At 36.3% G+C, this 144,179-nt stretch overlaps 1 protein-coding gene and 1 pseudogene across 1 annotated transcript; one reads left to right on the forward strand and one right to left on the reverse strand.

Annotated features, from left to right (window-relative positions):
* The first annotated feature begins 20,792 nt into the window (after window positions 1–20,792).
* On the forward strand, window positions 20,793–107,913 carry LOC131168131 (probable 3-deoxy-D-manno-octulosonic acid transferase, mitochondrial). The gene is made up of 12 exons (XM_058127365.1): window positions 20,793–21,302; window positions 21,585–21,678; window positions 45,629–45,671; window positions 46,779–46,901; window positions 47,196–47,315; window positions 47,386–47,464; window positions 47,765–47,881; window positions 81,604–81,701; window positions 104,281–104,371; window positions 105,755–105,874; window positions 105,955–106,025; window positions 107,417–107,913. The coding sequence occupies exons 1-12, from the start codon at window positions 21,104–21,106 to the stop codon at window positions 107,597–107,599; spliced, it is 1,338 nt and encodes a 445-aa protein (XP_057983348.1). The 5' UTR covers window positions 20,793–21,103; the 3' UTR covers window positions 107,600–107,913.
* A 27,586-nt stretch (window positions 107,914–135,499) lies between these two features.
* LOC131168420 (pentatricopeptide repeat-containing protein At4g21705, mitochondrial-like) lies at window positions 135,500–136,458 on the reverse strand (annotated as a pseudogene).
* Window positions 136,459–144,179: the final 7,721 nt, after the last annotated feature.

The raw sequence follows: 144,179 nt of genomic DNA on the forward strand, positions 1-144,179 counted from the left end.
AACATATAAGAGGTATTACAAGAATTATGATAAAGAATATTATAAAAAGAAGAAGAAGAAATAGATTGTAATGTCAAACAAGAAATAAAAGAACTAAATTGTGGAGAAGAACTTAAAAAGAAGATGATTTCATTAATCATAAGTAGTTCATCAGAATCTGAATCAGTTGAATCTTCATCTAAGTCAGAAGAAGTTATTCAAAACATTCAAGAAACTTCATTAGATTACTCAAAATCTTCAACAGAAGAAGAAGCATGTAATGAAGAAGTGGGATTTTGTCTTTGTGACAAATGTACAAATAAAATAAATGTCATTACAAAAGAAAGTGAAGATATGCTTGAAATGATTGAATATATTGAAGATCCAAAAATAAGAATCAAATATTTAGCAAAATTAAAGGAAAGATTAACTAAATCAAAAATACCCAAAGTTAAAGAAGGCTACAATCTTGCAAAAATAATCAAAACATGTCGTGAAAAGGAATCAGTAGAAAATAAAAATAACCAACCCACTATACAAGATTTACAGAGAGGCATAAATAATACAAAAGAAGAAATAAATAAAATTCAAATTGAAATGAATAATTTAAGTATGAAAGTCAAAACTTTAGAAAAATGAAAAGCAAAAGTTGAGATAATCAAATCAGAAGATGAAGAAGATATTTATACGAAACCAGATTTAGAAAAGGAAATTTTCCTTGGATATTTGTCAAAAGTCAACATCCATAAATAGTATATAGAAGTTAAAATTGTTATTAACAAGACATTTGTATTACTTGCCGGTGCTCTACAAGACACAGGTGCTGATATGAACTGTGTTCAAGAAGGATTAATACCTACAACCTATTACGAAAAAACAAATACTCAACTTTATGGTGCCAATAATTCAAAATTATGAATAGATTACAAAATCACAAATGTTCATATATGTAATAAAGAAATATGTCTCAAAACAACCTTTATACTTGTCAAAAATATTGAACAAGAAATTATTTTTGGAACACCATTCTTCACATCAATATACCCATTTCAGGTTGATGAAAAGGGTATTCATACAAAAATAAGTGGTCAAGAAGTTACGTTTGAATTCATAGAAAAAATGAAAGAAAAAAGAGGTTAATACTCTAAAGGGTTTGGCAATCAAAAGAATTAATTTGATTAAACAAAAAAGAAAACACATTAAGCAATTATCAAAAGAAATTTATCATAAGAAAATTGAAGAAAGAATTCAAACCCTAGAAGTCAAAAGTAAAATTGATCAATTTAAAGAAAAATTAGAAAAAAGAAGTTTGTTCAAACTTACCAAATGCATTTTGGTTAAGAAAAAAACATATATAAGATTACCATATGTAAAGGATTTTACTAAAGACAAAATACCTACAAAAGCACGACCTATACAAATGAATCATAAGTTACTTGAATACCGTAAAAAGGAGATCAAAGATTTATTAGGCAAAAAATTGATAAGAAAAAGTAAATCTCCTTGGAGTTGTTCAGCTTTCTATGTTCAAAACCAAGCTGAAATAGAAAGAGGAGCCCCTCGTCTTGTCAAAAATTACAAGCCCCTTAATAAAGCTTTACAATGGATTAGGTATCCAATACCTAATAAAAAATATTTATTAAATAGACTTTGTACAGTAGTAATTTACTCAAATTTTGATATGAAAAATGGATTCTGGCAATACAAATAACTGAAGAAGACAAATACAAAACGGCATTTACTGTCCTATTTGGACATTACGAATGGAATGTAATTCCATTTGGATTAAAAAATGCTCCCTTTGAGTTTCAAAAACATTATGAATGAAATTTTCAATCCTTATAAAAAATTCACAATTATATACATCGACGACGTCCTTGTATACTCAGAATCATTAGAACAACATTTTAAGCATTTAAATATTTTCTACGAAGTTATTAAAAGAAATGGTTTGGTTGTCTTACAACCAAAAATTAATTTGTTTCAAACTAACATAAGATTTCTTGGTCATAATATTTATCAAAATACTATTACTCCAATCCAAAGGTCATTAGATTTTGTTAATAAGTTTCCAAATGAAATTAAGGACAAAAATCAACTTCAAAGTTTTTTAGGATACCTTAATTACGTTGCAAATTTTATTCCGAATATTAGAATTTAGTTAAAACCTTTGTTTAAAAGATTAAAGAAGAATCCACCTGCGTGGAGAGAAGAACATACCCAAGTTATTATCAAGGTTAAAATTTTGGTCAAAAGTCTTCTATGTCTTAGCCTACCCAACCCAAAAGCCTTTATGATAGTGGAAATAGATGCCTCTGATGCTAGATTTGGGGGTATTCTCAAAGAAAGAATTGAGTCAAAGGAAACCCTAGTTAGGTTTCACTCAGGTGCCTGGTCAGGTCCTCAAATTAATTATTCAACAGTTAAAAAAGAGATTTTATCAATTGTTTTATGCATTCAGAAGTTTCAAGATGATTTATTTAACAAGGAATTTTTATTAAGAGTTGATTGCAAAAGTGCAAAAGATATTCTTGAAAAAGATGTTAAAAACTTGGTTTCTAAACAGATTTTTGCTCGTTGGCAAGCAATTCTTTTTGTTTTTTATTTCAAAATTGAATTTATTAAAGGCTCTTCAAATTCAATACCAGATTTTTTAACAAGAGATTTTCTTCAGGGTAAATATGGCTAGAAGACAAAAAGCCAATGACTATTACTCAAAAGATGCCACCCCTTCAAAAGCCTCACCTTCAAAGCCCTCGGAAGTTATTCCAGTTTATAACAAATACACGCCCCTTATTAGACCACCTGTTACTCAAGCTGTAGTAACCCAAAAAAAATAAATAAATAAATAAATAAATAATAATTATTAATTAATTAAACATTATTAAGGAAATTAATTAAATTAAGAAATCTGAGGGTTATGTGTATATATATATGCTTAAATACATATAAGGATAAATTATTATTATTATTATTATTATTATTATTATTATTATTATTATTATTATTATTATAAGTATATAATAAAGTATAAAGTAAAGGAAAAGAAAAAAAAAAAAAAAGCTTAGTGTCTAAGCTTCCTAGGACAAAGCAGAAATAGGAAAAGGAAAAAAAAAAAAAAAAGAACCTCTCATGCTACACAGAATAGAAAGGAAGGAAGCGAAAAAAAAAAAACTCTCACACTCTCCACTTCTCTCTCTACGATTTCACGGTGGATTCTCGCCTAATTGAAAATCCGAAAATACCACTAGATTCCATTCTCCGCCACCGACATTTCTACCGAAGTGGATTTGTTATAGGAGCAATGTAGGCATATCTCCTGGGATAAGGCAAATTCTCACTCTTACCTAAATTTTTCTTAAATTTAAAGCCAAATTGACGATTGGACACCACCACAAGAATCTGGGGATGATTCTTTACAAGTCTAGCAGAACAGATTTCTTGTGGGGTCGTTGTAGGCATAGCCCCGAAACTAGGATAAATGGGTTATTTAGAAATTAATTGTTATTTAATTATTATAAATTAGGAAAGGTTAAAATAATATTTTAGGGGGGTGATTTGATTGAATCAGGGTTCAGGTGAACGCCGTGGGTACAATTTTGGGAACCCTGCAGGCGTGGTTCAAAAAATCTGGTAAGGGGGAATAAAATTATATTAGTATTTTATTAAGGTGAACCAATTATTTATGAGCATATTAAATTTATTAATTATCTATATGATTTTTTTCGAACAGTTTGAGTACTAGAAAATGATGATTTTGATTAAAGTTTATATTTTGGATAATTGCATAGGATTCTAAATTCGTGTGACATGGGAACAATTTTTCTGAATAAATTGAATATGAATTACTGTAGTATTTGAATTTGCATGTGGAAATGTATTGATCTATTCGACTACTGTGTGGGAATGTATTGATTTGTTGGGTGTGGCAATGCATTGATGCGTCTATGTGAACTAATTGGTGTGGTTATTCGTATGCATCTCAATATAACATTGGCATGAGGAGGTTGTTATATTGCCTAGATATAAATCATGATATGACGTTGGCAAGTCGAGGAGCTCGTCATATTGTCATTTATATGGGATAGGACAATGGCAAGTCAAGGAGCTTGTTCTACTAATGTACTACAGGTAGGTTATGGCGATTGGATACTGGTGAATAGTGGTGCATGTCTGGGCCACGTGTCCCGAAAGCTAGAGTGGTGCCTGTGTGGGCCACGTTATATCCTGTGTGGATAATGGCGCATGTGTGGACCATGTTATGTATCCTGTGTGGATGGTGGCGCCTGTGTGGGCTATGTTATATACCCTGTGTGGGTAGTGGTGCCTGTGTGGGCCATGTGTAAATAATAAGTGTGTAGGTGCCTGCATGGGCCATGTACTGATATGTACGCATTTGCTCTCTGTGGGACACATACTGAGGACATTGGAAGACGAAGTATAAGTTGCATGATTCCTATGTGGATGTGTTGTGCATGTGAATTTAATTAAAACATAATAATAATGGTATAACATATTGTGAATGCATGTGTATGCCTGCGGCGAGGTAAACATACCGCTGGGGGCTTGCTAAGAAAGGCGGGTGCTTTGCTAGGCAGTTTCTTGCTATCAGTGCAAAGGGATGCTACTTGTATGGACAGGTAGACATCCCGATTCCCAAAAACCTTCGCCTTTAAAATAATAAAGATGTGTATACTAACGGCGAGGTAATTCTCCACCTGAGGGCTTACTGAGTAAGGTGAGTACTATGGTAGGTATCTTTTAAGTACCAAAGCAGAGGGAAGCTACTTGTATGAGCGGGTAATCTTCCCTATCCTCGAGGACTTTCGCCTGCATAAAAATTATGTACTTGTGCATATTAGATCTGTGTATGATATCAGATGTCAATGATGTTGTTAATGATACGTTTTCTCAATTGTCATTGATATTATATGAGAAGCAGTTTATTTGGGAATATAAATATTAAAACTCATTTGTCACACACTGTTATAATTTATTCCACTCTTATTGAGAAGTGTCTCACCATAGTGGATTAACAACTTTTCAAGTTCTTCTGGAGATCAGGCTTGAAGGCCTAGGTTGGGACTATTTTTGGTGGTTTATTTTTGTGGTATTGTGAAATACTGGTATATATACAGATATATTTGTATTGGGTTATGTTTTAAATGTTCGTTATGGATACGGATATCTAGATGTTGTAGTGTTCGTTTTTGGGTTGTTATATAGAACTCCGGTATTTATTTGAGGTTATTTATTTTTATTCCGTTGCGTGCATGATAATTATGGTATCAGATACAGGTGATTGGAACATGTGGCACCCGAGCCCCACTTGGCCAGTTTCGGGGTGTCACATTGTGGTATCAGATCAGTAGGTTATAGGTTCCACAGACTTTAAGATTGATTAACATTAGAGTATAGGTACGAATAAGGATAAGGATAGGAATGGGTAATTAGGATGTTGATAGGAGATTTTGAGTTTTGTTTTGTAACTTAGAGGCAGAAATCCTTGATGGACTTCTGTGAATTTCTGAATTTGGCAAGTTTCAGAAAACCACAGTAAATTCGTTGATGGTAATGTTTTTTAGCAAAGAGACTTGAACTTAGAATTGGAACTTGAGGGTTATGATGATTTGGGGATAAGATGGTTGTTTGATGTTTTAATTGAGGATTTAAATGTTAAACTGATTCGTTGTTCTATAATTGTACCTAATGTGATATTAAAGTTCTAAATTCGCTTCTATCCTATCTACAGGATGGATTCTAGGGGAAAGGATGTTGATGCTGGAGAGGAGAATGATGTAGGAGCTACTAGTGTGGGAGAGATTTGTACCTCCACTCTACTGCGGGGTTTAACTCGGTAGGTTTGTGAGGAAAGTAGGTGAGACTCTAAAGGACAGAGCTGCCCACCTGTGAACCAGGGTTGTTCGATCAACCAATTTAATCACCTAAAATCTTCTGCATTTGCGGGCGGTGTTGACCCACTCATAGTGGAGAGCTGGGTGCAAGAAATGGAGAAAATGTTGACAGTGTTTTCTTGCACTGAGGCATAGAAGGTTCTCTTCACTACCTTTAAGCTAACAGAGGAGGCCAAGTGCTGGTGGCAAGCAGTGAAGCTGCTAAAGGAACAGCGCGCAGTACCCACGGATATGACCTGGAGTCGATTTAAGGAGCTTTTCTATGATCAGTACTTCCCTACCACCACCAGGGCTGTGAAGGCAAAGGAATTCTTCCACATGACTCGAGGGCAACTTACTATGCAGCAGTACATTGCGAAGTTCATGGAACTCTCTCGTTTTGCACCTTTTATGGTTCCAAATGAATTCTTGAAGGCGAGGTGGTTTGAGAGGGGATTGAAACCGAGAATTCATGTGCAAGTGGCAGTCTTGAAGGTACAGAGCTTTTCAGAACAGGTGGATAGAGCCACCATGGCAGAATTGAGTCTACAGAGGAGTGCAAAGATGGCAGAGTAGCGGAAGAGGCCTATGCCTCCCAATTTTTCTGATGATGCCAGAAAGGGCTCATGGAAGAGGGACAGATATGTTGAGGGACATAGATCTGATAGAGGTGATCGAGGACGTCAGAGCGATTCGTCATCTCCCTATTGTGCTCATTGTAAGTTGAGGCATTGGGGAGAATGCCTAGCCAAGAACATTAAGTGCTATCGGTGCGGCAGATATGGCCACATGGCCCAAGATTCTCAGGGACTACCGAACAACGTACCCGCTACTGATCAACATCAGAGGAATGAGCCACTGCCTCATGGTGGTCCAGTGCGTGTGTATACCATGGTTCCGGCTGATAAGGATATTGCTCGTAGTGTAGGAGCAAGTATAATTTTATATTAAAGATTGATTTGATTTTAGACTCATATGCTTACTTAGAATTGTGGAGTATATTGAATTTGTGGTATAATGATGATTAAGTAATTTTAGAGTTTTGTAAAGGATTGATTAGCAAATTTCGAGGACGAAATTCTTTTAAGGAGGGTAGAATGTAGTAACCTAGAAAAATAATAATAAAATAAATAAATAAATAAATTATTATTAATTATTAATTAATTAATTAAACATTATTAAGGAAATTAATTAAATTAAGAAATCTGAGGGTTATGTGTATATATATGCTTAAATACATATAAGGATATTATATATATATATATATATATATATAAGTATATAATAAAGTATAAAGTAAAGGAAAAGAAAAAAAAAAAAAGCTTAGTGTCTAAGCTTCCTAGGACAAAGCAGAAACAGGAAAAGGAAAAAAAAAAAAAAGAACCTCTCACGCTGCACAGAACAGAAAGGAAGGAAGGGAAAAAAAAAAAAACTCTCACGCTCTCCACTTCTCTCTCTACGATTTCATGGCGGATTCTCATCCAATTGAAAATTCAAAAAATACCACTGGACTCCATTCTCCGCTACCGACATTTCTACCGAAGTGGATTTATTGTAAGAGCAACGTAGGCATTCTCTTGGGTTAAGGCAAATTCTCACTCTTACCTTAATTTTTCTTAAATTTTAAGCCAAATTGACGATCAGACACTACCATGAGAATCTAGGAATGATTCTCTACAAGTCTAGCGGAACAGATTTCTCGTAGGGTTGCTGTAGGCATAGCCCCAAAACTATGATAAATGGGTTATTTAGAAGTTAATTGTTATTTAATTATTGTAAATTAGGAAAGGTTAAAATAATATTTTGTTGGGGTTTATTTGATTGAATCAAGGTTCGGGTGAACGCCGCAAGTACAATTTTGGGAACCCTACAGGCGCGGTTCAGGAAATCATGTAAGGGCGAATAAAATTATATCAGTATTTTATTAAGGTAAACCGGTTATTTATGAGCATATGAAATTTGTTATTAATCTATATGATTTTTTTAGAACAGTTTGAGTACTAAAAAGTGAAAATTTTATTTAAAATTTATATTTGGGATAATTGCATATGATACTAAATTCGTGTGACATGGGAACAATTTTTCCTAATAAATTGAATATGAATTACAGTAGTATTTGGATTTGTACGTGGAAATGTATTGATCTGTTCGACTACTGTGTGTGAATGTATTGATCTGTTGGATACCTGTGTGGTAATGCATTAATGCTTCTGTGTGAACTAACTGGTGTGGTTATTCGTATGCATCTCAATATAACGTTGGCATAAGGAGGTTGTTATATTGCTTAGATATAAATCATGATATGACATTGGCAGATTGAGGAGCTCGTCATATTGTCATTTATATGGGATAGGACATTGGCAGGTCGAGGAGCTTATTCTACTGATGTACTATGGGTAGATAATAGGGATTGGATACTGGTGAATAGTGGTGCTTGTCTGGGCCACGTGTCGCAGAAGCTGGAGTGGTGCCTGTGTGGGTCACGTTATATCCTGCGTGGATGATGGTGTCTGTGTGGGTCATGTTATGTACCCTGTGTGGGTAGTGGTGCATGTGTGGGCCACATGTAGATAAGAAGTGCGTAGGTGCCAGTGTGGGCCACGTACTGATATGTACACATTTGCTCTATGTGGGCCACGTAATGAGGACATTGGAAGATGAAGTATAAGTTGCATGATTCCTGTGTGGATGTGCTGTGCATGTGAATTTAATTAAAATATAATAATAATGGTATAGCATATTGTGAATGCATATGTATGCATGCGGCGAGGTAAACATACCGCAGGGGGCTTGCTAAGAAAGGCGAGTGCTTTGTTAGGTAGTTCCTTGGTATTAGTGCAAAGGGATGTTACTTGTATGAGTGGGTAAACATCCCGATTCTAGGAAACCTTTGCCTTTAAAATAATAAAGATGTGTATACTGACGGCAAGATAATTCTCCACCTGAGGGCTTACTGAGTAAGGTGAGTACTCTACTAGGTATCTTTTAAGTACTAGAGCAGAGGGAAGCTACTTGTATGGGCGGGTAATCTTCCCTATCCTCGGGGACTTTCACCTGCATAAAAATTATGTAGTTGTGCATATTGGATGTGTGTATAATATCAGATGTCAGTGATGTTGTTAATGATACGTTTTCTCAATTGTCATTAATATTACATAAGAAGCAGTTTATTTTGATATATAAATGTTAAAACTCATTTGTCACACACTGTTATAATTTATTTCACCATTATTGAGAAGTGTCTCACCATAGTGGACTAACAACTTTTTAAGTTCTTCTAGAGATCGGGTTTGAAGGCTTAAGCTAGGACTATTTTCGGTGGTTTCTTTTTGTGGTATTGTGAGATACTGGCATATATATAAATATATTTGTACTAGGTTATGTTTTAAATGCTGGTTGTGGATACGGATATCTGGATGTTGTAGTGTTCGTTTTTGGGTTGTTATATATAAGTCCGGTATTTATTTGAGGTTATTTACTTTTATTCCACTGCTTGCATGATAATTATGGTATCAGATATAGGTGATTTGGAACACGTGGCACCCAGGCCCCACTTGGCAAGTTTCTGGACGTCACATTGTGGTATCAGAGCAATAGATTATAGGTTCTTTAGACTTTAGGATTGATTAATACCAGAGTATAGGTACGAATAAGGATAAGGATAGAAATGGCCATATTAGGATGTTAATAGGAGATTTTGAGTTTTGTTTTGTAGCTTAGAGGCGAAAATCCCTTGATGGACTTTTGTGAGTTTCTGAATATGGCAAGTTTTAGAAAACCACAATAAATCCATTGACGGTGATGCTTCTGAGCAGAGAGACTAGAACTCAGAATTGGAACTTGAGGGTTAGGTTGATTTTAGGATAAGCTGGTTGTTTGATGTTTTAATTGAGGATTTAAATGTTAAACTGATTCGTTGTTCTATAATTGTACCTAATGTGATATGAAAGTTCTAAATTCGCTTATGTCCTGTCTACAAGATGGTTTCCAGGGAAAAGGACGTTGATGCTGGAGAGGAGAATGATGTTGGAGCTACTAGTGTGGGAGAGATCGATACCTCCACTCTACTATGGGGTTTAGCTCGGTAGGTTCGGGAAGAAATTAGGCGAGACTCTAAAAGACAAAGCTGCCCACCTGTGAACCAGGGTTGTTTGATAGGCCAATTTAATCGCCTAAAACCTTTTGCATCTGCGGGCGGTGTTGACCCACTCGTAGTGGAGAGCTGGGTGCAAGAAATGGAGAAAATGTTGACAGTGTTATCTTGCACTGAGGTAGAGAAGGTTCTCTTCACTACCTTTAAGCTAATAGGGGAGGCCGAGCACTGGTGGCAAGCAGTGAAACTGCTAAAGGAACAGCGGGCAGTACCCACGGATATAACCCGGAGTCGATTTAAGGAGCTTTTCTATGATCGGTACTTCCCTGCCACCACCAGGGCTACGAAGGCAAAGGAATTATTCCACCTGACTCAAGGGCAACTTACTATGTAGCAGTACACTGCGAAGTTCATGGAACTCTCCCGTTTTGCACCTTTTATGGTTCCAGATGAATTCTTGAAGACGAGGTGGTTTGAGAGGGGATTGAAACCGAGAATTCATAAGCAAGTGGTAGTCTTGAAGGTACAGAGCTTTTCATAACTGATGGATAGAGCAACCGTGGCAGAATTGAGTCTACAGAGGAGTGCAGAGATGGCAGAGCAGCAGAAGAGGCCTATGCCTCCCAGTTTTTCTGATGATGCCAGACAGAGCTCATGGAGGAGGGACAGATATGTTGGGGGATAGAGATCTGATAGAGGTGATCAAGGACGTCAGAGTAATTCATCACCTCCCTATTGTGCTCATTGTAAGTTAAGGCATTGGGGAGAATGCCTAGCCAAGAACATTAAGTGCTATCGGTGCGGCAGATACGACCACATTGCCTGAGATTGTCAAGGACTGCTGAACAACGCACCCGCTCTTGATTAGCACCAGAGGAAAGAGCCACTGCCTCGTGGTGGTCCAGCGTGTGTGTATACCATGGTTCCGGCTAATAAGAATATTGCTTGTGGTGCAGGAGCAAGTATGATTTTATATTAAAGATTGATTTGATTTTAGACTCATATGCCTACTTAGAATTGTGGAGTATATTGAATTTGTGGTATAATGATGATTAAGTAATTTTAGAGTTTTGTAAAGGATTGATTAGCGAATTTCGAGGATGAAATTCTTTTAAGGTGGGGAGAATGTAGTAACCCGAAAAAAAAATAATAAAATAAATAAGTAAGTAAATATTAATTATTAATTAATTAATTAAACATTATTAAGGAAATTAATTAAATTAAGAAATTTGAGGGTTATGTGTATATATATATGCTTAAATACACATAAGGATAAATTATTATATATATATATATAAGTATATAATAAAGTATAAAAAAGAAAGAAAGCTTAGTGTCTAAGCTTCCTAGGACAACGCAGAAATAGGAAAAGGAAAAAAAAAAAAAGAACATCTCACGCTGCACAAAACAGAAAGGAATGAAGGGAAAAAAAAAACTCTCACGCTCTCCACTTCTCTCTCTACAATTTTGAGGCGAATTCTCACCTAATTGAAAATCCGAAAACACCACTGAACTCCATTCTCCACCACTGACATTTCTACCACAATGGATTTGTTGTAGGAGCAACGTAGGCATATCTCCTGGGGTAAGGCAAATTCTCACTCTTACCTCAATTTTTCTTAAATTTTGAGTCAAATTGACGATCGGACACCACCATGAGAATCTATGTATGATTCTCTACAAGTCTAGTGGGACAGATTTCTCGTGGGGTCGTTGTAGGCATAGCCCCAAAACTAGGATAAATGAGTTATTTAGAAATTAATTGTTATTTAATTATTGTAAATTAGGAAATGTTAAAATAATATTTTATTGGGGTTGATTTGATTGAATTAGGGTTCGGGTGAACGCCACAGGTACAATTTTGGGAACCATGCAAGCGTGGTTTAGGAAATCAGGTAAGGGGGAATAAAATTATATTAGTATTTTATTAAGGTAAACCGATTATTTACGAGCATATGAAATTTATTATTTATCTATATGATTTTTTTAGAACAATTTGAGTACTGGAAAATGATGATTTTTTTTAAAGTTTATATTTGGGATAATTGCATATGATTCTAAATTTGTGTGACATGAGAACAATTTTTCCTAATAAATTGAATATGAATTACTGTAGTATTTGGATTTGCATGTGGAAATGTATTGATCTGTTTGACTACTGTGTGTGAATGTATTGATCTGTTGGATACCTATGTGGTAATGCATTGATGCGTCTGAGTGAACTAACAGGTGTGGTTATTCGTATGCATCTCAATATAACATTAGCATGAGGAGGTTGTTATATTGCTTAGATATAAATCATGATATGACGTTGGCAGGTTGAGGAGCTCATCATATTATCATTTATATAGGATACATTGGCAGGTCAAGGAACTTGTTCTACTGATATACTACGGGTAGGTTATGGGGATTGGATACTGGTGAATAGTGGTGCTTGTCTGTGCCACGTGTCGCAAAAGCTGGAGTGGTGCCTGTGTGGGCCACGTTATATCCTGTGTGGATAATGGCGCCTGTGTGGGTCATGTTATATATCCTATGTGGATGGTGGCGCCTGTGTAAGCCATGTTATGCACCTTGTGTGGGTAGTGGTGCCTGTGTGGGCTTCATGTAGATAAGAAATGCGTAGGTGCCTATGTGGGCCATGTACTGATATGTACGCATTTACTCTGTGTGGGCCACGTACTAAGGACCTTGGAAGATGAAGTATAAGTTGCATGATTCCTGTGTGGATTTGTTGTGCTTGTGAATTTAATTAAAACATAATAATAATGGTATAGTATATTGTGAATGCATGTGTAAGCCTATGGCGAGGTAAACATACCTCTGGGGGATTACTTAGAAAGGCGAGTGCTTTGCTAGGTAGTTTCTTAGTATCAGTGCAAATGGATGCTAATTGTATGGGCGGGTAGACATCCCGATTCTCGGAAACCTTCGCCCTTAAAATTATAAAGATGTGTATACTGACGGCGAGATAATTCTCCACCTGAGGGCTTACTGAGTAAGGTCAGTACTCTACTAGGTATCTTTTAAGTACTAGAGCAGAGGGAAGCTACTTGTATGGGCGGGTAATCTTCCCTATCCTCAGGGACTTTCACCTGCATAAAAATTATGTACTTGTGCATATTGGATGTGTGTATGATATCAGATTTCAGTGATGTTATTAATGATACGTTTTCTCAATTGTCATTGATATTATATGAGAAGTAGTTTATTTGGATATATAAATATTAAAACTCATTTGTCACACACTATTATAATTTATTCCACCCTTATTGAGAAGTGTCTCACCATAGTGGATTAACAACTTTTCAGGTTCTTTTGGAGATCGGGCTTGAAGGCCTAGGCTCGGACTATTTTTGATAGTTTCTTTTTGGGGTATTGTGAGATACTAGTATATATACAGATATATTTGTGCTGGGTTATGTTTTAAATGTTGGTTGTGGATACGGATATTTGGATGTTGTAGTGTTCGTTTTTGGGTTGTTATATAGAACTCTAGTCTTTATTTGAGGTTATTTATTTTTATTCCGTTGCGTGCATGATAATTATGGTATCAAATACTGGTGATTGGAACACGTGGCACCCGGGGCCCACTTGGCGAGTTTTAGGCCGTCACACAAGCTCCATCATTTAGAGAAATTATGGAAGGACAATTTCCTTCCCCTCAACAGTCATCTTCTTCTCAAAAGTTTTCAAAAGGCTATTTTATCAAAAATTCCTTCAAAGATCTGTTTCCCATTGAACCTGAATGGGATTCTCCTTCCCCCTTCGAAGTTATCAAGAAACGTTTCTTTCGGGGTTGTCATTTTGATACTCCAGACACCCTAAAGAACAAAAGATTTTACAAATTAATTTTAGTTGAAACAAATTCAGTTATTATCGATCATACTTATGATTTACAAGATGCATCAAAAATGAAATTTTCAAAAATCAAAATTTTAAAGATTATTACTCCTTCTGAGTGGGGTCAACACCCACACATTTCCAAGAAGTTCAGGGGAGTCTTCGTTCCTCAGAATTATGATTATCAAGATTATATGAAAGCATGGTTCTATACCATGTATGTTTGAAACTTTACTCATTCTTGGTTCGTCCATTTTGATCAAAAAATTATCAAACATTTTCTTAGATGGTTCCTTACCTGGTTCTGTTTCTTCGGTCCAGATCCAGAAATCTTCCCAAAAGCCATTCAAAATGATTTTGAATTATTTCAAAAGAATTTCAAGTTCCCTCCTAATTATTCAAAAGAATCTTCAAGTCTTTTGTTTTTCTGTTCAATCTTCATGATTACTTGGATTTCATGTTGGGACTATATTATAGTTCCCCCTAAAGATAGTTCATTCCGTTTCTCCAAAACCTTACGAAGAATCTTCAAAGTTCATTGGTGGGACAAGTTCACCATGCCTAAAGGAAAGGTTAGAGCTTGGTTGGCTCAGACTCTTACTCATGAAGTTCCTTACCTTGCATCAAAAGATAAAAAGAAGGTTGTTGAAGAAGATGATACTATGTCTTTAGTATCATCCAGAAAGTCAAAATCTTCTGTAAAAGAAAAGTGACTCAAAATGATCGCACAATCTGAATTCAGCTAAGCAATCATTTTAGCTTTGAGACTTTTGGACTTGGATTTTCTTGAAGAAGATGAAGATAAAACATCATCTTCAAAGACTTTTTCGTGTCTTTAGAACTTGATGGAGGGCCTTCTTTTAAAACGGGCAAACTTTGATTAGAGCTTTGGGCAAGCCAAGCTCGAACTTTGCCTTCTGGAATAGTGAACTTGTCCCACCACGGACTCTGAAAACTCTTTGAATGGTTCTTGAGTAACACAAAGGATTGACTTTAAGAGGAACTATACAATAGTCTCAGCAAAAAATCTAGGTTATCATGAAATGGGAACAAAAAAGTAATAATTTCGAAAATCGATAAAAGAACACTTGAGGAGCATGAAAATTCTTTTGAAGAAACTCAAAATCATCTCGAATGACTTCAAGGAAAATACTTACTTCTAGGCCAAAAAATTGGAACCAAGAAAGAAACCATTTTGGAAAATTCCTTGAAATCTTTTGATCAAAGTGAATAAGCCATGAATGGCTAAAATTTCTTATGAATAAAGTATTTGACCAAGCTTGAATGTAGTCTTTATAATCATAGGTTTAGGGATTAAAAATACCTTGAAATCTTTTTGAATTTCTTGGGTGTTGTCCCTATTCAGAAGGAGTACTAACTTTCAAAATTTTTATATTAGAAAAATTGATTCTTGAGATATCTCTTGAATCATAGTTATGATCAATAAAGACTGAATTAGTTTCAATCAAAATGAGTTCATAAAACTTTTGATTCTTTATAGGATCAGGAGTGTCAAAATGACTTCCTCTAAAGAAATATTTTTGAATAACTTCAAAGGGAGTGGCCAAATCCCACTCTAATTCAATTGCAAATAAATCCTTGAAAATCAGCTTGTCAACATAACTTGACGTTGTCTTCTTTGGAGTGGAAGCTTGTTCTTCAAGGATTTCTTTGAATGATGGCTGAGATGGTGGTAATGAAGGCCTTATAAGTGTTTGAAACCTATTTTGAATAATGATTCCTTCACAAGAACCATCTTTTGAATAACTCTCTTTTGAATAATAATCATTTGCCTTTTGTCGTGGCATTTTTGCCCTAGAGAAAATTTGCAGTAAAAAATTCAGGCAAAGAATTTGAAGGTCCTTTAATAAACTCAATTTAAAAATCAAAAACAAAGAGAAGGGCTTGCCATCTGGTTAAAATTTGTTTGGAAACCAAATTTTTAACATCCTTTTCCAAAACTTCTTTTGCACTTTTGCAATCAAAAGGAAGTAGAAATTCTTTATTAAATAAATCATCTTTAAATTTTTGAATACATAAAACAATCGATAAAATCTCTTTTTTGATGGTGGAATAATTGACTTGAGGACCTAATCAAGCTCCAGAATGAAACCTAACAAGAACTTCTTTTGAGTCTAACTTTTGTTTAAGAATGCCACCAAAACCTAAATTAGAGGCATCTGTTTCAACTATCATGAAGGCTTTTGGATGTGGTATACTTAGACATGGGAGAGTTTTGACAATAGATTTAACTTTTTTAATTACTTGAGTGTGTTTTTCAGACCAAGCGGGTGAATTTTTCTTAAGTCTTCTAAAAAGGGGTTTGAGTAATATTTTTAAATTAGGAATAAAATCCGCAACATAATTAAGACACCCTAAAAATCTTTGTAATTGATTTTTGTCTTTAATTTTATCAGGAAATTTATCTACAAAATCTAAAGCTCTTTGAATGGGAGTTATAGTATTTTTATAGATATTATGACCTAGAAACCTAACATTTGCTTGAAAAAATTTTAATTTTTGGCTGAGAGATAACTAAACCATTTCTTTTGATTACTTTGAAGAATATATTTAAATGTTTGAAGTGTTATTTTATTGATTCTAAGAATACCAAAACATCGTCAATATAAACTATTGTAAATTTTGTACAAGGATTAAATATTTCATTCATCACATTTTGAAATTCCGAAGGAGCATTTTTGAGGCCAAATGGTATTACATTCCATTCATAATGTCTAAATGGTACTGTAAAGGCAATTTTATACCTATCTTCTTCAGCAATTTGTATTTTCCAAAATCCAAATTTCATATCAGATTTTGAAAAAATTGAAGCATTAAAAAGTTTACTTAATAAATCCTTTTTTTTCTGTATAGGATATCTTATCCAAGTGCTTTATTTAATGGTTTGTAATTAATAACAAGTCTAAAATCTTCTCTCTCAATTTCAGCTCGATTCCTAACGTAAAAGGTAGAACAGCTCCATGGAGATTTGCTTTTTCTAATTAATTTTTTATCTAGTAATTATTTAATTTCTTTTTTACAATATTCTAATAATTCTTGATTCATTTGAATAGTCTTGCTTTTGTAGGAATTGTTTCTTCAATAAATTCTTTCGTGTAAGGTAATTTCACTAAATGCTTCTTTCTAGACCAGAATGCATTAGGCAAATTTGAACAAACTTTTTTTTTTTTTTTCTAATTTTTCTTTAAATGGTTCAATTTTTATTTTGATTTCTGAAGATTGTAATCTTTCTTGAATCTTTTTATGATGAATTTCTTTTGATAAATGTTTTATGTGTTTTCTCTTATGTCTTATTAAATTTATTTTTTTTATGGCTAAGTCTTTCAACATATTGACTTCCCTTTCTTTCATTTTACCAATAAATTCAAATAAAATTTCTTGTCCTGTAGTTTGAGTGTGAATTCCGTTTTCATCAACTTGAAAGGGGTATATGAGAGTAAAAAATGGCGTTCCTAAAATAATTTCTTGTTTCATATTTTTGACTAATATAAAGGTAGTTTTAAAACAAATATCTTGATTACAAATATGTACATTAGATATCTTGAATTGTATTTGAAGCTTTGCACTGTTTGCACCATATAATTGTGTGGTTGTTTTTTCATAGTATTGAGTGGGAATTAAACTTTGTTGGACGCAATTCATATCAGTTCATGTGTCCAGAAGGGCACATGTTTCTAGAACAAAATTCTTATTAATTACTAATTTTACATTAGTATACCATTTATGAATATTAACTTTTGATAAGAACCCTAAAAATGCTTCTTTTTCTTCGTCATCTTCTTGGTTTTCTTCATTTTTTTCTTTCTCAATTTCAGAGCGGAATTTCTTCTTTGTCATAAAGTAAATCCACCTTAACTTGCAAGCTATGCGTTTGCCTTTTGATGTCATTTATTTCTTCTTTTGTATTTTTTATTTCATGTTGTACGTCTTGAATTGTGGGTTGATTAAATTGTTTGGATAAAATTTCCTTTCCTTTATATCAATTTATTATTTATCTGATATTATACCCTTCTTTTGAAAATTTAGTTTTTTCTTCTTGAATTAATTGCTCCTTTAATTTTGTCAAGTATTTACTTTTGACTTCTGGTTTTCAACATGTTCTAGCATCTCTAACATAATTTTACTTTCTTTTGAAATGATATTTAAAGATTTTGAACATTTGTCACAAAAACAAAATCTTGCTTCTTCAATACAAGGTTCGTTATTATCTTCTAAGGATTCGGATGAATAATCCAATGAGCTTTCTTGGAGTTCATTAATTATTTCATCGGAATCTAATGATATTTCTTCTCTAGAGTCACTACTAATAATTAAAGAAATAATTTGTTTTTTAAGTTTCTTGCTACAATCTAATTCTTTAATTTCTTCTTTTATTTTGAAGTTTCTATTGTAATGACCTTTTTTACCACATTTGAAATAAGTTACTCATTTTCTGTCTTTGTAATTTGATATTTTAGTTTTCTTTTTATTACTTGAAGGCTTATAGTAGTTTTTATTTTTATTTTTGTAATAGTTATTATCATAATTCTTATAATGTTTCTTTGTTGATTTTTGTTTATAATGTCTTTTAATTTTTCTCGAAGGGGCTTGAATCTTTTCATAACTGTACTGAGTACAGAAATCACCTAATTCTCATTAATTTTTCTTAAATTCACTTCTCATTTGGGATTGAATTTTAAGTTCATTACATAATTTTAGACCCTCATGATTAATTACATTTATTATTTGACCATATGTTATATTTGTATAGTTTGTTCCTAGAGTATCTTTAATTCTTTCACGAACTCTTTGAGCAAATAATTTTGGTAATCCTCCTATAAATTTTTCTTTCCAGAATCCACTTCTTTTGTATGTTCTCCACAAAACTTTTGCAAGTAACACATCTTTATACCATATGAAACTTGATAATTTTGGACAGGTTAAATTTACTAATATTACACTATTTTTTTCTAATGCATTATCAGATTCTCCTATAAAAGCTCTAAGGATAGCCCTAAGAACAAAAGAAACAACATCACTTTCTTGAGTTTATTGACCATCTTCTATCTTAATTTTGACAACAGAAAAAATTTCATCTTTTTGATATTGAGTAAGATAATTATCCCACCAAACTTTGAGGGTTCCATTAAATCCATGTGTAAGGAAATGAGCTACTGCTAATTATGGACTATTCTTTAATTTATAGGCTGTAACAATCATAGCCATTTGTTGGATTAGAGTAACTATTTGATTTTTTGCGAAACCGTCTAAATTCCATTCATAAAGAGCAGTTCCATAAAAAACTCTGCTAGATTTTAATGATTCTTCTTCAAATAATAGAGTTGGAAGACTTGACCTTTTATAATAAGTTTGCTTACTTCTATTTTTCCAAGAATTTTTCAACTTGTTGATTTCCAAGTCACTGTTATTTTGACTATTAAAGTTTTCCTCAAGATTGTAAATGACTTGTTCTTTTGATAAGTTTTTTGCTTTATCTTGATAATCTTTTTAAAGTATTTCTAAGTAACTATTTGATATTCTGCCAATCCGTCTAAATTCCATTCATAAAGAGCAGTTCCATAAAAAACTCTGCTAGATTTTAAAGGTTCTTCTTCAAATAATAGAGTTGGAAGACTTGGCCTTTTATAATAAGTTTGCTTACTTTTAATTTTCTAAGAATTTTTCAACTTGTTGATTTCCAAGTCACTGTTATTTTGACTATTAAAGTTTTTCTCAAGATTGTAAATGACTTCTTCTTTTGATAAGTTTTTCGCTTTATCTTGATAATATTTTTAAAGTATTTCTAAGATTTTTTTTTTTTTCATATCTTGTTCATTTTTGGATTCTAGATTAAATTTAAAATCATCTTTTAACATAAAGACTCATATATAAGTTTTTGTTTCTTTATCTTATAAGATTCTCCTTTTTCAAAGATCTTATTTATTTTAGGATCTAACGTTTTCTCTAAAAGATTTTCAATTCTAGTAGATTGATTTGCCATTGTGTATGGGATACTTCTTGATTTTTATCAGTTAGTTTCCAAATCTTTTTATTATTATGTATAGTACAAACTGTATATCTATCTTTGTAATATTTAAAAAATGGAATATTTTTCTAAATCTTTTTCATTTCTTCTATCCATTCTATTTTGATTTTTTCTCTTTTTTTTCTTTATTATGCTTATTAAAGAATTCATCTCTATTTTTCTTATTAGATTCGTACTTATAGTCTTTTCTTAAGATTTCCATATTAATTTCAAATTCTTTGTTTATGACTAATAAGTTTTTCCTTTGATTTTCGTCTAAAATTTGAGATAAAGTTGGTGAAATTGACCCTTCGGAATCATCTTTATAATAACCATGAGACACTTCAGATTCAAAATTTACTCTTTTGAGCTTGTAATACTCATTTGGTTTGAGATTTACTATCTTTGAGTCAAATATACAAAGTTGTGGCCTGAACAATTTCAAATTTTTTGTTCGCTTCCCAATGTTGGTCTTAGCTTATTCATTTAAATGAGAGATGCATATGTGTATAAATGAGACGACACTATTATTCTTTACTATTTTTCAAAAGACAACTTATCTTGTAATTACGATATTCTTTCACTAAAAGTGGTGATATATTATTAAATAAATGGAGGTATCGCCATCTTTTAGTAAAAAAATAAAAAATAAAAAATAAAAAATCAAAGAATTATCTAAAATTCAATAGAAAATAAACATCGAGTGGGATGTGCTTTAAGCGCTTAACATAAATTACTAATGATAGTGACCCTGATTGGAGATTTTATGGATTAGGTTGAATGGGTAATAATAATTCATTTTCAACTAATAATTTAATATTAATTTTATTAATATTTATTTCTCTTTTTTTAAAATTATTTTTCAATGATTATTGCATGATTCAAATGAAGATAGAATGATTTATTAAAAGAATTAAAAATTATACATCAAAATCGATTTGAAAAATAATTAATTGATTTTTCAATTCAATTGGATTCCATTTTACAATTCATTTCATTTTCCGATTTTTCACGTCACTCCTACCATCCCAATTCTCAAATCCCCGACCCTCTCCCCGAGGCACGAGCATTCAAATCGGTGTTCTGTCAACGGTGACTTCAGTGCTGGATGGATATCGCCCATGGACAACGGAGCTTTTAAGCTCTCTACCCGAAAATTTCTTCTCAGTCCCGGTTTGTCAATAGGCAAATGCCCACTTCCCAAGCACGCTCTGCCCAAGTCGTCGACAGACGCAGGCCGTCGTGAAGTGCAGGAGAGGCGGAGAAGGAATGGTTGCAGAGAAGGGAAAGGTAGTTTATAAGCTGTACAGGGCACTGACCTATGGCCTCACTCCGTTGCTCTACCTTCATCTGCGTTGGCGCAGACTCTGCGGGCGCGAGCACCCCCTTCGGTGGACAGAGCGTCTGGGCCGCCCCTCTCTCTTTCGCCCCCCGGGTCCTCTACTCTGGTTTCACGCCGTCTCTTTAGGTTCCCATTTTTTGCACAGCTCTCTTTCATGTTTCCTTTCTGTTTGTTTTCTGTGAAAGCTCTTGGAAATGAAAATGAAAAGGATAATAATTTTGGAAATGTTTGTCCTATTTTGTGGTTGCTGGTCTCACAGGTGTGAACCTCAGTGCAACTGGGTGCATTTGTTTCAATTATTTTCTATCCCTAGATTTTTATCACCAGCTAATCGGAGCCTTGTTTATTTTTTTAAAAACATTTGTCAGTGATTTGTTTATTTACCAATTGTTTTTGATTGTGGCGCAGGTGAAGGAATGGCTGCAATTCCTATAATCAAACATTCTATTCAACAGAGGCCTGATTTTACCATTTTGATGACGACAACGAGGACTACACCACTGTAAGATTTTACTTATCAGATGTCTATGCGTCTACTGTCTGTGCTGTGGAGCCATTTTATTGCCTCTGATTGAAGGCGAATCCATTCGCCAATGTTTTAACAATAGAAAAAAAAAACATGATCATGCTTGTATGTAGGGAGAAATCGGCAGGAGTTTTTCACCTAAGAAATAGATGGAGTTAAATATGTGATGATGAAAATCATTTCCAAATCAAGCCATTCTTGATGAATTTTCCTGTTTATTTGATATAGAAGTTTAGAGCAACACCAAGGAACTCTGAACTTCATAAGTTTAAAGTTATGTTTGCCAATTTTGAATATCTTTCCTAAATGGATCTTTGATGGACTTAATTCTGCCTAATGGACTATACTACTGATTCTATAATGTCTATATGTGACATAAAAAAGTTATGATTTGTTCATGTTCTACTTTGGTTAGAGGTTTTTGTCTTTAGAAGACTTGAATGAATGCAAATTAACATGGGTTTCGACCTTCAGTCCAATCAAGCCCAAAGAGGTGGTTGAAGCTCTTATGGTCTTTGCATCTACTCTAGGAAGCCCCAAAACTAACATGGATATCGATACAGCATGGTATACATTAATTAATATTAAAAAATATATGTTTAGGCATGTTTCCATTTTAGATGATAAATATTGTAGGAATTCTAATTTAAAATGAAATATAGGCATTGTTCATGCACAATTATCAATTGCGTATTTAACACACTATGATTATATGATGATTAGCTACATTCATAATACAGAATATTGGTCTAGCAACAAAAAATAATAAAAAAAAACACTCAAGGAACATAGAAATAAATGAATTATCATCATTCATCGACATTGAAAAATTATCCAAGAAAAATACAAACTGCACAACCAACAACCACCACAATCTTTGAAAAACACTGCCCAGCTCATCAAAGGAAGGCTTGCAAACTCAACCACTTTGGCCCTTCCAAAGGCTCATCTGAACTATATTCTCCAATGTCCGACATCTTGCTTGGTCCTTCCTTGTTTTCTTGTGTCTTTCGTGATAAACGTCAAATATTAGTATTCACATTTATTTAATCTTCTACATATTTAGCTGCCATCTTGTTTATATTCAATGAGTGGATGAGTGAGTACGTACAATTCCTCTCACAACAAGAAGATAAGAAAGGTTGTCCTAGAAGCTTGAAGGCTCACAATTGAAGCATAGATGCTGGCGAACCATGGACATACCACCCAAATCTTTGGTTCCAAAGTCAAACTATTTCGTGTGGATTCAAGGGCACCAAACGAACATGTATAGAAAATCTGGCTAGTTCCACATTTGCATTCTTCCTATTATTGGGGTTGGGAAAAAAATCTTCACATACATTTATTCCTTTCCTTAGAAATTTCATTATTGGCTTATGGAGCTATGTGTTTTGTAGCCCCATAATCCACTCTTCATTTAAAGTCTAAATAATAACAATTTACATATGCTTATTAGAAAATGGAAAAATACACATAAAATTCAAGGAACTTGAAGGGTCATAAAAAGAATAAAGGAGATCACCTCAACTTCAAAGAGTGAGCCAAGCAATGAAATGGTATACAATTTTTTGTCCGTTGAGCAATTAGTATGTCAACAAATACTAAGCCTCATAAAAGGATGATTGACCCCCTATACAAAGCCTTCATGTTGATATATTCATTGTTACCTTTATGGTCTTGCATGGACTATTTATCTCGCTTTATAGTCAAAATTCCTTTCTCTTGATTCTTTGCTGTCATTATATGAGCCACTCTTCAATTTCTTCGGTGTCTTTCCGAGGTACATCTCATTGGTCTTACTATTCATTTTGAGTGATAGGCGTTTTCTCTTCCTCATTGTGTGATATTTTGAATCCCAATAAGTTATTGTTATATATGGGGTATGCTCTCTCTCTCTCTCTCACACACACACACACACACGCATGCACGCACGGTTTGTTTTTTAGGCAAGAGTGCACCATGGCTACTGTAGAAGAGTAAAGGAGAGACTCGTGTTGTGAACCCTTGACCTTCATGTTGATATATTCATTTTTACCTTTATGGTCTTGCATGGAATATTTATCACACTTTATAGTCAAAATTCCTTTCTCTTGATTCTTTGTTGTCATTATATGAGCCACTCTTCAATTTCTTTGGCATCTTTCCGAGGTACATCTCATTGGTCTTACAATTCATTTTGAGTGATAGGCGTTTTCTCTTCCTCATTGTGTGATATTTTGAATCCCAATAAGTTATCATTATCTATGGGATATGCTCTCTCTCTCTCTTTGTCTCTCTCTCTCTCTCACACACACACACACACACACACACACACACACACACACACGTACGCCCACGCACCCACGCACCCACCCACCCACCCACGCACGCACGCACCGTTTGTTTTTTAGGCAAGGGTGCACCATGGCTACTGTAGAAGAGTAAAGGAGAGACTCGTGTTGTGAACCCTTGACCTTCATGTTGATATATTCATTTTTACCTTTATGGTCTTGCATGGAATATTTATCACACTTTATAGTCAAAATTCCTTTCTCTTGATTCTTTGTTGTCATTATATGAGCCACTCTTCAATTTCTTTGGCATCTTTCCGAGGTACATCTCATTGGTCTTACAATTCATTTTGAGTGATAGGCGTTTTCTCTTCCTCATTGTGTGATATTTTGAATCCCAATAAGTTATCATTATCTATGGGATATGCTCTCTCTCTCTCTCTTTGTCTCTCTCTCTCTCACACACACACACACACACACACACACACACACGTACGCCCACGCACCCACCCACCCACCCACCCACGCACGCACGCACCGTTTGTTTTTTAGGCAAGAGTGCACCATGGCTACTGTAGAAGAGTAAAGGAGAGAGTCGTGTTGTGAACCCTTGATTCATATCCAAGGAGATTGGAAAAGGTGGGGGAGAGTCCACATCTTTTTGTTTTCAAATACACTCAATCTTGTAATAGATGGGTTAGATTTCCTACAGTTGCTGCAAAATGGTTTTTTGCTGGATTGCCGTCGATCTTTAGTTGGTTCGAAAGGGGTTTCCGAAGCATTTTTATGGGTAACATTTTGTATTGGATGGTGATTTATTTAACAAAGGTGAGGAAATTTTTGGATTTAGGGCTGGGTTGGAAAGAAAAGAGATTCTTGGTGTTTGTTCCTTGTGGTTCAAAAGGTGATGGGTGGTGAAGCTTTGTGAGTGAGTTTTGTAAGTTGGCTAGGGATATTTGTTCAATGGCAAAGGTGAATGAAGATAGTGAGTTGGCTGGGGATCTTTGTCCGATGACAAAGGTGAAGGAAGTTAGTGAGTTTATTGATCATGGAGTCATGTAGAAATCATGTTTGTAACTTTGTGCATGTTTTGGTGTTGAGATGCTAATGAAGGAACTCAGGCATTCATTGTCTGAAGTCATGAATCCTTGCATGGAGCTGAGGACTCCGACAAACAAGGTGGCTAGGGTTATGGTAGGGGCTACAGGAATGGAAAAGGGGGCTAAGGTTTCTCTTGGGAGGATTGTAGAATAACAACACCAAGATTTGTTTTGAAGAAACGATTGAAGAGATAACACAAACTTTTATTACAACAATCGGATTACAACAATCTGTCCAACCATGCACTCACTAAATGAGTTTCAATGGCGAAAGGACATCAAATAGAAAAACAAAAGAGGACACAATCTTGTAGTCGAGATGTGTGTAGTGCTACGGTGGGGGGTAATTATTTATAGCCTCTGGTCCATGGAAGAAGCACATGGGTGGCTCACCTACCATGGTAGGTGGTGGTAGCTCACCTACCATGGTTGACTTTGACATTAGTGGCCGATTTTGACATTAGTCGCTATCTTTGACATTAGTGGCCATCTTTGACATACCGTGCCCACCATTCACACTGGATAGGCCGTACTGTCTTGAGGGGCGTTGCCCCCTATACCTCCTACCGGGGGCGCTGCCCTCGAATCCCTATGTCCCGGAGGGGAACGTCTTCTATCTTCGTAGTACCATTGCAGTCTACCGCTTCGACTTCATCTAAACCATACGTTAGGTAAGTGTGCCAAATACTCATGGGAGGCGGGCATTGCACACATATACACCAACACCCCCCCTCAATGTCCACCTACGCTCTGGACCAATACCAAGAGCATCCCGATGCTTTTGAAAGTCGGAACTACCCAATGCTTTGGTGAAGATATTTGCATGATTATCTTCTGTTGGGCAATACTCCATCTCAACAACCTCATCCTCAATGAGTTTTCGTATGTAGTGATACTGAATCTCAATGTGCTTGGTTTTTGCGTAAAACATTGGTTTCTTATTGATAGCTATACAACTTTGATTGTCACAGTAAATTAGAGTTGCGACATTTATCGTTATCCCAATATCAGGAAGAAGTCTTCTTATTCAGACAGCTTCACATGAGGTGAGACAAGCTGACTTGCACTCGGCTTTTGTGGATGATAGCGACACTGTTGGCTGCTTTTTGCTTGTCCACGAGATGATTTTATTCCCAAAGAGAAAACAATATCCAGAAATTGACTTTCTGGAATTAATATCTCCTACCCAATCGGAGTCACAATATCCAATTTGGGAGTTCCCTGATGTATAAGAGATGCCAAAATGAGGAGTCCCTTTTATATACTCGAGGACCCTCATTTCATCCTTCCAGTGAATTTATCGTGACTTATTTGTAAATCTACTTAAAATACCAACTGCAAAACTGATATCGGGCCTTGTGTTGCACAGGTACACCAAACTCTCAATTAGGCTTCTTTACCTTTTAGTATCAACAAGTGGAGAGGGATCTTCAATGGAGAGCTTAATTTTTACTTCCATTGGAGTAACCACTGGAGTGCATTTTGCCATCCCAAATGCCTTCAATAACTCTTAAGCATATCGTTGCTGAGAAATAAAGATTTCTCCTGGATCCTGCCACACTTCAATGCCTAAGAAGAAGTGGAGTAGTCCCAAGTCTGTCATCTCAAATTCTGAGCATAGGCCTTCACAGATGTTGTTGATCTTCTCCTTGTGGTCACCTGTAAGCACAAGATCATCTACATATAGTACAATTATTACATACATCCCGTTCTCCTTTAGTACATATAAATTTGCATTAGAGATACTTATACAAAATCCATAATTGGTAAAAAAGGAATCAATCCTCTGGTACCAAGCTCAACTTGTTTCAACCCATATAAGCCTTTCTTCAACCTGCACACTTTGTTGTCTGAATTTGGCAATTCAAATCCTGGTGGTTGCATCACATAAACCTCCTCTTTAAGATGATCATTAAGGAATGCAGACTTCACGTTCATTTGAAATATCACCCAACTTTTGTGTGCGGTAGTAGTCAAAACCAGACGGATTGTTTCCATGCGGGCTGTTGGTGCAAAGGTTTCGGTAACATCAAAACCTTCCACCTGAGAAAATCCTTATGCTACAAGGTGAGCTTTGTACTTCTCTAAAGTACCATCAGCTTTATATTTTACCTTCCATATCCACTTCGTGCCGATTACCTTCCTATGAGGGGGATGATCTACGATCTCCCAAGTATCATTTTTCATGACACTTTCATATTCAGCTTCCATAGCCGTTCTCCACTTCAGATCAGCCAGCGCTTCATCTAGGCTACTTGGTTCCTTAACTATACTGATTATTGTTGGGCTTTTGTGGAGCCTAGTTGCGTTAAATTTGGATGATGACTCGAATTTTCTTTAATAAGAGATTTCTATCCTTAGGCTTAGTCCATGGAGCGAAGGATTAGGCCATCCTAAGCTGTACTCATGGGGGCGGGAAATTTTTTTGGGCCCATTCCGTTTTGTAGCCCATTCGGAACCCTGTGCGCAGCATATAAAATGATTGTTTTTGGGTGATTAGGGTAAGGGGTCACAGTTCGCGAGAGAGCGAGAGAGAGAGCATTGTACCGCCGCACTCTCTGTATTTTTCTTCCTCATAATAGTGAAATCCCTGCAACTCCGTGGACGTAGGCAAAATTGCCGAACCATGTAAACACTTTCTTGTGTGTGTGATTGATTTTTCCCAACAATTGGTATCAGAGCTTAGGGTTAGGTTTGAGTGGGAGCAATGACAGAGGAAGCAGGAAAGGCGTTTGGAATAGAAAAGTTTGATGGCACAGACTTTGGATTCTGGAGGATGCAGATTGAGGATTATCTCTATGGGAAGAAGTTACATTTGCCGCTTCTAGGAGAAAAACCTGCTACTATGAAGGACGAGGAATCGACTCTCCTTGACAGACAGGTACTGGGAGTTATAAGATTAACTCTGTCTAGGTCTGTTGCACACAACGTTGTGAAGGAGAAGACAACCATTAGCAAATAACAAGGTACATCTGATGAAGAAATTGTTTAATTTGAAGATGACAGAGAATGCATTAGTAGCACAACATCTGAATAAGTTTAATACTATCACAAATCAATTATCGTTTGTAGAAATTGATTTTGGTGATGAGATTCGTGCATTTGATCATTTTGGCTTCGTTGCCAAACAGTTGTGAGGCAATGAGGATGGCAGTAAGCAACTCTACTAGAAAAGAAAAACTGAAGTATAATGATATACGGGATTTAATTCTGGTTGAGGAGATTCACAGCAGAGATGCGGGTGAAACCTCAGGATTTGGTTCTGCCCTAAACCTTGAGACAAGAGGCAGAGGTAATGACCGAAATTCAGATCGGGGTAGATCAAAATCCAGAAACTATAATCGAAATAGAAGTAAATCTAGATTTGGCCAAAAGGGACAATGCTGGAACTACGGGAAAACGGGTCACTTTAGGAGACAATGCAAAAGTCTTAAGAAGAAGAATGAGGATGATTCTGCTAATGCTGTAACAGAAGAGGCACGTGATGCATTACTTCTTGCAGTAGACAGTCCACTTGATGATTGGGTTTTGGACTCAGGAGCTTCGTTTAATACCACTTCACACCATGAAATCATATAGAACTATGTAGCAGGAGATTTTGGTAAGGTGTATTTGGCTGATGGTACAACCTTGGATGTTGTGGGTATGAGAAACATTTGGATGTCGTTGCCTAATGGGCTTGTTTGGTTACTGGAGAAGGTACGACATATTCCTGACCTGAGAAGGAATTTGATTTCTGTCGGACAGCTTGATGATGAAGGGCATGAAATGTTGTTTGCTGGTGGCGCTTGGAAGGTTATAAAGGGAGCCAGAGTATTGGCTCGTGGAAAGAAATCTGGTACTCTATACATGACTTCTAGTCCAAGAGACACAATTGCAGTTGCTGAAGCAAGTACTAATACAAGCTTATGACATTGCAGACTTGGTCACATGAGCGAGAAAGGGATGAAGATGCTGTTGTCAAAAGGGAAACTACCGGAATTGAGGTCCGTTGATTTTGACTTGTGTGAAAGCTGCATATTAGTAAAGTAGAAAAGAGTGAGTTTCTTGAAAAGTGGCAGAACACCAAAGGCTGAAAAATTGGAGTTAGTGCACATAGATTTGTGGGGGCCTTCTCCCGTTGTATCCCTTGGAGGTTCAAGGTACTACGTTACTTTCATTGATGACTCAACTAGAAAGGTATGGATTTATTTTCTGAAAAATAAATATGATGTATTTGAAACTTTTAAGAAGTGGAAAGCTATGGTTGAGACAAAGACAGGTTTGAAAGTAGAGTGTTTGAGGTCGGACAATGGAGGAGAGTAAATAGATAGAGGGTTCAGAGAGTATTGTGCTGCACATGGAATCAGAATGGAAAAGACCATTCCTGGGACACCACAACAGAATGGTGTGGTTGAGCGCATGAATAGATTTCTCAATGAGCGTGCTAGGAGTATGAGGTTGCATGTTGGACTACCAAAAACTTTCTGGGCTGATGCTGTTAGTACTGCAGCTTATCTGATAAACCGAGGACCTTCGGTTCCCATGGAGTTTAGACTTCCTAAAGAGGTTTGGAGCGATAAAGAGATAAAGTTTTCTCACTTAAAAGTTTTTGGTTGTGTTTCTTATGTTCATATTGATTCTGATACTCGTAGTAAACTTGATGCAAAGTTCAAAATATGTTATTTCATTGGCTATGGTGATGAGAAATTTGGCTGTTGGTTTTGGGATGAACAAAACAGGAAAATCATCAGAAGTAGAAATGTGATATTTAATGAACAGGTTATGTATAAGGATAGGTCAACTGTAGTTTCAGATGTCACAGCGATAGATCAGAAGAAATATGAGTTTGTTAACTTAGATGAGTTGACTGAAAGTACTGTCCAGGAAAGGGGTGAAGATGATAAGGAGAATGTAGAATCACAGGCAAATCAGAACATACCTGTAGCTACGGTCTGTAGATCTTCCAGGACCATTAGACCTCCACAGCGTTATTCACCTGCTCTAAATTATCTCCTGCTAATTGATGGTGGTGAGGCAGAGTGTTATGATGAAGCCTTGTAGGATGAAAGTTCAAGCAAGTGGGAGTTAGCCATGAAGGATGAAATGGATTCCTTGTTGGGGAATCAGACATGGGAACTGATTGAATTGCCAGTAGGGAAGAAGGCTTTGCACAACAAGTGGGTATACAGAATAAAGAACGAACGTGATGGTAGCAAGCGCTACAAAGCCATATTAGTTGTCAAAGGTTTCCAGCAAAAGGAGGACATTGACTTCACATAAATATTTTCTCCTATTGTGAAGATGTTGACAATTAGATTGGTACTGGGAATGATGGCTGCAGAAAATCTACATCTTGAGCAGTTAGATGTGAAAACGGCATTCTTTCATGGTGATTTTAGAGGAAGACATCTACATGATTCAGCCAGAAGGGTTCATTGTCCAGGGACAAAAGAATTTAGTCTGCAAACTGAGAAAGAGCTTGTATGGTCTAAAACAAGCTCCAAGACAGTGATATAAGAAATTTGATAGTTTTATGCATAAAATTGGGTTCAAGAGATGTGAAGCTGATCACTGTTCTTATGTTAAGTTCTTTTACAATTCTTACATCATTTTACTGTTATATGTAAATGATATGCTCATTGTAGGGTCTAGCATTGAGGAGATTAATAATCTGAAGAAGCAATTATCAAAACAGTTTGCAATGAAGGATTTGGGAGCTGCAAAGCAAATCCTTGGAATGAGAATCATTAGAGACAAGGCTAATGGTACATTGAAGCTTTCACAGTCAGAGTATGTGAAGAAAATTCTCAACAAGTTCAACATGAATGAAGCTAAACCAGTGAGCACACCCTTGGGTAGTCATTTCAAACTAAGCAAGGAACAGTCACCGAAGACAGAAGAAGAAAGGGACCATATGAGCAAGGTGCCATATGCTTTAGCTATTGGCAGCTTGATGTATGCTATGGTGTGTACAAGGCCAGACATTGCACATGTAGTGAGAGTTGTGAGCAGATTCATAAGTAGGCCAGGAAAGTAGCATTGGGAGGCAGTCAAGTGGATTCTGAGATATCTGAGGGGTTCATCAGATACTTGTCTTTGCTTCACAGGTGCAAGTTTGAAACTGTAGGGTTATGTAGATGTTGATTTTTCTGGTGATAATGATAATAGAAAGAGTACTACTGGGTTTGTATTTACTCTGGGTGGTACAGCTATATCTTAGGCTTCAAATTTGCAAAAGATTGTTAATTTGTCTACTATAGAAGCTGAGTATGTTGCAGCAACTGAAGCTGGAAAGGAGATGATTTGGCTGCATGGTTTCTTAGACGAATTGGGTGAGAAGCAGAAGATGGGCATTCTACACAGTGACGGTCATAGTGCAATTTTTCTTGCCAAAAATTCGGCTTTTCATTCAAAGTCGAAACATATACAGACAAAATACCACTTTATCTGTTACCTTGTTGAAGATAAGCTAATTCAGCTTTGCATTCAAAGTCGAAACATATACAGACAAAATATCACTTTATCCGTTATCTTGTTGAAGATAAGCTGGTAAATACTTGAGAAGATTTTGTGGATCTAAGAACCCGACAAACATGTTGATTAAGGGTGTTACTATTGAGAAGTTGAAGGCAACTTCAGTTGGTCTTCTAGCTTGAGGACAGGAGGATGAGTTGCAAGGATGCGTGATTGTTCATTTGGAGGATTGCAGTCGATATTAGTGATTGAACTAGTCTCCAAGTGGGAGATTTGTTGGGCTTTTGTGGAGCCTAGTTGCGTTAAATTTGGATGATGACCCGACTTTTCTTTAATGAGAGATTTCTATCCTAAGACTTAGCCCATTCGGAACCCTGTGCGTAGCATATAAAATGATTTTGGGTGATTAGGGTAAGAGGTCACACTTCGCGAGAGAGTGAGAGAGAGAGCATTGTACCGTTGCATTCTCTGTATTTTTCTTCCTGATAATAGTGAAATCCCTGCAACTCCGTGGACGTAGGCAAAATTGCCGAACCATGTAAATACTGTCTTGTGTGTGTGATTGATTTTTCTTTGGCGTGTATTCTTTCTCTATTTTGTTTCTCATAGGTTTCGGGAATTTGTTCTTAATTCCCAACAATTATATAAGCCATTAAGGCCATATTTACCAAGTGTTCTGCTGATCGTTGTTATTCCTCTATTCTCTTCGACCTTCGAGGTCCATCAGGTTGTGAGCTTTGATTCACAGGTTGTGGATTGCCTTCGTCAAAGAGCTGTTGTACCCATCTAGGGTGTGGCTTCTAAATAGGTGCTACTAGTACAACAAGCTAGCTTTGAATTTCTTTATCATTCACCTCAATCTGCTGCTCTGAGTGAGGCACATGGTGGGTTACTTTATTGGTTGATGGTAAAGTGGGCCGATCTCTATCTCCCACTGAGTGTGGTCCTTCATTAAATACCACATCTCGGCTTGTGACAATCTTCTTTGCCTCTACATCACACAGACGATATGCCTTCGATTCTGTACTGTATCTCAAGAAGATGCACTTTCGACTCTTGTCATCTAACTTTCTTCGTCTGTCATCTGGAACGTGCACCAAACATCTATAGCCAAATGTTCTAAGATGAGAAACGGAGGGTTTCTTATCTGAGTAAGCCTCATGAGGTGTTTTATTCCCCAAAACTTTAGTGAAGCATCGGTTGAGGATATACACAGTTGTATTAACCGCTTCTGCCCAAAACGATTTTGGAAGGTCTTGTGCCTTCATCATTGCTCTGGCTATCTCCATTACGGTGCGATTTCGCCGTTCCACAACGCCATTCTGGTGTGGAGTTTTTGGTGCCGACAATTGGCGCTTGATGCCAAATGCACTGCAATAATTGTTGAACTCCCCTAATGTGAACTTGCCTCCTCGATCTGTTCGAAGTTTCTTTAACTGCAAACCTGTCTCATTTTCAACAAGTTAATGCCACACTTTAAATTTTACAAAAGTCTCAGCCTTATCACGAAGAAAGTACACCCACATCTTTCTACTATAATCATCGACTAACAGTATAAATTAGAAAGATCCTCCTAGTGCAAGAGTAGCCATTTTACCACATAGATCTGCATGTACCAGCTCTAGAGGAAGCTTTGATTTGTTGTTGCACTCTTGTGGAAATGACATACGATGTTGCTTGCCTAGCATGCAAACTTCACAAGGCTCTATAGTATCAACTACTATAGGCAGATCAACCACCATTTCCTTTCTCTGCATCTCCTTCAAAACTGCATAGGAGACGTATCCAAACCTTTCATGCCAAAGTCTACTTGTTGTATCTCTAGTTGTTGCGGCAAGTGCCACAAACTCATACATGTTATTCTTTCGAATACCTTCGCCCACAATGCTGCCATTGCTATCAATGATCTCAGCTTTTGTTTTCATAAATCGTACTTCATAGTCACGGTCAGTGATAGCAGTTACAGATAAAAGATTCCTCTTAATTGGAGGAACATAAAGGACATATGAAAGAGTTTTACCTTGGCCATTCGTGGTTTTTAAGGAATGGATCCAGTGCCCTCTACTGGACACTTTGCATTATTTCCGACAATCACATTCGTAGGTTCATCTAGAGGCTTAAAGGAACCATACTAGTCCTTTTTGCTGGTCATGTGTCGGGAAGCTCCACTGTCAAGTACGCATGAGCAATCTCCTGGTACTATTTGAGTAGTTGAGCACATTTCTTTTGTAACCATGAAAAGATCTAATTCTGGTTCAGCATAATTTGCTATTTGTCTGACATTCCACATAGGCTTCAACGTGCCGTTCTTTTCATCGTGGATACTTTTTCTGCAATTATTGGCTGCATGCCCCTTTTTGTTGCAGTAGGCACGTACCAGAAAATCTCTTCTTGTTCTTTCCCTTCTTTTTTTCAACATTATTGTCCTTGCCTTTGATCTGCATGGTGAAAGCACTACTGCTTTCATTTTCTCTGGTTTTCAGCCTCATCTTCTCCTCTAGCAGTAAATAACATAATTCCTTAAAGGTTAGTGTAGGAGTTCTAATCTGCATGTTAAGAGCAGTTACTAGACTATCATATTTTGATGGCAGCACTCGAATACATCTTCGAGCTAACTCTTCACTGGTCTTTGCTATGCCCACTACCGCCATCTGATCACACAAATTTTTGATTCTGGTGATATATACTTCTGCCAATTCTCCGTCATGTAGCTTTTTTGCAGCAAGTTGATTCTCTAAGTTCTGAATGCGTGTTTGGTTCCTTGTTTCATTTTGATTCTTCAGACCATTCCAAGCATCTGCAGCCTTGGATGTATGTTGGATCAACGTAAGTACAGAATCAGATACAGTTGTGACAATAGCACAAAGTGCATCTACATTCCGCCTTTTCCATGCTTTGACTTGGGCAGCATCTAGAGGGATGATTACCTTAGGATTGGTGGGATCAGGCGTGCCAATCTAATATGGATCCGTACCTTGAGCTGTATCAAGTATTTCATATGAATCCAGAATAGCACTCATCTTGAACTTCCACAAAGTGTAGTTCGTGCCATCTAGCTTTCCTTCTGTGAATGCTAGTGGACGTATCCGAAGTGCTGGTGGAGATGCAGTAATGGAATATGAAGTTCCTGCCATTGCAACGTCGCAACAATTATAGTTGTTTCTTCTTAGTAGCCTTCAGCTCTGATACCATGTAGAATAACAACACTAAGATCCGTTTTGAAGAAACGATTGAAGAGATAACACAAAGTTTTATTACAACAATTGGATTACAACAATTTGTCCAACCATGCACTCACTAAATGAGTTTCAATGGCGAAAGGACAACAAATAAAAAAACAAAAGATGACACAATTTTGCAGTCGAGATGTGTGTGGTGCTCTGGTGGGGGGGTCTTATTTATAGCCTCTGGTCCGTGGAAGAAGCACATGGGTGGCTCACCTACCATGGTAGGTCGTGGTAGCTCACCTACCAAGGCTAACTTTGACATTAGTGGCCGACTTTGACATTAGTGGTCGACTTTGACATTATTGGCCATCTTTGACATTAGTGGCCGTCTTTGACATTAGTAGCCATTTTGACATACCGTGCCCACCGTTCACACTAGATAGGCCATACCGTCTCGGGGGGTTGGGATGGCAGAATGCACTCCAGTGGTTACTCCAATAGAAGTAAAAATTAAGCTCTCCATTGAAGATCCCTCCCCACTTATTGATACTAAAAGGTACAGAAGCCTAATTGGGAGTTTGGTGTACCTGTGCAACACAAAGCCCGATATCAGTTTTGCAGTTGGTATTCTAAGTAGATTTGCAAATAAGCCACGAGAAATTCACTCGAAGGCTAAAATGAGGGTCCTCAAGTTTATAAAAGGGAATTCTCATTTTGGCATCTCTTATACATCAGGGAATTCCCTAATTAGATATTGTGACTCCGATTGGGCAGGAGATATTGATTCTAGAAAGTCAGTTTCTGGATATTGTTCTCTCTTTGGGAATAGAATTATCTCGTGGACAAGCAAAAAGCAGCCAATAGTGTCGCTATCATCTACAGAAGCCGAGTACAAGTCAGCTTGTCTCACCTCATGTGAAGTTGTCTGGGTAAGAAGACTTCTTATTGATATTGGGATAACGATAAATGCCACAACTCTGATTCACTATGACAATCAAAGTTGCATAGCTATCAGTAAGAACCCGATGTTCCACGCAAGAACCAAGCACATTGAGATTTAGTATCACTACATACGAGAACTCATTGAGGATGAGGTTGTTGAGATGGAGTATTGCCCAACAGAAGATAATCATGCAGATATTTTCACCAAAGCATTGGGTAGTTCCGACTTCCAGAAGCATCGGCATGCTTTTGGTATTGGTCCAAGAGCGTAAGGGGGGGGTTGTTGGTGTATATGTGTGCAATGCCCACCTCCCACGAGTTAATTGGCACACTTACCTGACGTATGGTTCAGATAAGGTCGAAGCGATATACCGCAATGGTACTACGAAGACAAAAGACGTTCCCCTCCGAGACACAGGAGTCCGGGGGTAGTGCCCTCGGTGGGGGGTATAGGGGGGCAACGCCGCCCGAGACGGTATGACCTATCCAGTGTGAACGGTGGGCACGGTATGTCAAAGATGGCCACTAATGTCAGAGACGGCCGCTAATGTCAAAGACGATCACTAATGTCAAAGTTGACCACTAACGTCAAAGACGGCCACTAATGTCAAAGTCAGCCATGGTAGGTGAGCTACCACCACCTACCGTGGTAGGTGAGCCACCCATGTCCTTCTTCCATGGACAAGAGGCTATAAATAAGACCCCACCCATCGAAGCACTACCCACATCTCGACTACAAGATTGTGTCCTCTTTTGTTTTTCTATTTCTTGTGCTTTCCCCATTGATGCTCATTTAGTGAGTGCATGGTTAGACAGATTGTTGTAATCCAATTGTTGTAATAAAACTTTGTGCTATCTCTTCAATCGTTTCTTCAATGTGCCGTTCTTTTCATCGTGGATGCATTTTTTGCAATCCTTGGCTACATGCCTCTTTTTGTTGTAGTAGTAGTACGTACCAGAAAATCTCTTCTTGTTCTTTCCCTTCTTCATTTCAACATTATTGTCCTTGCCTTTGATGTGCACGGTGAAAGCACTATTGCTTTCATTTTCTCTGGTTCTCAGCCTCATCTCCTCCTCTAGCAGTAAAGCACATAATTCCTCAAAGGTTAGTGCGGGAGTTCTAATTTGCGTGTTAAGAGCAGTTACTGGACTGTCTTATTTTGATGGTAGCACTCGAATACACCTTCGAGCTAACTCCTCATTGGTCTTTGCTATGCCCACTGCCGCCATCTGATCACACAGATTTTTGATTCTGGTGATGAATGCTTCTGCCAATTCTCCGTTATGTTGCTTTTCTGCTGCAAGTTGATTCTCCAAGTTCTGAATGCGTGTCTGGTTCCTTGTTTCATATTGATTCTTCAGACCATTCCAAGCATCTGCAGCCTTGGATGTATGCTGGATCAACGTAAGTGCAGAATCGGATACACTTGTGACAATAGCACAAAGTGCATCTGCATTCCGCCTTTTCCATGCTTTGACTCGGGCAGCATCTGGAGGGATGATTATCTTAGGATTGGTGGGATCAGGCGTGCCAATCTAATCTGGATCCGTACCTTGAGCTGTATCAAGTAGTTCATATGAATCCAGAATAGCACTCATCTTGAACTTCCACAAAGTGTAGTTCGTGCTGTCTAGCTTTCCTTCTGTGAATGCTGGTGGATGTATCCGGAGTGCTGGTGGAGATGCAGTAACGGAAGATGAAGTTCCTGCCATTGCAACGTCTCAACAATTATAGTTGTTTCTTCTTAGTAGCCTTCTGCTCTGATACCATTGAGGAATGCAGACTTCACGTCCATTTGAAATAGCACCTAGCTTCTGTGTGCAGTAGTAGCCAAAACCATACGGATTGTTATGGTAGGCGCTGCAAGAATGGAAGAGGGGGCTAAGGTTTCTCTTGGGAGGATAAGTTAATGAAGATTGGGTGGAGTGGGCCTGGTTGCTTGATGGTTGTTTTGACCTGGGCTAGCTACTTGAAAGAAGAGGAGTATCGTTTTTATCCAAGATGGGCCACATGAACATGCCCATATTTTGGCTTATATTGGTTTATACCTGGCTTAACCTTTTGAACAAAAGAGGGATCCATTTCTTCCTAGTTGGGCCATTCAAATGAAGAGGCTTATACTCTAAATATTGCTGATATGGATCAAGAGATAGTTGCTTGTGGATTTGACCAGCATTCTAATAAGGGTCCAGGTGATTCTATTTGTAGAGGTTCAAGTAGCAAAGAGGCCCAAAAGTTTCTTATTGCAATGTCCAAGGCCTAATGGATCAGTGTGAGGAGCGATGCTGCTCTCTTATGTTTCAAAGGGTCTCTTACTGTTTCAAAAGGGTCTCTTACTGTTTCAAATGGTGGGAAGGTGTCTTCCATTGTCAGAGGAGGTATCACTAGCAGATCACCTGGGGTTTATGGATTGACAATAGAGCTCTCCGTTAAAGATGCTTGTGAGGAATGGTGTATTCCTAAGTGGGGGATGAATTGGGTATTTAAAAGATTCCTAGGTCAAGTGTGTCCTATTTTTAGAACCATAACCAGTATTACACAAACTTAGGGTCTTTCTAAGCAATCGCAAATACCACAAATATTTAATCACACAAATATTTAAAGCAAATATTACAATCACAACGAATTAAATATTAACTTGCAAGTGCTGAAAATATATAGAGAAGGGAGAAAGAGTGCATACACAATATTTTACGAGGTTTGGCTGTATCCGCCTATGTCCTCGTCTCAAGCCAATCTGCTTGAGGATTCCACTAACCTACGCTCTTAATCGGGCGGAACAGAAATCCGTTTACAGCTCCTTACAGGGTGGAGTCCCCCTAGCTCCCTTAACATGGCGGAGCTAAACTGTTAACCGCTCCTTACAGGATGGAGCACCTCCTCCTCAAGCGATACCCCATGCCTGGAACACGGTTCACTACCCGAACCACAGAGATACAAATGATATGAAATAAATTTTTCATACAATAAGATGCTTCTCAATATAAGTAGAGATGTTCAAGTCAAAGCACTATATGCACTCTCAAATGATATGATTTAAAGCTCAGTAGAGTATGTGTTTCTCTTTAAAAATAATTTTCCAAATAAAAATGAGAGTGTGGGAATGAGTTACTCAAATAATCTTTGAGGTATGAAATGTGAGAAGCCTCTCAAGCAAGTATATATATAATGAATATATGCTCAAGGCTTTCTTCAATAACCCAAGGATTTTCTCAAAAATGATTTTCAAAAAGAAAATAGGAGAAGCTAGGGTTTTTGCTCAAAGATAATTTCTTGCAAATGAAAAGATGAGCTCTTGAATCTTGTAATGGAATGCTAAAAAATTCACTAGCACTAAATGTTTCTCCAAAAATATATATCAAGAAAATAGTGGGAGAAACTCAAGATCAACTCTCTAAAAAGATTTCTTAAACAAATACAAGTGGGAGAGTAGAAGATCTTACGATGTGAAAAATAAATGCCCCAATATAATGTTTCTTCGACAACCCTCAAAAGCAATAAACTTGCAAATGAAGGGAGTGAAGGAAAATCAAAGCTCTCTTCAAATTTTTTTTCAAATGAATGAGAGTAGAGAGTAAGATGCTTGCTTGTATGTGTAAGGATAAGAGAAATAAAGCACAAAATTTCTGTGAGAATTTTCAAGATAATCAAAAAGTTGTTAAATGAGTTTTGAGTGGGCTATTTATAGCCTCTCTCAAAAAATGACCGTTAAGGGACCTGTTGGGTAATTATTAATTTGTTTAATTCAAAATTAATGATCGTTTTAGACTTAAAACTTGCCCAACCTGAGAGGTCCGATTGACTGGGGACTGCGCCGGTCGGCTGGCTTTAGGCAATTTTCAAATTCTTGAGAGGTCCGGTCGACTGGGGAATGCGCCGTTCGACTGGCCTTGGGCGATTTTCCAAAACCGCGAGAAACGGCATGCCGAGCTTGATGATCCGGTCGGCCATGTTTAAAGGTCAGTCGACTGGGAATTTGCAGTTCATTTAGGGCCGGTCGACTGGGCCTACTCAATACGGGCCAAATGAATGGGCCGGTCGACTGGGGCTTATAAAACATAAATGGGTCAGTTGACTGGGCTTTTGTAAAATGAGGTTTTGGCCGTTTGGGCAAGGTCGGTTGACTGGACCTTATAGAACATGTAAGGGCTGGTCGACTGGGGTTAATAAAAATCTTAAGTTTAGCCTTGTTTTTGACCTAAAAACATTTCAAACCTGTTGTGTATGAGTATGGCATTTTATGAAAAGTTTTTCCAGAAAACTTTTGGTTCCCTAAGGTCTTTCTACGGTCCATTGAGCTTTAGCAATCATATCATGTAGAGCATGCATTTACAATACAAAAACTAAATGCAATTGCAATTGAAATATATATCTTCTCTTCTTTGCTCTTCAATCTTCTATGGAATACGCCGAGTTGAAATGGTTTTTTTAGTCCCTCGTGGCTTCCATTTTCTCTTTCCTTATGTGTGAGCTGAATTATGAACTTGTTCAAGCACTAGGCACACACATGAGATACTTGTGCTTTGTCATTTTCAAAACATGGATTGGACTCAAAAAGTCAACAATGCTAACTAGGGAAAAACTCTGGTGGAGCAAGAGCTGCAACAGTTGAGGTAAGAATGAGGAGAGCTTCGGAAACTGTTCATGCCCTAAGGTGGTGAGTGTTTCTGGGGAAAGCTAGGATGGAAAGGATTGTAATAGGGCTATGGGTATGAAGATGTGTATAAGCGTCAATGAGCAAGAAAGGAGGGGATAGTTAAGAAAAGCGTTCTTATTAATTATTGTATGAACTCAAACATGTAGGTGAGAAAATTTACAAAAGATATGATGCTGGAAATTTTTATGTTGAGGAGTGCTCTAAGTCTGACTTAGAGAAGGATAAAGGAGCAATTCATTTTGAGAAGGAAAAGAAATTGGGTGATATTTTGGAAAAGGACAGGGAGTATGATGATAGTAATTTTGCATGTGATACTGGTCTATTTTGTATGAGATTGCCAACAATTTGAATATGCTTCCAACTCTTTTGATGCACTTGGGGATGTTTCTTATGTGCCTCTTTTGCTTGAAACTTAGGACGGTGTATGTATTTTTAAGGATAGGGGATTGGGTGTAGACTTAGTAGGAAGTAATTAGTGTAGGGATGTGATCTTGTATACCCCTGTGGAGGAGGTTAGTGCCCATGATGTCGATCAATGAAAACTTTTGGATGATGTGGGATTATGGATGGTTGATCCTTGGAGGAAATGAAGTTCACTTGAATAGTGCTAAAAGTAAAGTGAAGAAAGGTCAATATACATTTGCAGGATTACAGAGCTTTGTTTATTATGATGGGAAGGGCCTTTAAAGAGGGGTTTTCTTCAGTAGGGATTGTTAGTTTTGTCTATGCTTTTATTTCCTTTTCTGTTTTTATTTTTCTTCGCTCTGTGGATCTCCTGTCCTCTCCTTGGTTGTAATTCCGTCTCTCTTATTTTTCTTAATTTATTTCTTTTGCAGCAAAAAAAGTTATCATTTACATCCATTTAGACAAGAAGTTATCATTTACATCCATTTTGATAACATCTCATCATACTCTTATCATAATACATTTTCCCCTGTTGTCATAGTTGTAAATACATAAGGCTTTCGGAATCAAAGAAAGTTCCCAATATCATTACAAAATCTTAATGTAATGATGATGAATTATATTTCAATGCTTCATTCTCTTCATTTTTCTCCAAAACAAGGTATCTGTAAATTGCCCAGTAGAGCACTTGAAGTTCACATAAGATTTTTCATTTAGTATCAGAAAGTATAAAGCAATGAAGTGATTCTAAAATTGGAAGCTAATGTGGTGGATACCCATGTTGGCCAACACATTGCTTGGGTTTATTTTCATGTGCTCGGCCCATGAACATTTAAAAGTTGATATTCTCTAAAGTTCACTTTGAATTTGCATGAATGTTTTGAACTACTGGGGGTTTAATTCCTCATTTAGAAACTGGATAAGTAGGCAACTTGGGATTTCAATCAATAGTGCAAACCTTTGACCAAATTATTTTTTTGAGCTTGATTTTAGTGTACTAGTTGCTTTATTTTGATTATCATGCATGTTTCAGCCCCCATGATTCGCTCAACTAACACTTCCATATAGGCTTAGGTGTTGACATTACTATATCAATTGGTGTTTCTCAAGTTCAAGCTTTTATGTTGTTGTTGGTGTTATCACATGCAAGCCACTATTTGTTACTTCCCTATGTAGGTTGAGTATGTGATGTAGTTTATGCCAATGTTTTAAAAGGCGAGGTGTTTTACCCTCTGTGAGGTGAGGTGAGGCGTAAGCCTTAAGGTGTTGAGGCGTAAGCATTTTGGGACTGTATTTTTTAAATAATTAATAAATGAAATCAATTTATGTATAGTAAAAAAATGAGAAAATTTTTAGAATAATGGAGAATAAAATGAAACATAATTTTAAATATCATATAGGCCAATTTTAGCTAACAAACACAGGCAATACATGTTAAAAAATTAGCATGAGCCATAACATTACAAAAAGAAGAGAAAAGACCTCAGATTGAGAAGCGAGAAGAAATCTCAAAGCAGAGAGGTTTTAGGGGGTCACGGAGAGAGATGAGAGGCTATAGAGGGTTGTTGTAGAGAGTCGAGAGGTTCGAATGGGTCGTCGGAGAGAGATGAGACATCGGAAGGGGTCGTCGGAGGTAAATAAGAGGTTGAAAGGGATCATCGACTCACCGGAGAGAGGCAAGAAGTTGGAGGAGTCTTCGAAGCCAGATGCAAGCTTCGAAAGGAATCGTCGAAGAGAGATGATGCGTTGGAGGAGTCGTCAGAGGCAGATCAAAGGTTGGAAGGGATCGTCTACTCATCAGAGAGAGACGAGAAGCTTGGAGGAATTGTTGGAAGCAGTTGTCGAGTCGTCAGAGAGAGAGGAGCTGGAGGAATCGTCAGAAGTAGTCTTTGGAGAAAGAGGAGCTGGAGGAATCGTCGAGAGAGGGGAAGCTTGCAAGAAAGAAGCTTTGTCTCGAGAGAGGGGGGTTTTGAGGAAACAAGCAGTTGCTTGTTTGTTTGATTTTTGTTTTTATATTTTAAATCAGGTGCTCCCAAAAGGCATACATAAAAGGTGTGATTTTTTTCCTGAGGCATAGTCCTTCTCCCCTGAGGCGTACGCATTGGAGGCTTTACGCCTTTCTGGTTGCGCCTTAGGGCGTTTTGAGCACAAAAAGCCTCAAGAGGCGCCCCGTACGAGTGCCTTTTAAAGCATTGGTTCATGCTAATTTTTCATTTTGCTGCTTGGTTGAAATTGTTCTAGATTGAATTATAACTGTTATGCCATTTCAAACTTGACTTAGAGTTTTCTAAGTGGGGGAGTTTGATGGTCTATGGATAATTCTAGCTGATCATATCCTAATCAAACATTTAGAAATTGAAATTTTTCTTTCTTTAGGAAATCTGATTTATTTTTTGGAATTTTAGTTAATGAAGAATTATTTTGGACATGGTGGTTATTTTGGAGTTTATTTTGATATTTAATTATTTTGGTGTTATTTTTGTAATTTTTGATAATTTTATATTTATATCTTCTTAGTTGCCTATAATTATAGGCTGATGATGTGCGGGACTATTGAACTTGGATGATTAGTTGAATTTGCCCTGCCCTTACATTTAACACACTCTCTCAATTTCTTTATGGATCTCTCTTTCTCCCTCTCTGATGGGGATCAGCAGCCCTTGCCTTTGACCTACGCTGATATGGTGACACGTGGACGACCTTCGGATGTCCACATTGTTGGTAATTCTTGCAGGTACACATGGAGTATTTTGAAGATTTTCAGCATGAGAAGACCCGAGTTGTTATGCCGTGACAAGTCTGAGTTCAACACCCATGTGGGCCCCATGTGGTCATGTGGGCCCCACACGGAATTGGGTTTCCCTTTGACTTTTGTTTTTTATTTAATTTGTAATCTTGCAACACAACTTGCTTGCTTGCATGTGCATGTCTTAGTAAGTTGTGTTAGTATTTATTGTGTCTAGTAAGTTGGAGTATCAGTAAGTTGGGTCATTAATGAGTCTTGTAAGTTGTTTTATTTATTTTCTTTGTCTCCCATGCTTGTATGGGAATTCGTAGTTGTTTAATGTCTTTGTCCCCCCCATGCTAGCTAAGCTTATTAATGCTTTGCCCCCCGATGCTAGCTATATATAGTCCTTCATTGTAAGAACAAAAGTTAAGTTTGAATATTGAAATATTGAAAGGAAATTCCTTTGTTGAAGCTTGTTAGTTTTGTTCAATCCTTGTGATTGTGTAGTGTGAGGCTACATCGTTCTTCTCGGAGATTAGGTGGTGAGAGACCACTGACCTATCCAACAACTCCATCTCCATATCCTCCCTCCCCCACTCTCACGGCCACCACCAAAGTTACATCCACACGGCCAACACTTTCATATCACCACACGGCCACCATCAATCCTTTGCATTGCCGCGTTCAATTGGTATCTCACAAGCTTGCACCAAAGACTCCAGGTGTGATCCCATTGCGTGTTGAACAACGTCAATCATCCATAGATTCTCGTGGTAACTTCAGTTTCTGTTTGGAACCTCTGTTATATCTTACAGCCCCGGCTATTACTAGACCTTAGTTTCAAATTCTGCAATTTCATATTTGATAAATCCTTTGCTTGAAATTCTAAAATTCCAAACTTGAATAGCATATCTAAATCCTTAGACTTTCAATGTTACTGCTTGCTAGTCTAAATCAATTCTGCGAATATGATTGTGCTAATATAGAACTACATTCTTGAAATATTGAAATAACATCTTTACTGCAGTTTCAACTTGCTACCTTTGTGAAAGAACCAATTGGGACTTGTTTCAGAACAGCACCATACACCCTTTCAAAATTCCTCAACATGAGAAATGTCCACTGATTTATTGTGTTTATGTTTTAGTTAATTAAATTCTTAATTTAAAGTGTTTCGAATGTATGTGCTTATGAAGGTTGAACCGTAGGACTAGGTCAGCCCCTCCCGTCCTAAATCACTCTCCCTCACATTTGAATCTCTCTCTCACTCTCATGACCTCGTCATTTCTTCCCCTTTTCCTTCTTTCTTCTCGGCATCCTCACTTTGTTTCTTCCCTTATTCCCTATATTCTTTCTTTGTTTTCACCTATTTGTTTTTTCCTACATCAGTTCATTTAATCAGTCATTTTTTTTGGATAGAAAAAGAAGAAATTTTGTTGATAATGGGAGAAAATACAAAAAGGAGCATAAGAAATCTTCCTTGAAAGAGTTGTAAGCCAAAAAAAGAAAAAAGAAAAAATAAGAAAATATTAAAACATTATTGCCAGTTGCCACTCGATCACGCTGAAGGTTAGAAAAGGACAACCCTTTTAAACAACCAGCTGCGAAAGTCCACAACAATGCCAAATACCAAATCCTATTCCAAAGCATAGAGCAAGATATCTTCCTTGTGAACAACGAGCTTTCCTCTTCAACCAAATACCCCACAAGACAGCAGAAAAAGCCTGCACCTCCACAAACCGAGCCATCTATACACCTTCCAAATCCTTTATAAGAGAGAGATAACCAATCCTCCATTGACTCCTGATGAACTCAAACTTTTCCAAATACTCCAAATAATTTGGTTCAAAACCCCCAAGAAAAAGGAACAATGAAGAAACAGGTGAGAGGCAGATTTTGATCTAATAAAACATAATGAATATACGTCCGGAGATAAAACGTTGGAGGGCTTCCTACTCTACGATAGATTTTTAGGGTTAGCTCTATGAAGAACAACTAACTAAATAAAAGCCATAATTTTAGAGGGGACTTTAGCCTTTCAAATAGTACAATCAAATAGAAAAGACAGATTTTCTTGGATTAAAAACTCAAAAAAGATTTGCCAGACAACTCCCCCTAAGAGTAAAGAACCCCCATCTGATGAGAAAAAAATTCATTTATGATTTATTAATTTACTAATTCTGTGTGTGCATGCTCGCAGTGAAGTAATAAGGAATCAGCTTCCAAATGGTGTCCTATGTCAGGTATCTCTTCATAAATCCCCTGACATAGTATTGAGTATTAGTTGATTTTGCTGTTTTAATTTTCAGATCTTACATGATTATAGTTTTCAACTGAATCTTGCAGTTGGGTTTTAGAGCAGTTGGGTTTCAGTTTTTTCCATTAATGTATTTTCATTTATTACTTATTTGATCATTAATGGGATTTAACATTTTATTCTTTCCCTTTTCTGGAGTAATGCCTTACTTTCTTATGTGCAAGTTTTTCCATGTTTTGTGGTGCAATTTATGGTTGAGGTTTATGTTTCAGACATTTGTGAACTGCGAAAGAATTCTTTTCCTTTTCTGGAGTAATGCCTTACTTCTTATGTGCAAAATGTTTTGTGGTGCAATTTATGGTTGAGGTTTATCTTTCAAACATTTGTGAACTGCAAAAGAAACAAAAACAAGAGCAAAGTATCAAGCCCCACTACTGCATGAATCATTTTCTGATATTGTCTATTTCAGAGCAACTATCTGGAATTTGGAGTTTTTTGTGCATGCCCATAATGATGCGAGAACTAATCCGCACGGATCCATGCCATAGTTTTGAAATAGTTTTCACCCAATGGTCAACTAACCTAGGGCAAGGAAAAAATGTTCCCTAAAGCAAGTACACAGCGGCAAAGTTGTTGCGGAGGTTACAGGTTTGAGGCATTTAAACAGCCTCTTGCGAAAAAATACCCATCGTGGTCTGCCTCTTTCCTGGACCCTGGGCTGCTGTGCTGAAACTCTGCTACTATTGACTTCAGTGGATGTTATCGCTGATGGAACTCACTGTCTATAGTGAATTACAGTATTTATTTTGCTTTACTCCTTTTCTCCTATTTGGTTATATACTTTTATTGCTATAATGTTCAATAATAAAGTCTTAGTCTTTTTTTTCTCTGACATTCCATCTCTCTCTCTCTGTGCACGCGAGTGTATCATATCTAGTACATAAGCAATTATTATTTTCCTTACTTCATGATGGAATTTGATAATTTTGTCTTATCCCTGAACTTCTTATGTATGACTTTGTTTAGTTTAGTTTAAGGAAAATAGATATTTCAATTTTTTTCTGATGGGCTTCAACTTTCTGTAAAAAACCAGTTTGCTCCATTTGATACGCCTGTTGCTATTGATTCTTTCCTTGCGTGTTGGAAGCCAAATGCAATCATGCTAATGGAAAGTGAACTGTGGCCAAATCTGATTATGAGTGCCTCAGAATATGGTGTAAGTTATATTCCTGCTCATGGATAAATGCCTTTTTTTTTCTTTTGCATGTGAATGCATTTGAGTTGAACAAAGATCATATTTTATCCAAATATGATTTCAAGTGGATAATTGTTTTCACAATTAGTTGTTGTTGAATGATTCCTCGGGGCAGCCTTTAGCAAGTCGGTAGGGTTAAAAATGGGTTGTCTTATTCTGCCTGAATTCAGAAGTTGCTGTAGTTGTATTACTACTTTTTTACAGAATATATGCTTCTTGTTGTATATTACTAACAGTTGTTCAATTTCCTTTCAGATTCCACTGGCTTTGTTAAATGCTCGAATGTCTAAAAAATCATTTAAATTTTGGTCAGGACCAGTTGGGTTTCCACTGATTTCATTGATGCTGTCAAAATTTTCCTTGATTGTTCCATTGGTATGTTATCTTATGCCTTTCTATCAGAGTAATTCCATTGTGTTGTTGCTGATCTTATTTTATTTAGCAGAGCACTATTCAGGCAATCCATTTTCAGCTATTGGAAGCTTCTCCATTCATCATAAACTTTTCTGGTGACCTGAAATATGGTATGCTCATTCATTCATCATATCGAATTCTTTGAAATAAATATTGCGTGCTGAAACAATGTATGTGCATGATAGAAGCTGATAGTGTTCCCACCCCCCCCCCCCTCCCCCCAAACTTTGTATTTTTTACAACTGTTTGTCAGGGATTATAGGTTTTGATGGTTAATTCCAGAACCTGCCAATGCTTATTAGCTAGCATCTAAATCAATTACTTTTGTATTATGATGCTTCTAATGCTTATATTTTAGATTGGCAGAAGGCAATGAGTTCTAATCTGGAGTTATCATTCTCTTCATTCAGCTGTTGAAGATTTTGGTGTCTCCAATGAAGAGTTAAAAAGAATAGAAGACCTGCAGTTACAGCTTGCCCATAGGCGGCTTTGGTTGGCTTCGTCCATACATAGAGGTGAAGAAAAAGGTCTGTAATTCTATTACCAATTTTGATTCTTTCTGTATAAGGTGCCAATCATGCCTAAAAATTTCTTTGAGAAACCGCTTGTAGTTTCCATGATATGATATTATCTTGTTGAAAACAAAGCTCTTGAATTTTGAAAAATTTGTGTCTCAAAGAAATTTTAGGTGTTTTCATTACAATTTGTTAGAATTTGCATATTTTGACGACATGAAGCCTTCAAGGCTACTGCAGTACCATGTTAGATATATCTTTATTTTTAACTACTTGGTTCATAAATTACCTTTTCATTTTCTTGCTACCTCAACTTCCTGCCACTTTTGTCACAGCTTTTACCTTGTGTTTGCATCATTTAATTGTAGTAACATGGATAAATATCTATTATTCTTGTTTCTGTGGTGAAGAAGAGTCTCTAGTCTCCACCTAATATGATGTTTGAGATTCCTTATTTTGGATTTTATTGATGAATTTGACCCATGTGCTATCAGATTGTCTACTAATGGATCTTTGGTGAATCATATTTTCCTCATGATTTATTTAAAGACGTTCTGGTGGAATATTGATTACAATTGTAGTTGAGTTTTTAACCTAGGGCCTAGGGTTGAAATGAGAGGGGGGGAATTTATCATCGTTGAGTTTTGAATCTAGGTTTGAAAAGAGATGCTCAAGAATAGAGTTGTTATGTATTCTAGTGCGTCTCACACTCCAACATCCGCATATTTATATTCAATGTGGAAAGTACAATTATGTCCTTTTTTAGTAATATTCCTGATGTAGAGCATTTGGTGGTTAGGTTGCCACAACATTAAGGTACAGATTTGAACTCTAATGGTAGTAGTGCTGTCAATACTCATGAAGGAGTTAGTGGTGTTGGTGTTATTGGGTCGATGGTGTTGATGGAATTAGTGCTAATGTTGTGGTGGTGAAGATCTTCACGTGGGCTTGAATAAGTTTGTGACTAGTGATGGCCGTGCCATTGATGTTTAAATGTGTATGGACAAGTGGAACTTGTAGTGTTGATGAATGTTCCCTCCCCACCCCCCTGCCCCTCCTTTTTCTTTTTTGTTTTTTTTGTTTTTGTTTTGGGGGGGGGGGGGGGGTGCTGAGGGGTGTGGGATCTACCACGGGGAGGCTTTTTCTATTTTCTGAATTTGATGACAGTCTGTGTCTTGGGGAAGATAATGGGGGTGAGAGTAAGAATGAGGGCGGCCAACACTAGTTGGAAGAGGCTGATGATGAAGGTGATCTGGATTTAAGTGATTGTGAGTCTCATAATTCAGTGACTTGACCTCAATTGATCAAAGCCCCAAGGATATGAAAAAACAAGTGGATCTGACTAGAAAAATGAATTCTAAACCATACAAGAAGATTGAGTTTGAATTGGGTCAGATGTTTCTATCTGTGACCCCATTTAGTGATGTATCGAGAGAATATGCTGATGAGGAAGGATATGATTATAAAGAGGATTTAGAATAAAAATTATGAATTGACTGCTAAGTGGAGATGAGAAGTGCAATTGAGGATACATGGCCTAACACCTGATAGTAGAACCTTTATGGTGAAGAGGGCCAGCATACATGCATTAGGCCAGCAAGAAACAACAACGCAAAAACATTTCACTGTTAAAGTGTACCGCAGCATGAGTTATGATCTAATGCATGAAGTTTTGAACTCACAGTATGGGCTAGATGCTAATGTTATGTATAGGGAAAAGATGGAAAATGAATGAGTGAAGTGAGGGGAAAATATACCGAGTCTTACAAGAGAGTTCCTAAGCATGCTGCTTTCATTAAAATCAACACTGGCACAGTGGTCAAGATTGCATTGCACTTGAAACCAGATGTTGATAAGCCCCTGGTCTTCAAGAGGCTGTTCATTTACATAGTTGCAATGAAGAAGAAATTCCTGCAAGGGTGTAGGTCTTTTATTGGGCAGATGGTTGCTACCTCAAGGGGCCATATAGGAATACTGCTGTAACCCATAATTGGCATAAGGTCGTCTTCCCTCTTGCATTTGCAGTTGTAGAAGCAGACAGGAAGGATGCTTGGAGCTGTGATGTACCACAAGAAGCGGGTATTTGGATGTCATTTAGGCCCCTAACTTATTTATGGGTTCCATTGTGTGGGAATCCTAGAGCAGATTTTTAGAATCCAGTATTGGAGGGGATTACGAAAATATTAGATGGTTGTTACTTGGAAGGGTGCCCTTTTCTCTCTTGGCAGTAGAATTACACTTATCCAGGCTTGTCTGTTTAGCATCTGATTTTATTTTATTTTTTTATCTGTTTTTAGAATTCCTGTGGGAGTCATTAGCAAGATTGAGAGAATTATGAGGGATTTTTTGTGGTCTGATCTTGGGGGGGGGGGGGGGGGGGGGGGGGGGGGGGGGGGGTCGTAGGGACCATTTAGTTAATTGGGCAGTGGGGTTTGGGTCTTGGTAATTTGGTGTCTAAAAACATTGCAGTTTTAGCTAAATGGTTATGGCACACTTCCCCATGGAAGATAATTCCCTATGGCATACGCTATTCACAGTAAGTTTGGGTTCGATGAGAATGGGTGGGATACCAATGCTAGCTTGAGATATTCTTTGGGGAGCTGTGGATGTCTCTTTCCCAGATTACTCTGTTTTCATCCTTCGCACTAAATTTGTAGTGGGGATGAGATCCCGAATTCATTTTTGAAAAGACCCATGGTTCAGAATGATTCCTTTTGCATTTCTTTTCCTCGTTATTTTAGATTGTGATATGACCCAAACCAAATTTTTTCTTTCTTTGTGGACAGTGGGAGTGGGTTTCCAGTCTCTTAGAATCTTCATTTTAAGAGACCTTTGAATGATAGGGAGATTTATTTATTTATTTATTTTTTGAATGATAGGGAGATGGTGGAGTTGTCTTCCTTGTTAGTATTGAACAAATGTAAATTATCCTTGGGTAGGGATGCTCACTCTTGCTGTCTGGATCATTTGGGGGTGCTTTCTTGTAAATCATTCTTTGATTTTTACCTATTCAAATTATCTCTTTCCTCTTTATTTAGTTATTTGGAAGGTTAAAATTCCCCCCAAAATTAAAGTGTTTACTCGGTTGTTTGTGCTTAACAAAATTAATACCAATAACTTGCTGCAGATTAGGAGACCTTTGAAGGCTCTTTCTTTAGATGTTTGTGTGCTCTGTTATAGGAATTCCAAAACAGCCTCTAACTTTTGTGATTTTGCATGGAGGATTTGGAATAATTGTTTAATTTTATGGAAGAGAGTTGGGTCTGCCGTATTCAGTGGAAGAATTATTAATCACTGCTTTTGCGGGCTTCGGTAGAAGGAGGGATAGGGCAGCTCTAAGGAAGTCTAGCAAGTATGTAGTTTTATGGGCTATTTGGTTGGAACGCAATGTGTGGATTTTTTTGGGGAAGAAGTTGAATTCATATTTGGTGTGGGAAAATATTCAGTTCTTGACTTCTTTATGGTGTATTGGGTTTGGAATTTTTAGAGAAGCTAGCTTGCAGGATTTAAATGGGATTGGAAGAATTGGTTGGATTGATTTATGTTTTTTAGTTTTTCTGGTTTGTTCCATATTTTTTTTGGGAGATGCCTATTCTCCCCGCTGTAAATTTTCTTCTTATTAATGAATTTATTTTTCTATAAAAAAAATAAAAAAGTAGATGGATCAATTCAACCCAATTTGGAGGCCTATGTCAAAGATTAGGGTCAATGGTGGGTCCTGAACCCAAATGTGCTTAGTTAGTTAGTTTAATTATATGCGTTTAGTTTGCTTTTATTAGATAAATCACCTTAATACCCATTTTTGTCTGCCCCTTCCTTGAACCCTGCATATGTGGGAGCTTTGTGCACTGGGCTGCCCATTTTTAGTTTGCTTGTATTAGGATTATGCATATTTGGGGGCTTGTTTATAAAGTTTGTGTATTTTAGGGGTATGGTTGTAAATTAATGTAGTTTTAGGAGTATATGTGTAATTTCACTTGTTAGTGACTTTCTTATAGATACTGTGTGAAAGCCATTTTGTCAGAACTGAACATGATCTCTTTCTCTCTCGCTCTTGCTCTTGCTCTCTTTCTCTCTTGCGAATGTTCTCCGTCCATGGATATGGAGGAGAATCTCCTCAAGTTGGTGCTGATTGAAAGCAAGACTTCCAATTTGCATTTGGAAAAGATTGGAGAAGGGGATTTTGTTCATTTGAAGGAGAGATCTCAACTCAGGAATTGGTGGTTCAAGATCACGCTTTTGTCCGCAAGGTGGGTGTGTGATTTATCTCCCTTAATTTACAGCTTGGAGCATTGCTCTTGCCATGGAACATTTGGTAGATTGCTTTTCTGGGTGGTGAGTAGATTGAATTGCAAAGGGAAATTCTTGGATGTGGGAATATGGCCAAACAACAAGAGAAACTCTATATTCATTCTGGGGGGTTGAAAGGGGAAAATTGGCGTGGCTTCATTGAATCATTGCAGTCGGTGGGAGGTAAGCAAAAGATCCCTAATCCCAAGGGAGAGTTTGGGAAGGAGTCTACACAACCAAACAGTCTTTGGAGTTGGAAGAATGCCTTGGTCAGGGAATTTTCGCCAAAGGTCCAGCAGGGTGGGTGGTGTTGCAGCAACTGTGGAGGTACGACACGATCTCTGGTGAGTATCATTGTGACAGATGGTCCATTGGATACCACTTCAGCTAGGGTTTGTGATGTGGAGAGGGATGAGGGCCGGGAGCCCAAGAATAAAGGAGTGGGCTTAGAGTTGGGTGGGCCAGGGATTATACATATTACTTTGAATTTGGATCAGCAGTTGGGTGCTATTGGGCATGACCCAAGTGTATTTAAAGGGCAGCCCGATCACACTAACTTGTTTTCTGGAGCAGGCTCAAGTCATATCTCAGGCTTTGCAAGGTCCTTTTTTTTTTTTATATATCAGGTCCAAAGCCCATTGGAGAATTCCATTGAGCAGCCCTTGGTTTTGGGTAAATCACCTTATAACAAGCCCCAGAGTTTGCAAGAGGTAGCTGCAGAGATGGGTAGCTACACAGATGTGCACGCCGAACTTGGTTTTGGGCAGAGCAAGGAGGTGGAGGAGAAACATCATCAAGGTACCTATTCTACGACCAGAGAAGGGGGAGTCTCTGTGGATGAGCAACCTGAGAAGTTAATTGGTAGGCAGACTGATGGGGGAAGGTATTTATTGAGTACATATGAGTTTTACAATGGTGTTCCTATGGAGGATGGGTGTAAGGAGGTTCTTATGGAGGATTATGGTTTGAATGTTCGAAATGGGAATCATGATGTTGCAAGCTTTAGTAATGACAAGGCAAGGATGAATGGGGTAAATGATCCTCTGGTTGTTGATGAGGCAGCAGCATTAAAGGTGTATGCTCGTGGCCCGTGGGAGGAAGAAGAGCATGGAAATTAAAATGATGCAATTGGGAAGAGTTTTACGGTATACAAAAAGCCAATTAAGGATTGTTTGGAGCCACCTGTAGAAAACCACTTTTTTTTTTTTTTTCTTTCCCAAAAGTACTTATCTAAAAGTAGTTTGTAATCACTTCTTATAAATACTTTTTCAAATAAGTACTTTTTTCAAGAAAAAAATATTTTTTTAAAGAATACTTATTTTCCTAAGAAAATTAGTTTGGAAAAGTACTTATTTAAGTGTAAACCAAATACTGCTTGAAGCTCCTAAAAAAAGAGTGATGATAATTTTTACATTGAAGACACAAATGGAGTGAAAATAATCTTAAATAAAAGATTTAGTGGGGAAACTTCTTTGGAGTAGAAGAAGTGGAAGATGTATCAGATGAGGAGGGTGATATGGTTAGTGATTTTGATTGTGATGAGGGGTTTTTCGTGGATAAGGTTCATGAACATCTTGGTTATGGATCAGATGATTCTGATTTTGTGGGGGCTCATTCTTCTCCAGTGGATGATATGGAATGAGTTCTTGGTTTGAGGAATCATGAATTAGAAGAGGTAGAAGAGAAGATTGAGCAGAATGAGATCAAACACTGATTTTGTTTTTTTGTATTTAACATATGCTGGATAAAAAAGGTATGCAGCTAGCAGACTCAGAAGGAAAGGGAGTTCGCTTGGATGAAGGCATAATCAAGGCTAGTAAGGGGCAACAGGATTTGTTAATTTGCAGTGTTCCATCAATTATAATGGGAAAAGTCTGAAGAGAGGCTTTCTTAGGTAGTGTTTTGTTTAGGCTTAGGTACGGTCTTGGGTGGAGGGTAATAGTGGTTTGGATTGTGGGCAGTTTTGGTTTGGGGTGGTCCTAATTTTTATTTTTATTTTCATTGAGGATTTCTGATCCTCTACTGCTTGCATTTTATTTTTCTCTCTTAATATATCTTCTTTTATTATCTAAAACAAAATGTTGCTAGCAGTTTTTGAATTTGAATTGAGAAAGTGTATGTGTTTTCCCCTTGTATCTGTCTCTTCTCTCTTCTTTTCCCCCTTCTTCCCTTCTCCCCTCCTTTGTTCTTTCATGGCTACAGATCCTTGGTGTTGCCCCTGCACCAAGTTGGTTTTTACATTTCCTGCATGCCACACTTGCACATGGAATCCAAAATAGGGCTCTGACCTTCATGTTAGAGAGGGGATAGGTAAGATGTTTACTTGCCAATGCATCCTTCCCTCCATGTTGTGGGGTTTGGTTAGCTCACTGATGTTTACTAATATATGGATTCTATTGCAGGGCTTGGTTGAATCTTTGTATGAGAAGTTTCGGGAATCCAGCAATTGATTCTGCTGTAGGCGTCTTTAAGTTCCAGGACTTGAGTTTGATCAGGCAATTGAGTCAACGAGAGCACGTGATCTGAGTGCATACAGTGACCCTTGAAGATTCCATATTTGGGCAATGCATGCTGCATTCAACCATTAGGTAAAAGAAAGCACTTAACCAGTGACATGATTACAGTTGGTTAGGTAAGTTTATGGGGAAGCTGATCTTGACCCTTAAAGGCCCCATCAGTTAGGGAGGCTTTGGATTATGTTGCATTCAAGTGTATGTGATGCAGGGGCAGCGTCGCCTTCAAGGTTCTGCAGCCATGGAGAAATTAGAAGAGATGAAGGAGGGGAGGGGAGGAGAGAGGAGACACCAGGGGGGAACTCACGTTCAATTAACAATTCAAATTCATCAACTAACTACAACATGACTTTCACACACTATTTATAAGAGAGCCTCTTCACATGAAATTACACAAACCCCTAAAACTACATTATGTTACAAATATACCCCTACTTTAGACAAATATTACAAACAAGCCCACAAAATACACATAATACTGTACTAATTAAACTAAATACATAATAAACTACTAATTAAACCCAACAATTATCAATCCAATTATTCTTAAGTAGTCTTTAACATGGAGTTTCCCAAGGTCTTGCTTCTTGTCCTACTTCAACTCTCCCCTAGTTAAAAAAAATTTGGCCTCGAATTTTGAGGTGTTGGAGGATCAAAAATGAGAAGCAAACTTGGATTCATCAAAAGCCAGCGGTTGAATAAGACAAGAAACCATGCTTCATTGGCCGCATCATAGACTTGACTTGAGAATTAGCATCAATGAACTCATTAGGGATGACGAACTCTACAAAAGGAATGTTTGAAAGACTTTGGATGCCTTCAAACACATTCATTGCCTTAGTTGTAGTGTCTTTAAGTTGAGAAATTTTGGCGACATGATCAATAATCTCAGATTCTTTGTCTTGGTTAATTGGTGGAGCAGACTTCAAAACGATTTTCTTCCCATTACAATGGAAGACATGTGTTCTCAAGCCCCTGAGTCACACTCAAATCATCCAACCAAGAAGAACCAAGGATACATGGCCAATCTTAATAGGTATGATATCACACCAAACATTATCAAAGTAAGCACCCATTTGGATAGGAAGCAAACATCTTTCATAAACATGTAAGGTAGTGTTATCATTCCAAGATATGTCATAAGGCTTTGGATGGGGTTCTGGATAAAGTTGCATACGAATGACTCCATTTAATGAAACCACATTCATTGGACATCTCCTATCAATGATTATTTTGCAATCTTTTCTCCACATTTGAGATAGGTGTTGAAAAGCTTGAAATTGTGCCCAAAGTTTAGCAAATGGCATTCCTTTTTTTTTTCTTTTTCTATAATTTGTCTCTATGTTGCATAATTTATGCTTATACATGCTGCAGCTATATATGTCAACCCTTTAACACAATTACCCATGAGCCTTACTCCCAATTTCTCGGGAAAAAAAAAAAAACTATCTTTAATTTACCTTGATATTGATTGTCCTGCTGAGATGAAACAAATTCATGAAGAAAACTCACAAATTACAGCAACAAAATCTGATTTTTGATGCTGGCAGTAACAATTTCTAGGGTGTCGTTCCAAATTATCATGTTTGCTTACAATAGATTGTGTCCGCGATTAAATATCAAGCTGCAGATCAAATTATCGTGGAGAAATTCAAAATTTTGTTGCTGCAGGCAATTTCTCATGAGACAGGAGATTGTAGGGAGACTTTCTCACATGCTTCACCAGCGCGTGAGGTGCGTGAGTCACCGGTGGTGAGATTCCGGCGATGAAACTTCGGGTGACTGCAGATCAGTGGTTGGGGAGCACAGTGCTGGGGTTGGTGTGATTAGAAAAAACACAAGACACTAGTGATTCTTAAAGGCTGATGGCTGGAGTATGTTTGGCCGGCGTGTGGGGTACTCCGGTTGTTGGACGGCGCTGAAATTTTTCACATATATTTCCTGTTATTCCAAAAAATCCGGCCCCCAGCCACAAATACAATCCGGCTTACAGCCATTTAAACAAAACCCCGGCTCTCGGCCGTCATATCAAATCCCTGCATTATTCACAAGCATTTCTAGCATTTCGCAAACAATTTTAGTATTTCATAAAAAGTTCAGTATTTTCAAAATCCTAAATCCAGATATACAATAATTCAAACCAATTAAATCATTTGTCACACGATTTCCACATTTTAACATAACCATATAAACAAACAAGCTTTCCACTGTTCATTTTATTCAAAAATACTATACCATATATCCTAAGTTTGTAAAATCCATTTCGAATAGTTGGTTTTCAAAATAACCTTTACATTCTTTAATATATATATAAACATAACAATTAATCAATTTCCATAAAATTACGAACTTAACTTAATCCCCTTACTTGAATCCTGCAAAGCCTGGTAAAAATTCCCACCCATGCTCGGACTGTTCAAAACTCCAAACCCTGAAATCACATTATTCCCAATAAAATCAACTCAACCCCAAAATTATAATTTCCTTAATATTCCTAGGCTCACAAAATTCCAAATAACTATTTAACATTTCCTAAGCCTATAAATTCCAAATAAATAATTAGATTACCAAAAATAACTAATTTGCTTAATTCCCTAAATCCCACTCCCGCTTTGAAGTAGTGTCTAGGACCCCTAAATTGAAAATTCGCTTCGTCCAAAATGACGACGATCGAGATTAGGACCCCGTGGTGGTGCCCGATCGTCGATTTAGTTGAAGATTAAAGGAGAAATTAATGAATTAGAGGGAGTATACCTTTCCCCAGGAGTGGTGCTTACGCCTCTCCTACGACAAATCCGCTTCGTAAGAAATGTCGGTAGCGGAGATAGGATCCTAGTGGTATTTTCTGTTTTTCGATCGACTGAATATTGGAGAAGAAATTGAGGAGGGTGGGAGAGGAGACGAGGAGAGACGAGGGGTGGGGTGGCTTTGCAATTTAGATGGTGAGTATGATATATATGCAATATATATATTATTATAATATAATATAATATTATATTATATTATTGTATTATTAAATCAATAAAAATTATTATTTAATTAATTAATAATAATAATTATTTTTTAATTAATTAATTATTATTATTATTATTATTATTATTTTTTTACATTTCCAGGTATATCCTTTTCTGGGGCGTTACATTCACCCCTCTTTATAAAAATTTCGTCTTTGAAATTTGTTAGATACAATCCCAAGTAAGATCCATTATTAACCTAACAAGTTTTGAGTTAGTCTTTTAAACCACTCTATTAGAACTGGTATCTAACATAAATCGATGGATTATACATTCTGTCCTAATACACCTTACTTTAGCACCATTACTCAACAACTTTAATTTCCATTTCCGGTCTTCCAAGATCTAACACCGATATAATCTTAGAAGAATCAATAGATATTTGTCCTTTGTTTATGATACGACTCAAAAATTTCGTATTAGTTGTTTAGAACCCACATTCCTTGTTTAGTATATAACTAATGCTCTCATAATGTTTGTAAAATTAACCACAAATGTTGTTCATGCTCTTCTTGAGTCAATTAATTAAAGACACAAAGTTACTAAAATTGAGTCAATACTTTATATACACATATATGAATTTGAAAAATGATTGGTATCAAATATCAATAGTTGAATACATTAATACAATTTTACAAATTTATAACATAGCACATGTCACCACCAAAATGAATGACGTGGAGGGTCTTCATAATTTGCATCTCTATCTTGAGATTGGGATTGGGAATTATCTCCCCATCCTTGTGGAAATACATAGTTGAATAAGCCCATGTTTACGTCATTTCGCTGTTGCTTCTAAAAATCTACTGGTGGTGAAGATCCAACTGATATAGGAGGTGCATAATGTCCTCCTTGACCATATCCTAAATAATATCTATAAGTTGGGGTTGGGGCTGGCTCTGAGTAGTGTGTAGAAGAAGACTCACTAGATCCTGAGATGCTTGATCCACTAGGATAAAGAGAAGACACATAATATGGATCATAGTGTTGAGAATTTTAAGATGTTGGATATGCTTGATGAGATTCATATGATTGTGATGATGAATCATCTAAACCAAAGTCGCCAAAACTACGAAGCACACCATATGAATCTTCAGCAGAATCACGATCTCAGTGTTGGTGACTTCTTCTAGTTTGTGCACTATGACTCTCACTAGGGTCACCACTAGTAGCACTCCTTCTCGTGGGTTGTGAAGATTGGTACCCTGGAGGAATACCCAAGTTATAATTTTCAAGTATATCACATAGTCCATAACGACTAGAAGGATATGTGTCTCTTACAAATGATGTCCCCGTGTCATACCCATAATAATATTCTACACCGCCGTCACTACCACCACCACTACCACCCTATCCAACCCCAACTCCAGTACCACTACCACCATCATCATCACTTGGTGGGCTCAAACCAAGATTGTCATCACTTTGTGTATGTTCAGGGCTTGAACACGAATCATGCACGTTTATTGGTGGTTGATAATCTCCTTCTGTAGTTTCACCAACCTCCTCATCCAACCAATTTGAATTGTCCTAACCGTCGAGTAGTGGCCTCTCTCTCTCCTCTAACCATGGACTCAAAGGATCATCTTCTTCGAAAATTTAGTCCAAATTGATAGGATTGAATCTATCTTCAATTTCCCGTTGACTTCTTCTCATTGTATGTCTTAACTTTAACCTCATGTTGTAATGTACGGAAAAAAAAATTTTGTAGTCTCATGTACTTTAATCTATTTCTTGTTTTGTATGGATGAGGCTAAAGGTGCTCCAATTACGCTCACAGTTTGAAGCTAATGTGGTCTTGCTAAGAACTCTTATTGCTATTCTTAGAAGCTCGGGACCACACATGTCGTAATGAATCCACCATTCGGCTGCATGAATAATTAAACGGAGTTTTATGTCAGTATAGCGTATTTTTCAAAAATCAAATTTGAACATAAAGAGAGAAGATAGAGTCATCCATTATTTGACTATATTTACTAGGATTTGTTTGTTTCATTGCCCTTTGAGCCAAAGGGGTTCCAAATGTCTCCTCCCTATCGATATAGCAACAACTAAAAAAGGATAATTGTGAAATATAATTAATTAATTAGATGTATTAATAATTATTCTAGAAAATATTACAGAATACTAAAACAATTAATTATTCAATTTAATGGAACCAATACTTGATTAATAGCCCGAATTTGAGTATCTATAGCGCGTACCAACTTGGTTATCACTTTTTTAATCCCATCTATGACTTCTCTAGCAACTTTAGGAGGGGTGGGGTACCATAAAGAAATTGTGGGTTAAAAAAATATCCTAAAATTAAATCTAGAAACATATTAATCAATAATAGTTTTTTAATGCAACGATGCATAATATGCATAATTTTAAAGTTAAACTAATCAGAAATTGTATTGGATTTATACTTACCAGCAGCATGCAAATCTTGTTGCAATTGAAAACTCCATCGATTGTTAATAATTTTCCAATAGTCTTTGTAGAACCATCAATCTTTTTGAATGACCAACTTTCCCCTATCAATTGCCTCGATATGAAACCCATGATTGGTTTTTTATCACCATAAACCAATTTAAGAACTTTTACTAAGGGTTCCTGCACTTTAATTATATTGGAGGCATTTCGCCAAAACTCTTTGCTTAAGATAATATTCTTCGCATCATATATTGAGTCTGATTTGCCATCCCAAACCTTGAGTTTTTCCAAACATCAGATGTGGACATTTCTGTTAATGCCTGTTTATGCCTAACAATAGTCTCCAAGGCAATAAAGTTGGTGGCAAATCGAGTGATGACAGGACGAAGTAACTTTCTATTATTTGTGAATTTCTTCATGAAATTCATTGTTCATGTGTGGTTGTAAATAAAAGAGGTTATTGTTCTTACATCTTCTAAGACCTTCTTCAACCACCTCATCCATTAATCTGAAATGAAATTATATATTTAATAATTACTACTACTTAATTAAAAACATACAAGTCCATAATACTATTTGCATTTACAGTTGAAGTTAGAAAATTAATTGAATTAATATTCAACTGTTCTTTTCGGCACATTAGAGGCATCAACTGACTTATGAAACACGGTGCTTCTATTGCAGTAAACTAAAATTTTTGTTATGTGTTTTCTAGTTGGTCCTGACCAACCATCACACATAATGGTTACACCTCTCTCCTTCCAAATGCTAGCAAAAGAAGATATATAATCTTTCATTTCTTGATACCTTTGCTCGAAATAAATTTCAGATATCTCATAGGGTGATGGACCCTTCACCTCCTTTCCAACCTCTGCAGCAACATCAAACATAGACTGCATAAATGGAGGGTCAACTACATTTGGTGGAATCCGATTATAAATTAGGAATTTTCCAACTGCTTTCCCTAATTTACTTTTTAAACCTTTCAATAACTTAGTGTTGGTTTGGGCTTCTGCTTCTTCTTGTCTTTTTTGTTTATCTCTTTTATTCTCAGCATAATGTTGTAGATGTTTCATCATTTGTTCTCTTACTTGTGTGGTCACATTTGAACATCCAGCCACTTGACCCTTTTTATGTGCCAAGTGTTGTTACAAGCTTGTAATGTCTCCTTTAATTATCTTCCCACACAATTTGCACATAATAACATGTTTGTTATCGTCCATCGGAGTATCAAAATGCCTTCCGATGTCCTCACTAGGTAAGTTCTCATTTCCTTTATCACGTGCCATCTTGATAGACTTGATTTGATGATCTCTACACAAAACACATAGAAAATACAAAGTTACAATCCTTTTAAAAAAATTAAAGGTATAATATAATTAGTAAATGCTAAATAGTCCTTCTAATTTTAAATATTTATTAGGTAAAAATAAAATATAATCTTTGATTAAAAATAATAAATAATGTTTATTTAAAATATTTAAATAATTAAAATTGTAAAATATTAGATATTTTATATATTTCAAAATATATATGATATATATTTAAAAATGGTTTTCCTAACTACTACTAGTAAGGATTTAACTTTAATGCACTGTTTTTATATATATATTAAAATTGGCGTAAATGAAAAGTTTATTATTTATTAATTTTTTTTGGAGATCCAAAAAATTTTACCAACACATTCTTGAAATTTAATTAAAAAGGATAAAAATCTAGCTTGAAATTTTAAAAAATATTGATAAATTTTCCGAACATTTGGTGAAAAGGCATGTCTCCTTGGTCATAAATAAATAAGTCGAGAAGGCAAGTATCTTATAAATAAAAAAACAAAGGAGATTTTTGAGATTATTAAAATCACGAAGGAGATTTCTATTTTTCTTGGTTAAATTTCAAGGATGTTAGTGTTATTGTCTTTGAATATTTGTGAAAAATAATTTTTCTATCTAATATTTAAATTTAACATGCATCAATCATAAAATTTCATGTTAATACTTGAGTTCACACAAATGAAAAAAAGACATAATTTAACGCGAATTTTGTGGGCTTCATTGCACTTCAAATGGCTGGATTAGAAGATTTATGAAGAATGGTATTATATATATTTTTAAAAAATATATATAAAAAGTAAGTTTCATCTTCGTTTTATTTCTTCCCAACAGGCCAACATTGAATAAAATTAAAATGAAATTCTATTGTAACATGATTAAAAAATCAGAATTATTAATGTATTAAGTTAAAATTTTGTTTATTAATTTATCAATTTTTACTTTATTTGACAACTAAAAACAAAAAATAGATCATGCATAGATTTTTTTTTTACCCAATTTCAAATTTGAGGTCAAAGTGATGTTTAAAAACTTGAAAAATATTAAAAAAAAAGAAATATGTGATGGAGCTAACCTTTCATAATTACTTTTCAAGAAAATAAGGCAATTAAAATATACAATGAATTAAGAAAAAATTATTTTACATGTCATTATTGTTGATTTTTAATTTTTTATTATATTAAATTACTTTTTTTATTCGATTTAACATACGACAAAATATAATTTCTTGAAAAGATATAATGAAAAGTTGAAAACTAAGTAAGGTTTAAGATTTAAGTGGGTAGTGGGTACTCTGTGCGCGCTGGAGATTGGAGTGTTGAGTGTAGGCCGTAAAGGAGTCTCGAAGTGACGAACGGTCGAAGACTTGAAAGTCAAAATCGAAGGGCTGGCGAGTGGCGACAATTGGCACAGGGAGCTGCTGTAGGGCTAACGACGATTCGCGGAGGCGGCGGAGCTACTGTAGGGTTATCGATGACTTGTGAAGCTGTTGCAAGGTTGCGATTGCTTGAGGGGGGCAGATATAAGGCTTTGAAGATTGAAATAAGAGAAATGGAGGTGAAGGCTGACTATAGCAATTCAACGAGCAAGCCTTCTTATTTAGCTTCCAAGTCCAACAACAAATCAAAGTTACGATTTTCTTCTTTTCAATCTTTTGAATGGTAGTTCTGTCAAGGATGAGTGGTTGAGAGAGGGAGAAAGCAGGGAATTTTCCTTCGAATCGAAGAAGACAAGCAGATGCTTGAAAATTCGGCTGGCAGACTGTCGGCCAGTGTAACGGCCGTTACGGACCGTTACGCTGTGAATTTTTTCCTCCTTGCAATATCAACCTGTATCGGTTTCAGCCCCCTCATTTTCTGTTATGTAACGGCCTTTATTTAAAACCATGCAAGAGATAGCCACATAATTTAGAAATGAGAGGTGAGAGAATGAAGTAAAGAAGAAGAAGAGATGGTGCAGAGAAATAGACAAGAAGAAGAGGACAGATTGCTGCTGGGCAGCACGAAATTATGGACAGAACGGGAGATCAGAAACAGAGAAGAAAGAAGAAGAGATGGTAGAAGAGGAAGAGAAAAGGAGAAGAGTGAGGAAGAATGGGTGGACTGAAATGGATGAATGGAGATCTTGGTTGGGCTCTGATACCAAATTATGTAAGGGCAGCATCAAGGTTGTGTAGCCATGGAGAAATTAGAAGAGAGGAAGGAGGCGAAGGGAGGAGGGAGGAGATACCAAAGGTGGGGGGGGGGGGGGGGGGGGAGAGGGGGGAACTCACGTTCAATTAACAATTGAAATTCATCAACTAGCTACAACATGGCTTTCACACACTATTTATAAGAAAGCCTCTTTGCATGAAATTACACATAAATGTCAAAAAAAAAAAAAAAAACTTTTCATTTACGCCAATTTTAATATATATATATATATATATATATATATATATATATAGTTAGGAAAATCATTTTTAAATATTTGAAAAATATATATCCATGCATTAATTTTAAAACCTTACGGGTAGTATTTAGGAACATCATTCTTAAATATATATCATTTTTATGACTATTATTTTACTAATAAATAAAATATCTAATATTTTATAGTTTTATTTTTTAAATATTTTAAATGAACATTACTTATTTTTTTTAATCAAAAATTATATTTCATTTTTACGTAATAAATATTTAAAAATAGAAGGACAATTTAGTACTTACCATTTAGTATTTACTAATTATATTATACCTTTCATTTTTTTTTTTTTTGTAAGGATTGTAACTTTGTATTTTTTATGTGTTTTGCGTGGCGACCATCAAATCAAGTCTATCAAGATGCCACGTGAGAAAGGAAATGAGAACTTACCTAATGAGGACATTGGATGGCATTTTGGTACTTTGGTGGATGGTAACAGACATGTTATTATGTGTAAGTTGTGTGAGAAGATAATTAAAGGAGGCATTACACGCTTGGTTCATAAAAAGGGTCAAGTGGCTGGATGCTCAAATGTGACCACACAAGTAAGAGAACAAATGATGAAACATCTACAACATTATGCTGAGAAGAAAAGAGATAAACAAAAAAGGCAAGAAGAAGTAGAAGCCTAAATTAGAGGAGGTTTTGAGAATTTGAGCGATAAAGAAGATTCGGAAGAAAAAAGAATGAGATTTGTTCGACAAGAAAGCACACGATCACAACAACAATGGGAAGAGAGACAACGATTTTGAGCAAGAACAACTGGAGGGGATAATATTTATGAAGAGGGAGGTGGCTCTGGCAGTGGTGCTGCTAGTGGTTTTAGTAGAATTCGATCTTATAGTGTTCGAGAAGTTGGAGGTAATGGACGACAATGAATCAATCACGATGCCCTTGAAGCTAGACTAAGGGCAATGGATCCTATTTTAGAAAGAAGCAAGAGTGAAAAACAACCAAAAATCAACACTAAGTTACTGAACGGTGTAAGAAGTAAATTAGGACAAGCAGTTGGAAAATTTCTAATTTATAATTGGATTCCAGCAAATGTAGCTGACTTTACATTTATGCGGCCTATGCTTGATGTTGTTGCAGAGGTTGGAAAGGGTGTGAAGGGTTCATCACCCTATGAGGTATATGAAATTTATTTGGGGCAAGAGTATTGAGAAATGAACGATATATGTCTTTTTTTGCTAGCATTTGGAAGGAGAGAGGTGTAACCATTATGTGTGATGGTTGGTTAGGACCAGTTAGAACACATAATAAACTTTTTAGTTTACTGCAATAGAGGCACCGTGTTTCATAAGTTAGTTGATGCTTCTGATGTGCGAAGGAGAACAACTGAATATTATTTCAATTAATTTTCTAATACTATTTCAATTAAAAACATACAAATCCATAATTAAAGTGCATGAGACTACAAAATTTTTTTTTTCATACATTACAACTTGAGGTTAAAGTTAAGACATATAATGAGAAGAAGTCAATGGGAAATTGAAGATAGATTCAATCCTATCAATTTGGACTATATTTTCGAAGAAGATCATTCTTTGAGTCCATGGTTAGAGGACAGAGAGACACCACTACTCGACGGTCAGGACAATTCAAATTGGTTGGATGAAGAGGTTGGTGGTACTGCAGAAGGAGGTGATCAATCACCAATAAACGTGCATGATTTGTGTTCAAGCCCTGAACATACACAAAGTGATGACAATATTGGTTTGAGCCCACCAAGTGATGATGATGATGGTGGTAGTGGTACTGGAGCTGGGGATGGATAGGGTGGTAGTGACGGCGGTGTAGAATATGATTATGGGTATGACACAGGGACATCATTTGTAAGGGACACATCCTTCTAGTCGTTGTGGACTACATGATATACCTGAAAATTATAACTCGGATATTCCTCTAGGGTACCAATCTTCACAACCCAAGAGGAGTGCTACTAGTGGTGACCGTAGTGAGAGTCATAGTGCACAAACTAGAAAAAGTCACCAGGACCTAGATCGCGATTCAGCTGAAGATTGATATGGTGTGCTTTGTAATTTTGGCGACTTTGGTTTAGATGATTCATCATCTCAATCATATGGATCTCAACACTATGATCCATATTATGCATCTCATCTTTATCCTAGTGTGCTGAAGATTCATATGGTGTGCTTCATAGTTTTGACGACTTTGGTTAAGATGATTCATCGTCACAATCATATGGATCTCATTACTATGATCCATATTATGCGTCTTGTCTTTATCCTAGTGGATCATGAATCTTAGGATCAAGTGAGTCTTCTTCTACCACTGCCCAGAGCCAGCTTCAGCTCCAACTACTATTCAGGATATGGTGAAGGAGGAGATTATGCACTTTCTATATCAGTTGGATCTTCACCACCAGTAGATTTTCAGGAGCAATAACGAAATGATGTAAGCATGGGTTTATTCAGCTATGTATTTCCATAAGGGTGGGGAGATAATTCCCAATCCCAATCTCAAGGCAGAGATGCAAATTATGAAGACTCTCCCTGTCGTTCATTTTGGTGATGACATGTGCTATGTTATAAATTTGTAAAATTATGTTCACATATTCAACTATTGATATTTGATACCAATCATTTTTCAAATTCATGTATGTGTATATTGAGTATTGACTCATTTTTAGTAACTTTATGTCTTTAATTAATTGACGTCTTCATTTTAATTACATCTCTACATCTTTTTATCCATTAAAGTAATGCAAACTATAAAAAAATATGCCTTTTTTTTTTTTTTTTGTAAATAGCGCACTAAATTTTATTTAAAAATCATATTACCTATTAAAAAGCATTTGTAGGTTGAATAAAAGCCTTCAAAATTCATTAAAAATAATGTATTAATGGATTTCATGCTTATTTTTTAATTTTGGCATGGTTGTGCATGTGTGAAAAAAATGCACTACCGTTATGCCCGCTTCCTGTTACGTAACACCTGCGTCTCCTATGTCCCGTGACCCTCGCGACCGTTATGTGACATTACCCACCACCGCGATTTCGAACCATAAGGAGATCAGAAATAGAGGAGAAAGAAGAAGAAAAGGTAGAAGAGGAAGAGAAAAGGAGAAGACTGAGGAAGAATGGGTGGGCTGAAATGGAAGAACGGAGATCTTGGTTGGGCTTTGATACCAAATGATGCAGAGGCAGCATCAAGGTTCTGCAGCCATGGAGAAATTAGAAGAGAGGAAGGAGGCGAAGGGATGAGAGAGGAGATACCAGGGGGGAATTCACGTTCAATTAAAAATTCAAGTTCATCAACTAGCTACAACATGGCTTTCACACACTATATAAGAAAGCCTCTTTACATGAAATTACACATAAGGCCCTAAAACTACATTATGTTACAAAGATACCCCTACTTTACACAAACAAGCCCACAAAATACACATAATGTTGTACTAATTACACTAAATGCATAATAAACTACTAATTAAGCCCAACAATTATCAATCAAATTCTTCTTAAGTAGTCTCCAACATGGATCTTCCCAAGGTCTTGCTTCTTGTCCTACATCATTATGTTTCTTTGTTTGTTGCTTGCAAGTGGAGGAGTTGAGGTATTGGACTATGTTCATTTCATGGTGAACTTGAAGGTTAAGACATGTAGTTGTGGAAATTTCAACATTTCAACATAATTGGCAGACCATGTGATCATGTCCATATTGGTTGCTGTGTGGAATACACTAGTTGTATTGGAGGACTACTACTATGAGTGCTATATAGTTGCTAAGTATTTGAAGAATTATGATGGGATAATCTACCAACTACATGTTGCAAATCTTTATCCTCAAGGAACTGAGAAGAGACTAGCTAGTAGCCATCCCGCTTAAAGAGGTTACCAGGGAGGCTGAGAAAAGAATAGGAAGTGAGAGCAGGGTGAGAAAATCATTTGGAAGAGATCATTGTTAGATGACCACTTTACCTAAAAGCTTAAGCTACTAGGTTGTGGATCAACAATGTATATCAAGCTTTAACACTCCCCCACACGTGCAGCCCGACAAGCACGTGGAGAGATAAGCACTCGATAAATAACACCCATTATAGGGAACACAATAAATTTTTTTAAACACCACAGAATAAATACGGGCAACAAGACTAGAACCCACGACCTCCTAGAAATCGGCTCTGATACCATGTTAGATTGCCACTTTACCTAAAAGCTTAAGCTCTTAGGTTGTGGGGCAACAATGTATATCAAGCTTTAACAATCATGCACATTGAAGTGCAGCATATACAAGCAATTTTGTAATCACTGGAGAACCTGGGACTAGTAGCTGTGGCTATTGGCCTCATTTCTGGGTGTCACGAACTAAGCTTGTTTAGGGCATTATGCTTGCCTGTGACCGCTTGTCTCGTGTGCTTGGGATGGGTTTCCATCATGTAAATACTAGTGTAGGGTTATTTTCTACTAGTAGTGTCTTTGTATGCCAAATAAGACAGTATGACTCCTTGGTCACTTTGATGTTTCCTAGTGCTAGAGTGAGAATGGCCTAGAAAGCTCTTTAGGGGAGGGTGAGTGTTCATCAGTCATTGTAAAACTCACTAGCTTTTGTCAACGTGTTTAGCCTACTTGCCTCCCTCGCTAAGCACACAATGTCAACTGAGGTGTTGTTAATGAATTTCGTAGATTCAATGTTTACTGCTTGCTTGCCACTGCTTTCATGAATGCTTACTGTTTCTGCTTCCATTTGATTGAATGCTAATGAAAGTGTTTCGTGGATGAATGTTGGTAAATGATAGGCTGACTAGTTAAACAAGAGTGCTTTAGCTAGTGCCGCGCAGCCCTTTCACAACGGTGTGAAAATAGTCGGACCGTAACACTGGGCAATCAAAACAAGCTATAGGAAGCAGGACTAAAAATATGAGCCAATAGAAGAGGGCTAATATGTGTGACTGATGCAGCTTGTGTAGAGGAAATAGGCTCTAGAATCTGTGAGATTATAAATTTGACAGAATAGGTTAAGTACTGGCAGATATGATGGCAAAGGAGAGATCCTCTCATGTAAAACTATTGCGGACTTCTATGGACTCAAAAGACCTGATAAATAACGTTGGAACTAGACTCATAAATGAACTTGGTAAATGAAGTTAGACCTTGGAAATGACACATTTTGACTAGATCATAATTATGACACCAAGATAACGAAAACTAATGAATATTATAGCAACTAACAGTACTAATTATATTTCATTGATGCAGTAGCCCTGCATCATTACCCCCTTATTAGAAGAAACTCGTCACTGTGCAAGTTGCTAGCTTTAATGGTTCATGCATTTGGGTATCATTCCACAGAAGCTCCACTTTGCTTATTCAAGATTTATAATGGTTGAGCTTTCCTTTCAACTCACCCAAAATTGAAAATGGTTATCATTTTTTTGTTTAATTTCCTGCATCTTGACTTTTACTTTTTCCACATCTTCTCCCTTGTGGGTAGAGATTTTCCCTAGTAGGACAGCATCTTTGTGACTGGAAATTCACAGCCCAACTCCTCATTACTAAACTTCCAATGGTGATAAGCAAATTCTTTTTGCCTTGCATCTCCAGACTCCCCTTGAGCTCTTCGAACACCCGGCCTATTTCCCAAGTGTTCTTTGCCTCCAAAACCCTTTTTTGTTGCTGTCTCACTCTTGATTTGGCTTTGGTATCAGCAACTACTTCATTAATTTCTTGTTGCTGATCGTCAATTGCTTTATTTTTTTGCATAGGAGCAGGATCAACATTAGTAACTGTAGAATTATTAGATATCTATTAGCCTTTATTGGAGGCTGATCTTTAGGAGATTTATAGTTAGCTAATTTTGGTTCCACGATCCTAGGGGATTTGAGTATCATGTTATCTGATTCTGTAGATAGTCTTTCCTATTTTACTGCTTTCCATTTTAAATAGGATATTCTATTTTTAGTAGGTTATAAATATCCCTAGTAATTAGATGAGAATTATCATCTATTTAAAGGGAATGTAATATTTTTCATAAGTGAGTGGAATATTCAGTTTTATTTTCCATATTTCAACATGGTATCAGAGCATCCTCTGAACCCTAATCTTCCCATATGACCAAATACGATATGGCCACCGGGAGACACGACTTCACCTCGTTAGTCTTAGACGTCACCACCAATTAGGAAGGCATGGTCTCAGGCAACAACAGTAGTTTAGATAGCAGCCTCATGCCCATTACAGGACACAAACTTAATGGGAATAATGAAAAACCAACACCCACCCTAGCCCAGTCTCTTCAGTGAGGAGCAACTAGAATTATTGTAGAAAATGTTCAGACAATCTTCAACAGCCCCTACTACTGTGGTTGATACCGTTTCTTTGTTTCACAAAGGTAATTTTTTAAGTGCTCTTAATGTTAAAAAGGAGAAGCTAGGTCCATGGATTATAGATTTAGGAGCATCAGACCATATGACTGGAGATGGAAAATTTGTTTCTACTTATAGTCCCTATTATGAAAATTTAACAGTCAGGATAGCATATGGTTCACTCTCAAAGGTGGCTGGTACAAGTTCTGTTAAAATTTTAGAGAACCTAATGCTTAATTCAGTTCTATTAGTGCCAAATTTGGATTGCAATTTGCTGTCTATTAGTAAACTCGCTTGGGATCTCAATCGTGTTACTAAATCTTTCCCAAATATGTGTGAATTTCAAGTCTTGGATTCGAGGAAGACAATTGGCAGTGCTAAGATGTGTTTGGGGCTCAATCTTCTCGAGGTTAATAATCCTCCTCAAGGAACAACTCACAAATTCGATTGTTTAGTGTCTAGAAGTCAAAGTTATTTTTCTTGTCATTCATTCTAATAATGATAGTGCAATTATGTTGTGGCACTATAGGTTAGGACATCCAAATTTCTTGTATCTCTAGAAATTCTTTCCTTCATTATTCAATAATAAAAATTCAAATGATTTTTTGTGTGAGATGTGTCAATTTTCAAAACTTGTTTGCAACTCTTATCCCAACCGACCCTACAAAGCATCCCAACCCTTTTCAATAATTCATAGTGATGTATGGGGGCCATCTAGGATCAAGAATATTACTGGATCTCACTAGTTTATATCTTTTATAGATGATCACACTAGACTTACCTAGATATTCCTCATGAAGAAAAAGTTAGAGGCAGGTCAGATTTTCAAAAATTTTAACACCATTATCCAAACACAATTCCACCCAAAAATACAGATTGTGAAAACTGATAATGCCAAAGAATATTTCAAATCCATTCTTGATGATTATCTCTTGAGTCAAGGTATAATACACCAAAGTTCTTGTGTCGACACTTCTCAGCAAAATGGAATTGCCAAAAGAAAAAACCAGCACCTACTAGATGTTGATTGCTCCCTCATGTTCTCTACACACATACCGAAACACTTTTGGGGTGAAGCTATTCTCACTGCAGCCTACCTCATAAAAAGGATGCCCTCTCTGTTTTCAAATTCCAAACTCCCTGTCAAACTCAACTTCAGTCCTTTCCCAATACTCACTCATCTCCACTATTCCCTTCAAAGTATTCGGGTTCTCAGCTTTTGTTCATGTTCATAGTCAACACCGGGGTAAACTTGATCCTAGAGCCCTTAAGTGCATTTTTCTCAGGTACTCTCCAGACCAAAAGGGTTATAAATGCTATTCACCAGCTACTAAAAGATATTATCACTCCATGGATGTCACCTTTTTTGAGCAACAACCATATTATCCCAAATATGAAATTCAGGGGGAGATTACATAGGAATTACAGCTTTGTGATATTGAAGAGTTATCTCACCCTTCTTCTGATTCTGGCCCTTCTCACCTTTCACAAATTTCTGAATCTATTCCAACTACTGACTCCATTTCTCCTTCACATCCCTTCTTAGAATCTCCCGTGAAACATCAGCATCTGGACACTATTCAACCAACAAAAAATGATGAGTTGATTACCTATTCATGGAGGAGAAGGAACCAAAAGGAGATAGAACAACAAGCATCCCTTGAGCAAATCCAAGAGTTTGATTCGAGCCCAAGATCAAGTGAAAATCCACCAGGTAACTCTAATCTTGAGACTTTCCATAATGAGTTAACTAATGATGATAGTGCCTATGGCTGTGAGAAAAGGTGTGAGATCATGCACAAAATGCCCAATATACACTTTTGTGTCATGTTAGAAGTTGTAATCGAATTTTAGATCTTTTGTTGCCAACCTCGACAAAATCCAGGTTCCTAATAACATACGAGAGGCTCTCGGTACACCTAAATGGAAGTTTGCTGTATGGGAAGAAATCAGTGCACTAGGAAAGAATGGTACATAGGAGATCACAAAATTACCAACTAGAAAACGGTCAATAAGTTGCAAATGGATATTTGCTGTGAAATACAATGAAGATAAAAGTGTTAACTGATTCAAAGCTTGATTGGTAGCAAAGGGATTCACTTAATCATAATTGTCTACGAAGAGACATTTGCCCCTATAGCCAAGTTAAATACAATGCGGGTTCTCTTATCTTTGGCAGCAAATTTAGACTGGCCTCTTCACCAACTAAATGTCAATAATGCCTTCCTCAATGGAGACCTAGCTGAAGAAGTCTACATGGAAATTCCTCCTGGATTTGAGACACAAGCTACACACGACAAAGTCTGCAAACTCAAAAGATCTTTATATGGGCTCAAGCAATCCCCAAGAGCCCGTTTGAGAGATTCACAAAGGTAGTCAGGAGGTATGGCTATTATCAATGTCAATCAGATCATACACTATTTGTTAAATACTCTCCTGAAGGAAAAATTTCGATTCTCATTGTATATGTAGATGATGTCATTCTAACGGGAGATTATGAGGAGAAAATGAGTAGTCTCAAAAGTCTTCTAGCTAAAGAATTCAAAATCAAGGACTTTGGGAATCTTAAATACTTCCTAGGCATTGAAGTGGCACGATCAAGGAAGGGAATCTCTGTCTCCCAAAGAAAATATGTTCTAAATTTTTTGAAAGAGACTGGATGCTCAGATGCAAGCCAACATATACTCCTATGGATTCAACAACCAAACTAGGAGCCAAGGAAGATAGTGCACCAGTGGATAAAGGCAGATATCAAAGACTAGTTGGAAAACTTATATATTTGTCTCACACCCGACCTGATATTGGCTTCTTTGTCAGTATGGTGAGTCAATTCATGAACAATCCCAATGAAGAACATATGGAGGCAGTTTATAGAATCCTACGATATTTGAAGTCAACACCAGGTAAAGGATTATTTTTTGAGAAGAATCAAAGAAAAGATATTGAAGTATTCAGTTTTGCAGATTGGGCAGGATCAATACATGATCGAAGGTCAACTTCTGGGTGCTGCACATATGTGTGGGGAAACCTAGTTACATGGCGAAGTAAGAAGCAATCAGTTGTGTCAAAAAGCAGTGTAGAAGCTGAATTCAGGACAATGGAATACGGCATTTGTGAAGGAATATGGCTAAGAAGGCTTTTAAAGGAATTAAAGATTTTAGGTGAAGAATCCATGAAGATGTTCTGTGACAATTAGTCAACCATCAACATTGCAAAGAACCTAGTGCATCATGATAGAACAAAACATTTGGAGATTGATCAACATTTCATAAAAGGAAAATAGAAGAAGGAATAATCAATATGTTGTATGTGCCCCCCAAATAGCTGATATCCTTACCAAGGCTCTGCCAAGAAAGAATTTTGATGATTTGAGTTCCAAGCTGGGTGTTGGGGGTTGACCGTGCGACCTCGTTTAAATGGGGAGGAGAGATGTCTTCACTTGCCCTCGCTAGGGAATTTTATACAGGATGTTGAATAACTCGGATGTTGATTCAATATAACAACTAGTTCCACATGTCATTGAGTATGAAGGTCGCTTGTCTTCATGAATTCATTATTGTTGGAAATTATATTTCATGCCTATGATGGCTTTTGAAAACCTCTCGAGTGTTCATGACAGCTGGTTTGAAAGTGTAGTTGTTGGTTGGCTCTGTCGAGGGAGAGCCTCGACGAGTGCTGCGCGGCCCGTTAATTGAGTTGAAATTGGCGGTACGTGACACTGGGCCTAATCAATATTTACAGCCCAACTTGAGGGGGAGTAGAATTATTAGATATCTGTCAGCCTTTATTAGAGGCTGATATTTAGGAGATTTACAGCTAACAAATCATTTGATTTGTTAGCTATTTTTGGTTCCACGATCCTAGGGGATTTGGGTAGCATGTTACCCGACTCTGTAGATAGTCTTTCCTATTTTACTGCTTTCCATTTTAAATGGGATATTCTATTTTTAGTAGGTTGTAAATATCCCTAGTAATTAGATGAGAATTATCATCTATTTAAAGGGAATGTAATCTTTTTCATAAGTGAGTGGAATATTTAGTTTTCTTTTACACATTTCAACAGTAACACAACTAGCTTTTGTTGGAAGATAATTCATATCTTTAGGGTGAGTAGATGTGTACCAAAAGCTTCATTTTCTACAATTTCATTTTCAATTAATGAAGCATTGGGTAGCTTCATTAAGTGCTTCTCATTTTCAATGACATGATTCCAGTTGGCTTAGTGGGCAAATTGTTAATGAACTTAATATAATCCTTGATTTTTGTGACACTCTGCAGAGTGGTTGATGTTTTGTACCTTGGGATGGCATCCCCGTGATGTCCCGCTAATATAAATTTCTCTTTGCTGATTAAAAAAATTTTCAATGACATGTTGGTTTGTTTTATCAGAACTATTGGCATGTATTTGCTCCTCCTTTTTTATCACATTGACATCCTTTATAGGCTTTTAAACTAGCTTCTTCTTCATTTCATCATTTTTGACGTAGAAAGAGTAGGTATTGTTGTGCTCACCATGGATACCACCTTGGTGACTTGCCATGGGCAGCTAAGTAATGACATCCATTGGCACTTCGTCACACCAAATGGATTCTTGATAAGAGATTTTGATTAAAAAATGATCATGAATACTTCCCTTTATTGAGCCAAAAAATGTGATACGGCTGTAGGTGTTCCACCACTTCAAGCTTCAATTTTTCCACTGCTACTCCAGCAAGCAAATTTTTTGGTACTTTTACCATCCATGACTAACAAAAGAAGCTTTCCTCCTGCTGTGCATCTTGTTCTAAAATGACTCTTCTACATATGGCTGCTTGAGCTTGAGTCGAGCTCAAATCGAGCTTGAATATAGTTGTCCAAGCTTGTTCACTTAGAAAATGAATGAGCTGACAAGCCCTCACCGAGCCTAGCTACTGAGATGCTTGCGAATGGCTTGGTTCTTTTGGAACCTCATGTGAGAGCCGAGAGGCTCTTATGGATTTGTTAGCCAAAAAAGTGCTTTATCATGCTCAAGCTTGTGTTTTAGATTTCTAGCCAAGCTTGAGCTTGAGCCGAATCCAAATTGAGCTTGAATATCATTGCTGCGGAGATGATTGAGTTGATGAGCTCTTACCAAGCCTAGCTGCGGAGATGCTCGCGAGCGGTTTGATTCTTTTTTGAATCTCATGCGAGAGGCGAGAGACTCTTAATTTGTTAGGCAAAAAGGTGAAAAGGGGTTTTTACTACTACTTCGTCAAGCTTTTTTTTGCCCCATCAGACCACCCTATTGGCCTTGGGCATTGGCCCAATCACTAAATTCAGGTAATGGAGTTAGAGCTAAACAAGCCGACACTTAGACAATCCCTATTTTTAAGCCAACTATAGAACTATGGAGCCTAATTTGCATAATTTGATCTTGTTAAATGAGCTCATAAATGAGCCTAATCAAAATCTATTAAACAATCCCAACCAAGCTCGTAGTCAAGCTGCTCAGGAGCTGAAATGAGCTCAACCTGTTCATGTTCAGGTTTCGCTTGTTTATTAAATGAGCCTCAAAATTAGGCTTGGGAATTACTCATTGATGTAATGAACGAGTCCGAACTAGCTATTACTATGCCAAGCTCCCAAGCCGCTCGTGAGCTTCTTGATTTGTTTGCAGTCCTACTTCTGCAGCAAGTTATCCTTTGGCTGAACATTTCATGGCTGTCACTCAATTTTCTTTTGAAGTTACTACTATCATAATACTCATTTTATCAACCAAAGTCTTCCTTCTAGTTGCAATAACCAAGGCTTTCCTTGACATCTGGAATAATTTTTTTTGACATATGGATTGGCAGTCATATTTAATGATTGAAGCTAAACCTGGAGCAGATCCAAGAAACAATAATGGACTTGGTTTAAAAACAGGAGGAATAAGTTAAGTGAAATATGTGAAGAACAGAAAAATCCAAGATGAAACAGTGAACAGCAAGCAATTGAAATGAACCTAAGGAACTGCTCTGATACCAATTTGATGCAGTGTGCATGGAGGAAATAGACTGCAGAATCTGTCAGATTAGAAATCTAACATATTAGGATAATTATAGGGAGATATGGTGGCAAAAGAGAGATCCTCTTATGCCGAAAAACAGCAATGGAGGCTGCATGAGGAGCCACTGTTTGAATCCTCAACCCACAGTTCCAGATCTCAGGGAAATTCTGAGGGGATCAAAATTGATGAGAAAAAGTTCAGGGAAAATTCTGTACTCCTTCATTCTATGGACTAAGATAAATATAAGTATATGACAACATTGCACATTAGATGTGCCTAGGAAAATGACTGTTGCTGACTTGACTTCTCTGGATTCAGAGACCCCATAAATCATTTTGGAGCTACACTCAAATGAATTTGGTAAATGAAGTTGGACTTTGGAAATGACACACCTTGACTAGATGATAATAATGACACCTAAATAACAACGACTAATAAATATTATAACAACCAACAATACTTACTATATTTTACTGATGCACTACACTGCATCATTCCTCCCCTCATTAGAAGAAACTCATCACTGTCCAAGTTGTATTTTTTAATGGTTCACACATTTGGGAATCACTCCAGAGATGCTTTACTTTGCCTAGTAAAAATCCAATGGTTGGGCTTTCCTTTTCACATTAACAGAAATAAAAAATGATATAATATTTTCCTTCAATTTCCTGCACCTTGATTGCTTTTTTTTTTTCCACATCTTTTCCCTTGTGGGTGGAGATTTTCCCTAGGAACTCATCTTTGTGATTGCAATTAAGAGCCCAAGTTCTCACTTGATCTTTTTTGATTAGAAGATTCTTCTTGGCTTCTGTTAGCAGATTCCCCTTGAGCTTTCTGAACATCCTGAGCATTTCCAGGGTTCTTTGCCTCCAGAACTTGCTTTTGTTGCTTTCTCACGCTTGATCTGGCTTTGGTAGATCCAGCTACTTAATTAATTTCTTGTAGAGTTTGCTGGTTGTCAGTAGCTTTATTAATGGGCAATCATGCATGGGGACAGGATTAACATAGTGGCAGTGTGGCCCAGCTTGCTTTTGTTATAACACTACCGTTTATCTTCTAAGTAAATGTACCATGTGATTTATGTGCTATAACTTGATTTTCAGTTTAGGAAACATTTGGTAATTCCATCATGCCCTTGGCATTCTGAGTGACATGTTGGCTTGTTTTACAAAAAAAGGCTTGCATATCATTTTTATTATTTGTCGCTTGATATCCTTCATTGGTTTTAAAGTAGTTTCTTTTAAGAGTTCTTCTTCATGTCACCATTTTTGACATAGGAAGAGTGGTATTAGCATGCTTATCATGAACAGCTCATCGGATACTTTGCCAAGGATGACCAAGTAGAATATGGCATATTTCCTTTAGTACTTCGTCACACCCAATGAGCTCTTATAAGAGCTTCCAATCAAAAAATTGGCCATGCACCCTATTGTCATGAATACTGCTCTCTATTGGGCCAAATAATGTGATATGGCTGTCTTTCACCACTTCAAGCTTCAATTTTTCCACCACTACTTCAGCTAGTACTTTTTTGCAGTTGTTGTCAACTACTGACTTACAAAGCTTTCTTGGTGCTGTGCATGTTCTAAAACAAATCTTCTGCGCAGCTAATCATCCTTCATTCTAAATATTTTCACAATCTGTCCTGTGTTTTTCTTTAGAGGTTGCTACTGCCATATTACTCATTCTATCATCCAAGGTCTTCACTCTAATAGCAATAACCAAGTGTTCCCTTGACATCTGGAATAATTTCTTTTTGAAATATAAGTGGACAGCCATATATAATGATTGAAACTTAAATTAAATACTCGCATGTAGATACAAGTAATACAACATACAAAACCAATGGACTTGGTTAAAAAAAAAATGAGGAGTAATTGCCAGAATGGGATATGTGAAAAACAATATAAGATTAAAAATCCAAGTGAAGCAGCAAACAGAAACAAACACAAACCCGCCAAGAAAGGAACTGCACTGATACCAATTTGATGTAGCATGCCTGGAGGAAATAGACTGCAGAATCTGATTAGAAATCTGACAGATTAGGATAACTACTGGGAGATACGGTGGCAAAAGAGAGATCTTCTCGTGTGGAAATGCAGTGCTGGAGGATATGGAAGGAGTCACAGCGTGAATCCTCAAGCACACTTCTAGATCCCAGGAAAATTCTGAGCAGATTAGAATTGATAGGAAAAATGGAAAGTTCTGTACTTCTTAATTCTCTCGACTACAATATAAGTACAGGACAGCCTTGCACATTAAAAATGTGCCTAGGAAAGTGACCATTGCTGACTTGACTTCTCTAGACTTGAAGACCACATATATAACATTGGAACAAGACTCATAAATGAATTTGGCAAATGAAGTTGGACTTAGGATATGACACACTTTTGACTATACCATAATTATGATACCTATATAACAACAACTAATAACTATTGTAGCAACTAACAATACGAACTATATTTCACTGATATAGTAGCCATGCATCGGTGACTAAGTAGACCTTCATAATTCACTGCTTGATATAAAAAACCAACCAAGTGTTGTTTATTTATCTGCTTGTCTTTTGTTCTCCATGCAGGAGACGAGGAGCACATGCGGGGCCACTGATAGAGCCCACTAGCGTTGTTATGAGGTTGCATCAACCAAACAAATTTCTATGCTTTCCCATTGGAAAGCCATAATGTAACTCGATCTTGTTCAATTACTCTGAAACCTTAACAACGGCCTTCTTGCCGTAACAACACAGCTTTGGGAAGTACCTAAAGATGTCCCAAGTCCCAACAATTTTGTTGGTATTGGATGAAGACATCTTCATCTGTAACACATAACACGTGTGTTAGGACGTTTTGTTGAACACTTTGCATATGCATACTGCTCGAAGCCTTATATAGAATTCACTAATGACTAAAGAGCAACATTACTACTATGGTGGCGTTGTTTGTACAAACAAGAGAGTGGGTGAGTAGAGGGTTCAAATTCTTGGTCCTTGAGCATGCTGCTATGTCTTCTAATGGCAGCTTACTCTGCTGGCTCAAGAAGCCCACATTTTTTTGTGTAGACATTCCACTTATCAAAGGCCATTTGTGCCTCTTTTAGAAGTTCAACAACTATTTATAGGCAGGCTGCTAGGAGGATGGTGCCTCAATGGCCCATTGTATGAAAGGCCTAGAAACTATAGGTCCTAAACCATATACTTTAGAGCATGAGGAGTTGCCATTAAGGAAACTTCTTATAATCTGAAAAAGAGAGAGTGAGTTCTCATGATGGTATTCTCTATTGCTTGAAGAACTTTCAATCGCTCTTGTAGCTCTTTCGATTGTTACTTGGTGCTATTAGTTATTGATGATAATCTAGATTGAAGGGAAATCCTTCGATCTGAGATTGGATAAAGTAGGGAAGGTTGAAGAATTGTTTGTTCTTGAGAAGAATTAGCATCGCAATCGGTGGGCTTCGGTTGTAGAAAAATGGTTCTCACAGGGGTTCTCATCTTTTTTTGGAAGTTTAAGCAAGGTTTTTGTAGCTTCAGGGTGGGTTTTTTTGGTTATTGGATGGAGATTAATGCAGTGTGGGTAGGGAAGTTCTTGGAATTAGTGCATGGATGGAGAGGCAAACAGATATTCTATCTTTGCCCTTAAAGGATTCAAAGGTGATGGGTTTCCCGTTTTGGGGAAGAGTTACGATGCTCTGGTGAGCTTTTGTTTTCCAGGCACCGATGGAGTTGGCAGTAGAAAGATTAATGAGAACCAATCTTGGAGTCAAATGTGTCAGGAAAAACTAATGTTGATAGAGTTCGCTCGATTCCTAAGGATGTGCCAGAGGTGGTGTGTGTTCCATGTGGAAGGAAGATGCAAAAGGAGATTCCGCAGTTAACTCTGCACGATTGAGGTTTTGGCTAAGGTAAAAGGTTCTGGATGGGGAGGTGGGACCAGATGCAGCTAGGGTTCTCTGCATGGATGATGGGATGATGAAATTTGGGTGGGCTGGGTTTGGGTCTTTGATGATTAATATAGACAAGGGCCATTTGTTTGAGAGTTAGAAGCCTTTTAAAACTTCTGGTGGGCCTGTTGGTTAAGGAGGCCTAAGATCAGAATTTTGATTCTATTTTGACCGGGTTAGAGAGCAAAAAATTCAGCAGCATAAATCACAGATGGGCCAATCAAATGGGCAGGCCCAAATGTCTAGTTAGGTTTCCAATAAAAACGAAGGCTTTCATTTGAAAAACTGAGGCTACGAGAATTGATCTCTCCTTGGAACAGAATGAAGGTGTGTTCGGTTCAGTGCTTAAATCGTCTTCAAACAAGTTCTATGGTGGTCAGAGGAGAGACGTAGCTGCTCTGAAAACAAAAAGGAGGAGGCAGAATCAGAAAGGCGGATTGCTAAAAATTCTGCTAATTTTCTATAGGGTGATGCGTTCCCCTATTTATGAGAAGAATGATAGTTGGCAAGGTTCTCAGATTGAGTTTGGAGGATCTTATTCTAAGAATTTTAATTCTTTTGAGGTTGAAAAGTAGGACTTTATTGTTGGTTTGGAAAGGATCTTAGCTGATAAGGGAGTCAATTTGGAAAATTTGAAGAGTCGAAAGGTTTACACTTGCGAAAGGAAAGATGTTTTAAATATAATGGAAGAGCCAATCGCTACGAGGGCTAATACGAGTAAGGATAGTAAGAGATGGCGGGATTTTTTAGAGGATGATAGTGTAGTAAGTTGTGATTTTGAATGTGCAAGGGTTTACTTTTGGATCTAGTTTGAGAACAAGAGGGATTTTTTCCCAACTTTTATTCTGATTGTCTCAAGGATTTATCTTTTGCGTCACCTCCCCCTTTAGAAGCTTTAAATAAAATTAGTATTTTTGAGGTAAAAGATGGAATTCTATCCATTCTAGTTCAAGAAATTTTTGAGAAAGACATTCAAACTTACAGTTTGTTGGATAACTTGGGCCTTGTGTTGTCTAGTCATGGAGGAAATGAAGTTAAGCTTGATGATGGTAAATCTAAGGTGAAGAAGAGTTAGAGGGAGCTTGCGAATTTGAAATGTTTAGTGAACTATGATGGGAAGGGATTAAAGATGGGTTTTCTTGGATGATTTCAGTTTTTTAATTTTTTAATTTTTATTGTTTCCTTTTGTTTTTATCTTTTATTTTCCCATTTTCCTTTCTGAGGATTTAGTATCCTTGCTTTGATTGTATATTCTCTTTCTTAATATGTCTTTTGTTTTTTAAAATAAAAAAATATACTTAAGAGCATGAGGATGCACTGTGAAAGCTCTGGTTTCTTACTGGTAATTATCCTAAAATTTTTAAATATTGACCATTATATTATATTTTTTTTATTTATGTTGATTGAAGTCCTCACATGTATGATTTGCAGTAATGCTGAGAGTTCACAAAGTGCTTATGCAGAGGTACCCTGATCTGGTCATTATTATTGTTCCCAGATATCCACAACATGGACAAGAGATTGCTCTAGTATGACGATTATGCTTTTTCTTTTCCATTTTTACAAATACAATTTGTGTGCATGTGCTTTATTTTATTCTATTTTATTCTTTTTGTGAGTTTGGGGGGTTGGAGTTGGCTGGGATGTGTTACATTATATCTTCGTGGCATCTTGAAGTTTTTCTTTAGTTATTGCTAGTTGGCACTTGTATGTTTTGAACAGCTTTTAATACATAAGTTTGGGCCTTTGTGGTGAGCATGTTATTCCCTGAGTCAGGTTTGGATGGTGTTAGACAAATAACTAGAGCATAGATAAAACATTACTTAGATACATTCTCCATATCTGGCATCTTCTTTCCAAATCCTTGGCTTGCTCCTCTCAAACTTGGTTTCTTAGTGTGCCTCACTTGTAGGATCAATTGAGATATATAAAACAAAGGCCATAAATTTTAAACACCATCTCAAGTCTTCCAACACACACACACACATACACTCACATTTTGTAGCTGACCAGGCCTACATAATATACATACCTTTGATTAGAGACCAAATAAAAGTTTGTACAAAACCAAAATTAAATGGTCCACCGTTTATTATCATACTTAGAACCTGGATACTGGTAAAGTTTCATTCCAGTTTAAGTATTAGCCACAAAAAAGATGTGCCTCAAACATCTGGTCTGAACAAATTGAGATTCAACCTTCACTCCCATTGAGAATCTCCTGTGTACACCTGTGCAAGTGCACACCTAATAGGGACACTGAATATCAGGTCATAATTAGAAAGCATTCTCCAACACAAAATGCAATGACTAGTCACACTACGTCACAAAGTTTATCCCATAAAAATTATAATAAATGTTTAAGATATCCATTACAACTCAATTCCATATTACATCAATGAAATATTAATCCCATATTTTGTACATGATTGTTGAACTTATATACATGAAGACACTAAATGGATTTGCTAAATTTTCTGTGGAGCATATCTTCTCCACATGAACTTCTTGTTTGTTTAGCTTATCTCTGATGATGTATATCCCTTCAATATGATTTGCTTTGGAGTGATACTTGGGATCTTTACTGATAGCAATTGCTAAAGTATTATCACAAAAAACAATACTATTTGTCGCTCCACACATGGAGTAACTCATTAACTTCTGAGCAGTTTTCTCAGGTACAACAGATTCTTTTGCAGTTAAAAATCAATAGCCATATATTCAGCCTCCATAGTAGATTGTCTCGCACAATCTTGCCTCTTTACTCTTCCAAGGGATTGCACCTACATAAAAACAAAAGCAAGGTAGATTTTCTAGTATCCACACCACCTTGAAATCAGAATGAGAAAAGGCAATCTATTGTTGTTCTGCAGCCCTATATGTCAAAGCATAGGACTTAGTTCGCCTTAAGTACCGGAAGTCCGCAATGCTCTCTTAACTCCTTCCCAATGACTTCTTCCTAGATTAATTGAAACCTACTAAGGATTCCCACTGCATGAGTAAGATCAGGCCTGGTACACATTAAAGCATGCATAAGACTCCTTACTGATGAAGCATACGGAAATATGGATTCATCAAGTTGATCCTCTGATGAGTTAGGGCACTCATTCCTCGATCAAATGGAATTGAACCCTTGCGGCAGTAATCTATTTTAAATCAACAGAATATAGTATCTATATAATTATCCTCTTAAGACAAACAAAGTTTTCACTGCAACCTATCTCTGATGGTTTTGATACCAAGAACATAGGAAGCTTCACCAAGGTCTTTTTTTGATAATACAACAACAACAACAACAACAACAACAGCAACAACAACAAGCCTTAATTCCCACTAAATCCTGAATTTCATTCTTACAATAATTAATATTCTTTGATGAATCTCTCTCAAGTACATTTCTCAGAACCCCGCCCCCTAGCATACTTCTTCTGAACAGGAAAATAGTTACCCTTAATAATATTAATTGAACCTTTAGAAACCAACCTTTCTATTCCCACCTCCTCATTTTTCTGTTATCGGATCAACTACTCCTCTCCTCTTGATCACCATGGGTCTGATTTGATGTTGGCCAATTCGCTGATGCAGTTGCATCTTGCTTCTGCTTCGGAGGGAGCTGAAGTACTTATGCCTCACAGGATTTGAAAGGACTACGTGCTGCATTCAGATTGGGAACCTCACTTTCATCTGCATTATTAATGCCATTAGGAATAAGCTTTTGGGCCTGCCCATTCAGTTGGCCCAACTGAGGCTTAACCAGATTGCTTACTTTCTCATTAAATAAGCTCAAAGAAGGATCAAGATTCTGATTTTGGGCCTCTTTAACTGAAAAGACCATCATTGGTTTTAAAAAGGGGTATGTTGCTGTCAAACAGCCGGCCCAGGCCTAGCGTTATCGTCAAAGACCCAGGGCCCACCCATCCAATCTTATCACTCCTTCATCCAAGCAGGAAGCCCTAGCCGCCTCTGGACTCAGCCCCTCAGTCAGAATCCTTGCCAGAATACTCAATCCCTCAGTTGCCACTGGACTCAGCCCCTCAGCTTTCACTGGACTTGGACCCTCTTGCATCTTTCCCCCCACAATGAACACACACCACCTCAGTCTTACCCTTAGAATTCGCACGAGCAACAACATCAACCGTATTACCTGAAACTACCTGAGCCCATGAAAGATTATTATTACTCCCAACACCATTAGTGACATGATGAAGAGAGTTTACCAGAAACTGAATTCTTCCCCAAAATGAAGCCATCCATTGCCTTCAAAATGAAGCCATCCATTGCCTTTGGACCCTCTAGGAACAAATATAGAGTATCTGTTGCCTCTCCAGCCATGCCCTAATTCCAAGAACTTACCTTCCATCGTCGCATGTATCACCGTCCAGCATTCAGCGAAACCAACCTGACATCTTCGAACACCCTTTCTTGACCTTCCATCAGAGACAAAAATTCCCGCAAGAGCCATGTTGCAGCAGCAGCCAATGAAAGTCTTACCCATCCATTACGTATCTGATTCTTCTCAAGAATGAACAGAGCTACCACCTGCCCATTTTATCCAATCTCAGGTTGAAAGGATTTCCCTTTGATCTGAACTGAACTAATCCCCACCATCGTAATCTACCAGCCCCATGACAGAACATGATATCAATATGAGAGATAAGGAAATTTTTTTTACATGAGAGAGCCATTGCAGAACAGTGTCAATGTCGGAGCACTGCTAGGCCAGTGTCGGAGCAGCACCAGTTACATTTGAAACCCTAGGGCTATCGCGAACGGGGAGAGAGAGATTGGTTTTGTACTAAGAATAATGGATTTGGACTTAGTTTCGCTTTGCTAGGATCTTTTATCTTAAAAATGTGAAGAACCAGTTTATGATCCCTGTCAAAATAACCATGTCATTACAAGCCAAGGTCTTAAAATTTGATTTCAACTAAAATTTGGAGGCCTCAAAAGTGTGGAAATTTTTATGTGGATATCAATTTCAATTTCAATTTTAAAAAAATGATAGAAATTAGTACTAAAGCATGGAATTCTTTTATGAAACTTTAGAAACTATTATTAGGCATAATATTGCAATATTTGGAACTACAATGTTATAAATAAAATATATAAATGATAGTTATGTGGTGTATAAGATGCAGTAAGTGTAATAAAATGACCATATTAAAACATATCCAATTAATTTAAACGAAATTTATTTATAAATTCAATTAAATATTATTTATTGTACAATTACAGGTAATTTAGACAAAAATGATCAAATAAAATGTTGTAGCTAATATCTAAATTTAATTTCTCATATAATCTCAAAAGTCAGAAAGTGTTGTAATAATCTTTAGTTTCAAGAAAAGAAAAAGATAAATTAAGAGAAATTTCAGATTGGGTCTTGAATCTCAAAATTGAAATTTTGTTTACAGTTAAAGTTCGAGATTTGTGGAAATTTCAGCAGAAAATTTTTCAAACAGAAATCAACTGCCATTTCAATTTCGAGGGTTTTGGAAAGCAGAAATTGACGGAATTTTTGACAAATTTGTGGAAATTTAAGACCTTGTTACCAGCTAAGAGAATACTGTCAAACATATAAAATAAGGAAAACAATATGCCCTCCCACTGTCTTAGTATAGACACAATGATCTTTTGGATTTTGAACAAATCCATACTCTTCCATTTCTTTATGGAATGCTTGTTTCAAACCATATTTTGATTTTTCTAATTTACATACTTTCATGCATATCCAACTTCAAGGAACCCTTGGGCTGCTCCACACAGGTATCTTAAATATCTAATTGATTGGTGAAAGTGTTTCACTATAACCCGCCCTATATTGTCAGGTAAAACCTTTCGCCCCCATTCTAGCTTTGTGCCTCTCAACTTTCCTTTCATAATTTTATTTCGAGTAAAAATCTACTTGCACTTGGATGTGAAAAATCCTAATTCAATAGTATTCATTCAAAAAATTTACCAGCAAATGTATATACTCAGTTGAAAGAACATAACTAGTTTTTCTATGTCTACTCCCTTTCCTCCAAGGCTCTGGATGATACTTGCGTTTCTGATGGAAGGCTCATTGTGAAACTGGATTTTGAAGAAACTAAGTGGAATAGGCTCATCAACTTCTTCATGATCAGTCTTTTCTCCTAAGAATTCATTACAATCAGACCTATCTTCAATAAGCCTTACATGTCTGCTTTCTATTATTGTCCTATCCACTGGATCAAATACCCTTTTGAAAATTCTGGATAACCAACAAACAAACATTTCTTAATTCTTGATTGCAATTTGTATTGGCTGCAGTTTACTTCTCTGAGTATCAGGAATGAAAACATGTGCAACAGAATCACAAACTCTCATATAGTTTCATCTTAGACTTTTTCCCACTCCAAGGCTCAAAAGGAGATTTTCTAACAGATTTTATAGATACTCTATTTAGGACATGGGCTGCAGTAAGAAAAGCTTCACCCCAAAAACTAGAAGGCCAATTGGCTAGGGTTAACAATGATCTGACCATATGAAGCAAAGTCCTGTTTTGTCTTTCATCAATCCCATTTTGTTCAGGAGTTTGTGGGAGACTTGGCACGTGTGTAATACCATTTTATTTACAAAATTGAGAAAATAAGCCACTGCTCCACCATGATTTAGAAACATTATTAGCTACCTTCGAAGTAGTGAAACATTTGAGTTCTTGTTTGGCCATCTTCACTTGATCAGTCGCTGGGCTTGGTTTGGTAGGAGGTTGATGAACAAGAATGACGTCGTTGTATCCATAAAGCCCCCAAAGTATATCCAACCTTTGTTTTTGCATATCCGTGCAAGTTGCGTTATCTATTGGAGATTTTGCAAATAATATAATTGCTACAAAATATTTGCAAACATGAATTAACAAGTGCATCACCTATTGGGGATTTTTCACAACTATGAACATTTTTCTATACAATTGAGATAATTAAATAAATAAATGACAAAATCCATTTAACCTATCCATAATATAGTTTAACGCTCCTATATATAGTCATTAATATATCAAGTATAAAATATTACAAAGTTCATAATAGCAGAGGCATCAATTGCTTGTATTTGTTAGAAAAATAATGAAAGCATAAATAAAATTAAACATACCTGAGATCTTCTTTCCAAATCCGGAAGTATTAGCAATAAAGACATCTACAAACGACTTGCTTGCTCCTCTTAGCCAAACTAGGTTTCTCAGCATGTGTCATTTGTAGGATGAATTGAGGTATATATTGACCAAAGGATTCTGTCTTTATGAATGTAATTAAACTTTATTTATCACTTGATAAAAGTTATTAATAAAGATTAAGAATTCCAAAGATAGAACACCAAGAGACATGTCTTCACCTCCTCCACAAAGGTAAATCACTGGCTAATGTCCCTTATGATGAATTTTTTTGTGCACATAATTAAATCTCCACACTGAAGATCATGGCCTGTTTATTTTCCAAAATATATAGTATAATAATTTATATTTGAAACCAAAAATCCAGCGAAAGGCTCGTTATTCTATTAGTGACTACTGCATTATGTGTATGAAAAGGTTTAACCCTCCAAACAATTTGTACTGCTGATGTCGAGATCATTAACAAACAAGTAAAAAAATTCTTTGCTGCCAAATTCCAAATTGGTTTGAGTTCTAAGCTTCAAATGGTCCGTGATCAGCTTCTTGATGAAGAATTTGTATCCTCTATGAAAGAAGTGTATGCCGAAATCCAAAGGTTTATCAAAGACGACTCTTAACTATTCTTCTTAAGCTTCCCCTAGAGAAAGTTCAACCAAGGTGAAGGCTGCGTCTAATTGTGGGAGAAGTAGTTTTGGAGGGAGATGTTGAATTTAAAGGGTGTCGAAGAGGTGGGTTCGAGGAATGGTGTTTGTCATGGGTAATACCCATGTTTGCACTCATGAACTGGACTTTTATAATTGTCAGAATCTCTATGTGAAACCAGCTTGGGCTAACAAGTTTTTTTCGCTGATGGTGATGCTGCAGTAGATCCTTCCAATCTACTGGGGGGATGAATGCATTGTTGCAACGTTCGGGAGAAAGGTCCGGAATGGCGAGGGATAATAGATATTGAAATTTGAATGGAGTTGCCACTACCTTATTTTTTACTTTGGCGTGGTTAGAACTCCTTTTTATTACTCACTGATTGGTCTTTAGACTATTCTTAGGTCAAGGAACTAGTAGTCGTAGTCTGTTTTACCAGAATTGGGAGTGGGAGTTCAGTTATATGAAGAGAAGGTACTAGCACCCCCTATACACCCTTCTACGAATGGTATCTAATTAATTATGAATTATCCCTAAATTGAATTTGATGGTCTTGAATTAACTCCTTTAAAATAAACAAATAGATAAATAAACAAATAAACAAAATAAATAAAAAAATAGACAAATAAAAAAATAAAATAAATTTAAAATGAAAATGTAAATCAAAGTGCGATTTAGGAATGTCTAATAAGACCTCCAAATGAGGGGATCTCATTAGATAAACCCCCCCTCAGAGCTAATACAAGTGAGGACTAAAATACCTCTTTACCCTTTTTGAAATCATTGGGATGCACCCACATAAAAATCAAGAAAATCATAAAAAATATCCTTGAAAACATTCCCAGATTCTTCAAAATCCTTGTAAAAATTTTAGAAAAAATTTTCAAAATTTTTTCTAAACTGTAATGGGTTTTTAAAAAAATTTCTTTATTTTTTTGGGTATTTATTTCCCATTTTTTTTTTAAAAATTTCAAGTCATATTAATTCAAAATATTTTCTTGACCCCGAAAATATTTTTTCCAAATTTTTATTTATGTTTCCTGATTTTTTTTTTTTTATGATATTCTATTATTTTATCCAATTTTTTAAAAAACCAATTAAATATAAAATAAAAAAATAAATATATTAAAAAAAAAAAAACAGCTTAAGAAAACATTGATTATTCTGAGCCCAAACATTTCGACTACTAACTTAAATTTACTAACTTAGCCCTTGAGCCCAAACTTAAGCCAATTTAACCTAACTTAGGTTAGGTAAACCTGTTTGGACTATAAGAAAATGCAGGAAAATCTCATCAAACACAATTTAGAAAAAATCGAAAGAGAAATAGTGTATTTATCTTCAATTTGACCATAAAACTATAGGTTTATTCATGGATTCCAATACTTGAAGCTGTTGTTACAATGGAGCTGCTGTCTGAGGCACGAAACCGATGTTGAACAAGCTCTAAATGAAAATCTGACCGTCCAGAATGAAGAAGCATGAGTCCTGCAGAGTTTGTCAAAATTTCAGCTCAATCGGACAAGAAATCCTCATTCGATCATCTAGATCAAATTGACTGCGCGGGCATCACCAATCCTGAAACTTCTGCTGCAACGAGCCTACTGTCCAAGGCACAAAACCAACATTTCAAAGGTCCAAATAACAATCTAACCGATCAGATTTAAGAAGGGTGAGTCATATACAACCTGTAGATATTGCAGCTCGGACAAGAAATCACTATCCGATCATCTAGATCAAGTTGGCTGCATAGGCACATCCAATCTTGAAGCTGCTGCTGCAATGAAGCTGTTGTCCAAGGCACAAAACCAAAGTTTCAAAGCTTTAAATAAAAATTTCACCGATTAGAATTAAGTAGGGTGAGTTGTATACAACCTGTAAATATTGTAGCTCAATCGGACGAGAAATCACCATATGATCGTGTAGATCAGGTTGATTGCGCAGGCACCTCAAATCTTGAAGCTGCTCCTGCAATGAGGTGCTGTCCAAGCCCCAAAACCAAAATTTCCAAGATCTAAAAAAATATCATACTGTCCAGAATGAAGACGGATGAGTTAGGCACTACTTGTCAAAATTTCAGTGCAATCGGACGAACAATCACCATCCGATCGTCTAGCTCAAACTGACTACGCCTGCACCTCCAATCCTGAATTTTCAGCAAAAAACACTTTTTCCTCCCTCACTTTTTCTTAGCACAAAGCTCTCTTTTTTCCTCCTCTCTTCTTGTTTTCCCCCTTCACTCTCTTTGAGGCCTCTATTTATAGGCTTGGAAGAGGTAATTTGAATTCAATTTGATTGATCAATCAAATTTTAAAACAAATTTCCAATTTGTTTTAATCAAAATTTCAATTCCAAAGCTAACTCCCAATCAACACTTAGTTTATTCTTGATTTTTCTTTGCAAGTTTGAATTGCTCAATCAAATTACCAATTTGCTTTAATAAAAAAATTCAATTGCAAAGCTAACTCCCAATCACCACTTATTTTTTATTTTTGCACATTTTTCACATTGCATGTTTGAAAATGATTTTCAAATTGAAGACTACTTGACCCACTTCCATTCATTTTCTTTTTCCAATGTAAAAAAGTATTTTCCTTTTCTTTGCATTTTTTTTTTTTATTTTTTGTATTTTTTTTGTATGAAATAAAAAAATTCGTGTTTTTTTTTCCTTTGTTTTTGTAATTTAAGGCCTTTGTACAAATTGGGGTGTCTATAGCTGTCCCTCTTTATAGGTTTTGTTACTGATGATGATAAAAGACACGTCTCTTATTGTCTTTTAGTAACAAATTTATAAAGACAAAGGACACAAATTTTTGACTGGGTCTTATATAACAAAAACCTCTACAAATGAAAATATATGAAATTACAAAGATGCATGGATTCTGAGGCCAATTCTTACAGAATAAAGTGTGAAGTATACTAGTTGATGGGAAAGATTACTACCACGGGTCTGGAAATCATGCCATAAACCACGAGGGTAGCTCACAAATTTGGATGAAAACAGCTGCTCAAATTTGAGAACTGATGTCACATGCCTCTGAAACAATCAAAACAACTTGGATGGGACTTCTCAAATTTGGGAACTATAAACTCCAAAACTCTTTGAGATAGTCAAAACAATTTGAATGAGTTAGTGGTTAGTACATTTAAAGATGACTACTCGGATTTGGGAACTCTAAACACCGCAAACCTCCAAGATAGACAGAGCATTTTGAATGTTAGTAGTTAACTTGAAGATGACTATTTAGATTTGGGAACTCTAATCGTTGCAAATCTCCGAGATAGCCAGAGCATTTTAAATGAGACTTTTCAAACTTTGGGAACTATAATCGCCGCAAACATCTGAAATGGTCAAAACAAATTGAAGACGACTATTTGGATACTTAACCTCTGAGATAGCAAGAGCATTTATTCATACTTTGGGAACTGTAGCTGCAAACGTCTGAAATGGCCAAAATAAATTGAAGATGACTATTCGGATGCTTAACCTTCGAGATAGCCAGAGTATTTATTCAGACTTTGTGAAATAAATTGAAGATGACTATTTAGATACTTAACCTTGGAGATAGCCAGAGCATTTATTCAGACTTTGGGAATTGTAATCGCCGCAAACGTCTGAAATGACCAGAATAAATTGAAGATGACTATTCGAATACTTTACCTCTAAGATAGCCAAAACATTTATTCAGACTTTGGGAACTGTAATCGCTGCAAATGTCTAAAATGGCCAGAATAAATTGAAGATGACTATTCAAATACTTAACCTCCGAGATAGCCAGAGTAGTTATTCATACTTTGGGAGCTGTAATCACTGCAAACGTTTGAAATGGCCAAAATAAATTGAAGATGACTGTTTGGATACCTCCGTAATAGCCAGAGCATTTATTCAATGATTACTTGATTTAACGAGGTAGCCAAAGCAACTTGAAAATGATTGGTTGGATTTGGAGACTAATGCCCCAAGTATCATGAGATGGACTGAATAATTTGGAAGTGACTACCTAGATTTGGGATGCCCTATGCCCTTGGTAGAATGCAAACCGTTTTTGATTTATGAAAGACAAATGAATTGGATGGGTAAGAATCATATTGAACAAAATTTACACATGAAAACTTGTATGATAAGATCATGATGATGCATGATATGAGGACACCTCCTAATTCTACTCATGCCATGATTTTTACAAAATGCCGATGAATGGATGCAATGCATCTAATGCATGAAGATGCATGAACCTTCCTCCTCAAATATGCCAATGCCTTATCCAACCAACAGACGAGCCTCTGAAATTTAGCCCAAGCATGTCTCCATTTCCTTCACCAATTTTAATTTTGGAAAGAAACTCATTCTTTATTAATGATGTCCCAATACTACTGAACAGAAAAATTCAATCACAACATCTAACTTGACATGTCATCTGCCCCAGTTTACTTATGACTGATCATGTTCATCTTGAGATTTGAAATCATTTTTTCAGAACTTTCTCAACAAAGATTTTCTTGGAATTGTATTCTTTATATTTTAAAATCAATTTGAAGTTTAAATGAATAAATATGCAATCAGTTAACACAATCTCATTAATGATATGAATGGAATGCCCAAACTTGTTTGCTTTTACTTGATATTCTGTGCTTGTTTAACAAGAAACAACTCTACCAGTACTTTAACGCTGGTGTAACTTTGTTGCTAACTTAGAGAATCACATCAATGGGCAAGCCCCACTACTTTTTCCTTCTTTTCCCTTTTAATTAGTCTCCTTTAGCCATAAACATAACTCCTCCACCGCATCACCACTCAAGGATACCTTCTTGATTTGTATTTCATGACTTATTTTGAACTTTCTATCTTGAATTATAATTAGTGTCTCATTAAGTAGTCTGATCAATATTCCAATTTCAAGGTGGACTTTAAGACACGGGACGAAACATAGGCTAAGGATTTAGGTTTCAACAAGAATAAGGAAACTAAAGCTCAAAAACCCCTCCCCAAAATGACATTCATGCCCCTAGGGTTGACAAAGTTTGACCGAACTTGCTCTTTGAACAAGCTGCCTACGTACCTTGTTAGGATCAGGTCATAATGTAGTTCAGACTCTTAATAAGCTTGACAATTCATTTGAAGTACTGGTACATACCAATCTGGTCAGGACTTTCATTTGGACCGTAATGTAGGCTGATGGTATTGGATAAAGAAGAAAAGGATTTAATAAGATTCAAAATTATCGTTTTTTTAAAGGTAACATTGGTCAAAGATCACTCATAAGATATGCCCCTTATTTTTTCTTCATTTTTCTTTCCCCTTTATTTCTCCCTTTTTTTTTTACTACATATTTTGCTTTTCCTTTGTGAAGGAATCTTAGCTTCCCCTTTTTATTTGGAACTCATCTGGGGTTTCATATTTTTTCCTTTTGAAATTGTCCAGTGTGGGGTGTGATCTTTTGACAGTTTATTCAAGAAACAACTTTTTTCAGGCTCTAAAGGGCTTGCAAGAGATTTTTTATTTGATTTTCTTTTAGGTAGCAGAAAGATGGTCTGCCATCCTTTTGGTAGTAACCATTGCCTTAAATGAATTGTCAGACACTAGGAAACTCAAACTCAGATTAAATTTCTGGTAAACTGACTTTTAAGAAAAAGATGGTTTAAAATTCAAGCTTAAAGGGTTGAAAAATGGTAAATCAATGTTTGGTTCTTTTGGGAATACTTGGTTAAGCAAAGATGGTCACCCCTCATTTAACTAGAATACAATCATTATACCCTTAAGACACAAACCATAATCTAGATAAAACAATTGAGAAATTTTGTTCATTAATTTCATCACGGGGTACACAATACATTAGGTAAAGTACAATAGAGTTTGATAAATCTCCATCTACTTTTCCTGTTAAAACTCCTCATAATTTGAAATCCATTTCCCACAACGCCCCTTATGGATTGACAACATTTTCTTCTAGACTAATTTATCTCTTTAAAACTACCAAGGACAAATTGAAGTGGAGTCCCTACTAAGGATCAGTCTTGAGGTTTTTTCTTCATTTTCATTTTTTTTTTTTTTGTTGGTTTTTCCATTGCCCCATTAAATAGATTCTCGAGACCAATTTTCTGTTTGGCAAAGTCATTCCCTATATCACTGCACGAACCACAAGCAAAAGCAAACAAAATTTGGCAAAAGCTGATAGTCAAAGGAGGACGTGATGAGATGGTACTAAAATGCATTTTATTTCATTTAAATTCAAAATAATCCAACAAAAAGAATTCATGGGTGTTGTCCTTTTATTGACAAGAATAAAGGTTTCGTTGATTCTATCACCACTAGATACTCGAGCACATGTCCAGTTTTCCAATATCACCTTTGTGTCATGTTGATTCACCTCCAAAGTTGACGATCAGTCAATCCTCCAACCTAGCATAGAGCTCTATTAGATGAGCATCCTTTTCTTTTTGGCATTACCTCCTCCATAAGGATATCCTTGTACTCCTTGCACCTCTTCATCTTTGTTTCTGTCCATTTCTTCCTTTAGAGCTCCCTGCCCAATACTGGAATTGCTCATTTTCCCCATCTTAAATGTCCCTTAAATTCGCTCTCCGGTGATTACCAAATCGGCAAAATTCTAGGGAGTGCTTTTGACAAGATAGCCAAAATAGGAATCTTTGAGGGTGTTGGCAAATAAAGAAATTGCTTTCATATCCTCAACCAGAGGATGAACCTGTACTGCCATTTCTCTCAAACAGTAAGCGTACTCCTTAAATGTCTCACTCGCTTTCTTTTCCATGTTTTGCAGAGTTAACCTGTCGGGAGCCATTTCAATCACGTGCCAGTATTGAGCTATAAAAGCCGGAGCTAGATCTTTCCAGGTATAGATCTTTGCTCGGTCCAACTGGATGTGCCATCTTATGGCTACTCTCGTTAAACTATCTTGGAAGCAGTGAATAGGCAACTTATCATTATCAAAATGCGCAGCCATCTTTTGACAATACATCTTCAAATGAGTTAATGTACATTTGGACCCACTAAACTTCTCGAAATTCGAAACCTTGAACTTTGGGGGTAAAACCACATTAGGCATCAAACATAGATTGAACGCGTCAACTGATCCAAATATATTTGTTTCCTCCATTGCCCTCAGGCATTCCTCCAGCACCTCGTATTTACGGTTGAACTCTGAGCTTGGAGCTTGCTCCTTGACTGCTTCCCTAGTTGCTCCTTTCTCTCCAGTATTTGGAATCACAATTGGTAGTGTCCTCATTGATGGGAATCCTGACATTGGTACCGTTGGGATGAATGGTGGTGCGCTTGGACTAGGACCGGTTGTTGCATTCATTGGTTGATCTGGAGGGCGATTATCAACAGGTGTAAACCCGAGTGGAAACATGGTATCCTCTTCCATTACAGGCTCCGAAATTTGCGCAGCTTTCCCCTTGTTCGTAGTGATGAATATCTCCATTAACTTATTTACCCGATCTTTAATCTCCTGAACATCTTGACGGATTTCCTCATGACTCTTCTCAAATCCTCTCACGCTACTTTCTAAATGCTCTCCCATGATTCTAACTTTTCACCCGGAGAAATAAGGATGTAGAGAGATTGTCTTGTTCTGCTCAATGTTGGAACCCCAACTTTTAGTTCTACCTAGTTTTACAGGCAACTGGAATATGAGCATTGACCCATTGGAAATGACTATGCATGCATGACTATGCATGAAATGCATGAATGCAATTTGGAAAAACTTCATCACTTAATAAAAACTCCCAAATCAACCCAATTCTTGATATACAATCCTCACAATTTAAGAATCAAGTTGTCTTCCTCAACTTGTGAACACATTTATTTTCTTCTATTGGATTATAAGAATTACGCCATCTACTGAGCATTCAACCCTTGACAAATCTTTTTTCAACTAAGAATTCTTAAATGCAGTCCTACCTTTCCATACAACCATATCATTCCTGTTGAGGCAAGACTTGGCGAAACCCACCCATTTAAGGAGTGGGAACTTCTTAAAGGCACAATAATTGAAGGGCGGATGGAGGGAGGATTAATTCTGTTAATGCCCCAACTTAACCAAACTGCCCCTCAATTCTTTCCTCAACCACCTCAATTCTTTTAGTTCAACTACTTTTCTGATGATTTTGTTGGATTCCAAAACACTGCTGAACCTCTATTTTTTCTTCATTGTATACCACTACTGAGTTGTTCATAGGCCGACTCAGGGTTTTCCCATAATTTTGACTAAGTAAATACGTATGCCTAAAATGGATGCAAAGTATTGGAAACCACACAAAAGAATTCAAGCAGATACGAAAAAGATTGGACTAAGTCATGTGAAGAAGGATGAAGCTCCTATCCCAACCCTAGGTTGGTTTATCTCCTACAAGTTTTCACCATGGCTATATCCTAAGGGAGGATATTAGAGTTTATAGTATGTGTGGCTCAAGCTATATTCCCTATTAACAATAGGTTCTCAGCATGTCCCCTACCCTTACCCAATAGGCTTGGACAAAGTTCACACTGAGCGGAGTACTTCGTCCCCCCCAAAGACCTTGTCTCATGAGAGCTAACGGTATTACACTCCTATCTATTCCTAAAAGGTAAAGCTCGGGTAGGAGGCCGGTGAAAATGTGTGTGCTCACATAAACTTTAAAAGCCTATCCACTTAATCCCCACATATCATCAGACCCTGCACATGTTCATCCATCCATTCCATACATACAAGAATTAATTATATTAGAATTATATGCAAGCAAAGTATTCAAAAAAAAAAAAAAAACACAACAATTCATATTTTTAGACAAAACATCATGGAATAATCAAAAGACCTGATGATTTCAAAAAGGGTAGAGGTATTTTAAACCTCACCTGTATTAGCTATGAGGGAAGGTTTATCTACCAGGATCCCCTCATTTGGAGGTCTTATTAGACATTCCTAAATCGTACTTTGATTTCCATTTTAATTTTTAATTTATTTTATTTGTTTATTTGTTTACTTTTATTTATTTATTTATTTTGTTTATTTGTTTATTTATTTATTTGTTTATTTTAAAGAAGTTAATAAAAGACCATCAAATTCAATTTAGGGATAATAATTCATAATTAATTAAGCACCATTCGTAGAACGGGTGTGCAGGGTGTGCTAGTGCCTTCCCCTTGCATAATTGAACTCCCGATCCCAATTCTGGTAAAACTAACAAAGACTATTGGTTTCTTGACCTAGGAATAGTTTAGAGACCAATCAATTAGTAAATAGGCGTTCTAACCACACCAAGGTAAAAAAAAAAAAAAGTTAGTGGCGACTCCATTCAAATTTCAATATCTATTAGCCCTTGCCATTCCGAACCTTTCTTTAGGACGTTGCGACAATTTGACGGCTCTGCTAGGGATATAGAGAGTCGAGTCATTAATTAGTTTTGAATTATCCTAAATATGAATTTAATGACGCACCCACACAAAAATCAAGAAAATCATAAAAAAATATCCTTGTAAACATTCCCAGATTCTTCAAAATCTTGATTTTTAATTTTTAATTTTATTTTTTTTGGTATTTATTTTCCATTTTTTTAAATTTCAAGTCAAAAAAATTCGAAATATTTTCTTTACTCCATAAATATTTTCCAAAATTTTCTCAATTTTTCTAATTTTTTAATAATAATTTTATGTTATTTTCTCCAATTTTTTTTTTTAAAAAACCAATTAAAAATAAAATAAATAAATATATTAAAAAAAACAGTTTAAGAAAACATTAATTAATCTGAGCCCAAACATTTGGACTACTAACTTAAATTTACTAACTTAGCCATTGAGCCCAAACTAAATGCAATTTAACCTAACTTAGGTTAGGTAAACCTGTTTGGACAATAAGAAAATGCAGGAAAATCTCATTAAACGCAATATAGAAAAAATCCGAAAGAGAAATAGTGTACTTATCAGTCATATTTTCTTCAATTTGACGATAAAACTGTAGGCTTCTTTGTGGATTCCAATACTTGAAGTTGTTGCTGCAATGGAGCTGCTGTCTGAGGCACGAAACGGATGTTGAACAAGCTCTAAATGAAAATTTGACCATCTAGAATGAAGAAGCACGAGTCCTGCAAAGCTTGTCAAAATTTCAGCTCAATCGGACGAGAAATCCTCATCCAATCATCTAGATCAAATTGACCCCACAGGCACCTCCAATCCTTAAGCTGCTGCTGCAATGAGGCTATTGTCCAAGGTACAACCAATGATTCAAAGCTCTAAATAACAATCTAACTGATCAAAATTAAGAAGGGTGAGTCATATACAACTTATAGATATTGCAGCTCAATCGGACAAGAAATCACTATCTAATCATCTAGATCAAGTTGACTGCGCAGGCACCTCCAATCTTGAAGCTACTGCTGCAATGAAGCTGTTGTCCAAGGCACAAAACCAAAGTTTCAAACCTCTAAATAAAAATCTAACCGACCAGAATTAAGAAGGGTGAGTCGTATACAACCTGTAAATATTGCAGCTTAATCGGACGAGAAATCACCATCCAATCATGTAGATCAGGTTGACTGTGCAGGCACCTCCAATCTTGAAGCTGCTGTTGCAATGAGGTGCTATCCGAGCCCCAAAACCAAAGTTTCCGAGATCTAAAAAACTATTATATGGTCCAGAATGAAGATGGATGAGTTAGGCACTGCCTGTCAGGTTGACTGGGCATGCACCTCCAATCTTGAATTTTCAGCAAAAAACACTTTTTCTCCCTCACTTTTTCTTAGCCCAAAGCTCTCTTTTTTCCTCCTCTCTTCTTGTCTTCCCCCTTCACTTTCTTTGAGGCCTCCATTTATAGGCTTGGGAGAGGTAATTTGAATTCAATTTGTTTGTTCAATCAAATTTGATTGGTCAATCAAATTTTAAAACAAATATCCAATTTGTTTTATTCAAAATTTCAACTCCCAAGCTAACTCCCAATCAACATAGTTTATTCTTGATTTTTCTTTTCAAGTTTGAAATGTTCAATCAAATTACCAATTTGCTGTAATAAAAAATTTTAATTGCAAAGCTAACTCCTAATCACCACTTATTTTCTATTTTTGCACATTTTTCACATTGCATGTTTGAAAATGATTTGCAAATTGAAGACTACTTGGCCCACTTCCATTTATTTTCTTTTTCCAATATAAAAAAGTATTTTCCTTTTCTTTGCATGTTTTTTTTTTTTTTTCCCTTTGTTTTTGTAATTTAAGACCCCTAGACAAATTGGGGTGTCTACATGCATCATATACTATGTCCAAAGAGTAGACAATCTTTTTGACATTGCCCAATAACTCCAAGCTCAGCCTTCTTTTCTAGTGCTATGTGGTCCATTCAAGTGTAGTAACGCTTCTTGTTTTTTTGCCCTCCCCTTTACATTGTTGATTTTTGTGCCTTGTCCCACATGACAAGTACATATAATTTTTCAATTATTCTTGGGTTTTGGTTGTGGTGACATTTTCTCATTTTATTCTTTTCCATTTTCATTTGTATGCCTAAATTTCAATTGAAATTCCATCATTTAGTCACTTGACTATTTAGTAACCTTTGTTTCTTATTATTGTGTTATTCAAGATTGTGGAGGGCTTGAATAGGATAAATTAGATTACTTAGATGGTGATGGTGGTGATAGCTCTAACTCAACTTCATTTTCCTCTCATTGTGTTTCTTTCGACCAATGGTATGTTTGGGTGGTGATCCATTTGTTGAAATGCCACAAGTTTTTTTTGTTTTTTTGGAAATATTTTTCTTGCCTCAAGTGTCTAGCGTGTGTCAGTTAGGATGCACATTAGATTCTCCTTTCTTTCTAATAGTCTAGTAGTAATTCACTTGTCCATTCAGATATTCAAGGTTCATGCACGTTCAGATATTTGTAGATGATTTTCTCTTATAGGCATGAATTTATTAATGTATTTATTCAATTCTACGATAAAATTAAATTAAATTTGGTATTAATATGCATTTTTTTAATTTAATATGATTATTGAATTTAGTAAAATCATATTCAATTGTTTTTTTTTCGGATAAAAGGATTATTCATCAAACATCATGTGCCCATACTTGAGCAAAATAGGAGTGACTGAAAGGAAAAGTAGACATTTACTTACCATGGGACAGTCCTTGCTTTTTCTTATGCATGATCTCAGAAATTTTTGGGCTGATGATGTTTTTTATAGCTTGTTTTTTAATTAATAAAATTGCCTTTAATGTATAATTTTGCTTTTTTTTTTGGGGGGGGGGGGGGGGGTGGTTGCTGTTTTCTTTATGTACAACATAGCATACTAGTCAGGACAAAGTTGTCTCCTGGTGCGCTTATGTGTTTCTTTGTTGGGTATTCTCAAGCCCCTAAAGGATATGTGTTATGATCCTCAAATTTCCCAAAAATTATGTTGGTACCTCAAGGATACCTTACTTTTTCTAGTTTGTGATTTTCTATGGAAGAGATGTTTTCTTGGTCAATAATCCACTAGTGGTTCCCCCTCTTGAGTTAATCCTCATTCTTGTAAAGGTCACTGCTATTCTTACCCTTATGCTGATAACTCCTAAAAAAATTTTGATGGTATATGAGGCTATGAGCACCGCAAGTTAGGAATTGATGCCACTACCACCATGCAGTCGCCTCCTATGTTCTCCACTATTTTGGATTCTGACTTTGGAGATCCATCTTAGTTAGACTTGGGGTTGCGCATCTGAAACTTACTCTGAAGTCCTTGGTCACTTATCCTTTATTGACTATATTTCAATACTTCATCTTCCGTCTGCCGCATTCTCTCGTCATGTCTATTTCCCTTTTCCCCCCTTCTTCACATGTTCAGGCACTTGGTAATTCTTGGGTGGAAATATGCGATGGTTGTCGAAATAACAGCTTTGACTTCTTCAAGAAAATGGGGATTGCTGATCTTCCACATGATTTGGTTAAGTGTCATTGGGTCAATACCATTGAGTATCTTCTTGATGGTTTTAATTGAATTGCGTAAAGCTCATTTGGTGGCTGAGGGTTATACCCAATGTCTGGTTTTGGTTATTACCTTCTTTGTTTTGTTGCATTCTGTTCATGTTTATATTTCCTTTGCTGTTAATTTTTATTGGTCTTCAAACTAGTTAAATGTCATTAATAATTTTGTATATCAAACCTCGAGGAAAAATTGTTCATGGATCAACATGATGGGTATGTTGCTTAATGGAAGAGTGGGAAGATCTGTAAGTTGCATAAAGCAGTCCCCTAGGGCATGGTTTGACAAGTTTAATAATATGGTTTTAGAATTTAGATACTGGTAAAAAAACTGATGTGGTGCTTCTGACAGTTTATGTTGATGACATCATCACCATAGGTAGCGACCTTAGCGTGATTGAAGATGCTAAGTATTAGCTTGAGTAAAAATTTCAAATCAAGAGTTGTTAAAATGACTAGCATATTAGGAGCAAAATAAGCTGATATTCCAATGGATCCAAATGTAAATTTATCTAGTGAATGTGGATTTGATCTTGGTGACATGTAAAAGAAGGGCAGATCGGTGCACAATGGGTCTATAATACGCAGTCTTACCTTGCATTTTTGCAAAAGGCTATTTCCACGTCTCGAACCCGTGACCTCTAGGTCACACGGTGACAACCTTACTGTTGCGCCGTATCTTGGTGACATGTATCTATATAAAAAGTTGGTTAATTATTTGGTAGCCTATTGTATTGTTTTCTATGAGGTTGGTTACTACCTATTCCTGTGGAGAAGATCAGTGAATAGGATGTTCCTCTACAAAATCTTTTGGATAGATTGGGATCATGGATGACTAATCATAGAGGAAATGAAGTTCGACTAGATGGAGCTAAAAGTAAGTCTAATAAAGTTTAGCAGGAATTAGCGAGGCTTCAAAGCTCTGTCAATTATGAGGGTAAGGGTTTTAAGAGGGGTTTTTTTAGTTAGGATTTTGGTTTTTATTTGTTTTTATTTTATGTTTCTAGTTTTATTTTTCTTATGTTTTTTTATTCTTTATTTTTTGGGTTTTGAGGATCTCGTCTTCCTCTAGCTTTGTAACTCTATTATCTTTCTTAATATATTTCTTTTGCTATTAAAAAAAAAAAGAGTGATTGGACAATATTGGATATGGTAGAAGTGGATACTATTTAGAATAGAATAGCTTACTCTATTGTGAAGATATCAAAAGAGATTTTAGGTAAGCCTAGAGGAAGATACTTGGGTAGTAAAGAAAGTTGGTTGTGGGATCAAGAAGTCTAAAAAACCGTCAAGACAAGAAGAATCTGGTATAAAACATTACAAAGTTACAGAAATATAGAAAGCCTTGAAAAGTATAAAGAGACAAGCAAAAATGCAAAAAAATGCCATTAGTGAAGCTAAAGATAGAGCTTATGATACTTTATATACTAGATTAGACACAAAGGAAGGAGAAAAAGACATTTATAAACTTGTTAAGAGTTAGAGAAAGAAAATACAAAAAATTAGGTAATGTAACATGTATAAAGGACATGAATGATAATGTCTTAACGATAGAAGAAGACATAAAATAGAGGCAACAGATATACTTTGATAAGCTGTTTAATGAAAATCAAATTAAAAGCTTGAACTTGAAAGTGATAAATGAGGAAAAAAACTAAAAATAGGAGATTTATTTGCAAATTAGAGTCATTGATATAAAGATGACTTTAAAAAAATATGAAAAGTGAGAAATCTGTAAGACTAGATAACTTACCAATTGAAGTTTGGAAACGTTTAAGAGATAAAGGAAGCATAGGGTTATTTAATCTATTTAACGCTATTGTAAGAACCAAGAAAATGCTGGAGGAATGGAGGAAATGCACATTAATACCTTCATACAGGAACAAATGCGATGTTCAAAATTGTAATATCTATTGCGCAATTAAGATTATGAGTCATAAGATGAAACTATGGAAAAGGGTAATTGAGCAAAGAATGAGACTAGAGACGAGGATTTTAGAAACTCAATTTGGTTTTTTGCCTAGGATATTGACAACAAAAGCTATTTTATTTTAAAAAAAATAATGAAAAAGTTTAGGGAAAAGAAGAGGAATTTACATACGGATTTTATTGACCTAGAGAAAGCTTATGATAGAGTACCTAGAGAAGTTCTTTGGTGGGTTTAGAAAGGAATGGAGTATGCAGTAGATATTCTGAAGTCATTAAAGAAATGTATGATAAAATAATGACTAGAGTTAGGACTATAGGAAGAGAATCGAGAGATTTTCCAATCACAATAGGTATGCATCAAGGTTGCACTTTTGAGTCCTTATCTTTATATTTTAGTGGTTGATGAACTTAATAGGATCTAGAATGAGATCCCTTGGTGTATGTTGTTTGTAGATGGTATTGTCTTGATTGATGAAAGGAGTGGGGTGGAATCTAAGTTAGAATTTTGGAGAACCACTTTAAAGTCTAAAGGTTTTAGGATTAGTAGGAATAATATGGAATATATGAAATTTAATTTCAGTAACGTAAGAAGTAGTATTAGAGAGAAGATTAAACTTGATAATCTAGAAACTAATAGGACTATTACGTTTCGATATCTTGGATTTGTTATGCAAGTAGAAAGGGAAATTGAAGAGGATGTATTATATAGAGTAGGTTCGATTAAATGGAGTGTATCAAGAGTGTTGTGTGATCGCATAATAACCTTAAAATTAAAAGGAAAGTTCTATAGGACGGCCATAAGGCCAGCTATGCTTTATGGTTCAAAATGTTGGGCAACTAAGAAAGAATGTGTACAAAAAGTAAAAATTATCGAAATACGAATGTTAAGGTGGATGAGTGGTATAACGTTAAAAGATAAATTAAGGAACAAGTACTTACACAATAAACTAGGCATAGAACCAGTAAAAGATAAGAAATGGCTGCTTAGATGGTTTGGGTATTTGAAACGCAGGCCTAATAGTGCACTTGTGAGTTTGAGTGAGTGAGTCTTTGTTTCTGGCTTGAAAAAGGGTAGGGGTAGGCCTAAAATAACTTGGAATAAGGTAGTGAGGGGATTTAATAGCTCTTAATCTAGCAGAGGGAAATGCTCTCAATTAGGTGAATTGGAGGAAAAGGATTTATGTAGCCAACCCCACCTCGTGGGACTTAAGGGTTGTTGGTGTTGTTGATGTTATGCGTTTTTTGTTGTGTGTGGGGTTATTTGTGTCTTGTGGAAGTATTTTAATTAAATATTATCTGGAGAGTGTGTTCTCCTCTGGCTGACAGATTTTCTTCTACTCTTTCTTCTTCTTTTATCTCTTACCCCAACCCTAATATTGTCCTAATGTTGTTATTTTACCATCAACTTAGATCTATCAAGTGTGCAAACTTTAAATTTTGAATGGGCCTTGAATACTGCAGGAACTGGAGAAAGAAGGTTTGCGTGTAGCTTTGAGGTCTTGCCATGACAAGCTTATGCCAGGAGGAAATATATATATTGCAGACACATTAGGTTTGCCCCTCTCTATTTCTCTGTGTGTGTATGTGTGTCTATGGGACAATGAATGTATTCTAGCTCCAAAGATGCCTAAATGCAGACCACCCCTTTATTGGCAGAGCAACCTGGATTCAACATTCCTACTCAACAATGCTGAAAGTTATCGAAAAACAAATAGGTCACATTTGTGTTTTAAATAATTGAAACTATAGTAGTTATGTCTAATGGTAGCTCAGGCCAAACTTGAAGCTACCTGTTGACGAGGTTGTATTTTTGGTTAATGGACCAAGTCAATCCCATATAGCAGTTTTGGAAATTTTTCCATGTCGCTTTTGCCATCTCTCTCTAATCTTGTGGGAGTTTGGCTGCTGTTATAAAAAGGTGCCAGTTAAGAACTTTGAGAAAAACACATACCTTATTAAATCAGCTGGTCTGAACTGAAACTAGGGCTTTTTGATTAGTCAGTAATTGGTAAAAGAGTATATAATAGATTCACCCATTTCTATGGGAACATTCTACTTTATTGTGAACATCAAACCTTGGAAGAGTGATCTTGTATGTCTGCTGGTTGGCAAATGTGGTTCATTGTGTGATTCTGCCATTATATCATTTTTAATTTCTATTTGAAGATCAGACATGCTTTGAAGAGTGGACCTCTTGTGCTTGCTTTTGAGGGTTTTTCTTTTGGTTGGGGGCAGGTGGGGAGGTGGAGAGTTACGAAATTGAGGTGGGGGGATATGGGTGCTCATTTTATACATCATTGTTTTAAAAGGCTTAATCAAGGCTCACCTCAAGGCACAACATGCCTAAAATGCCTTAAGGCTCAATCTAAAATACCAAATTCCAAAAAGACTAATGCATTATGTGCTGAGGCCAACACATTTTTACATTAGACACGCCTTTGCGCCTCTTTAGTTGAGGCTTATGCATTTTGGGTATGTAATTCTCAAGTAAAAATTGGTTAAAGAATTTTAACTACATGTTTGTATAAAAGGAATCTCATAATATGACTTGGTTTCTAGAACTCTTGAACCTCAATCTTTCCAAAAAAAAAGAGTTGTATCTTAGATCAAGAAAATAAATTGAACTTTGTGATAGTATTACTATCTCTTGTCATGATTTATGTAATGTATTCAAGTTAGCAATTTTTGAATGGCCACCAAGTAGTTTGTAAAGTATATATAATTTTTCTTACATTATATTTGTGATTTTTTTAATATTTCTTTATTTTTAAAATATATAAAATTTATTTACATTTTTTTAATCTTAACAAAAAATTCTTAAAAGGCTTACGCTCCAACGCCTTAAGGCTTATGCCTTGCCTTTTAAGGGTTGAAACGCGTCACCTTACACCTTTGCCTTTTAAAACATTAGTTTACATTTTCATCATCTTTGCAGGTGAACTCAGATGTCTCTATAGGCTAACTCCAGTAGCAGTAATTGGAGGTTCTTTCCTGCCTGGTTTAGCTGGGCATAACATTTCAGAAGCTGCTGCAGCTCGCTGTGCGGTTTTCACTGGTGAATATTTCCTCTAGGACTCCTCATTTGCATTGCACATGGTTTGAAAACTTACCATGGTTCTGGTTGGTTAATATCAGGTAAAAATGTGGGGCACTTCTCTCACATGGTACGAGAAATGCAGCAGTTGAATCCTTTGTCAGTTCTTCAGGTGTGAGGGAGCTTTTTTCTGTTTGTATGATCCGGGCTTTTGAAATTAGCATAGTTTATTTTTCTGAACCATGTTTTGAATTTGTTCTGTATATTTTATCCCTGGTATATATATTTTTTTCTCCAGAACTGGCATTTGATTGTAAACCTTCAGACATTTCTTTTCTTTTGAAGTGAGTTTTTTTACAAAATTGATTTTTTCCTACTAAATGTTTGCCATACCTCTAAAATTTTACTTTTAAGCCATGGGATTATAGAAATTCCATCTAAAAAATGATCCATTTTACTCTAAAACTGAGTTGAGTCTACTGTGCACCTTGTTCGTTACTGGGAGAGTATTTAAGACTGTCAAAGAAAAAAAGATGTTGATTCTGCCTTCTTCAGCAGGCTTGAATATTTAAGGGTGATTTTATATTGCCAAGATGTGGGACAACAGCTAGGAATGTGGTTGGTTTCTTGGTTGGTGGGTTAAGTTGTAAAATCTGGACCTAAATAGGCTAAATGAAACAACTGATACCACATTTTAGGTATTCCTTTAAATCAGCCTAACATTGGGTGAGGATGCTATAATGCTTTAATTTGCTTCTATATTGCAATCATTTGTCTTTCATAAACAAACATAATTTTTTTTCAGTATTATTTATTCTCTCTCTCCTGGTTTGGGTGCTTCTTGAGATGTCCTTGGCTCAAGTTATAGAATAGTAACTCCAGCTTTCAATCTCATGGCATTCTTAGTCCCACTCATTGCCATGACACTGGCAATTGGCAAACTTGAACCCCACAAAAAAAAAAAAGTTGTCTGATAACTTGAATCGTTGGCCTTTTGTGTGGTGGCATTGTAGTTGGAAAACAAAATCTTTCTCCATTTGAATGTTCTACTATTAAGGGATTTAAACACTTCTATATGTGTGCATGCATGTGCGTTGCATGCACATGTTTTCACTCCTCATCCGGTCAGGCAATTGGCTTACCCTTGCCATATTTTTGGAATAGGATATGTTGGTGTCAGCCTGAGTCAACAGCCTGTGTCAACCTGTTGGAAAGCATGAAACAGTAGCTAGTCAATGAATTAACCAATTTGTGTGCTATAAATTCTCTCCTTGGCCAGGATGTAGGTGAAACCCTGCAGCTTTAGTGTTAGAATTCAAAAATTCAAGATTACAATTAGCCTGATATATTCACATTAGAATATTATTATCTGAAAATAAATTTGTAGTTTCATATGCTAGATTCTGATATCAAATGTAACATTTTGGCTCTACTTCGGGATCTCCCAAGTACATATCAGTTGTGGGATCATGATGCTAGGCATATATTTTGGTATATTTATCATTTATAAATCCTGGTTTTGGGCTCAACTCTTTTAACTTTAAAATTTCAACGCTTATGTAGGTTTCGGGAGAATTGGAGTTGATCGACACTCTCAGCAAGCTTTTCAGTGATGACAAACTATTGGAAGCACGTCGTGCAGCTGCAAAACATGCATTTCATGCTCTATCAAGTGGAGTAGTTGCAAAGATTTGGAACCTACTGAACTTTCATGTTTTCAAAGGGGCCTTGTTAGAAATAAATTGAATGTTAGTGGACAACAAATCCAATTTGAATACATGCTGCCTGATCCAAAATCAAGTATGCTATGTTTTTGGCATTTATTTTGATACCATCTAGGGGTGAGCATAATTCGGGAAAACCCGAAATAACCAAATTAACCGACCGAAATTGGTTGGTTCGGTTTGGTTTGGTTTGGTTCGGTTAAGAACACAAGATCGGTCGGTTCGGTTATGGTTTTACAAAGTTCGATCAAGAGAAATGTTAATTCGGTTAATCGAAATAACCGATTTAATAATTAATTAAAATTAAATATAAATTAGTATATGTTAATTTGTTAATATGTTAATTAGTATATGCTAATTTGTTAATACGTTAATTTGTTAATATGTTAATTAGAATATGTTAATTTGTTAATATGTTAATTAGTATTTGGTAAAAAATGTACAATTATATTATGTTTTTATTAATTAATTTTAAATTAATTCGGTTAAATTCGGTTAACCGAACTATCCGAAAAGGTAATTCGGTCGGGTTCGGTTCGGTGAGACCCCTCTATTTAGTCGGTTCGGTTAACAGTTCTCATTAATTGAAAATTTCGGTTAATTCGGTTAATTAACTGAATTTGGCCAAGCCGACCGTTCACTCACGCCTAATACCATCGGGCTTTCACCTCATTTCCCTACATTAGTTAATGGTATCTGCACTAATTTTTTGATTTTGTGCTTAGCCATAAGATCCCTCCTTTCTTCCTTGCTACTTTGGAAACCTCATTTGATGTACAAGTTAGAAATCTCATTTTGTTTTTTTTTTTTTTTTCATGTTTTTTCTTGTGTTCATAGGTAGCGTTGCACTATCATGTTGTTGCTTGTCCCATTTGAAGGCAATTTGTTAGTATCAATTGTATTGAATGCCTTCTTTGTGAGGGTTCTTCTTTGAGCTAATTACATGGCAGTTACATGACAGCTAATTATATGATAGTTACATGGTTGAATATCAGCAATTACATCAATCTTGTCTAACTAAATAGGAAGCTAAAATATACAGCTAATCAAAAGATATTTACAACTATAATACAAGAATCATGCCATAAATAGATAAGCTAATTATAGGCTTAATTATGACTTGATATAATCTGATTGGCATCTCCCCTTAAATTGATGTGGGTCGATAAAAAAGCATCAATTTGCCCAAGAGAAACTGATGGCGCTGATGAGCCATGACTTTTGTAATGATGTCAGCAATCTAGAGGTTAGTAGAAATATAAGGAAGAGAAATGATACGAGTGTCCAGTGGTTCCTGAATAGAGTGACAATGCACCTCAATATGCTTGGTGCGCTCATGATAAACGGGATTAGTAACAATCTGAATAACACTAGTGTTATCAGCATGGAGAGGAGTGGGATCAGGTTGAGAGAAATCTAGCTTAGCAAGAAGCCCACGAAGCCAACTAATCTTACAACAAGCAGCAGACATCGCACGGTAATCAGATTCAGTTGAAGTTTTTTAAACACGAGCCTTCTTTTTACTCTTCCAAGAAATCAAAGAATCTCCAAGGAAAAGGCACCATCTTGTGATAGAATGGCAAGTACTAGGACAATCGGCCCAATCAGCATCACTATAAGCGACGAGATGAAGAGGATAGCTAGTAGGAAAGAACAATCCACGACTTGGGGACCCTCGAAGATATCGAATGATAAGACAAACGGCAGCTAAGTGTAAATGGCAGGGAGTCTACATAAACTGGCTAACCTGCTAGACAGCAAAGGAAATATCAGGTTGAGTAATAGTCAAATAGTTCAAGCTATTCACTAGCTGGCGATACACAGTAGGATTGAAAAGGAGATTACCCTCACGACGATACTTCATGTTAACTTCTAGAGGAGTATCCACAAAAGAAGTATCCTGAAGACTAGCAAAAGTAATTAAATCCTATGTATACTTATGTTGATTTAGGAAGACGCCCGAAGGAGCAGTGTGAACTTCCAATCCCAAGAAGTACATAAGAGGACCAAGATCCTTCATATGAAAAGAGGTGTGAAGATGTTGCTAGAGACGATCAATCAAAGTAGAATCGTCTCGATGATAACAATATCATCAACATAAACCAGAAGAAGGACCAACCGCAGCTTGATAAGCATAAGCTTGATGGTTCTGGGGATGAATAGGACATTCTTTTATCATACGACTTAACTTCTTGTAGTAATTGTAGAATTTCTTTGAATAGTGAGCAGTAATGTGCCCATACTCCTTGCGATTGAAGCAATGAACTTTCTTCATATCCCTACCCTTGCCTTTCCCATAAGCTGCATACGCAACGACATTGGATGTCTATCTTGCTGAAAAATGACTTGTGTTGCAAGACGCTGCTCCTCCCGACTTAATTTTCCAAAACACATATCCAATGAATCACAATTCATCAAATTAAAGTGAGTTGCCTCGAATTCAGGTCGTAATTTCATCAAAATTTAGTCTCTCTTGCTCTGTTCATGAACTTCCTGAACAGCAAAGAGAGATGCAGTTGGCACCTGAAGTTCTAAAACCCGTAAAAATAATCTTGAATGGAGAGATCGCTTTGAGGGTAATTGGCAATCTTATATTCCAACTGAAAATATCGAGCTGTGTTGTCATGATTATAAACTTTCTTTAAAAGTTCCCACATACTTTTAGGTGTTTGTACGGCTTCAGATATAGGACAATCTGAGGATTAACAGATCCTAAGATCCATGACATTACTCTAGCATCTTTGACCTTCCACTGAGCCAATTTAGGAAGCTCAGTTGGAGTCGGTTCACTACCATCGGTATGGCCTCATAACTCCTTCCCCATAACAAATATGTGGAATTGAAATTCCCAAGTACTGTAATTTTTACTCGTGAAGTGCACACCACAAGAATCTAAGTTGGTAGTCATGATGCCCGTAACACAACAATAAAAGACAAGACAAAAAAATGCTAAAAACACCAACCAGCAAAGCACAAAGCAGCCCAACCTACAAACCCCAATATAGCCCAAAAACAATTGACTTAAAATAACCCCTCTTACTTAATACACTAGAAGCAGGTCAAAACCAGTCCAACCAGCAAAGCCCAAATAGGCCAACACAAAGAAAACAAGTCCAAAACAATTACCTGCCCTAGAAAGAAGCAACCGTGTGTGCAATACAATCTATCCAAGACAACCAACCACCCCAGATCAAGCCGACAACCTCCAGGTATCACCGACAGTCACAAACTCCTCAGCCGTGTGCAACACAGTCTATCGAGTACAACCAGCCACCTCGATTCAAGTTGACAGCTTCTAGGTATTTTAGATAGCTACAAACTCACACTAGAATGTCTCTACAACACCACGATTATGCCCAGAAACTACTGACCACAAAATTCTCCCAAGAATATCTTGGCAGCACCACAATGATGCCTAGACGCTACCGATAGCCACAAAACTCACACCACAATGAACCTTTATTGCCAAAAGATTCCCAAAACCAAAGAAAACTGCCTAAGGTGACTCAACAACTTTCACAATCACAAAAGAAATTGACCAAGAAAACCTAATTCAAGTTTTAGGCTTTGATACCATATTAATTGTATTGAATACCTTCTTTGTGAGGGTTATTCTCATTATATAGCAACATTTGAGCTAATTATATGGTTGTTACATGACAACTAATTATGCATTTAGGTTTAGCATTAAAGCACAGACTCATATATTTGCCCCTAAAAAAAACTTCCCCCTTTTGGTCATAAGAATTATATATCATTTTGCTCATTAAAATTCACTAAAGAAGACATTTCACATAGATTATGCATTTAGGTTTAGTATTAAAGCACAGACTCAGATATTTGTCTCTAAAAAGTCTTTCCCCTTTTGGTCATAAGAATAATGTATCATTTTGCTCATTAAAATTCTCCCCCCTTTGGCATCAGTAAAAAGGGTTAAGTAGAAAAGTTAAGTCTCTTAAAAAATTTCTTAGCTTAAAAGAGAAACTCCGCCCTTTTTGAAAAGAACTTGATGTACCATTTGGGCATAAAATTTTAGAACTCTTTGAAAAAATATAACAATTAAAGACTCAAGACAATATATATGGTCATTTAATATTTAAAAAATGTTAAACATGGCTAGACCAGAAGTATACACAAACCATTTCAATTTGGACACTACATAAGACCTGCAAAAGATTGGAATTTAAAACGTGCGGCATATGATAGCAAGCGTAGGTTTGAGCATAAAATTGGTCTAACTAGTTCGCATGTATTTTCATGTAAGTTCCATGAACCAGTTATGCAACACCCTTAAAAAAATAAATTTCATGGCATAAAAATTTAACATAAAGAAGCACAAGTCATGAAAGCATTTAAGCACAGAAGTAAGATATAAAATCTATTTTATATAAAATCAACTCTTGCGATATATATATATATACATATATATATATATATATATATATATGTATATGTATATGCATAAAAATATATATCCTCTTATGATTTTTGATAAATACTGGGGCTATGCTTGTTGAAAAAGTAATTTTAATTCAAAGATCAAGCAAACATGTTTTTATGGTTTGACATTTTAAGAGCAATCCATAATATAACTAGAAAAAGACAACCATATGGATCCAAAAGATTGAACAATTTAAATACATGATCATATGGCAAATTTAATTGATTGTGGCAAAATAATAAATTTCAAATTAATATTTTCAAGAAATCATCACATTTAAGCACATGCCATAGTGATTTCAAAATAGATCCAAGCAAAAAATATTGGTGAGCAACACAAGATAGGATTTTATGTTTAGATGCTCTCCCTATCAATTTGAGTATGTGCTTAGATATTGTTAACTACTTTTTATTTTTAATAGATTTTACTGGATATATACTAAACAATTTGTACTTCACCAGTAAAATCATTCATAGAACATACATGCACTAGAAATTTAATATTAAGTCATGTGCAAGGTGTTCCTGTGTACAAGGAACATTCCATATCAAAAATTGATTCAATAAGCGTAAGATATGATGTTCATGGTATTTTAAAAAGAACTTTGGACTCAAAAAGTAGAAACAATGGAGGATATGAGTCCATGGGGCAAGTGCTTTTGATCCTTTTCTCAAGGATGGGGCTTAAACTCCCTAGTATACTCTCAAGCACACATAAGTGCATTTACGGTCAAGGATGAATTTCATTTAAGCACATATGTTCATCCTTCATAACAAAACTTAGCATGTAAGAGATTATAGGCATTAAGCACTTATTTATTTTTCTTAAGAGTGGGACTTAAGCTCCCATGTATATTTGCACTCAAACATACATGTATTAAGTTCAAGGATGATGTTCATTTAAGAGCAGTCATCATAAATTCATCATTTCAAGGGATTTCAGTATGCAGCAAATATTTGACATTCAGCACATACGCATGAAATATTGTATTTTAATTTAAAAACATGATAGCCAGTCAAGGTTATACTCAAGAATTATGCAATAGGGGTTCAATATGAAGATGACACAACTTAAAACACAATGAGTGTGTGCAATATAAAAACTCTTCCTAAGTCATGTGATATTCCGCAGTTACATGGAATTGAATGTTATGAGATGATCATCATCCATTTAGGTCCAAAGTGAAATTCATAATCGAAGGATTAGGACCAAATAGTGTCCATGAATTAGTTCATCCTAAGATACAAGAAAAATGTGTACATGTCTTTCAATTTATATAGCATTTAGGATTTAACATGTACAAACCTATTCAATTTTTTTGCATGCGTTTTCTATTGAGGATGAGGATTGATATTCTTTTATGATTCACTCATCCTTTCAAAAATATTTTAGCATGCATTAAACACCTATCTTAATACATGGTTTCATTTTTGGGAAAAGTTCTATCGAAATTTTGGCAACATGCCGTCTGTAAATTGAACATTTTTCCCATTTTTCTATGTACCTAAAACCTGATAGATTCACGCAATCAATTTATAATTTAGTTCAAGCATGTTAGAACCTATATTTACTACCAGCATGCAATTCACAACACTACATCCGCCATGCTGGAGGCATTCAATACAGGCATGCAATCTGGTAGAGAATCAATATAGACTATCCATTAAATATGTTCATTTTACAGACAATGGATAGTGGTGTTCAGCTCAAAGTAGATTATGTTAAAAAGAAATTTCCATTCATTAGAAAATATAATCATTTAGCACAAGTGGATATTTGCATTTAACTCAATAACAAATTATATCACGAATATAATCCATCCATCAAATATAATTAATCTTTGAGCGAATGATGGATTGAGAGCATTCAAAGCAGTGATTACAATTAACTATCCATCAAAGAGTTTAAACATCTCACAATATATGGACAGTGATTTGTAGTTAAAAAAAATTCTCAACTCCCCCTCAGTTATGCAGCCAATTTTATATTCAATTAATAATATTTGGCATAACCAATATTTTCTAATATGAGGATGAGTTTATGAATTCCTTAAATTTAATTTATCATTTGAAAATGATTTATCGTTTAAGCTCAATGATGAGTTTAGGATTATAAATATATAGAATATTAATTTCCTAAAACTTTAAATCTGTGCGATGGACAAATCATGCTATATTTAAGACTTTTAAATTTAGGCATATATATAGCATTAAGAATCTTATAACGATTAAAAACCTTTTGTCCATATGAATGAGATTTATTTAAACATGCTTATGAGATTTAATTTAAGAATTGATAGTTTTATATAAGCATGCTATAGCCAACATTATCATGTATTAACCAATCACAATCATATGTATATATATTAAGCTTAGATTGGAAATAATCATTAGGACTCATGTATTGGCTAGATTTTCTTAGGGTTCTCAGTATAGCAAAAGTGTATATTAAAGTTCTGAATTTTGAGTGCAAAACACTATTTAAAGCATTTAAAGTTTTATAACCCCTTTTACATTATTTCCTAAAATCTTATGAGTATTTAAAATATTCATACGTAGCTTCTCATAAGATGACATTCAACAATACATGATTTAATAAGGATTTATCACCATATATAACGCAAGAATCATGACATGAAATTATTACAAGAATTATCATATGATTCACAACAAAAATTTAACACAAAATACATCACGTGAATCATAAGATGAAATACTCAATAAATTAGAAGGAAAAAAAAATTACCATTATGTTCTACTCCTTCTTAATCGTTTAAGCACTGATTGGCATTCTCTCTCTCTCTCTCTCTCTCTCTCTCTCTCTCTCTCTCTCTCTCTCTCTCTCTCTTGGCTCCTTATACCTCTATTCCCAAAATCCTTAACAAATAAAAATGATAAAAATATTAGTAGCTAAGGTACAATACAAAATGCATGACACTCTGATGATATGCATTTCAAGCCATATCATGCTCATTCAAATCATTTTATAAATTGGGAAGCTTATGCATTTAAAAAGTATACTCTGATGATATGCGTTTCAAGCCATATCATGCTCATTCAAATCATTTTAGAAATTGGGAAGCTTATGCATTTAAAAAGCATTTTCAATGGGATATGATTTCCTGTGCCAAGTACTTTCCAAAACCTCCAATCAATTGTGTTGACTTTTTGATTTCAATCCCGTTTTGATAATGACAAAACACAATTATCTTATCTATCCATTGAGCCTTTTAGTAGGATCATTATTTAGCACACACAAATGATACGAATGCTATGGAAGCCATGAGAAACTTGAAGCACATTCAACCTGGCACATTCCATGAAATTAAAAGAGCAAAAGGATGAAGATACTTCAAATTTTTAGTTGTAATGTGTGTTTAGTCTCACTTGTATTTACATATTTCATAAGATATAATTGGGAGCTTAAAATGATCAATATATTGACCCTAGGACTTATACACTTCATGAAAAATCTACATACATTTATCTTAGGATTGGATCTGCATTTTAGAAGACTTATAGGGCTGAAAAACAAAGGAATTGTCGATTAGTCCCTTGGCCTCGTTGACGAATGCCTAAAGGCCACTTGGCAACGAATGTATGTCCTTGTGGACGAGTAAATACCGAGACACTACTTTTCTCAATCAGTGCCTTGTCAACGAATTCCATGGTATCGTCGACGAATTGATGAAGGACAATCAGCGACGAATGTATCCACTCGTTGACAAGTCTATCGAGTAGATTGACGCTCCAGCGCGCAATGGGTAGATTTTTTATTAACAAAAATATTTTTTAATGATCCAATGGTCAAGATATGCCCATATGCGACCATGCTTATAAATATCAAACCTAGAAACCCTAAAATATAGTTTTGCACACTCTCAGACCTCTTGCCTATACTCTATCAGATTCAGACAGTTTTGGGCATTCTCTACGTTGATTTTAAAGATCAAAGGGCTTTCACTCACATATTTTGCAAGTATCTTTATTGTTGAAGTTTGGTAAAACAAGCTTTAATTTATCAGCATTCAATTATCATATTCAAAATATTTCTTCTCTCATATTCTTTTATTTAAAATCCTTATTGGGAGCAAGAATACTAGTTTTCCTTATATCTGTTACTTGAAAAATATTTTTGGGAAAAAGTTTTTATTAAAGCTTGAATCTTTGAAAGCATTCACTTTTATATTTTATTCAAAAATTTCATCTTCTTTTATTAGTGCAAAAACTACTTGAAAGCAAACCCTAAAATCTCCAAAATACATAGTTTTGAGAAACCTTTTTGTGAGAAATACTGAATAGAGTTTAGATCTTTGGAGTACATTTATTATATACATATTTTTATGAAGATCATATATTTGACTTAGATCTTTGAAGCATACTTAACATACATATTTTTCATGCAAAGATCATATAATTGTTATTGTAAAAGATTTTATTGAACACATCACATACATTCCATTGAGTTTCAAGTTATATCCTATGAATGTGTTTTTAGGAATTTTATTGTACTCATTAGCTTATTAGGAAGCATCTGAGTGTTCAGGGAATTTATCAATCTATTGTATTGATGGTTTGGGTTGTGAATTGGGGAGGAGGAAACTGTGCCTCTGGTAAGCAGCGGAGTAGGAGGAAACTGTGCCTCTTGTAAGCAGCGGAGTAGGAGGAAGCTGTGCTTCTTGTAAGCTGCGGAGTGTAATGGAAAGCTCTATCCTATTTTAAGGAGCGTAATAGTAAAATTCTTGGGGGTTTTGCTCAAGGCATGGATGTAGGCTGAGTTTGGCCAAACCTCGTTAAAAATTCGGTGTTTACGCTCTCTCTCTCTATCTCTCTTTGTATTTTCGCACTTATATTCATATTATATCTGTTGTGCATGTTTTAAATATTGGTATATATGGATATCTAAATTATGTGATAATTATTGGGTAATACTGAATTAATTGAGATATCCACTAATTAAATAAATTAAGTTGTATAATACTGAAATTGGTGTGTATCCAAATTTGTACTTGTATGGTTGGGTTTTCAATTAAGGATTGAAATACAAAAATACTTTTAAATACCCAATTCACCCCTCCCCCTCTTGGGATTACACCTAAAATAATAAATTGATTTTATAAAATCAATGGACTGGAAGGCCTGGTAAGCAATAGTTAAAGGAATTAGTATGCCAATAACTGAAAATGATATGCATGCAAATTCAAATGCCATGGATATGCTATATCGTGCTTTAGATTCTAATATTTTTCATGAAATTATGGGATGTACATGTGCGAGAGACATTTGGAAAGAACTTGATGGGAAGTGTGGAGGTGGCAAATTGTAAACAAATTGAGTTAGTTGAGGAGGAGTTTTTAAATATGTCAAATGGCTAAGTGATTTGCAATAGGTTTGAATATATATAAAAATGCAAATATCTAATAAACATATGCGTTGAGATCCATAAGAAAAGAGACAATATAGGGTTATGACCATGAAGAAGAATTGTTTAAGAATTTTTGGTCCTCTAAGCTAAAACATTCAACGCCAAGCTCAAATCATTGAAAATCTTAAAACCCCTGGCTATGATCTTGACAAATGGTAAAGGCATAAGAAAGCAATAGTGCATAACTCAGGAGGAGCATTTCTTTTTAAATTCATGACTCTATGCTCTCATAATTTTTCTTTATGCCCATATGTATTTATGAAAACAACATTGCAAATTACTGTCCATATTATACTGTATGATTAAATTTCTTTAATAGATAGTTTATAATTTATGATTTGTTACTTGAGCTACCTAATTGCATGCTTAAACTGGAACGCCACTTGCATGGCTGATGCAGTGATGAAAATTGCTTGCTGGTAGATATTTTAGGTTGTTGCATGCTTGAGATAAATTACTTGTTGAAAACTATTGGAATTGGTGTATTCCCAAGAGGGGAGGGGGTGAATTGGGTATTTAAAACTTTCTACCTAGGTTAAATCCTTAACCAGTATTTTGTAACTTAGGGTCTTTCTAAGCGAATGCTAATTACCCACTAATATAAAACTAAACAAATGATCAAGACAAATATAGCAAGCTTAGTATTCCCCAAATAAGTATGTATGCAAATATTTAAAGCAATTAAAACATTCACACCAGTTTAAGTACTAGCATACATGTGCTGAATTGAAAGTTCAGAAATTAAACAGAGAGTAGACACAAAATATGTTATTGGGGTTCCGCCAATATTGTCTACATCCCTGCCTAAAGCTCACAAGAAAAAGTATTCCACTAAGCTGCTCACTTGCGGGTGGAGTGGCACCGTTTACAATACCTTACCAGGATAGTGCATCTAGTTCTCCTAACTGGGTTTGAACCAGTCCGGTGCTCTCCTAACTAGGTCTGAGCAAGTCTAGGACTATTCACAGGGCAAGTCTCCCTCTTCTGACGACCCGTCAGGAATTCAAAAATATTCAAATGAAATATTTTTTGTACTACAATGAATGCTTTTATACTAAGCAGAAGTATACACAATATGCACAATGCCCTTACGTATGATATGAAATGAAACTCAATGTGAGTATGGTGATTTTCTCACTAAAATAATCCTTAAATAAAAATATATATGATCGATGCTCAAGAATTTAAACCCTAAAAAAATATTTCTCCAAAAATGTTTTTTCCAAATAAAGTGGAATAGAATCTAAGGTTTTTGCTTACAAATGAACTTTCAAAAACTGTATGTGTGAGTGTAAGCACAACTGCAATAAGACTTTCCTAGCACAAATTATATGCGCTAAAGTCTTTCAAAAATAACTAATATAAATTTTCTCCCAATTATATTTATCAATAAAATATATGGACAATCCATGTCACGCCCCGAACCCAGTAATGGGACCCAGGGGTGAATAAGTAACCTAACATTACCCTGTATCATACAAAACATCCATGACATAGTATAATGATGAGGGTCCGACCCCGTGGGATTCCTAGGCAACCTAAATACATCCATATAGAACATAATACACGCAGCGGAAAAATGTCTTTCTATATATATCCAATACCATACCAAAGTTTATACACAAGGAAATCCAGGTCCATAATAAAAACACAACCCGGGTGTCAGCCAAAACCACAAAAGACCACCCGATATAGTCCTAGTACTTACCCAAGTACCTCTCGCAGTACACCGATCACTACGCTCCCAACTCAAAGGATGCTAGTTCTGGTTACTCGAAGGACCTGAAAAATATGTATGTATAGTAGGGGTGAGACACCTCTCAATAAGGCAAATACAGGTTATATCGATGTGTGGCATTTGAGTGCTATCATGACAGCAAAACATACACAATTAAATGCAATTTCCAGTACTATCACAAAACAGTGCATACATGCACACACACATGATCAAGTAATCCGGTGTCCTCACACCCTTCGGCCTGAAGCCGGTCTGTAATACCTGGCGTCGACCCATAGCCGGCTTGCGATACACGATGTCCCTGGCACATGGTGAACCCCAGGCTCCCATGGCATCGTATCGGTACAAACTGGTGAATCCACTCCCTTCAATGATCAGCCGGTAAGGCTCACGCCCTCGAATATAGAGTCGAACACTCTTTTAGTACCTGGAACAACTTGGAACCCAGTTCCTATTGCATTTCATTTTAAAACACAACCATGCATGCTTATATAACCAAACAAACCACACACATTTGGTTATCCATAAATCATGAATTTTCAAACGTACACAGTTTAACAAAGTCAAGGCATGACCATCCCTAACATAGTACATAACACAATATACTAAAGGTTTTCGAACAAAACCAGGGAATGCACCTTAGTACCCCCTTTCCCCCAAAAACTGTTACATGAAAAACCCACAATTTTACTTGTTAGATTTCCCCAAATGAGTAACCAAAACACACACAGGACCGTGAACCACAGTTCTACTGAGTCCGATTTCAAAAATAATCGACATAAATTGAATCCCCTTACCTTTTTCCCAAATGACAAATCCCGAACTCTAAGACCCCTAAACCGCGAACCGAGTTCCAAAACATACATACCATAATACATAATATGCTCACAAACCTATTCTCTATACAACTACCAAACCAGAACTGAAAATCGAGCCTTACTTCTATTTTGGGCCAAAACCTGAGAATGCTCGAAATGAAAATCAAATCCATAGAACTTGTAGAGAATCCTTCCCTGATCCTTGTGGTAACGTCGGATCTACGATTCCCGCTACATATGGTGAAGAAATCTAGAGAGATAGAGAGTAGGTTGAGTTTCTAGAGAGATTGAGAGAGACTTTAAGTTTTCTTAGCTAAGAAGTAATGAAAATATCTATTTATAGCCCTTTGACCCGGTCACTCTTCGTCGACGAGACTTTGCACTTCGTCGCTGAGAACTACAAAGACTTCGTTGACAAACTCTAACTTCATTGCTGAAGCTTGCTTAGTTACCAATTTACCCCTCTCTTATTAATTAATTCCTTATCACGATTCGAGTTCTTACAACCTCCCCTCCTTGCAAAAATTTCGTCCTCAAACCGACGACTACTATAATGCAGCCTCATCACAACATATACATACCCTCACTTATGGCGGAGGAATACCATGGTTACAAACATAAATCGTCTCAAGAGTTCACAAATACACACACTCCTTAAGACCAACCACCTATTCGTATACAAAGTAGGGTAATGTACATAACTCAGAACAACTGTGGATACTTCCGGCGTATTTCTACTTCCAATTCCCAAGAAGCTTCCTCAACCTCGTGATTCCACCACAATACCTTCACAAAAGATATGTCCTTGGTACGTAGCTTCTGAGCTTTATGGTCCAGAATCTGAACAGGTATCTCCTCATACGCTAAAGTATCCCCAATCTCCACATCCTCGTAGCTAATAACATGTGGAGGATCCAACACGTACCTCCTCAACATGGATACGTGAAACACATCGTGGACCCTTGAGAGTGCTGGGGGTAGTGCAATCTTGTAGGCTACCGGACCCACTCGCTCAAGAACCTCGATTGGTCCGATGTACCTCGGGCTTAGCTTACCCTTCTTCCCAAATCTCATCACCCCTTTCATCGTAGTGATCCTCAAAAATACCTTACCCCCCACCTTGAACTCCAACTCATGGCGGCGAACATCTACGTAACTTTTTTGTCGACTCTGAACTGATTTAATCCTTTCTCGGATCAAACCTACCTTCTCAGATGTCTGCTACACAAGTTCAAATCCTAACACCTGACATTTTCCAACCTCACTCTAATATAGAGGAGATCGACACCTCCGACCATACAGAGCCTCAAACGGTGCCATCCCGATACTAGTCTAGAAGTTGTTGTTATAAGCGAACTCTACTAGTGGCATAAATTGTATCCAGCTACAGCCGAAATCTAACACACAAGCCCGCAACATATCCTCCAAGATTTGTATCGTCCTCTCTGACTGTCCATCAGTCTGGGGGCGGAACGCTGTGCTGAAAGTAAGCTTCATCCCCAATGCTTCTTGCAAGCTTGTCCAGAATCGAAAAGTAAACCTCGGGTCTCGATCTGATATAATGGATACCGACACCCTGTGCATTCTAACTATCTCATGCACATACATGTCTGCTAGCCTACTCAAAGGTTAGCTAACCTTCATTGGTAAGAAGTGAGTAGATTTCGTCAACTTGTTCACGATCACCCAAATAGCATTCTGCCCGTGAAGTGCTGGCGGCAATCCGGTCACAAAGTCCATGGAAATATGCTCCCATTTCCACATCGAAATAGCTAAGGGCTGTAATGGCCCTGCCGGCTTATGATGTTCAGCTTTCACCTACTGATACGTCAGACACTGCTCCACGAACTGAGCAATCTGCCTTTTTATACCACTCCACTAGAAAGTCTCGCGCAAGTCCTGATACATCTTTGTATTACCTGGATGTATCGTATACAAAGAACAATGCGCTTTCTCTAGAATCATCCTTTTGATCTCATCGTTGTTTGGAACACATAGCCTGGTCCCAAAACTCAACACACCTTCCTCAGAGATGTTGAACTCTGAAGCCAATCCCTGCTGTACCTTTTTCACAACCTCTGTCAACTCCGCATCACTAGCCTATGCAACTTTTATACGCTCAAACAAAGTTAGCTGGACCACCAAACTAGCAAGGAAAGCCTGATGATCGCCATAAACTAATTCTATACCTGAGCTCTCCAGATCCTGTCTGATGTGATGCTGAGCTACAACTGCAGATACTGCCACGTGATCCGATTTCCGACTCAAGGCATCGACTGCCACATTAGCTTTTCCCGGGTGATAACTGATGGTGCAATTGTAGTCTTTAATCAACTCAAGCCACCGTATCTGCCTCATATTCAAATCCTTCTGCATGAAAAAGTACCTGAGGTTTTTGTGATCAGTGAAAATCTCGCATTGCACACCATACAAATAGTGTCGCCACATCTTCAATGCATATACAACAGCAGCCAACTCCAGATCATGGGTAGGGTAATTCTTCTCATAATCCTTCAGTTGTTGAGAAGCATAAGCTATTACCTTACCCTGCTGCATAAGCACGCAACCCAAACCTTTCAGAGACGCGTCGCTATAAATCACAAAACTACCACCCCCAGAAGGAATGGTCAAAATTGGAGAAGTAACCAGCCTGTGCTTCAACTCCTAAAAACACTGCTCGCAATCACTGGTCCACTTGAACTTCACCCCCTTTCTTTTCAATCGAGTCAGAGGCTTAGAAAATTTAGAAAACCCTTCCACGAACCAACGATAATAACCCGCTAGTCCTAGAAAACTCTGAACCTACTGTACATTCTTCGGTCTCACCCAGCTGATCATAGCTTTGATCTTGCTACGATCAGCTGATATACCATCACTAGTTACTACATGGCCTAAGAATGCCACCTAATTCAACCAGAATTCACACTTCTTTAGTTTAGCATACAACTTCTACTTTTGTAGAATTTGTAATACTAACCCCAAATGGTTCTCATGCTCTTTCGTACTCCTCAATTATACTAGAATATCATCAATAAACACCACCACAAACTGGTCTAGGTACTCATGGTAAACTTTATTCATAAGATCCATGAACACTATTAGAGCATTCATCAACCCAAACGGCATGACTAGAAACTCGTAGTGGCCATATTTGGTACGGAAAGCAGTCTTCACTATATCCTCAGATTTGACCCTCACCCGATGATATCTTGACCGTAGGTCAATCTTCGAAAAGACCTGCGTACCTTGCAGTTGGTCAAAGAGATCATCAATACGAGGGACCAGGTAGCTAATCTTTATAGTTATCTTGTTAATCTCACAGTAATCAATGCACATACGCATCAACCCGTCCTTCTTCTTCACAAACAGTACTGGAGCTCCCCAGGGCGAAACACTAGGTCAAATAAAACCCTTGTCCAGTAATTCTTGTAACTGCTTCTTCAACTCCCGAAGTTCTGCTGAAGCCATCCGGTACAGAGCTTTGGAGATCGATGCCTTACCAGGAAACAACTCTATCACGAACTCCACCTTACGATCTGGAGGTAAACCTAGTAAATCATTTGGAAACACATCCGAGAATTCGCTAACTACCCGAATATCCTCAAGTCTCAACTCATCCCGCGGTGGTTCCTTCACACAAGCTTGGTACCCTGACATCCATCTAAGAGTAATCTCCTCACCTGCAATGTCGATAGAATCTATGGAGTCGAACGCACACACGATCCCACAAACTCGTACTCCTGCTCCCCACGAGGTCTGAACACTACCACCTTCCTACGACATTCGATCACAACATAATTGGAAAATAACCAATCCATTCCCAATATAACATCAAACCCTGACATGTCGTATACTACAAGGTTCGCTGGTAGTAGCTTCCCCTGGATTACCACTGGGAAGTCCTCCAATATCCTCCTACAAAATGATATACCCCTAGATGGTGTGGTTACTGACAATTTCTCTTCCATAACTTGGGTCTCCATCCCACACAGTTTCACAAAATTAACATATATAAAGGAGTGGGTCGCACCAGAATCAAATAAAACCACAGCTCTATTTAAAAGCAACATCATAGTACTTGTCACCACATTCCCTGCATGCTTAGCATCCACTGGAGTAAGCGAGTACACCCTCGCTGGAGCTTTATTTGTCTGGTGGGTTCCCTGGGATACTTGATTACTCCCCTGATTCTGACTCGAAGAAGGCATACACCTCTTCGGTGCGTGACAATCCCGAGCCATGTGACCTGACCGACCACAGTTGTAGTAGTTACCCCCGAACGGCTGGCACTCACCGTTATGCCATCTGCGACACTTGGTACAACGATCACCCACCTGGCTCATCTGGGAACCCTGATGCTCGGTATTCCGTCGGTAACTTGAGCCCCTGTTCCTCTTCTTCCACGATCCCTGATGAGATCCAGACTGAAAACCAGAAGGTACTGGCCTCTTCTTCAGCTCCTAAATCACCTCGTCTTCTCAGATACCAGTCTCAATCACAGTGGCTTTATCCACCAAAACCAAAAACTCATGGATTTGAAGCATACCCACTAATCTGTAGATGTCCTTTCCCAGGCCCTTCTCAAACCTCCGAGTCTTCTCATACCCATTCAAGATCAAATAGGGTGCAAATCAGGATAGCTCTATATACCGAGCAGCATACCTCTGCACCGTCATACTCCCCTGACTCAGCACAAAAAACTCATCCGCCTTAGCATCATGTACAGAAGCTAGGAAGTATTTGTTGAAGAACACTTCCTTGAAATGACTCCAAGACATCTCCACAAGACCAGCCCTCTGCTTCTTCAGCAAACTCACGATAGTCCACCATCGCCCTACCTCCTCAGATAACTGGAAGGTAGCATAAAGAACTCTTTGCCTATCTGTGCAGTATAGGACCTCCAAGATCCTCTCAATCTTCTCGACCTAGTCCTTTGCAATCATCAGGTTATGTCCCTTTGAGAATGTCATAGGATGCATGCATGTGAACCTATAGATGGTGCATCCCACAGACGTAGGAGAACGTTCGCGTCTCCTAACACTCCACATGATCTCCCGTAAGACCTGTCTCGTCAGTCCTCGAGGCACAATAGAAGACTCATCACTCGCCGTATCCTCAGAGCCACTTCCCAGGTCATTATCCTTGGGCTCCATTCTGAAAACATAACAGAGTTCTATCAAGACTCCTACAACATGTACATTTTACACAATTATCTAACCCTAATCATGTTAACTATTACCTGTCAGGTCCAGATTTGTCCTCTTACACTAACACGAAAGTCATCAATGGGTTTCCATGATTTTACTGAAATCGTCATTCTAGGAAAAACACAAAACACTACCAACGAGTCCTAGTTTAGCAACAGAACATCCCTCAACCAACTCTACCCACATCCAACCTCTTATGCTCTAGTATGTACACACAGCTATGCCTAACCAAGTCTGCAAGACCTAGCAACCTGGTTATCTCTGATACTAAGTTGTCACACCTTGAACTCAGTAATAGGACCCAACGGTGAATAAGTAACCTAACATGTCCCTGTATCATACAAAACATACATGACACAGTACAATGAATAAGAGTCCTAACCCATGGGGTTCCCAGGCACCCTAAACACATCCATATACAATAGAATATACGTAGCAAAAAATGGTCTTTCTATACATATCCTATACCATACCAGAGTCTATACATAAGGAAATCCAGGTCCATAATACAAACATAACTCGGGTGTCAGCCAAAACCACAAAAGCCCACCTGATACAGTCCTAGTACTTACCCAAGTACCTCTCGTAGTACACAGACCACTACGATCCAAACTCAAGGACGCTAGTTCCGGTTACTTGAAGGACCTACAAAATATGTACGTACATCAGGGGTGAGACACCTTTTAGTAAGGTAGATACATGTTATATCGGTGTGTGGCATTTGAGTGTTATCATGACAGCAAAACATACATAGTTAAATGCAGTTTCTAGTACTATCACAAAACAGTGCATACACACACACACACACATGATCAATTAACCCAGTGTCGTCACACCCTTTAGCCCAAAGCCAGCCCACAATACCTGATATCGGCCCGAAGCTGGCCTGCGATACACAGCGTCCCCAGCACATGGCGAACCCTAGGCTCCCATGGCATTGCACCGGTACAAACTGGTGGATCCATACCCTTCGGTGATCAACCGGTAAGGCTCACGCCCTCGAATATAGAGCCGGACACTCTTGCCAATGTGGCAAGCGATAAACACACGCCCTCCGATATAGAGCCGGACACTCTTTCAGTACCTGGAACAACTTCGAACCCAGTTCCTATTGCATTTCATTTTAAAACACAACCATGCATACTCAAATAACCAAACAAACCACACCCACTTGGTAATCCATAAATCATGAATTTTCAAACGTACACAGTTTAACAAAGTCAAGGCACAACCATCCCTAACACAGTACATAACACAATATACCAAAAGTTTTCCAATAAAACCAGGGAATGCAGCCCAGTACCCCCTTTTTTGGAAAAAATGTTACATGAAAAACCCATACTTTTACCTATTAGATTTCCCCAAATGAGTAACCAAAACACACCCAGGACCATGAACCACAGTTCTACTGAGTCCGATTTCAAAATAAACCGACATAAACTAAATCCCCTTACCTTTTCCCCAAATGACAAATCCCGAACTCCAAGGCCCCTATACCGCAAACCGAGTTCCAAAACCTACATACCACAATATAGAATATGCTGACAAACCTATTCTCTACACAACTACCAAATCAAAACTGAAAACCGAGCCTTACCTCTTTTTTGGGCCGAAACCTAAGAATGCCCGAAACGAAAATCCAATCCATAGAACTTGTAGATAATCCTTCCCTGATCCTCGTGGTAACTTTGGATCTACAATTCTCGCTACATACTGTGAAGAAATCTAGAGAGATAGAGAGTAGGTTGAGTTTCTAGAGAAATAGAGAGAGAATTTGAGTTTTCTTAGCTGAGAAGTAATGAAAATATCTATTGATAACCCTTTGACCCGACCACTCCTCATCGACAAGACTCTGCACTTCGTCACTGAGAACTACAAAGACTTCATCAACGAACTCTGGCTTCGTCGATGAAGCTTGCTAAATTACCAATTTACCCCTCTCTTAATTAATTAATTCCCTATATCACGATTCGGGTTTTTACAATCCAAGAAGCTAACTCTTAAAAATAAGTTTTCAAAAACAAAAAAACAAGTGAGAGTATAAGCTTTGGATGAAGAAAATAAATGCCCAAAGATTAATCAAATGCTCTCTTCAAATATGATTTTAAAACAAGGAATGTAAGAGAGTATAAGTAGTATGCTTTGAAAAGATTGGAAGAATTTGAGCAAAAAAAGGAGTATGAGTATAAAAAATTTTAGAAAATTTTTCTTTATGATTTTTGTTAATCTTGTACTAATTAAGACAAATGAAGGGGTATATATAGATTTTGAAAAATTATAATCGTTGGGGACATAGAGGTCATTTTGGAAAAAGATTAATAGAGTTTAATTAATTTTAACCTCACCACGGTAAAAATCTGACCAACCCGAGAGGTTCGGTCAACCGTATTCAGGGTTCGGTCGACCATATTGTTGAGTTTGGTCGACTGTGACACTTTTGAACTGTAGATACGGTCAACCGTCTAAAGGCAATTTTGAACCCCTTCATGGGTTTGGTCGATCATGGCTAAGGTTCAGTTGACCACTCACATGGTTCGATTGACTGTGGCCAGTTTGAACTACACAAACGGTCGGCCGAATAGTTGGGGGTCAGACACGTTCCGGTTCAGTCGACCAAGGACGATACGCTCATTTTAGAATGGTCGACCGTGAAAAGTCAACTTGTTGACTTCTGACCGGTTCAGTCGACCAAGGCTTTTATATTGCTAGGGATTTGGTCGACCGAGGCTTAGCCTTTTTAGCCAACAATGTATTCGGTCGACCAAGCTGGTTATTACCAGATTGGTTCGGTTGATTGGGGCTACTCAGAGGTACAATTTTAGCCCTCAATTTGACCCTAAAAGTCCAACGTCGGTTGACCTTTGTAAAATTGTATTTCATCCTAAATGATTTTCTTGAAAATTTTTGGTCCCTAGGATTTGTCTACAGTCGTTTTGATCTTGTCATTCACATCATGCATGCAAATGCATTATTACAAACCAAATTATAAGACAAAATGCAATACAAATGAAATTTAAATGTCTTCAATCTTCTTTGCTCTTGTGATTTCCCTGGAATGTGCTAGATGATATGGTCTTTATGTTCCTTCTGGCTTCCATCTCATCCTTATGTGTGCGCTAAAGTATTAAATTTGTTTCAAGTACTGAATACACACATAAGTAACTTGCGATTTGTCATAATCAAAACCAGGGATCGGACTTAAAAATTCAAAAAAAACAACCAGATTTAAGGTACATGTTTTTATGGAAAAAACTCAATTTACAGATGGCATGCTGCTGTAATTTCATTAAATTTTTTCAAAATAAAACCATGTGATAAGATGATTATGATAGAATAAATGTTAAAATATTTTTGAAAGGATGAGTGAATGCAAAATGAAAATGTTATCCTCATTCTTATTCGATAATGCCTGCTTGAAAATATTTAGAGGAGCTAAGCCCCATTCCTAGGGAAAAAGCATAAAGAACTCATGTGTATCATGGTATCGCAATAGTTGGTCTAAGATATTTTAAAATGATTGCATATACGACTTGAAATTATCAGTGAAATTGATCCTTGATAAGTATAAGCATTTCATTTCATCTAAGCAAGTATTCAAACTCATATGGGAGCATCTGAAAATTATTTCCTATCTTGTTATGTTCATCAATATTTGTATGCTTAGATATGCATTAAAGTCTGATAAATTTTCTATAAATATTAAATGAAAATATTTTACTCTGCCACAAAGGTTCCAAATTTTCCATATGATCTTGCACTTAAATTGTCTATATTTATGATCCATATGATTAATATTTCTAGTTATATTCTTTTTGGAATGCTCATAAATAATTAACCAGAAAAATGATGCTTTCTTGATCTTTCATATTAAAGTTTTTTTTTAACAAGCATTGTCCCCAGTATTTATTAATAATCATTAAGAAATGTACACATTTATGTCATGAAATTTTTTTTGAGGCATAGCATTACTGGTTTGTTGAATAAACATGAAAATGCATGCGAACTAGTTAGACAAAAATCGTGCTCAAACCTACTATTTTGCTATCATTTTCCATATGTTTTAAATTCTAATCTTTGATGGGTCTTGTGATATGTTCTTTAAAATTGAAATGGTTTGTAGACATTTCTGGTCCAACTATGTTTAACATGTCATTTTAATTTTTTTTAAGGGCCAGTTATACTATTTGTATGAGCTTCAATGCCAAAAAGGGAAAGTTTTTCAAAAAGGGGGAGAGTTTTTTTGAGTTAAGTAAAAATTGTTTCAAAACGAGGGAGTTTTTTTTTAAAGCTAAGATTTTTTTTTTTACACTAAGCTTAACCCTTTTGTTGATGCCAAAAGGGGAAAAGGATTGTTGAGCAAAATGATATCTGGATATAATTGAATTACAATGTCTATTTTGAAATTTATGCATTTTTCTCTTGTGTTTGTCATCATCAAAAAGGGAGAAATTGTTAACTTTTTGACTTCAATCCCGTTTTGATAATGATAATACACAATTATCTCATCTGTGCATTAAGCCTTTTAGCATGATCATTATTTAGTGCACACGGATGATATGAATGTTATGGAAGCCATGAGGAACTTGAAGCAGATTCAACCTAGCACATTCCATGAAATTAAAAGAGCAAAAGGATGAAGATACTTTAGATTTTTAGTTGTAATGTGTATTTAGTTTCACTTGTATTTACATATTTCATAAGATATAATTGAGAACTCAAAATGATCAATAGATTGACCCTAGGAATCATGCACTTCATGAAAAATCCAAATACATTTATCCTAGGATTGGATTTGCATTTTAGAAGACTTATATAGCTAAAAAACAAAGGAATCGTCGACTAGTGCCCTGACCTCATCGACGAATGCCTAAAGGCCACTTGGTGACAAATATACGTCCTCACTAGTAAATACCGAGACACTACTTTTCTCAGTCAATGCCTCGTCGACGAATTCCCTAGTGTCGTCGACGAATCGATGAAGGACACTCGGTGATGAATGTATCCACTCGTCGATGAGTCTATCGGGCAGACTGACGCTCTAGAGCGCAACGGGCATATTTTTTATTAACAAAAATATTTTTTAATGATCCAACGGTCAAGATACACCCATATGCGATCATGCTTATAAATATCGAACCTAGAAACCCTAAAATGTAGTTTTGCACACTCTTAGACCTCTTGCCTACACTCTATCAGATTCAGACACTTTTGGGCATTCTCTACGTTGATTTTAAAGATCAAAGGGCTTTCATTCACATCTTTTGCAAGCATCTTTATTCTTGAGGTTTGCTAAAACAAGCTTTAATTTTTGAGCATTCAATCATCATATTCAAAATATTTATTCTCTCAAATTCTTTTATTTAAAGTCCTTATTGGGAGCTAGACTACTAGTTTTTCTTATATTTGTTACTTGAAAAATATTTTTGGGAAAATTTTTTTTATTAAAGCTTGAATCTTTGAAAGTTTTCACTTTTATATTTTATTCAAATATTTCATCTTATTTTATTAGTGCAAAAACTACTTGAAAGCAAACCCTAAAATCTCCAAAATACATAGTTTTGAGAAATCTTTTATGGAGAAATACTGAATACGGTTTACATCTTTGGAGCACACTTATTATATAAATATTTTTATAAAGATCATCTATTTGACTTAGATCTTTGAAGCATACTTATCATACATATTTTTCATGCAAAAATCATATAATTGTTATTGTAAAATATTTTATTGAACACATCACATACATTCCATAGAGCTTCAAGTCATATCTTGTTGGCCTAACAAGGCTTATGATTCTTGTTTTGATGATAATAAAGCAAAAGATCTTAACATGTTTTGCTAAGATACGTTTCAGGACTCAAAAGCTTTCATAAAATGAGATCAAGCTCAAAATTTTTTATAACTGATAAAGTCTCTAAAGGATCAAGCTTAAGTATTTGTAAAGAAGCTCACATGAAGATTATGCTTGACCCATGATGAAACAAAAAAAAATTGAAGAAAGAAAAGCTTGGATTCAAAGATGGAAAAATCTGATGAAGCTTAAAGTATACTGAAGCTTGAAGACAAGATGGACTCAAAGAAAGACAATCATGAAGACTTAAGTGCTTAGAATGTCGAAGACTTAAGTGCTTAGAATGTCAAAGTCTTAAGAAGTCTTTATGTAAGTATTTCAAACAATTTCAATATGGATGCATGGAACTCTTAGGTTAATTTCTTGGACCTAGATACCTTTTAAAATACTTGGAAAATATTTTTTATGAAGTCAAAAGTTAGTTCAAAAAGGTTAAATTATTTTTGGAATGAAAAACACGAAAACAGGATTTTTCAAATTATGTTCTTTTTTCTATATACGCATTGATGTGCACGTTTCTCTATCAACAGATTTTTATCTTAAAAAAATGATCAAAATGAAAGTTGTAGGATTTTTTCTTAGATTTCTGGTGATACCAAGAACGTCTAATTTGGAGTTGTATAGCAAACGTTATGACCAAAATATTGAAGGGTGGTCGAAGCCGTAAGGCAACCAACCATATTATTTCAGGTGACTGAATAGCAGAAAAAAAAACTGTCTAGGCGACTGACCCATCAAAGCCTAGTTGACTGAACCTGTACTAACTTCAAAAATATGCTGAAATTTAAAGCCTAGGCGACTGACCCCTTAAGTCCAGTCGACTGACCCTTCGAAATTTAGATTTTTAAAAGTAATGGGAAGTTTCAAAAATTGAGTTTTTTTAATTCTAAACGTTATGAAAACTTGGGAAACACTCCAAGTCACTTGGGGAACATAAAATACACTTTCTAAACTCTATAAATACCCCCCAAGACAAAGGATTTTAGACACCAAGAATTAAAATCAGAAATCAAGTCTTATTGCTTACAATCTTCAAAAGCTCTCTTGCTCACATACTTGCTAAAGTTTTCTACTGAGTCTTACTAATATTTTCTCATCGATCTTTGCACACAAATTCTAAATCTTTCAATCTAAGAAAGAACCTATTGACTTTTTGAGTTCGATCTCTGTTTTGATGCTAACAAAGCACCAGTATCTTATGTGTGTTTAAGTATGTGAACATGTCTAAATTTCAGCACACATAAGATCAAGGGATTTGAAAGTTAGAAGAAAAACCAAGACCACATGTATCTGGCGCATTCCTTGAACAAGCAAAGAAGAAGAAGAAGACTGTTTACATTGTAAATGCATTTTTATTTTGATTTGGTCTATAATATAATGCATAACATGCATGATGTGAATGATAAACTCAAACAACCGTAGGCTGACCCTCGGGACTAGTACTTTTCAAAAAACTCTTTTCTTAAATAACTAATTGGTTAAGGTCAAATATTAGGGCTAAAACGAAGTTTATAAAAACTTTGGTCGACCTTCAGTTGATCGACTCCAGATTTTTTAGCTTAATTCAAAAGCTTCAACCATAGGCAACCAGACAAGGACCATAGCTAACCTTAGGACACAAAATATTTCATGGAAAAATCCTTCACTTAAAAACCATACTCATACATTTAGAAGGGAAAATTTGTTAAGGTCAAAATCAGGGGAAAAATAGGAATTTCACTTGCCTTGGTTGACCGACCATTGCAAGGTCATTTGACCTTGGTTGATCGAACTGAGAGTTGACCAAAGTCAAAGATTCAGTCGACCGAACCCTTAGCAGTATTAATGCCTTGGTTGACCGAACCAACCAGAAGTCAACATATTGACTTTGCTTGGTCAACCGTTCTGAAATGAACATATCTTCCACGGTCAACCGAACTCACACGTGTCTAACCCCTAACAACTTAGTCGACTGAACCATTAGTTTAAAATTGCCTTGGTCGACTGAACCTCTCAAGTTGGCACATTTTTAACTGCGATAAAATGAGGTTAATTTAATTAACCTTCATTTAATTTTTCAAAAATAACTCGTGTCCCCCAACGGTTATAATTTGTTGAATATCTATAAATACTCATTCATTTGGAGAGATTAAGAAGGGATTAACAAACTTGATTAACAAAAACTCTCTTAAAATCTTTGCAAATTTCTTTTATACTCTTACTCTTACAAGCTTACATTTTTACTCCTACTGATTCTCTCTTGCAAAATCATTTAAGTAAGAGTGTTTTAAGATCATCCATTTCATTTACAAAAGCTCACACTCTCATTGCACATTCCTATATGAAATTGATTTTTAGAAAAGTGAGCTAGAGTTTTCCCTTGGTATTTAATCCATAATTCTTTTGGGAAAACTCTTGAGCTAGTGAGTCTTGCATTCTTGTTGTAAGATTCAAGGGCTTGTCTTGTGCTATTGGCTATTTCATTTTTGACAAGCTAGAATTTGAATATCTCTTATACTTGATACTTGAAAAATTATTCTTAAGACATTTGCTTGTGCTCTAAAGATCATTGAGATTGTTTCCTGTGATAGAAATACATATGTTGAGGAAAAAGAGATGACCGACAATGACCATAAGATGTTGCAAGTAAATTCAAGTGTTATGAATGCTCTATATTGTGCTCTTGATGTAAATGAATTCAATAGGGTCATAACATGTAAATCAGTTATAGAAATATGGGATAAACCAGAGGTAACCTATGAAGGAATGGTTGATGTTAGAGATAATAGAATCGACATGCTAACAAGCGAGTATGAGGCCTTTAGGATGAACCTAGATGAAACCATCACTAGTATGTACACTAGGTTCATCCATATTATAAACTCCCTCAATGCCTTAGGAAAGAATTACTCAACTTATGAAATGATCCAAAAAATCCGTAGAGGACTTCCACCAATTTGGGAACCTAAGGGCACAACAATTACAGATGGAAGAAATTTGAAAAATACCTCCCTAGATGAAATAATAGGTTCTCTCCTCACATATGAGATGACAATAAACAAAAGAAGTGCAAAATTTAAAACCAAAGGAATCCATTACTTTCAAAGCTTCAAGTGAAAGCGCTATTGACGAAGATGAAGAAGTGATGGATGTAAATGATATAGCCTTCATAACCAAGAACCTTGCAAAAATCCTTAGAAAGAAGAATAAATTTACAAGAAAATTCAAGGACTCCAAATCAGATGAAGAGGAAACAAGTAAAAAGAAGTTGGGCATATTAAACTGGATTGTCCACAACTTAAGAAGGATTCTAAGACGAAAAAGAAAAAGGCAATGAAGGCAACTACATGGGACAATATAAGTTCTAGTAGTTTAGAAAGTGAATCAAGTGACCAAGAAGTTCCTTATACTTGCTTTATGGCATGGGATGATGATGAAGAACAAAGTTCCATATATAAATCATTAAATGACTCATACAATGAATCTTGCTCATATGATGAATCCAATGACGAGAGCATGCCATCTTATGAAGGATTACAAAATGAACTATTCAAGGTTCATAAAATTCTAGTTAAAGTAACTAAACGATACACTTAATTGAAAAATAAGAATGAAGCTGGTATGAAAGAATTGTAATCTAAAAATCATGCTGAAAGAGAAAATGATATAAAAATCAAGAGATTAAAAAACAATAATGAAAAGGTAATGAAAGAATTGGAAGATCTAAGATCTCAAACTTCCATTGATAATGAGAAAGATCTATATATTTTTGAACTAGAAAACAAAATTAGCAAAATGTGTCAAAATCAAGAAAAAGGTAAAAATACACAAGACTCGAAAATCTATGATCTTGAAAAGAAAATTGAGGATCAAAATAAAATAATTTACAATTTCATTGGAGGAAAAGAAATCTTGATAAAATGATTGGCACACAAAGAATGTGTAATGCATCTACTAGTGTGAGCTATATGATTTTATGAATTTCAATAAGAAAATGGAATGAATGGAATGAATGATTGAATGGAGATTTACTGAATGCAATAAAAATGGAATGAAGTTACAGGTTGGCTAGTTCAAGAGAGCCACTCTCCAAAGAAACAAAGAAACAAATAGATTCCCAATTTTCTAACTAACCTCTTCTCGCTGGTCACCCCCTTAATACCTAACAACCTGTAACGGAAGCAACAATAAAGAAATTAACTAGTACAAGACTCAAATAGGCTTTGGCCCAACACCCAGCCCTAGTTATCCTCCACTCACACGTGCACGCACGGATGCAAGCTTCCATTCAATCTGATTCACCTCCTGCGGATGCCAGAGTTTGCTTCAATCTGCCTTACTTCCTAGATTACGAAGAGTCATCTTAGTCTCCCCCCTACAGCACTGCTATTCCGGATTTCAAAGGGCCACCCTAGTCTCCCTCCCTGCTTTATTCTGGCTCTGCCCATAGCAATACCCTCCCTTTTAGAGCACCTTGCCCACAAGGTGAGTGTCCTTTATGCACTCTATACAACCTTCTCCATTTTTTTGCTTCCCAACATACCCTGCAGCCCAGATTCCCCAACTGTAGGGAATGGGAGTTTTCCCTTTATCAACTATTTCTCTATGCCTTGCTTTAGTCTTTTCAACTAGTCTCTTCCGAGAATACCCAATAAGGAGTGTATTCGGCATCCGAAAATCATATAAGTGGCAAGATGACTCTCTCTCTTTAAGCAATTCCTTAGTTTCTTCAAGTTCACCAAGCTTTACCAATGACCCCGTAATAGTCATATAGTCCCTGTTTATTTGTTTCTTCAGAGCAGTTTTTTCAAGACCCCATAGTCGCATTACCTCTGACTTATTCCCAAGACTCACATAGAGTGAAATCAAATTATTGTATCCAAGCGCATCTTTATCCATCTTCTCCTTAGCTTTCTTCAAGGTTGCAGCTGCTTTCACATTGATACTTGCTTTAATGTAGAAATTGGCCACCATGGTGTAAGTGCTCCAGCCCATAGAGATGTGAGGTTCACTCCCCATTTCTTCTAGAAGCTTCTCCATGTTTTAATATCAGATCTTGCCCTATATGAGTTAATGCAAATTATGTCGCTAAAATTATTAGGAGAGAATCCATTCTCCTTCATCTTTTGCACATGAGCGAGGGATTTATCAACAAGGCATTCCCTAACATAACAACTTAGAAGAGCACCATATGTTTTGTCACATTTATCTTGGTCACTCATGTTAATGAAGTAGCTCTTTACAACATTCAACCCATAGACACTACCAATCAAATCCAACTGCACAGCACGATCACCAACAACACCAACACAATCTTCCTGTACTTTCTTGTTGCCATTGATTTCTAGATCATTTATGCCTTCATAAATCTCTTCATCCCCAAGATTTTGCAGGTTAGAATGGGTGTTGCTCATATAAGTCATGACGGACATATCATTAGCAACTTTGCTACAATCACAAACTCAATCCACATAAATTGACTCATTTTCTTTTTTTAAGTTCATAGAATCGTCCTTTCCATCATCCATAGGTTGCGGTTCAGCTGAACAACTTGCACATTCATGAGCCATTGTTGAGTTCATTTTTCTATGTCCCTCTATAGCCCCTATTCTGCTCTCATATCCAACGAACACACCTTTTTCATTTTTAATTGTTTGATCATCAGTATCATCAACTCCAAGTAAGTTGGTAAAACAATGGACATCATTTTCAGAGAGAGTATTAGTAGATTTAGGGGGTGTTTTTGTGTTCACTTTGAACCTTTCAATATCGATCCACTGTTTCTCGGGATTCTCATAAGCACACTTTAGTAAACCATTGATATTTTTTAACTGCTTTTTCTTCAGATAGATCTCCACTTAAGGGCATCTTTCATGAATGTCATTCATGACATTTTTAAATTCCTTTAAATTTAGACTACCAGAGTTGTTCTCATCTACCTTCCTAAATATAGCCCAAATATCTTTCGTAAATTTGCATTGATTTATTGTGGCACAATCACCTAAGGCATATGTGTTTACAGAGCCTTCCACTCTTAGCCATTCATCAGTTGCTAAAGCACCCCTATTAGTCTGGCCCTATTGCTTCAAGAAATCCATTATGATTGGGTGAGTCCCGATGCTAGTTGACCAGAGTACCATTCCATATGGTACGGATAAAGTTTCACCAGTTCCTTTTTCCTTAGTAGAAATTTCTTTGTCGGTGACTTTCACTACCATGGATCCTGTTTTCAAATGGATACGATCTCTCTAAAATTTTTCTTCAGAAAAAGTAGTGATTCTTTTGTCAAATATGTTCAAGATATAGTCGCCTGCTTCAAGAAGTGTAATTTTCATAAGATCCTTAAGCGCAAGATACAACTCAGCTAGATCTTTATTTAAAAAACCATGAAGCTCTACTGCAAACTCCACACTTATTGGGCCACCACAAACAATTATGAAATGCAGAATTCTTTTCCTCTCTTCTTCAGTTGCATTAGGAAGGTTTGCTCTTTCAAAACAATTGATCATAGTCCTGCAGATCCTCTGAGCATCCTCTATTTCCTTCAGGAAGTGGGCATTATCTCTATGATCCTCTAGACCTATGAACAAGTACTGCAGAATGCACGGGAAATAAAAAATATGCTCGCATGAGGTTATCTGGGGACACAAAGTATATTTCAAGCAAATTGGACACTGTATGGGATGCGGCTTTGAATACTTTACACACATAATATGCTCCCACCACAACATATTATCTGGATCCATCGATATAGGTGTATAGTCTCTAGGGTCAAACACACCAAATTTGTAGTTTGCTTGAAAGCATAAATCTTTGTTGTAAGGCTTAATTTTATGTAGCCTTGTCCGAGACGAGAAATAGGGTCATAATGAAAATTCAACAGACGATTATCGTTCAACACCTGGGTTTTCCTACCTGAAGAATGTGTAGCATTTCCATGTGTGTGCATGTGCGCTTTTAGACCGGCGTCCTACTTAAACCCCTTTCCGCATATCCCGCAGAAGTGGATGTGTTCGGAAAGCGACTCCATAGCGTCAAGCTCCACGATATCGCACTGATCATCACCATCCATCTCATCAACCGCCTCCTCATCGACCACCTCACCTTTCATTAGAATCTTTGCATTAGGGGTGTTGGTTCCAGCGACCATCTATTGATTAGCAGGTGCCTTGACCGGATTTGATGAGCTTGGTGCTCCCAGATTCTGAGTGTAGGTGAGTAAAGCTGCGTCATTGATGTTGATTTGGTGAATGGCAGAGACGAGCTCCGAGGACAACATTTGTCTCTGATCGTTGCCGAGCAGGGTGTTGTTGTTGGAATTGTGGGTGGTGAGACTAAGGGGCTAGTTGATCTCTTGCTTGCCAAGCAGCTTCATACTCTCAAAAAGAGCTCTCAACTGTTCAGTCATGGTGATAAGTAGCTTATGTTGTTCTTCTTGAGTGATTTGCATCTCCTGCTGAACTTTCTGATGCTTTTCTTGTGATCTCTTCAGGGCAGCGATGGACTCCAATATCTGGTTCATGCGAGTTCCCTCTCCCATGGTAGTAGGCATTTGGCTCTGATACCAATTGTAATGCATCTACTAGTGTGAGCTATATGATTGTATGAATTTCAATAAGAAAATGAAATGAATGGAATGAATGATTGAACGGAGATTTACTGAATGCAATAAAAATGGAAATGAAGTTACACGTTGGCTGGTTCGAGAGAGCCACTCTCCAAAGAAACAAAGAAACAAATAGATTCCCAATTTTCTAACTAACCTCTACCCGCTGGTCACCCCGTTAATAGCTAACAACTTGTAACAGAAGCAACAATAAAGAAACTAACTAGTACAAGACTTAAATGGGCTTTGGCCTAGCACCCAGCCCCAGTTATCCTCCGCTCACACGTGCACGCACGGACGCAAGCTTCCATTCAATATGATTCACCTCCTGCAGACGCTAGAGTTTGCTTCAATCTACCTCACTTCCTAGATTACGAAGAGTCATCTCGGTCTCCCCCCTGCAGCAGTGCCATTCCAGATTTCGAAGGGCCACCCAATCTCTCCCCTGCTTTATTTTGGCTCCGCCCATAGCATAATGTCCTTGAATAAAGAAGACATATGATTCAATGGAGTTGAGAATACAAGGAAAACGAACCTTTACATGGGGTATTTTGTAAAAGCCTCCAAAGACTATGCTAGCACCTCCTCAAATGCTTACACACATACTATATATTTTTTATGTATAGAGAAAGGACACATTAAGTTTGAATGTCCATTAAAAAGAAAGGGTGTAAAAATCAGACAAGTTTAGAGAATAAAAGAAACATCACTTGTTAAACCATCCAGACCCAAGAAAGTATGGGTACCTAGATAAAAGGCCTAGTTCATTCCAAAGATATTAGTAATAGTCTACAAGATTCAAGATAGTCAAATTTAAATATAATAAGAAAATTTCTCCTTGTTCAATATATTGAAAGTCACTTAATCCCAATTAATACAAGGATATTGAACTAGTTGAAATGGAAAATCTTAAAGAAGAGTTTATGAGCTTATTGACAACTATAATATTGAAACAAATAAATACAAGAATGACATTGTTGGCCACAAGTCAAGAATGTTTGGATTGAACAAGGCTAAAACTGTGAAAGTATTGAGATTTGAAAAGCCATATGAATTTTGGTATTCATATGCAAAAGAATTATCTAAAATCAAAAGAAAGAAAATCTAAAGAAAATTGAGCTTACTGTATAAGAATTTCAAATAAGGAATAAGGATAAGTGTTTGAAGAAAGCATGAGCATGGGCATACAAATCTGATGGAAATGTAAGATGCACATATATTTTGTGAAACCAAACACTAAGCTGGGTTGAAATATTATTTTGTTGTGCTGAGTTCTTTTATTTGTTTTTTCTCTTGACCATCTTAGTGATGGATGATCATGTTATGATTGAAATATATGCTGGATTATGGACTTTGTTATTGTAATTTAAATGCAAATTTTTTGGTCCTTATTACCTTTGCATAATATTTCTTTTGGTTTATTTTCTTTGTTGATATAAAAAGGGGGAGAAAATTTAGCAAATTGAGCATGAGCATGATATGATGAATTTAAAAGCATGATTGAGAAAGATGACAACTTCACATGATATTTACACTCATAAAATACATGGATACATGGTTTGTCTTTCAAGAATGAAGGAGAGTTAGATTTGTTAAGCTATGAAATCATGATCTATGGAGATTATTGAAAATTCTAATATATAATCATTTGCATTTTTTCATGCTATTTTGGGACTTATTGTCTATCTTTCTATGCATGATAAATGCAAAGTTTTTGTTTTGTGCCTTCACTAGATATATACTTTTGCTTATGGTTGCTCTTTACTTTAGCATTTATTTATATGTTTTTCTTGATATCTTACTCTTTTTGATTGATATCAAAAGGGGGTGAAGTTTTAGGCAAAAATTGAGCATGAGATTGCATACCTAAGCATGTATATTGGCTCATTATAAATTGAAAATTTGAGCATGATATTAAAATTGATATTGAAATTGATCTTGATATTGCAAATGGTGATATATGATGATATATATGAGCATGATAATTGATCTTGATATATGAGCATGATATTGAAATTAATATGAAATTGTTCTTGATATTACAAATATTGTTAAGATTCTTATTGTAAGGGGGAGCCTTATTAAGGCTAATTCAATTTTTCGCTCCTTATTTGTCATCATAAAAAACGAGGAGATTGTTGGCCTAACAAGGCTTACGAATCTTGTTTTGATGATAACAAAACAAAGGATCTTAACATGTCTTTCTAAGATACGTTTTAGCGCTAAAAAATTTTCATAAAAAAAAGATCAAGCTCAAAATTTTTTTATAATAGATCAAGTCTCTAAAGGATCAAGCTTAAGTATTTGTAAAGAAGCTCACATGAAGATTATGCTTGGCCCATGATGAAACAAAAGAAAATTGAAGAAAGAAAAACTTGGATTCAAAGATAAAAAAATCTGATGAAGCATAAAGTGTGTTGAAGCTTGAAGAAAAGATGGACTCAAAGAAAGACACGCATGAAGACTTAAGTGCTTAGAATGTCAAAGTCTCAAAAAGTCTTTATGTAAGTACTTCAAATAATTTCAATATGGATGCATGAAGCTTTTAGGTTAATTTCTTGGACCCAGATACCTTTTAAAATACTTGGAAAATATTTTTTATAAGGTCAAAAGTTATTTCAAAAAGGTTAAAATTATTTTTGGAATAAAAAGCACCAAAACAGGATATTCCAAATTCTGTTCTTTTTTCTATATCCGCATTGATGTGAAATTTTCTCTATCAATAGATTTTTATCTTAAAAAGTAATCAACATGAAAGTTGTATGATTTTTTCCTAGATTTCTGTTGATACCAAGAATTCCTAGTTTGGAGTTTTATAAAAAATGTTATGACCAAAATACTGAAGGGTGGTCGAAGTTGTTAGGCGACTGACCATATTTGTTTAGGTGACTGAATAGCAGACAGAACTTGTCTAGGAGACTGACCCATCAAAGCCCAGTCAACTGAACCTATACTGACTTCAAAAATATGCTGAAATTTAAAGTCCACGCGATTGACCCCTTAAGTCTAGCCGACTGACCCTTCGAAATTCAGATTTTTAAAAGCAACGGAAAGTTTCCAAAATTGAGTTTTTGAATTCTAAACATTATGAAAACTTGAGAAACACTCCGAGTCACTTGGGTAATATGAAATACACCTTCTAAACTCTATAAATACCCCCCAAGACAAAGGATTTTTGACACCAAGAATTAAAATCAGCAATCAAGCCTTATTGCTTACAATCTTCAAAAGCTCTCTTGCGCACATACTTGCTGAAGTTTTCTACCGAGTCTTGCTGATATTTTCTCACCAATATTTGCACACAAATTCTAAATCTTTCAATCTAAGAAAGAACCCATTGATATACACTAGAGCTTCATCTTTCTATATTGTTATTTGATTGAAGTATATTGTGCTAATCACTTGTACTAATAAACTCTTTTGAGAATGTCTTTGTACACCAATTTGTCTCTTGATTTTCTTGATGATTTAGGATTGTTGAATCATTGTACCAAGAGTGGGGTATTGTTTAGAGAGGGGGCTCCACCCTAGTTGAAGGAGTGAACCGAGCATGGGGTATCACTTAGAGAAGAAGGCTCTATCTTATTGAAGGAGTGTTGTAAAAGGTTTGCTCTGCCCGTAAAGGAGTGGTATAGTGGAATCCTTAGGTGTGTTGCCTAAGGTGAGGACGTAGGCATGGATAGTTGAACCTCGTAAAATATTGGTGTCGCTCTCTCTTCGCTACTCTTTTTAATTTCTGCATATATATACAAACTGGTTGTGAATTTAATTTTATACACATATATAAGTTGTGTGGATTGATTATTTAATCACTCAAAATTAATTTTCTTTTAGGAATTGTGGAAACTATAAGAAAGTACGTTGATTGATAAATACCAAAGCTCATTAATATATTGATTGGTTGTATAATTCATGTTACATATTTAATATCAATATTTGAGTTTTGGAAGCTTGGTTCAATTTTCTATTGTGTTTTCTATTGAGAAATCAAGCTCATCTTGTTGAGTGGATTGACATATTCAAAAGCTGAATCTTGGAAGCTTTGCTAGAATTAATATATTATCTTGATTGATTAAATTAATTCATTGGGTGTTAATCTGAGCTGTTGAAAGAAGTCTTGAGAAACCTACAAAGTATTTAATTTGATATTATCATTCATAAAGAATTATAACTGAATTAATTCTTAGTTGGAGTTGTGATTGAAATTCAAATATTACATATGTGTTTGTTGAAACTAAAAGGAGTAGAGAAAGAATTAACTAAAGAGGTTTCTAAAGAAAAAATTTTAACCCCAATTCACCTCCCCTCTTGGGTGTACACCTTCATTTTCATATCCTATGAATGTGTTTTTAGGAATTTTATTGTACTCATTAGCTTGTTGAGAAGCATATGAATATTTAGGAATTTTATCAATCTATTGTATTGACGGTTCGGATTGTGAACGGGGGAGGAGGAAGATGTGCCTCTAGTAAACAGCGGAGTAGGAGGAAGCTGTGCCTCTTGTAAGCATTGGAATAGGAGGAAGTTGTGCCTCTTGTACTCAGTGGAGTGTAAAGGAAAGCTCTGTCCTATTATAAGGAGAGGAATAGTAGAATCCTTGGGAGTTTTGCCCAAGGTGAGGTCGTAGGCTGAGTTTGTCCGAACCTCCTTAAAAATTTGATGTTTGCTCTCTCTCTCTCTCTCTCTCTCTCTCTCTCTCTCTCTCTCTCTCTCTCTCTCTCTATTTTCACACTTATATTCATATTATATCTGTTGTGTATGTTTTAAATATTGGTATATATGACTATCTAAATTACGTGAGAATTATTGGGTAATACTGAATTAATTGAGATATCCACTCATTAAATCAATTAAGTTGTATAATACTGAAATTGGTGTATATCCAAATTTGTACTTGTATGGTTGGGTTTTCAATTAATGATTGAAATACCAAAATACTTTTAAATACCCATTTCACCCCCTCTTGGGATTACACCTAAATTAAAAAATTGATTTACAAAAATCATTTTCAATAATCAAATGGTAAAATCTGTGCAATGAAAACAGTGGAGGATTTGCAAGGTTTGACCCTTAAAACAGGGATACACCAAAAACGAGTCATTGCAATCTTTGTGCAAATAGCGTTTAAGCTTATTACAACCTCGCTCTAATACCAATTGATGTAATTGGTGTGATCCCAAGAGAGGGGGGGGGGTGAATTAAGCATTAAAAAATTTCTCCTAGGTTAATTCAAAATCACAATCAGTATTGCACAACCTAGGGTTTTTATAAGCAGCTTCAATTCCCCTAATGAATCAAATATGCTAATATTTAATATCAATATGACATTCACAGTAGATTGAATATTAGCATACTGAAACCACATCATATCCCATTTTAATTAAAGCGTGTATGTAAAGTGATTAAACCATGATTCCATACATACACATGCAACAAATCTCATTTAATTCAAATGTGTGTATGCAAATAATTATAATTGTAAATGAATAGGCATACAATATGGAAATTTAGGTGTAGAAAGTAATTGAGATAAGGAGA

This window comes from Malania oleifera, chromosome 11 (genome assembly GCF_029873635.1).
Source record: "Malania oleifera isolate guangnan ecotype guangnan chromosome 11, ASM2987363v1, whole genome shotgun sequence".
Lineage (NCBI taxonomy): Eukaryota > Viridiplantae > Streptophyta > Magnoliopsida > Santalales > Ximeniaceae > Malania > Malania oleifera.

Bases quoted from the DNA above. Each gene is read 5' to 3' on its own strand.
- LOC131168131 (XM_058127365.1), top strand. From the start codon at position 21,104: ATGGTTGCAGAGAAGGGAAAGGTAGTTTATAAGCTGTACAGGGCACTG. The intron at 46,902-47,195 runs GTAAGTTATATT...ATTTCCTTTCAG, and splicing joins TGAGTGCCTCAGAATATGGT to ATTCCACTGGCTTTGTTAAA. The intron at 106,026-107,416 runs GTGTGAGGGAGC...ACGCTTATGTAG, and splicing joins ATCCTTTGTCAGTTCTTCAG to GTTTCGGGAGAATTGGAGTT.